The 109,438-nt window shown below is 35.5% G+C and overlaps 1 protein-coding gene and 1 long non-coding RNA gene across 5 annotated transcripts; one reads left to right on the top strand and one right to left on the bottom strand.

Moving 5' to 3' along the window:
* Nucleotides 1-1,107: 1,107 nt before the first annotated feature.
* LOC134282476 (E3 ubiquitin-protein ligase PDZRN3-B-like) lies at nucleotides 1,108-108,611 on the bottom strand. Of its 4 annotated transcripts, XM_062764884.1 has the most exons (11): nucleotides 107,892-108,611; nucleotides 106,327-106,416; nucleotides 103,400-103,525; nucleotides 30,757-30,968; nucleotides 26,428-26,569; nucleotides 23,474-23,572; nucleotides 14,975-15,037; nucleotides 13,071-13,169; nucleotides 7,344-7,457; nucleotides 5,805-5,909; nucleotides 1,108-3,641 (listed from the first exon to the last, which is right to left on the bottom strand). In XM_062764884.1, exons 1-11 carry the CDS (start codon nucleotides 108,594-108,596, stop codon nucleotides 2,169-2,171), a joined length of 3,228 nt encoding a protein of 1,075 aa, XP_062620868.1. In that variant the 5' UTR covers nucleotides 108,597-108,611; the 3' UTR covers nucleotides 1,108-2,168. The 4 variants fall into 4 exon arrangements, with proteins under 4 accessions (XP_062620868.1, XP_062620869.1, XP_062620871.1 ...); XM_062764885.1 differs by lacking the exon at nucleotides 7,344-7,457; XM_062764887.1 differs by lacking the exons at nucleotides 103,400-103,525; nucleotides 106,327-106,416; nucleotides 107,892-108,611 and adding an exon at nucleotides 61,852-62,424.
* On the top strand, nucleotides 31,495-32,689 carry LOC134282477 (uncharacterized). Its single transcript, XR_009995300.1, has 3 exons — nucleotides 31,495-31,612; nucleotides 31,916-32,046; nucleotides 32,173-32,689. It is a non-coding gene; the product is annotated as an uncharacterized LOC134282477 (long non-coding RNA).
* Nucleotides 108,612-109,438: the final 827 nt, after the last annotated feature.

Raw genomic sequence — 109,438 nt, 5'->3', positions numbered from 1 at the left:
ATGTACACGATAGAGGACTATGTTACTCGATATCCAGGTCATGTAAAGAGTTCCAAGCATAGGACAAAATCTATAGCTCTCAACTGACAAGTGGTGGCGTCTCCACACGAGTGAAAAAATCTCGAGAGGGACGTTAACAACACCTAATCAATAAATCAAAGGGAAATGCCACCTTTACGTATCCATTGTGACTATGAATACAAAGAGTTGTATTTTACATTTTTGGAAATTATCTGAAATTTAATAAACATACCTTAAGGATTTTTTTCAAACGTTTTGTGTGTTGGGTGTTTGATGTGCAACTCAGTGGCCATCAAAAAAGCGTTAACAACACCTAATCAATAAATCAAAGGGAAATGCCACCTTTACGTATCCATTGCGACTATGAATACAAAGCAGTTGTATTTTACATTTTTGGACTGAGATTATTGAAATTTAAAAAATTTTTTTTTAAACGTTTTGATGAATAACTGCATGGTACATACTTATTCATTTTTGACACTTAACTTATCTGAATATACATACCTTAAGGATTAATTAGTTTCATTGAAAATTTACACTTGCTTATAGTGTGTGTTGGGTGTTGTGCAACTCAGTGGCCATTTTATCAAAAAAGCTTACAACTAAAACTAAAACTTCACCAGTCTGTAACTTTCTAAATAATCATTAAGAAAGCAATAGATAAAATATTGATCAAGTCTTTCAAAAAAAAAAGCCTTTTTGAAAAACCATGTCTGTTTTAAGTAAAATGCATTAAATGCAATTGAGCTGATTGGTCTATTTGTGTCCCTCATTAACAGATCACAAAAAATATTTTTCTCGACCTGATGATTCTCGCGATGCTTTTCCCGCGCACATGATCAAATGTAAATACCGGGGTAGAAAGTTAAGATTTTTGCAACTTAGATATTTTTTTTTTGTAGAGTGGGGGGTTTGTGAAAAGGAACACATGAGCGCGCATAGTAAATTTTGAATTTGAATTTCATCCAATCTCATTCTTTTTCTACAGAGGCATATCTTATGTTTCTTACGATCGTGACTTAAAGATTGTGACAGGCAGTCACTCAAGACAATAAGCAGCAATGTCAACAAAGAACAAAGTCAAGATTCTTGTCACAAATATAAAACAATAATTTATTCATGTTCTCATATCACTGAATTCAGGAAAATGAAGCACAAAATCTGTCAAAATGTTACCATGACGACAGTTTCTACTGACAACGTTTGTAACTAAGCACGTGATCACAGGTGATGTATGTTTCTACACATGGATCAGAAACTTAAACCAGTTTTATAACAACAGACAAAATAAACAAAGTCTATGAAATATTAAATTATGTGATTTGGTAATTTGACTAGTATACAGGAGTTTTGATATATCTTGCTTTAGACATTAAGAATTTTACGGTGCTCTTTACATGTATGTTTAATATTTTATTACTATAGTATAATACACAGGGACTAACAATCAGTAAGTCTGAACAAGTGGAATTCTTACAATCTGTATAACAAATGACAGTACAATTTCTGGTACAATATGTTACACTTAATGATAGTAAAAATTTGGAGGAAATGCTTTCATAAGAAAACAATGCACAGAGTGTGGATTTTACATTGGTTCATTTCTGTTCAAAGTAATGACAATTTATTTTCTAATAAATGTTTTCAATGTCATTGTAAAACATGGAAACAAAAAAAATGAATAGAATAGGGGGAAAATCTCTCTCCCTGACTTACACCTCTGACGGTGAATATCCGACATCAACAGAACTCTACATACACTACTACTTAAATATCACATGTGAATGAAGTATATATATTCATGACTTAGAGCACTTTAATTTACAGCTGCAATATGCAACCACCAATCCATAATAATAAAGAACTTTCATCTACCAACAAAGACATATTGTATCTTGCAGAATCAGTTATTTCCATGGCTGAAACATAACTCCATGAAAAAAAAAATATGTTTCAGTGGAACACCATATACATTTATATATGTAACACAAAAAACATGTTTAAATATATTACACAAGAAATTCTTTAATCTCTCTCTCTTTCTCTCTCTCTCTCTCTCTGAATAATCACATTACTACACAGTATATCACATTTATGCAAATTTATGCAAATTAATAATCCAAGCATCCACTATCACACAGATAAAATCAAACTGTTGTCACGGAGAGGAGGGGATTATAGGTCTTCCCATCTGACACACGACTTCCGTGAGCCAGCATTTCCTGAACTGTCACAAAATTGTCTAACACTTTCTTATTTTTATGCTTCATCATTTTCCGATGACTGAGTTCTACAATGTTTATTTCTTTCTTTTCCTCTGCTTCCTTAAGAGTTTCCATTTTGGCTCTCATCATGCATTCTCGTTTTCGTTTGTGATCACGTGCTTTTTCTAAATGTCTTTTTCGCTCTTCCTTTGACCAATAACGTCCAAATTTCAGTTCACTCATGGCGTCATCATCCGTTGTCATTCCACATCTTTCCTCCGAAATTTTCTTGGCTCTCTCTTTCAGAAGCTTGCTTTTCATTGGACGACGGGTGATGTAGCGAGTTCCATCAGGACGGCGCTTCACGACCCACTCCATCTGCCCACTGCTGTCTGGTGGAGTGGCATTTGGACTATCTCTGGAGACATTTGGACTGTCTCTAGATTTTACCTCGCCCTGTCCACTAACGGAGCTAGCACTGGAGACAGAAGGCTGCAGGGGAAGTCCATTGTTTTTCCTGTTCCTCATTGGATTCTGCTCAATCTGTTGCTGGAAGAGTTTCTGTTGGATGGCTATAGTGTGTTCCAGGTTGGCTTGGTTAGTGTACATCACGTCAGCGTACTGCATGTATAGATCCTGTAGGGACTCACCCATACAGTTCTGTTTCTGGAGTGTAGCCGATTCATGATCAGGCGCGATGGACTGGTAGTCATCACTCGAACCACCATTCTGCCCACACGGAGTCTGTGTTTGTTTCTCAGTGTCACTTAATGCAGAAACATTAGCGTTGGATGGAGCTAGACACAACATAGAGTTTTTGAAGTCTCCTTCCTCTGAGCCTTGATTCAGTTCTAGAGTCAGAGGCGTGCTTCTGCAGCTCTCTCCCGTGTTATAAGCACTTGTGGTGGTGGATGCGTCTTTCTCACACTGAGTTCTCGCTTGCTGACTGGCAGGTTTGGGTAACGTGTCACGACGATCCAGGGAATTTGGGTTGTCGTATAATTGCACATATTTTAAGTATTCGAGTCTTGTTCCCATTCTAGGCACAATTCGTGGACTTTTAATTTGCAAAGCTTCTCGTTGAAGCTGATGTTTATCCATGTCCTTTGCATGTTTATCACACATTTCCTGACACTCCATGTGAATGGTTTCCATCTCTTTGTTGAGTAGAGCCAGCTCACGCTCGATGCTGCTCACCGAGTCTTTTCTGACTGAGCCCTTCTGAGGGGAACATTCCATACCATTATTCACGTAACGACTTTCTATATGAGCTCGGAAACTGTCACATTCGTTGCCGTAATCGGTTACATCGGTCACTTCATTAGACAGGACGCTGTCGTCACTGTAATTCTGCTCCTTACGTCGGAACTTTGACGTCGCTGCAGGAGAGTTTGTGCACTCTGTGTCAAAAGGATCCTAAAAAAAAACAACAAAAAGGGAAGGTTAATATCTCAAGAGAAAGTCAGTGAAATTAATGATATGTCTAAATAGAAAAATTGTTTTGATGAGAATATCATTAATAAGTGTATAGGATGCAGTTCAATACAGGTGAACTTCTATAACAAACAATTCTTCCTGTCATTTTTTATCAAAATCCATTCATTTTAAAGATAGATCTGAACAGGGTAGTTGACTTGCTACTTCACTTATAAATACAATTTTATCTGTCTGAGCTACATGTATTTTCAATTTGTGTATTTTCAATTACTCTTCCATGAATTTATTTAAAAAAAAAAAAACAGCTACATAATCCTGGGGGCACATGAGGTGTAAACTTCTGCTTTGAGGCAAATTAAAATTAAAGTCGCAGAAAAATGAATACTGATCCTAAATAGTTCAAGTCAAAACAGGTCCCCTAGATTCCTATCTACACGATTTTGACCCGCGACTCTATTCTGCTTGATGTCTTTTGTTTGCATGTTGATGGTGATGGCTATCTCTTGTATCACCTTTCTCTCAATTTATTATAGGATAATCGATCAGTATGTGAAGTAATGTAGTGTTTTGTAAGACAAGGATATCAGGCAAACTGTCAATCAACAGAAAAATACATGTACTAGATAAAATAAATCTTGTGTCTAATACACATTTAAGACTATTATTTATCAAAATTTAGCAAAAATAAATTGTAGAGGTAGTTAACTTTATCCAATAAAATGTTACTATATTCCTTCCAAAACTATTATCATTTGTGTTCCACAAGTACAATACTAAGTAGGTAGCTCATTTTTTTTTCTCTTTCTTTTGAAATCACTTTTTATAGTTTTAAGTTTTTTTTTTATTCCTGCAATGAGAGTTACCCTTCCAAAAGTATTTAGATCTCTCAAAAAATCTCGCAAGAATGTAATCTGCTTTAATCCCTCTATCTGACAATTCCAGAATTCAATTACTCCCAGATCAAACGACCGAAAACCAAAAGATCAAAGGAATTGAAAAATGGAATATTTCAAGGAAAGAAAACCATTTCTCTCCACTGATAACAGATTCAGAGAAATTACATTTAGTTAAGTATTGGGTTGGTTTTTGTATGCACTACAGTGTATTCCCCTGATAAGCCTGTTGTTGGTGTGTAAACTCTGCCCCCCACTGAATCGGCCTGGCGGGACATAAACCAACCCTGGAAGGGCTTCAAGTCTTTAATTGTACCTTAATAAAGATACAACTAACATGAAAGGGGGATCTTATAGATAAATAATCCCAAACCCTTATAAACGCCATAATCCATTGATAAAGTATCTTATTGTTGATAATTTCATCAAGTGCTGCATCACTTTCTCCTGTGTTTTTCACACGTATAAAAGATTCAGTTTCCCCATCAGAATTATAGGACCCCCCCCCCCATAAACAGTTCTTTCTTAAAACAAAAAAATACAGTCAATAATTTAAACTATGTTTTTGATATGACTCCATCGTAATAATCAATGAAGTTGACAGAATGGCTTGATAATTTTCAATCATAACAGATGAGATGAATTTTTAGGCAGGTGGCTGATATTTTGTTGCCTCCCTAGAAGTACCATCCATCAGTAAACACCCCAATTCACCCTTCCATTAGTCTGTCTATGTAGCCTCCCTTTAGAGATCAATATTCCTGATTCCCTGATAAGATGTGCAGATGAAAGGGAAAGATGATTAAATTCAAAGAATCAAAAAGAAACACTGATGAAAAGACCTTATTTATCGGTCACACGGGGAGATGAAAAGGTTTTTCTATCTGTATTTTGAAACAAAACTTTTTTTCCAGATTTAATAATTTGATTAGTTATTATAAATATCAGTCACAAATATGTAAAACCAAATGCAATGCATTGTACAGTAATGATCAGCATATACTGTGAAGTGAAAATATTAGCGAAGCGAAATTTGTCCTTAAAGATTGGCATTCTTTTGTTTGTAAGATGTAATTTTAGTTAATTCAAAATGCTCACTACAGAAGCTATTACAAATGAAATTTTATGAATATTTAGTGTAAGCGACCTAAACATCCTCACTAATAATGCCAAAATTAAATCCTCACTAAAATTTTTGCTTATATATACAGTATATATGCATGATGACATTCGACATATAGATACCGACCTGCTCCGAGCTCTCATCGTTCCTCGTACTTTCATCCGTTCGCCCCACGCCGCTGTCTTTCTCATGTTTGGTATCAGTTGTTCCCCCTTCCTCCTCCATGTGACCCTGTAGAAATAAAGAGTGGATTAACCTCACTGGACAATCAAGAAACGCCTCACGTCAGTATAATAGTCTGTACAACTACAAGACAGTTCTGGTGTCTTACGCTGAGCTGTAATATGTGAGAAGATATTGATCTCGCGAGTCCACAAGTCCCCTAACTCACTTCAATGAAACTTACAACACCTGAAGCATTAGAAATTGCTTTTTTATCTTATTGATTGCGAGTTGATGTGGTAACAGAACTCCATGTTTTAAGGATTAGTTTCAGTGAAGGGCTTAAGTAGAATATCTCGTCATCTAAAATTAACACGCAGCTTCATATGAACAACACTTGGCTGTCATCATAACAAATTATTATATGACTGTAACAAATAAGCTTACAGAAACAGTGAAATAAAACACAGTTAGCGCTATCACTCTTCCTTAGACTGGTGAATAATTAAAACGTAGAGAGAGTTCTGTAATAATTACACAAAGATAACGAGGTGTACTCCCAGCTGTTGTCAGATCAAAGAGCGAAAAACACGACAAAAGGTTGGAATAAAAAAACACCCCACTGTAGACAATAGACAAACCTGTTCATAATACCATGCAGTCATTTGTTATACTTGTAGTCCTAGGAGGCTACTTGTGACCTTATAGCACATTTTTCACAACACTGCAAACTGCACACATCTAAAGACGACTAGCTGCCCCAGGGCTGTCCCTATGGGCTTCAGTTTTTACTTTCCTTTGTTTGGGCACTTTTTTGTTTCATTAAAAACTCATTTTAATGAGAGCATGATTCATAACACCTCTTAGAAATTGAACTTTTGATGATTTTAGTTCTGTGTCATCTGTTTTTCTTTGATGTGATTTACAATATGATAAAATCAATACACAGGAGTGACATCACAATAACGAGACGCTGATTAACAATTACGTTAAATGATTGGGTTTATTAACGGCTAAATGATGGGGTTTATTAATGTAGGGGAAACTCTCTGAATTCTAAAGTTAGTCACAACAGAATGACTCAGCAAGTCTTTATATCATAGAAATAAAATTCTGTTTCATATCACTTAGAACACGAAATACAAGGTATCAGGAACTTCTAGTTTACAAAAGCAATATTTAGTTATTATATGCAAATGTGAATATACTTTCTGTATTAAAGTTTAGCAAGCATCTTTTCTTTTTTTTTTTTTAAAAATACACTTTATAATACACAGTTGTCAAAGCTGCAGGCTATATTTGTATTATATTGAACTAAATCATGCTCTATAGATATAAGCATATTATTGTGATACTATAATATATGATGTCTACCTATCTGGAACATATAATGCACTAGTTTATATATGAGAATACAACACAAGAATACAACACACAGGGACTACAGACTATACAGGGTAACACAAAGCCTTCTGGGATGTACGATATCCATGCAGGACCTACCCGAGCTAACATGGAGGCCATGATTTGCATGTTGTCACGGTGATGTTTCTCCAGAATGTCCATGTGAAGGTCATCCAAGGTCACATTCTGGTCCTCCATAAAACCATCATCCAGCTAAAAAAGGGAGATCATTCAATGGTCACCAGCCAGAACCAATTAAACACACCACCTTAATTCCATGTTATGTGTCAAATATGAATTAAAAAGATTTGAGACTTTGAATTTTTCTGCTTACATCCAACAATAAACAATATAAGAAGAGCAATCATTACTCTACTGAAATACCTTGTGAAAACTCAAATGACTCTACGCCCATTCTCAGTAATAATGTGCAATTACGGTATATCAGAGACGTAAAATTCAACTTGAGTATACGCATCAATTTTTTTCCTGCAAAGTTTTCTCCAGATAATTCTGATTTATATGGTAAAATATCCATAACACCAATTTGTTGATGACAAAATTATGACAAATTGAAATACAGTGTATTTTTTTCTTTTAAATCACCCCAATATATACGTTACTGTGTATATTGATTTAGGAAATTCAATGACTAATGCATTTTGACTACTTTAGAAAACATTTATATGCAAGTTTATAATTTTTATATATATTATGCAAGGGCAAATAATCCGTACTTTGTAAGGCACAAGAGTCAATAAACCTCTTTTTTAGAACAACTGAAGAACACTTTTAATAATTACTGAATAATGTAGTATGTTACGTTACTTATTACTTCTAATTGCCTTCATGAAAAACATGACCTGTATCAAATTGAAATAAGTGGACGATGGAAAAATCAATAAATTTAAAAACAATCTGAATTATAATATTTTTAAAGAATAATATACGGTCTATTTCAGATTTGTTTACGTTATAGTAACGTAAGTATTATATAATAAGGTAATTTGGTAACTATCAGCCGTAATTAGATTACACTGTTTGAATACTTCATATGGATATATTTTACATATCATTTTGAAAATCCAGACTATAACTGAATCAGAATATGAAAACAAATGATAAAATATAACGTTATTGTGGTAACGTAAAATCTTTTAAATACGTTACTAGCTATGACAAAAGATTTAATATGATTTGTTGGGCTAAAGTTTAAAATCTGGCAATTTTTGTGTTTATTTTTCAAGGTATAGAACTATCAAATTGTGTTTGTACCATTATCAACAAATTTGGTCATCTATTGAAATAAACTAGGGGAAATTTATAAACAAAGAAGTACTGAATAGATCAAAGATTTTGTTGTGATTAAAAAGAGTATTAGGTATATAGAAAATAAAGTTTACGAGATTAACTATAATTCAAAATGGTAAACTTACTGTCAACATAACTCCTGCCATTATAAAAACCTTAATTTTTTTAGTTAAAAAAAAAGATATGAAAAATTAAGACTATAGTTAATACCAACGTTACCGAATGTTATGTAGGTATCCGAAATATATTCGAAGCTCTTTAAGATTTACTGATATGCATGTACTACATTGATATTTATTGCATATCTGTATTTACAACCATGATTTTCTTACTTTAAACATCAAGTAATGAGGTACATCATGTGGAAAACACGTGATACAAGAATATGCGTAATATTCTTTAAAATAACGTAAGTATTGGTAACGTATGTAAATTCCGGTAAGTTAATCACTTTCTACAAAATTCAAATGTTAGAATGATTTAAAAATGTGTATGCAATAAAAAATATGAACCATTTCCTACTCAAATAAGCACCATTAATAGGGCCTAGCACATTTATATACTTTTAGAAAGATGTGTAACGTATGTATTTGCGAAAATACAAACGAAGAAGTTTTATAATGCATATAAGTCGTTTGAAAATATTTCAAGGAAAGTAAATATCAGATGAATTTTACAAGATAGTAAAAGGTGTCTACTGTCTTGATTTGCTTGAAAATGAAAATATATTTGCATAAACATAATTTACAAGCTCAGTTATATGATGGCGTTACGTAGGTATGTAAAGAACTGGGCGACAATGACATGCTGCAAAAAAATTGCCATTTACATGTCATATAGGATTTACTTTTATAATTATTTTTTACTCTCATAGGGTGTGCATTAAATTTCTGTGCATAAAAATACATGTTTATTAGATTTGAGTTTTTCAATTATGTTTTATTTTTGAAATAAGGATTTGGCGACACACAAGTGTGTAACGTATGTATTGTTTTCATAAATTCAGAGACGTTTTTAATTTATTTGGAGTGATTTGGTTGCGATTTGTTCACTTGATTTCTACACGATTTACTCTCAGTGATTTCGTTGTGATTTTGCTTACAATTTGCTAATTTTTGTGGATGTTAACGAACCATAACCTACATTTACTTGCTCGTGCTGAAAAAAATTCTTATATTATTAAATACCGAGTAACAAGGAAACGACATGAATTGCACCTTATTGCTGAGAATGGGCGTCTAACTGAAGTGCTTTACTATGATTATGACAAAATTAGCAGGTTAACAAAGGAAAATATGGTGCCTACTGGAAACTAAAACAGACCCCCAACAAACTGTTACCGTGCAGACAGTGTCATTTGTAACAGTGTCCCATCTGGCTCAGAATGACAGGCCAAGCATATCTCACATCTCTTTGATCTTCTACATGAAACAGCTTTCCATATTAATGTTGTTCAATTTCTTTTTTTATTTTCAACAGTAAATGAGTGGTATAGGGAGAAATTTTATAGCTCTTCTGATCCTCATAACTGTAGTTATAATGATTAATTAGCTTGATAAAAACTTGCACTTTAGGAGAAAAAAGGCTTATTAAAGTGGCTATATTAAAACCCCATCACAAATCAATGACATTGTGACAACAAATGGTGTTAATTTTATGTTTTATCATCCTGATTAAAAAAATATTATTTCTAAATTTGATTTATCATCCTGATTAAAAAAATGTTTTTTCTAAATTTGATTTGAAACAAAGTGTTTTTATTTAAATGAAGCAGATGGAAAACTGATATTGTACGTTTCAAAAATAAGTAAGATAAAAAAAGCACTTGCTTTGAAAATAATCAAAATAATAGAAAACAAATCCATCCACTTATTAATGTGTGGGTAGTAAGTGGATGCATTCAGGTCAGACTGACCTCCCTTGACTGGTGTACCTGAGCCGTTGTTTTTGTTTATGAACTATAATTAGAAATGATGACATCAGCTGGCGACACAGGTCTGCCCTGATTGTAATATACTTTTCAAAACTCTCAGGTTTATTAATTATACCTGGCACATCAAACGACCCAGAGACAAATTACACAGGGACTCTCTGGTGTTGTTCCTCTGAAGGAAACAACAGAAAAACCACAATGGCAGACCACTGAGTTTGTTTTCAATATCAGGGCTGCTCTCTTTTATCTCTGACTTTGTGTGTTTTTCACCAGTTTTAGTCTGTTCATCTATTTTCTCTGAACATTAAACCAGGCTCGTTCAGAGGTAAGAAATGCCCAGCAAGGAAAAGAAAACAGAGAGATAATGTTTAACAGAAGAATGTACGAGGTGTGCAGAAGAAATCATAATGTGCATGTCCACACATTGTAGTGTAATTAGATGATAGACCTCGGCCTTTGATCTCGGGTTATAGAGGTCAGCTGTGCTAACAGAAATGTGTTTGTGAAGTGTTAATTGTCCGTGAAGATGCTGAGGTTTTGTGGTCGAAATCATCAAAAGGGCAAACAAGTGCAAAGAACTAATTCGCCATTAAGTTGGATTTTATACATTATACTCTTTTTCTGAAGGTCAACCAAACTTCACTGAAAGGAGTTCCATACATAACTGACAATTTCACATTATATTAACATATTTCTTTTATCCTTCACAAAAAAAATGGGATTCTTACAAACATCATTAGAAGGCTAGCAAATGAATCAGAGCCAAGCTCAGAACAGTTTATAAATCACTAGTGTATCCCAGCAGATGTCCCGCCTCAAAGGCAGAGCAAACACTAAGGTCAGGGGGTAATGTTTAGCCGATGTCAGCAGTTGATGTGGGGGCCACACATCTCCGCCTCCCCCTCTCATTAGGGGGGGCCACTAACACTGATTTATAAAAACATAACTACCACGTCAGAATCAGGTCACACTGCCCTAATTATATCTACAGCATAAAAAACACAGCCTGTGAACCAGAACTACGAGCTGTTCTTCTGTCAGAGAGAGGAATTTATTTTTTATAAGGTGTTTTCTCCCCATTTGTTAGTGGAGATGAGAAATATCCTCCTTAACTTAATTTATGACCAAAACACCTGCATCTGGTTAAATGGTTATTTGTCACAGGGCCTCTAATCCAGATATCTAAGTACTTCTTAAAATCATTAAAAAAAAATGTTCCCTGATAAGAAGGCATTTCTTGGCATATTTGAGGGCACCTGGTTTTGAAGCCTGTTCTGTGAGTAAGCAACACGCTGCACATATGTCTGTCTGTCTGTCAGTGATCAGCTGACTTGGGATCTTTGAAAATTTAACCATTAATTAGAATGGCCTAAGAAAATTAATTTTAAATACCATAACTACATTTAAAAGTCCAAAAATTATATTTCTAAACCACAGAATTTCTGCTTGTTAATACTATGCTACTTATCATGCTTAAAGGAAAACTTTCAAATAAAACAACTCCGTTTTCCTGTGAAACTTAATTTCCCCCTCCCCATGCCACAGGTGTTTAATGACAATACACCCCAATATTCGGATATGTTAAGCCTTTTTAGGGTAAGATCACCTGTGATCTGTTTTTTGTCTGATCCACACCTGATCTTCCGTCACTTGAAATCGCAGCATGACAGTCGATAGCGATTAACTGTGAGGGACTCTAAACAGAACAGACACAGGTTAGGATTCATGACCCAGATCTATACTAAACATGACAACCCCGAACTTCACTGATTTTCAGACAATCCAACATGAAAAGACATTGGGAACAACTGTTTATGTCGAAGCTAAACAAACAACATGTCTGATCACCTGACTGTGGGATTAAGCCAGGATTTACTCCACAGAAATGTGAGCACCTTGATCATACGACCCGATTCCTTACCCAGAAGTCGGCTGACAATGATTCTACATTGCCTCAACGACTTGTGTCAACATTTCTCAAAACTTTATAAGACCTCACAAAAGAACCTATAAACCTGATAATTAATTGAGGTCCTGTGTATTCGGTGGAGTACCCTGCCTCCTTGAGTGGGCCATTAACCCTCCCCATGACTCCCCCTAGTCTTTGTCAATTCTGACACAACACCTTTAAATTATAATTTGACAGAAAATGGCAAAGTTGCAACCCAATACAATATCAAAGCTGTGAACCCCTGGTAGTATTCAGCAGCCCTTACATTGTATGAGGACTTGAGAGGGTATAAAATTACGTGTGTGAAAGAACTTTGTATGTTAGTGTAAAATATTTAATTTTTAACATGTATGCACTCTGACAAGTGTTGAATTGTCAATTTTATAAATTATTCTAATGATACACATCTTCACTATAGTCATGCAGGGTATTTGGACCATTGTACTCCCCATGATGAAAACCCTTGGCCAGAGAAGAGAATGTATGACCTTCAGAGATAATAGAGTTTCCTCCCTTTACTGCTAGACATGTGACATCTATTTCCTATTTCCCAGGGCTTAGTTAAGTTACTACTGAGACATCAGAGAAGAAGCCTGTTCCTTTGTTTCTCTGTGATAGTGACAACATTTACCTGTAATTGTGGACGGGCCAGCAGAAGCTTGATTTCCGAGCCTCTTTCTGAGAATAGCTGAATGGCTTGGTCCCTGCTTCTCACATCTACTCCATTCACCTAAAACAAGAAAAAAAATGTATATAATTTTCTGACTTCACTAGTCTCCTCTCATTTCTACCTTTCTACATGTAAGCTGATCTGATGTTGAGCTGGGCTTATATTGTCCTTCCTGCCAAAACAATTCTGTTCCATTTCCACGTTTTTAGCATGGTTTACATTTTTTGGTAGACCCTTGATACGAGCCACATGCCTCTAATCTGACCTGGATTTATATATAATGGCCATTCCTGGATTTACAAGTTGTTCAAACTCACCAACTGCAGACATTAACATCAGGAGATGTAAGATTTGGGCTATGAGCCTGCAATTAGCAGATCATTTCATGTAAGAAAACAGGACTAATTCCAAAATAATCTCCAACACAATGTTAGCTCTGCAGAATACGATAAGAGTGACTAATACCTAATTAGCAAACCTCTGAATTCCACAAGATGAAGGGAATTATTACATAGATCTGTTTATTGTCATTATATCAGGTACTACTGGCCTGGGCTGGGGACCCACCACGTGGTGTTGTGGTGTTATCTTTAGTGGCGGGTTGCCTCTGTTTACATACACCTCGCTACAGTACAATACTGTCAAACCATCCCAGCAGGTCCCCACTTCCCTTCAAACATTCAATGATTGCTATCTTTAGAAATTTATTTTTCCAGACAATATTGTCATCTTTTTCAATATAATCATCTCAATTTTACCCCAGAATACATAACAGACTTTAATGACAGAGCTAGTGCACAAGATTTATGTCTATAATTTTAAAATTAACGACACACCAGTTTTTTTTTTTAAACCAATCAGACAGGACCAGGGGACGATTTTTTAAATTATATCTACATTTGAACATTTACATCAACGATTGATCAGTCTGAGGGCCCTTATTAAAAGCGCATGAATACTCCCGATTTCCGAGAGATGACAGGAAATTGTCTGGTACTCACTCCCTTTATGGCGACCGAGATTGGCAGGACACCTATTCTGCAGGTTATGGATTTCCCATTCCAGACAAATGCTTTTCAGGAAATTTTTATGCAACAACTTTCAATAACTTGCATAATGGTATGATGAAGAAAAAGCTTTTCAGAATCCTTTTAATGGCTTCATTAAATACCAGTAAGATTCTAAATAGCTGTAATTGATGTGGGCTTGTACTTTTCTGTCCTGCACCGAGTCACTTGACAAATCAATATTCAATCATTTCTATCCCCCCAAAAAATCAGTACATCTACTCATATATACACATCAGAATCCTAAAGATAGAGGGGAAATAGAAGATCAAAGGCAGAAGATGTAAGTTAATGGTAGATATCAATTAAATACTTAATTTTTCCTGGAATTTGTGTGATTAGGGGACTGGAGTAATCTATAGTTATTAATATAAAATCAGATCTGAGTGATATCTAGCAATGTATCTTGTCCTGATCTTAGCCACAGGCTCATTTACTGAATGATCTTATCACTCTAATTATTCAAATAAACATCAGATTAGTTCTGGTTACTTTTAAGGACATGCAGTGTTGAAACAAATTCACAAATCACAGATATTAAATCTTACAAGTGTTTCATTCTAAATTTTAACAATATTTCATGATGATTTTTCAGCAGTATTTTTATCTTATGTTGAGGGGCCCTTTTGCTTTACTTGAGAGTGTGTGATGGGGATGACTTTCACTGGTTTATGGTGGTCTCTAGAATATGTATTTGATACTGAGGGTACTTCCCCTGGAGGGTGGGGTTGTCACTGAACAACCTCTAACCCTACCAACCCCCCCCCCCCCCCTCCTCATGTTTTCTTCCTTATATACCTGTAGAACCTGGTCTCCCTCCCGGATTCTTCCGTCATGTGCCGCTACACTTTGTGGCTCAACCTGAAAAACAAACAAAAGTCAAATAAAATGGTCACCAGATGAAGGTCAACTTGTCATTAAGGTCATATAGTGCAGCAGATTTTGATTGGCTGATTATCTAAGATCAATCAAGCCGAGATTTTTCTACAATCTAATCTTTGAATACATTTTATTTTCCCCCATTCCACCTTCCATAAACCAATCTTTCCCCGTTAATGGTCTCACTCTGGATTTATGACCGTCTTACATTATTCCAGCATTCAATGATAACAATGGAAGCCTTTGATGTATACCTCCGTATTTCTAAATAATGATAGCCAGTTAATGCTTCACAGATAAGGAGCTAAGCAAAAAACTCTCCACTGATCATCAGCGTAAAAAATGTGAGGGGAATCTGGGGGGATGTGGGGGCATGCAGCCGAGATTTACGACCGTGAGCCGTGAAAACATAACAGAGTTCCGACTTCTGGATAGTGGTCCATCACCTGTCTGTCCGAGCTCTCTCTTCATTATCTGACTTCTCATCCACTTCAAAGAGAAGCTTGTCATAGTTTGGCACATTGGGTGTAAACTGACTCCATGCTCCTGCAATCCCAGAACCCACAATTATAACAGGGGGTGAAGAAGCTATGCTACTAATAGGGGCATACTCTAAAACCTGGCCTGGCCCCTTTGGCCTGGCCTGGCCTCTAAGTTCCTCCTCTATTTTGGCCTCTAATTTGGCTTCAAACCAAATTTTGGCCTGGCCTCAAATTTGGCCTCTGTAAACATTTTTGGCCTCAATTTTGGCCTCACTCAAAAATATTTTCTTTTTCTGAATTTGATTGATTTGATTGATTTTTTATTGATTTCATTTTTTTCACAGATTAAGCAGGTGATTAATATATTTCTGTTGATATGTAAATGTGAACATTAAAATAATTATACACTACTACCAATCTGATTTATTTTTATTGATTTTCTATTGATCTGTTGCAATTCTGAAGGCTATAACACAGAGCATATAACTTTACTTTCAAAAAGACACTCTCTTAATGATTTATTAAATGCGCCTTTATTTTTTTAAATTTCCATGGTAGGAATGATAATTTTTACAGAGTATAAATCATTTACAAAATCAGGGAGAGGGCTAAAATAGGCTGCGCCTGCTGCCCAATCGTATTCACGATAACAACAGTGAATAAAATATTGTTTAAATAAAAAAAATATTTAGAAACATCACAATTAAATTATGAAGACAACAGAGAAATGCAGATGAAGTAATTAACTAAGAACTAAAAAGAATTTTAAATTTGCCGTTTTAAGTATTACTTGTTTAATACAAGTTTTTTTTAACTGTCTTTATTTAGAATTTAAAAAATCTGTTTGATGATGTTGACTACTTTTACAAATGATAGAAAAAGAGTCAATACTATTATATACAAGTAATTGACCACATTTTATATGATAGGGTTCTAATGGTGAATAGGATGCAATTGTTTTACAGCACAAATGTTAATAATCTATCATCAAACTCAACTTTTGTTTTGATAATTGTAGGTAGTGAAAGTTGTAGCAGGAAATTCTTTATAAATCATGGGTGGCCTATGCACATATACATGTCATTACTGATTAACTTCAACCTTTAAACTCCCTGTCAAGAACCGTGCTGCAGAATTTTTTGTCATTTGATATCCAGTTACAGTGTTACGGCACACCAGGAACAGAAAGTTATAAATTATCATAATGTTATTTATCAAAATACCAAAGATTAAAGTGAACATTTTTTAACAGAGTAATCAAATAAGTGTAATATAAATATTTTGGTATCTGTCTTGGTATATTTATTTGAAAAAAAAAATCTTAGGTGCCTGTATTCATATATCACACAGATGATGCAGGCTTAACAGTAACACAACACTCCACAGTGTGTGAAAGATGATGATTCATCTACTTAACAAGTGGGAATTTTTCAAAGCTATTAATGACATTTGACATGAATTATTACTAGAGATTTTTTTTTCAATGTTCACAATTTGGAAAACACAAAATGAACTCTGATACTTTTTTTTCTAGATAATTATAAGCAAGAGTATCGGTAGCGTGTCTGTATGAAATACCTATAAATAATAAAATGAAATAACTGTACACTGATCAATTGATAATCAATAAAATAATCCTTATTGGTGGTAGTACATGATTATTTTTAATGTGCACATTTACATATCAACAGAAATATGTTATTTATCTGCTTAATCTTTGAAAAAATGAAACTAATAAAAAATCAATAAAATCAATCAAATTTTGAAAAAGAAATTATTTTTGAGTGAGGCCAAAATTGAGGCCAAAAATTTTTACAGAGGCCAAATTTGAGGCCAGGCCAACTTTTGAGGCCAGGCCAAAATTTGGTTTGAAGCCAAATTAGAGGCCAAGATAGAGGCCAGGCCAACTTAGAGGCCAGGCCAGGCCAAAGGGGCCAGGCCAGGTTTTAGAGTATGCCACTAATAGGTGAAGCTCAAGAGAATTAACCGAAGTTCGATGAACTTATAGAGTCCATAGAAATTTTTTTAAAATGATATTTTTATCATCCTTTCAAAATCAAACAAAACATTTACTGCAGTTAAAATTCAGACACTGGATAAAAATCTTGCCGTTATACAATATGAACCTAATGCTGCACTAACAGTGCAGATCTCTCGACATTATTTTAGAAGTGGATACAGAAGTGTTGTGACATAAGTCAGGGTCTTCACATTGCTTCAGCTTGTATGCGCAGTGTGCTGACTTATGCCTTCAATAAAAGGCATGTTCCAGCTCTCTGCCATGTCATAACTGTCCTGTCTGCTCTGTGATGTTCCCCTGGTTATGATCGGTTACAATCGCAGGTAATTCCCGATTCTGGCACACCCTCCCAGTCCTTACATATCTACTCCGGCTGTCATTCAGAGCTTAATCCTCAGTTATAGGCATTAGTTGCAGAAAGCCTTTCATCTTCAAGTTTATACTCACAGGTCTTAGAAAATAATGGAAATACTGACGCACTAAATATAAGTAATTTGTAAACCTTGCCAAATTATGTCAAGAAGTCTGCCAGCTAAGAGAGTTTTCTAAATGGGAGAGTTACTTCTTGGAGGGAGAAAAAAGTTTAAAATAGCTTCTGCAAATTGTTCTGTCAGAAATTATTACCAATGAATGTATAGATCTTGCTACATGTTTTAATGAAGACTCAAAAGAAATCTTAGGAGAGCTGACTCCATTTCCTTTTCTACCTGTCGGTACTTAGTACAGATACTGCAGAACCATCCAGAGATTTTTCTACTTTAGACAGAAGGTCAAAGTCAGGATAATAAGAGTTCTGAACATGTCCAGAGTTCCCTGTAAATAAGTAGAGGGGATTTGACCAATTTACATTTCAGAGGAGAATTTTCCACAGCTGTCAGTTTCTGAAGCAGATAGGCATACCTCTGAGATAAAATTTCCTTTGATCTTCGTGAAATGAACAACGGACAGACAGATAAAGACAGACGATGCCTTTTCTCCAAAATGAACATTCTCTCCATTGGAGAAATCGCAGACCTGGTAAAGGTGAACTAAATCTAGGAACATTACTGTAATACAGCTCACCTAAGATCAATACTCACTGCACAATAACTTAACTGTATGAATGTAAGAGAAATCTGTATCAAATATGCAGCTCATCTTATTAATCAAACAGAATATATCTTATCTACTTATCAAAATCATTACAAATTTTTAATTTAATATGACAACATGGACAACAGACAAAAATTAGAAAATGAAAATAAATTTGAAGCCTCCTGCTCTCACGTCTTTGAAGCTATTTTAGAGAGCACAAAAGACTGTGTTTGTACAGTGAAGGAGATTTATATGAACACATTACGTCAGTTATAAAATTTATGTGAGAACTTCAAATGAATGGGAGCATTAAAAACTGATGTAAAAGTCCATTGCTCTTCAGAAGAAGCATTTTGTCAATAAAAATCAAATCAATGGCTGAATTGGGGGTTAACGGGGGCATTAGAATCCAGTCTTCACAATGAAACGCGTGAAATTTACACCCTAAATTGCAAAACTTCAACCCTATAAATTTCATATTCTACGTCAACTTTTGGGAGGTTCTTATTTAGAATCCTAATACACATTTCTGTCGGATAACACAGAAAATAATGAAAATCAAGCATCAACGTAAACAAAGATTACCCTACACAGCACCCAACTAGGATTGGATTTTTGTGATGTCATATTATGATTTTATTATGTTTTTCTGCAATCCTGTTACAATGGCCTGCTATTTTAAAGTTTACCTCAAATTTCAGATTTGTTCTGAAGAGATAGAAATAGTACAAATTTTGCTACCTGTTATGACCTCGAGCCGCTAAAATCCAATTAAAATCTGAGCGGTAAGCTATTGTGTCGATCCCATGAGGTGCTTCCTAACACTTTATAAACACCATAGACTGCACAAAGCACAAGTCTGTGACATAAACCACAAAGTGGACAAAAATAAAACAATTTAGAATTTAGGAGAAATAAGACCCCCTTAATCTCCTTGTACTGCCTTATAGTACAACTCTGCCTCAAAGATACAACCATGACACAACAGAAAAACCCAATTCTCATCACAATTCATGGTCTACAAGCTTTTTGTTGTTACCTTAGCATTAGGAATGATATAATCCTGGAAAAAATCCCATTTCAGTTTCATCCTGAGCACTGTCAAAGAGGCCTTCAAATTTCCCCCATGTTTACAGATAACGGAGAGCTTTCTGTACTGTTGTAGAGTTCACACTGACCGTGGAACCGTTATATTGACCAGGCACTTGTCAAAACTGAGGCGTGAAGTTTGAGACAGATGCCATACAGTGAAAATGACGTGGTCACTTCTCTCTGTCCAGATTTTATCAGCTCCAACCCTCCACAAATTAAAGATTGATTTCAAAGAGCCCTGAAATTGATTATTGCATTAGCCTCCATTATGCCCCGCTCATTAAGGGTCGGGGTGTTTTGGAAATACAGGGGTCTGGTGTATATATGATCAAAATCTTGGTAATTATATTATCTCACTTCAAAGGCTGTAGGATATTTTACCCGCATAAATTGAAGCAACGTTTCCAAGTTAGATAGGGCCAGCAAAGGCCTCGTTAGGTGGCTGTTTGGAAAACAATGTCCAAATTGTTTTTGTATTTGAATGATGCTAATCACCCAAGGGAGGGAACCCTTTCCCCTAACATCAATCACAATCTAAGAGGAATTGCTAATCTGTGTAGGGCAGTCAGCAGGGGCCTCATTCACACACCAACAAACAAGGCAAACAATACACTCTGGTCCAGTTATACAGATTACAGATTACAGAAAGTTACCTCCCTTCCTCTCTTGCAGGGTTGCCCTTAAGATTGAGATATAGAACCTCATGCAGCCAATTAAGAAACATAATTTACATTGGTTACCGTTTTTCATATTTTTGTAGCTACTGATTATTTATCTGATAAGAAATGGTAAAATGACAGAGAAATTCATTTCTCTGGTCTAATATCTTCAGTTCACTGACCCTTCTCCACAAGACAGGAAGGGGGTTGTCAACTTAAATCTTAAGGAAGATTGTCTTTTAGTCTTCTGTCTTGGGAGGTAGAAAAGTTATCTTGCAATCACTGAGTGCAATAAATTATTTTAAACAGAAAACTTATAGAAATCTTTCTCCTGTTTTGATTTTATCTGCAGTGCTGCTATTAGTGTTGACAGCATCATAACTCAGGATCTTAATGAGTCCCCCCACTCAATACAACTCTCCGCTTCAGTACTAACAATACTGTCAGAAATTTGTGGATTAGCACCTTAACACAAAAAGGTCATTAGCCTGAAAATTTCATAGATTGACACTCAGATTTATAGCTCACTATTTTAAGGATGGTGCTCATTTTCTTTCAAGTGTTCCATATCCAAAACTTGTAAAAGCTGTATTTAAAATTTTGACTTCTTGATTGCAGCTCAGGCTTATTAATAAATTATATGATTTAATAATTATGATTTCCTTCTGACATTAACAACCACTCAAATAATAATTAAGTGATTCAAAGAAAGTCTTTGATTATTTTTTGCCTTTTCAACATGAGCTAAATGCATAAAGAGAGAAGTAGGATTTAATTAGATAGCCGTGATTTTATAGGGAGCCTGCTAGAGACATATTGATTCCACTATTGTCAATGTGGTCCCAGCACATGTCCCTTCTCCATGTTGCCACATGTCACACACGACAGGCTTCTGTAACCTCTGTGTGCCACAAAACCAAATAATTCAAAAAGAGCCATATTAAAAAAAACTGCAAATTTTGCTGAACAGCAATGAAGTTACATCAGCATTTCGCCCCTCCTGCTTGATACAGCAGTCAGACCTTCTGAAGAAAACTGCCAGCCTCTCAATTAGATAAATTAATTGAGGTAAGTTTAATCAATAGACATTGTAAATCTCTCTGCAGTCAGAATCATCACAGGCTTGATTAGACGGGCTGGCTTACAAATCAAATCTAATGACTGAGGGGGGAGAAAGTTCTGCAGAAGAAATGAGTGTTTATTAATTTTACACGATCAGAAACACATTATTATCAGGCCTAACGCTATAACTAATAGCTCTTGTATTACTGAACTCTGCCAGGGCCTCTCAAATATGATGCACATGTTTTACCATCTGCACATTATTAAAAAATAACATTATTATAAGAAAGCAATAGACATTTTACATTGGCACCACACAACAAGTCACAGTTAGGGACATTTTATCACTGGCACTCAGGACGGAATTCTACTGACCGCATCTCTTGAATGTTTGGTCAATTATTGATACACTTGACCCTGTATTTCCAGGGTGTCATGTCAACACATCACGTCTGTCAGAAAATTTACAGCGGGTCTGTGAAACAGGACAAGGAATCGCTCTCTCCCTCCAAAGTGTCAAACCTGGCGAGTCATTCTAACGGGACGTAAATAAACTGGTCGTAAATCAACAGAGATCTTAATGGGTCTCAAGAGGGTCTGGTTCTAGACACAGCAGAAGGGGGCACATCTTCCTCTGATGTAAAAACAAAATACGTGTCAGTATCATCAGTGGTGAGAGGCCATTACCCCAGTACAGGGGCTTCACAGCAGGTGCCCCCAGTCATCCCTGCTCCTCAGCTGATATCAGTCACACTCGGAAGCCTGAAAGATGCTGGGCAAAAACCACAAAATGGGAGCAGAAGGAAACCGCACAATAAAACCATCACCCAGACTCATTTCTACTTATTACCAAAATTAAGGCATTCACTATGCATGCTATGTGTAATTCTTTACACATTTTTTTCACCTGTAAAATATGGCAGTGTGTATACACTGTTCACATTGACTCACAGATTTAAATGCTCATTATTATATTTATATTAAGAAGAAATGAGATATTTTGCTGAGGTGTGTATTGGAGTCTTTGACCCCTGATGTTGACTGCTGGCCTTGGTCTGCGATAAAGAGGAAGGTCTGTGTTGTAGAGGAAGCTGTAGGCGGGGCTCCATTATAAATAACATAATGACCCTCTGAACTCGACTTCAACACGAGAAGAAAATAAATGGAAGGAATTGATATCATGACCCCTGGTCCATCTATCACACGTCTTATTTGTACCGATTACCTGACAGGTGGATTTCTACCTACTGTTTACCTGTGCCATACAATATATACCTGTCGATTATCATATACAATAACAGGTCATCCGAGACAGTAATAGCTACACTGACCTTACCCCTACCTTTAGTGAATTATAAACATCCAGATTCAAGTCACACAAGACTGTAACAAGAAGTGTGTAGATGTCCCTGTAGTAATAATAAATACACTGCCAGCCTCACAATCCTGTAACCAACTATGTCCAAGTCCCGTCCGAAAAATCTTTCTTCTTCATCAAGTATCAAACAATATTTATACAGAACCCCTGTTGAGAAGACTGAGGAAACCTCTTGACCTCTGGTGACCCTAGACACTTGTTAGGTTTTTTTTCATGTTAAGTATTATGAGAAAGAAAACACATGACTAGTTGACCTCTAATTCACTGATATGTACAGGTATGCTACAGGTATATTCCTTTTGTTTAATTCTCATGAGAAAGAAGCAGATGATCTTTTCCCTTCACACTTAAGTATACCACTGATAATGTAGACATTTACAAATATAGGCTTCAGTTTTACTTAAATAAGTACTCCACATTTCCACCATGTCCACAGAACCTACAGTTGTGACCAAATCCTTAAAAAGTTCATAAACAACAATAATGATGACTATTGCAGAACTCGCATTACACTTAATATCAGCTGGATAATGCAAGACAGTCAACTCAGCTGTGAAATCTCACTTCTTCCCCCCACCCAGAAACAAAATTCATGCAGTGTTTCTGCCCCTCCCCCCTAAGTAAGAGGGACCCCCTGGAGAGAGCACTTACCTCGCTGATAAAGATGTCTGTGGTCTCGTCCTCCAGAGAACCGTAACACAGGGTCAGGCCCAGCTTCTGGCTGTCTGCAGATCTGTGTAGAATAACCTCCTACAACACAATAACAAAATAACTAAATAACCTCCTACAACACAATAACAAAATAACTAAATAACCTCCTACAAAACAACAATAACTAAATAGATAACCTGAGCTCCTACAACAAAACAATAACATTTACTTCATTAGATATCCTGTCCTATTTAACTCTAAACTAGAAGTTTGTGTTGCTTCCTACCATTTTCAATTAACAGATTGTCACTGAAGCTTCATCCAATGTGGTGAGACCTCAGTTCTCTGCATTAGAGACCACTTTTTTGGAATCAACATAATTTAGTGATTTGATGTGATCCAAGGTTCTTGGGTTGAATTGAGAGACCCCTCAATGACTCTTATTACCACTGAAATCTGAAATGGGACCACCTTTCCCACAAAAACAAGAATCTTGAGTTCTAAATGACTACTTCAGCTCTCTTTTGATGTCACTCAACAATCTTTCACAGAGTTATCACCCCCTCTAAATGGCCAGCTTAATAATTAACAATATCATTACAATCAATATCTGAGTATTTGTTTAAGTTGTTTAGATGAAGGGACGAGTGTTAATATAACACCTCTGTCAACACTGGCTGAACACCTTGTGTAGGACTCGGTACACAGAGGATGTTTGAGTTGAAATCGGTGTGTTGTGTGATCCGCAGTGTAAACAAAGCTGAAGTTGATCGTTCGCGGCTACCAGAGCAGGCTCAAAAGACAGAAATAGGAGAGCGTTATTGTGATTAAAACAAACTCTCAAGTCGGTAAATATCCTGAATGAGAGAATCAGTAGAAACCTGATCAAGGAAACCAAACCATGTTAAAATTATTTTCAAACATATCATAAATGTATTTAGATTTCCTAAAGTGATTAAATTTTTTTCTTCCATCAGCACGAATTCATTTCTAGCCAGTTCAGTTCAAGCACTGGTATGAACTTAAATTTAATCCAAACAAGCAAACATTAAAGTCAACAGTCTCAAAAAGGCCAAATTTGGAATTAATGCAGAAAAAAAATTATACATGACAGCAGCCACTTAATATATAGGGTATATATAACCCCCTCTAGTCTCCTTATTATTTAAAGATTGCTAAATTGTCTCACTGCACAAGAGAGTTGGGATAAATTTGGACATATCTATGTATATAGGCCTGGGTGCCGCAGAATTAAAGGGCACTGTTCAGTAATGTTTTTAAAATTTAAACTGAATTTTCATCATGACATGAAGAAAAATCTTTCAACTACATGTATATCATTTCCAAGACATGGGGCAATCTTTTAGAGACATGAATTTTACTCTGTATCGTTTGTTAAATGATAACACTTATGAAACATCTGTAATGTCAACTTAAATCTAACTAGTAGATGCCAGGCACAAAGTTTAGCTGCTGGCTGCTTTTTCTATAAATGCTGATTCAACAGAATGTCTCTGATTATTTTTTTTCGCTCTAACAAAACAGAGGAACAAGATGGACGTCTGATTAGGGCAGGATTGACAAACTTATCTTCAGCAACATGGCGATAAGTCAGAGATTGAACTAAAACACACGATAAAAGGTATTCCATGTTTCCCTGTTTTACATTACAGGGGGGTACACTGTACACTAGACTCCACATCATTAGGGGAAACAGAGCCCTGAAAACAAACACCTGTCCTGATGAAGAAAACCCCTCATTTCTTACCTCAAATAAAAACACCAGTTGACTCATTTGATCAGATAGCAGATTTTTCACTTGTCTTTTGACAGATGTGATTTTTTTCCTTAATCAGATTTTTTTCCCTATGATAAACATCTGAATTTTTACACAAATTTATGGGGTATCTATTTCACCTATGAACAAAGAAAATCCCTTTTATCCAAAATATGATCAATTACAGTATGTGAATTTCATTTCAGAGAACATGCGATTGTAATACCTCAGCACATTAATAAAAGCCTGGTGTAAATCTCGCGGCCACTGCCTATTTATCTCGCGTTACTGCATGAGATCGGTAATCTATACCTATTCATTAAGAAGGATACCTTTAGAAATGAAGTGCACCAGGGTCATTCCAGGGGACCCCGGGTTCTTAGTCTGCACAGAGACACATCATGTAAACTTATAAATGGCAGCCAGGCCAACAGGGTCAGCAAATTAATATATTTTATTTCAAAAAGATCCATAAAATTATTGTCAAACTGGTACTCGAAGAGAGCTGCAGAACAAAGTCGGGGGACACCTCGTCATCTGTTCATCAGATTAAATTCACACCACAGAAAAAAAAACTTATCCTTGTCAATCATAAAGGCATAAATAACAATAAAAATGGATTTTCGTGTGGGACAAAAAAATAAACTCATTAAATACAATAAAAACTGCTGGCTATCTCGGGTAATTCTGCACCCCAACGTAACAATATCACACTTCTATGGTGCACACGTTTTTGATACTGGAGAACCGAGTGTCAAATTAAGTCTAATTAAACCACATTAGTCAAGGAATAATCTTTATCTCGTTCATTCTGACTGACAGGGGAATAATAGGACTATTAGAGAGTCATTACACAATTATCTTTAATGTTTTGTTGTGGTATTTCATCACTTACGCTGTTACTCCTCTCTAGTGACGAGGAAATTGTATTCAGGACCAAACAACTCAGGTAACGTATAGAAATCTACACAGAACTCATGGTGATGAACTTCATATATACCAGAAATGATCTGTAGCAATCTAATATGCTGGGTATTACATGCAGTTAATTTGTATCAGAAATGCTTCCTCTTGGATTGAGTTCATATCTTACATTAAAAGTGCAGGTGGAGCAGGTGCTTGCTTAATCAATAAATATTTCCCCTTCCTTAAACCAGAAAATACAACTGTTCTATACCTCGTATTCCATTTCGTATCCAATTCTGTCATCGAAGTAGGGGTCATCGTAGTCTAGATTGTGGGCCATTTCTATGTCCGTCAGGCCCATGTCTGTACTCGGAGAGAATGCCAGCGGACGGCGAGTTCCAGGCTGGTATAATCTGTCAAAGAAATGGACAGATCAGTAAAAATTAAAACAATTATGAAAACGACTGCATCAGTCTGGTTAAGGAGGCTCATTACACCACTTTTTGATGACGTACTACACAAAAAAATAAACCTCCACTGTGTCGACCGAATTGTTCAGGGGACGAGTTGTATAGAAACCTCTATAATATGACCCTGACCTTTAAAACGCTTTAAAAATAGATGAAACATGCGGTGTTGTAAACAGTGAAAACAAAGGAACGGATTCATTATGCTTAAAGCAAGAAGAATTGCTTTTTGGCAGAAACAAAAGAAAGCAACAGTCAAATCTTCGCCAAACAAGTAATGTCAATTTCATAGCCATGCATGCAGTGAACTCTATCAATCACTGACATGTATGTATGGAGGAAATTCAAGTTAAAATCTACAACCTTGTTGAAATTAAAATTTTATTTTATTGCGCTATTTACTGTGTTGGTGTTAATTAATATATTTGTTTTATTGATTTAAATGTATACTCTTGACTAGCAATTTAAAGCTTTATTCTGAATTTTAGATGTAATGTCAAACGTTCCATAGTGTCTTGAGTCCTGGCTAATTAGGAAAGATAACTCTTGAAAAAGGACTTTTTATACCAAATATTTTTTTAAATTGGATTTTTCATTTTCTTTAAACTTTCTTCATTCAATTTGACACCTGTAATTCATTAAAATACATTCCTTGTCTCTTCAGAACACATTTTTAAAATGTTTTATGCATAGATTAAAAAGATAATGACAATAATTGTTTTCTAGGAGAAAATTATTTTTTCTAATAAAATTATTATTAGGTATTATGAGGTATTTTCACTGTGTGTACTTAAAAGATATCATTTGACACTGAAAGTTCTGAAATTCTGTGAATAATAAACCCGAAATAAAACATTTCACTAAAGTAAAACAAAAACTAAAAAATTCTATAAAAAATATTTATGATATCAATACCCCCATCTTGATATTTGACACCTACATTATAAGTGGTGCTGTATTGAAATCTAAACTAAAATGTGGATGTAATGAGCCACCTTAAAGCAATGCTGCAGGTATACACAATAATCCGCATTCAGAGAGACTTTTCAAAGATGCATTGTTAATGTTTAATCATATCATTTACTTGAAATCTTACAATAAAAGACTCTATCCAATAATACAACTGCACTCTATTAACTCTACTATGTCTTACAAAATGCAAGTGCAAAAAATGATACAAATCTGCTTAGTAAATTTATTTGACAATTTCATTTGGTAAAAGGAAGTTAGGCGCCGCCATGGAATCAACGATAAACACCGACACCTTTTTTCCTGAGAAAAAAAAAATCTGCTAACACTGTAGAAAAAAAAATGTCAGATTTATAGGTTTTAAACTATCAGCCACTGATCTGACAACTTTTCATTTCTATGATACATGGCATTTTTGTCTGCAGGTATCCAGTTTAATAAGGAATATCTCAGTGCAGTTGTCTTTACTCAATCCATGTAAACGTTTGTCAGACTCCAGAATTTTGTATAGAAACATCCCTGCATAGTTTATCGTATCCGCCATATTTATAAAACAGTTAAAAAGATGCAATTTCAGAAGTGTCCCTTTGATAAATAACTATTTTGTAGCAATATGTGAATTTAAGTCTAGCCGTCCAATAGAAATGACGCAAGGGATATTTCACAAACCTCCACGTTGTCTTTTCTGCATTATCACAGATATTTTTGGAGCAATAAACTCGTATGATCCTCCATACTATAAACAAAGTAGCTGATCCATTTCCTTTATCAGACAAGAATTTTGTACGGTGCTGTTTTATCCTGATGAAATGTCATAAAAAACATAGCTATAAGTTATCGTCGATTCCTTCAGAATAAAACGGTGTCATCAAGATAAGTCGGGAGGCAATAACATTTCATTTTTTGTTGATATTAAGTCCACGATCCTTATCTGAAATCTAACATAAAGAAGCCAAAATCTACATGTTAAATGTGTACCCCAATAACGGGTGATCGCACCATCACAATAACAGAAAATATGTCCCTTTGTTACGCAATGTTAGATTCCAAGAAAGAAAGCGTTGTCAATTCAGACAACAGCTGAAAGAAAAAGCTTTTAACCCTGTGTTCAGGGCAAGCTAAATTCCACATCCAATATAAAAATGTCATATGAAAGTTAATGTAACATTTAAGTAAAGCCTTTGATGTGGGGTTTTATGAGATGATGTATTCTGGGTTTAATGGTTCTTAATTCTCTCTGCCATCAACAGGTAGCCAATGTTAAGACTAGCTGGGTAGTTTGTTTGAAGTTGTGAATATTTGTATTGGTCCCCAAAAATGCCCAGGGCAGTCAGAAAATTGAGAAAAAAAGAGACTTTGTAGTATCGTATAAAACCATTATTTACATTAATATAACATTTCAGTTGCAGATACATTTTTTTTTATTGATTAAAAAATTTAAGGAAAGGTAAAGACTCTAATAGAATGAACAGTGGCTCAAAATGTGTAAATGATAAAAGATTTAAAATATGTGAGAACTTTTGTCTGATTTCAAAATCTTTTAGTTAGAATATTTTTCACAAGAGCAATATTTTTTTTAAACAAGAGCTCTTGGTGTCTTTGTAAACACAACTCGCTGATTATGTAAATTCTTCTCAATCTTCATGTGAAAATACAAAAAAAAAATAAGTTAAAAGGTAAATCGTGAAAACATTCCACATTGTTTGCAGTGTTGAGAGATCTAATGCAGGGCTGAATTTGACAGAAAACAATTTATACGTAAAATTGTGCAGATCTGGAGAGTTTCGTATTCTTTTTTTGTTTTTTTTTTTTTGCTTGCTTTTCTATAATTTCTGTGTAACATATCCTGACTTTTTGTAGCAATATCATCACGACGCTTAGGAGTGATGTTTGATAAACAAGACACCAATATTGGTATTCAAAGTCTCTGTAGACACATGTAATCTTTATATTTGTAAGAATTTATTTTTTACAATTTCAGAGAGCTCTGTTTACAGCAGTATTTTTTCTGATATAAAATATATACATCAAGCGTTTTACTGTTTTAATTAGCCAGATCAATATGCTAACAGAAAAACCAGTAATTGATTAATGGACAATTATACATCTAATTAAAGTGATAGCTGACATCTGAAAATCATTCAATTTTATATACCACCAAAATCTTCCCATTGATCTTGATAACATACACTGTCGTTAATCTATAGACAAGGAATATTTTGGTTTCGTTTGATTTAAGTCAATGTCTTAAACAAGCGAATGTATCCCTCAATATTATCAACTCTGTAAAACCTTTCATCCTCCCTCCTCACACATACAAAAAATCTCCATTTTCATACGAGGTTTATCTTTTTTTTTCTTTACATAAAAAACATCAGAAATAAATACCTTGGGCATCTGTTCTTACTGTACCTATGGTTACCATGGCAACAAAGCTCTTACCGTGAGTTACGGCACCCAAGTGCCAATCAAACTCTTGGGTCATAAAATATAATTACACAGTTCTGAAATTCTCAGCCGGGGTGGTTAAGAAGCAATTACAACTCATTTAGTATTTATTTCTTCCCCTGAATTAACCCTAGACACTGGTCTCATTGAGGCTATATCCCTGGTAATATTAACCTCGGCAGGAAAGCTTATAAATTTGTAATCTTCCTTCAGAGACAATAAAGTACCAGACAGATAAGGGAGAGGGGGGTGGGCACTTTTAATTATTACATTAATTGCATCTAATTAAGTCATCATATGGCACGGTTAGCCATCCTGTGATGGCTGTGAAGACTTTACAGAATTCCATCTGAGGTGAACAGCCAAATGATTATCAGCCTGAAAGTTCTGCCAAAGTAAATTTCCTTTGAAAAAAAAAATTACCCCTCTGAAGATGATATTTGAAGGGGAAGCTGAATGATTGCCATACAATATTCTTCATCTACCTACTATACCAGGGTGGTGTCCACAATAAAGGGGTAGTATATGAGATTACAGCACTTACCTTAGGGGTATGTGAAGAGAGAAAGACAACATTTACCCTGGGGATACGTGAAGGGAGGGGTGGGGTGACACACAACACTTACCCTGGGGGGTAGGAGAAGGGAGGGGATTGACACACAACACTTACCCTGGGGGTAGGAGAAGAAGGGAGGGGATTGACACACAACACTTACCCTGGGGGGTAGGTGAAGAAGGGTGGGGTGGGTGGTCTCCCATACAATTCCTCCTCTGTCTGGGTTGAGATGGACACCATGTTGGGTGGAGTATTCTTCATTTTATTTTTACTGACGCGTCGTAGGACCTCTACAGTGATTGGTTCAGACGCCGCCCGGAACGCCTCGACTGCCTCCTCGTGACTCGCTTGTGACAAATCCTGACCATTTACCTAAAAATAGACAAGGAAATACCCTCCGTCAGTAACTGTCGTAAAATAATCGAAAGAGATGTTCAAAAAATTACCCGCTATATACACTGCACTAAAATTCTGGACATTTACACAATGTAACTGTTAGGCCACACCAATTCAATATCTTGGTCGCCGGACCCGCACGCATGTAATTTTTAACTTTCCAAAAAATAATATTAAAAAAAAATTCCCGCATCCGGATTATTTTGTTCCGTTTTCCGCATCATTTTCGACTCTTACTTTTATTTCTTTTCATTCCAAGTCACGGTTGCGTTTTAAATAATTGTAAAAACGCACGTGTCTATTTCTGAATTACATTGATCGTATCACAATTCTTTCGCGCCAGATTGTCACTGTATTCTAGTAAGGCGCAAAGAAATATATCAAGACTGTCTGTGCTCGTGGTAAAAGTTAGTGATCAGGAAGGTAGAGTTATAATGTAAAACACTGTTGCAAATTTTACAGGGGGAACGTTCTTCGAACTAATTGAAAAATGTGTTTACTGTTTATTCGGAAGACAGATTCGATCGTTGAAATACGTTTACGTGAAAACCAACAAGCCCAATTCATTTTTGCAGACAATGCTGATATCGATGTTTCAGAAATATCTACTACGCTTTAAAGTAAGTTTGTGCAATTAATCATGACTCAGAAAATTTCATTATCTTTGAATCTTGTTTAAAGCATCTTTAATATGTATATAAAATACTGCATAAAACTGCTTTTTGTTTAGCATACATAGAAGTGTTTGTTGCAAGCCTTCTGAAATTGATAATGGATATTATTTATTAATTGATTAATAAATTAAGAAGCAGTGATATTATGTCAAATGAAATTTCAATTTTGTTCTTTTTCACTATTGTCCTGAAAGGACATAACTTTGTAAAAACTTATTTGAATCTGACTTTTCATAAAACATTTAATAGATGTATGGTCAAGACACAGATTATAGAAAAACAGGGATTGTTGAGGGAAGTGTTTAAGACCCAGACAGTTCGAGATATTATTGTTTGTGGTCAAAACATAGATGTGTCTACACTCTACAGTGATAGAAAAGGTAAGTAGAGGGGATGTTTTATTACTTTTTTTGGTTTGAATTTCAGTTTCAGATATTTACAAGCGTAAATTTATTTTACATTGATATATTGTGAGACTGCTTGTTCATAAATGAAATTTTTTGTAGGAGGAGCTATTAATTCGTTTAAAAGAGAATCATTAGTATACCGGGTACCAGACAACACAGAGGATCCAGCAATAGTAGTAAAGGAGGTCACAAACTGCACAGTTATTTTTCAACTACTTTAAAGCACTACCTTCCACCTGTGTGTCCATTGCTGAAGTACTGAAAATCTTCTGGATGATATACACCCTTATATTTCTACTCTTTATGAACAATATTCAATTATTCAACCTTCATTTCAATTCTGTGAAAATATTCACGGAGACCTGAGAACTTTGGGGGGAAATATTCTGCCCAAGAGGTTTATAACATACAGTGTTGTGAATTGGACATTTAAATTATGTATGATTCTTACTTGAATCACTATGAATTGAAATAAACAGGTTTTTGAAAAATAAAATATTATCGCTCGCCTCTTTTCATTTTACACCGCTCCTACGTTTTTAAATTTCAGATTTTTAATTTTAAAATTTTCAAATCGCTCGCTCGCCCCAATTTTTTCTGTCAAAAATCCGAAGACCAAGAAAATAAATTGGTGTGACCTTGAACATAAATTTTTCTTATCAAAAAGTCAACATGTACATTAAATACTTTTAAAATTTGATACCATTACACAGCAAACAGCAGCAGTATCAGATCTACAGGACAGTGAAGGCTCCAATTAATTAAAGTTTCATTTCTCAGTGTCTGCCAGACAATCAAACTGCAGACAATCTCAGATAAAACAATAACAGTCCACAATAATGAGCAATTATCCACAAATTATCCAGCTTCATTACACAATAGAGACAGGCATTACATAAATATTTGATTTCCCCTCTGTAATCTTTCTACTGGGACCAGCGCAACATGACAGCTAGCAGTGTCAACACTGAGTCCACTGACACGAGATGTCAAGCTACGGAAACTCAAAATTAAAAAAGAAAACGGCATTCCGGGCTTCCATGAGTCACAACTTCACCAAGTACCTAACAGGTGCTGGGTACTGAGGCTGGCTGATTCATTACGGATGTACTATACCACTCATTAGGAATCTATAAATGACTAATTACTGCCTTCTATTATTCCACTATTCCCCAAACCACCTCAATGATAATGCCTATGAATTATTACAGTTCATATCTAAGTCAGCCCAGTTATAGCGCAATGTCAGAGATTTATCAATAATTAAAGACTCGACATGTAAAAGGTGTACACTGGGATCTCTGACTGCTTAGAAGATCTGGTAATTATTAATTATAGGGTTAATTAGGCTTTAACTAAATAAAGATTGACCCTTTCCCGAGGGACAATTTATCCCATTCCCCCTCTACAACCCCCTGTCTGTGATAGTTCCTTTAGTAGGACAAAGTGAATAATTTACTTCAAGCTTTCATCGTAGGTGGAAGAAATTTCTACTTCATGTAAAAAGCGCCAAGTTCTCTGTATTAAAATTTAATGTGCTTTTCATAGAAATAAAATTCGTTTGATCTTTCTTTCATCAAAAAAAAAAATTCCTGAATATTTTAAGATTTGAGACCTCAAAAGGACACGATAACCTTTCATTCTTACCCCCAAGGGCCACTAGATATTTGCCGTCATGCTTTGATTTCGGAATGCGCATTTCTTCTGCAGGTCAATAAAGTGACACAAAAGTGTAAATATTTACCACATTTTTCTTTGACAGGTTTTCATAGAGATGTCATAATTCTATTCTTCTGACATGAAAACAAATCACTCAATAATTGAATGTAATTATTACGTGCTTAATTCTATACAGCGATGAGACAATAGACCAAATACATGTAGTATAAAGACAATTGTTTTTCAACATTGAAAAATGATCATATCCAAAATATGAAACAAATAGTTTAAAGTGTTTGGAATTTTTTGGATAAAAGATTACGTTCATTAATTGTTTGCAAAAAAACATGTTCTATATCATAATACAGAAGTTACCAAACTTCAAAACTCCATAAAAATCTTTCAGATAAACTTTAAAACTTTCATTCATATCAAGTGAAAAAGCATACACTTAGAGAAACAATAAGAAAAGGGTTTCAAGAAAAGAAAGTCTAGAGAAAACTTTACGCAATATTCCTCTAAAGAAATCTTCAAAACATGTCAACTTAAATATAGCTAGGATCAGGTGTGCTACAAGCTCCGAGAACTGAGAGTTGTGGATTTCTTCAGAAATCGCCCTCTGTACTTACTGATCAAACAGCGGGAACCCTCGGGTAAACACCAGATCATTAGCACCAAATCAAGGTTTCCTTTCCATAATAAACTCTAAACAAATCTAAGATGCCGTCTAGCCTTACGTAGGTAAATACCAAACTGTTTAAACCCGAGTCCTGCAGTAGACTAAATTCAGAGACTAATGCCTAACTAAATAGTTCTGCTATTTCGCATATTTCTACTTGCAGAGTGATGGTAAATCATGCATTCAATTTCTTTAGCAATTAATGTTTTTAGGAGATTTTGGCAGTTGCACTCAGTCTCTTAGCCTTTACCAACGTATGCAGAGGTAAGCTGTTCTATATTTAAAACCCCGCTAATTCAAACTAGCGCCAATCATTATTAAGCCTTGATTGGAACAATTCCACAGGGAATTAATAAAACAGTATGTGGAGTAATTTGGGAAATAACTGCCTGGTGTGTGCAGACAGAGGAACTTTTAATATTATATGGAGAGCTTTACTATGGATTGACAGGGAGCACCCTTTATTACAGGTTAATATCTCTGAATATAGTCATATTGCCACCATTTCCTACACCATTCCTAGTCAAATCACACTTACTTACATTATACAACTATACTTTAAATAAATAACAGGAAGCAGATTTAGGGCTTCTTCTTAGATAATTAAAACTCTCTAATGGTCTTGAATATTTGATATGCATTACATATTTTTTTTACATCATCCATGAACTAAAATTACGTTTATAACTACATTAATCTTGTGTTTTATCTGACTAGATGAGAGATCCAATGCACGCGTGCACATCTGTAAACTGAAATCGGAAGGTGCAGCACAGTGCAGCAGTTGCACTGGAGCAGAAGACAGGCCGATACTGTGTGATGTTTCCCATCCACGTCTTTAGTGTTGCATAAATCCCTCATCAAGCAAAAGCCCTTCATGTTTTTACAAGACTCGTATGTCTGTTACATTTTAAATCCTCGACAAACTTCAGTCACTTCACCTTCAAATTCATCAGAAAACATCTTACAGGATGAAGAACGTAATGTAATCAAAACTCTTCTTCATCTTTGCCATTTTTTTTCTCAACACCCCTGTACCTAAGTTTCATTCAGTTCTTCTTTCAGTATAAAACAAGGCTTCCCCTGATTTGATCTCGATCCTGCTACATGTATTATATCTTGATCGATTTCGCTAACATCATGGAACAAAAATAGCAGGGTGTAGCAATCTCCGATCATTCAACAGTTGGTCGGCTTCGGTCGGCTAGTCATTTTTTAACATCCAGATTTCTTTTTTCATTTTTTGTTTTGGTTTCCGGGCAGTAATATTTTATTTTATTATGGATGGCTTAACTATCAGTTGTATCGAGGTACTTAATCTGTTGATCAATCTTGTCCATCTGGTACCGCTAGCCACCAGCTAAATCCCAAGACACATCCAACCATCCCACTTATGGCCCCCCGAAAAATTTCTAAATGATTGTCTATTTTCCAGCATAATTTTTTAAATTAAAAGTCTTGGCCACTAGCTATAGAGATTCTGTCTAAATTATAAATATCAAATATCAATTACAAGATCAAAGAGAAGGGGATCCGTTTTTACATATTTATATATACAAGGTGCTAATGGCTAAATTCAACCAGTTACCAGGTGTCGAGATGCGTGGTAGAGAGGCAAAATTCCTATGTTTGAATGACAAAATAGTATGAATAATTTCTGTTTAAGGTACACTGTGACAAATTTTTCTGGACAATTTGTGACCTTGCACATCATACATGTAGCATAAATTTAATCAGTACATTTATAGATGTCCCCTCGTTATCAAATCATTCCAATTATTTCTTTTAATCCTCTCTACATGCAGTTGTAAAACATTTATTTACGTATATATATTTATATTAATTATTTATATGTGTAAATTCATAGTAAAGGTAGATGGGCAATTATTTCTTTTAATCTGGTAAATTCATAGTAAAGGTAGATGGGGACAGTCACTATCTTTAAATATTCACAAACGTTTTGAAACAACCTGACTGACAGAACATTGTGAGTATGTTGAAGCTTAATGTTCTCTCCCAAAACTGAAGAAACTGCCTCTGATACAAAAGTCTACAGTTCCCAGTGACGTCAACAACTTGATGAGCTTTATGAGGTCCTACCTCTTGGTACCTGTACCTTAATTTACCGTAGACACAAGCTGGAGATGCCTGATCTACTACAGTAAGCATGTCTCTCTTGGTAATCTCTTATTACTCCAGCATAATAAGATTCTCTTTTTTTAATAAAGCCCAACAAACACTCACTCATTGATCAACAGACTTCGGCTTACAGAACTCATTTGTCGGACATCGTTCATACATCTCCGACAGAATCAATGAGCGATTATTTTCTTTTTCTTCCACGGAACATCTTTATGTTCTCATTTGGACGAGTCTTCAGTGCTTTTTTATGACATGCTAACCACTGTATCTTACACAAAAGGAATAGATTATTGACAATTCTACTCGGATGAATTCCAGGTTTTAAGCGAAGACTGCGGCAGTAACAGATGACAATATGATACACTACAGATAAACATAGTCTTAACACTAGTAACTTTATCTAGTCACGTCTCTTAATATCTATAATATTTAATCATAAACGTTAAAACAGAATGTCATCAAAATCTGTGAAAAAGTTTCCGGCAATGCAGCATGCTTTTTCCTTTTTTTAATAAAAAAGACAACACTCCATCTATTACACCCCGTAATGTATGCCAACGGAAATATTACCATCAAGGAATAAAATATGGCAAACATAAACTATTCGTCCTCACAGAGTTTGAATTAATTATGACTTTGTTATCTTACAAACCTTTTTTAAATGTTAATATGACAAAGCATTAATCCTCTCTCTAATTACCAAGCCCACTCCAGAACTTGTATGTTACTCTACTGCACGTCCAAATTGGTCACGATTTCAGTCTTACTACTACTAACATGTAGATAAGTGGTAACATGAGAATGGTAGCAGAGTGGTATCCAGTGGTACACCATTAAGAATGGTAACACAGAGTGGTAACCATAGTAACATCAGAACATTAACACAAAGTGGTCATAAACCAATGGTTACATAAGAATGGTAACACAAAGTGGTTAACCAGTGGTAGCATGAGAATGGTAACACAGAGTGGTAACCAGTAATACACCATAAGAAGGGTAACAGGAGATTGGACAAGCTCAATAAGTCTGGGTTTTCCTCTTATAATAACCAAGGTAACAGGAATCAATAAACACCTTACTTATCCTCTTTGTCTCTTCATCGATTCCACCGTCTTCCTGGAAATCTCCCAGCTAGTAACCATCCTTAATATGAACTATAGCAGATGCTTCTGCAGCAATAACCACTCAGGTACTTTGTTCTATAAAATCTCATAATTCCTTCATCAAAAGCAAGCAACACGGTACATCACTGTTATGGCTCGTTATGCAGGAGGCATTTGAAGCAACAATGCGGTGCATGCAATACTTTTCAATGTAATACCCTCTAGGACTGCAATAAAAGCCTGCACATCATCCCTTTTTCTAATAAACCCCTGACTGAATCCACAACTAACGGCCTCCCTTTCCTAAATGCTCATCTCTCTTTGTCTAGCAGCCCTTCTTTGTCATCTTCTACAAATAAGCTATTGATTTTTGGAGTAAATGAACTCTAATATTCTGTAGAAATAGAGAGATTTACTCAACTGGACAGCTCACTGGGATAAAGTAACCAAACAGGCATGAAATATAATACCAAGTGTGTCCACCTTAACTAAAATCAACCCCTCTCTCTCTTGATTTCTCTCTCTCTAAATTCTCTCTCTTTCTAAATTCTCTCTCTCTCTCTGATCTCTCTCTCATTAACCTTCGTTCCTATGCTAATTCATCCATCAAAAGCTATTTGAAATTGCAAAGGAAATTTTTAGCTCTTTAGTTTTCCTTGAAAGGGCAACAAGTAGATTTTAATTAGTGGGAAAGTTAATTAAAAACATTGTATGTTAGAATGTTAAGTTACAGTGATAATGCATGCAGATATTTCCAAAACGTCACACCTAAACCAAAATAGTCCCGTAAATTTGGCTATATGTACTTTAAGCATTCTCACATCCAATAAAATTCCACCATCTGAATCTATTTTAGGAATACATTTTGAGAATAAACATTCTGTACGGGGGAGGTAATTAAGATTACAAGGAAAAGTTGTCTCCCCTGATGGACAACTGTCATTAATTACACTGGACTCGTCTTCTTTCTGCATTTAATTTTTTTGTTTCCCTCTTTGAAATCCTGACCACCAAATCATGAAGTGACAGTCATTACCTGACCTTTGACCTCCCTTAGTCTTTTTCTCGGCAATTAAAACTTCCTTTTGGTAACTAACTGTTGATGAAGTGGGGGAGTAAGATCTGTGACACAAGGCGGCAGCAGTCAGCAAATCGTAAGGTACCTCGGAGATCGTCCTGACCACAAGACGACTTCATAAAACTCCGGGACTCCATTACAGGTACAACAGGCCGTGACATTTCATGTTAAAATGCATCTCACTCTTTGAAGGACCAATGTAAGGGGAGGCCTTGATTGGACGGAGAGATGATTAAAGTCTATGAAGAAGTCTCCACAGATAATTTTTAATGACAATTAATTAGTTTAAGTAATTTTAATGGCTGACTGTAATTAACTTGGGTGGTTCTATGATACATAAACAAGTGAAATAGACAGCTATAATAATGCAGTTCACTTCATACTAGACAACTATTAAATTGCAGAAATATGCGGAAACTGTTCAGGCAAATTTCTATTAAACTGATAATAACCGTCAAAAGAAATTCTAATAAAAATCAAATATGTCTGATTTTTTCATCTCCTTCATATTTATATACCTGGTACTCTAACAGTGCATTAAGATGGAAATTGATTGGAAAATTTTAATTTTACAACAAAAATCAAAGTATGGTTAACAGTAAAATAACAGATAATGACTCTGTGGGAGACATTTTTGGGGGGTTGGACCCCCTCTGCTTTGAAGATGAGAGATGTGGAATGCTGGGATTTTACTTCCTGCGGCTATTGCGGGGGAGATAAACATCTAAACGTCATTTTCCAAAAATTTTAAAAGTACGTTAACAAATGGAAAATCCATTAAAAAGAAGTAATTATGAGCCATAAAAGGCGATTTACAAGGAGAAATTATTTCTGTTATGTTTTCTAGTTCCTTAAGATGACATTTGCAATAAATGGCAGATCTATGACTGGGCAATGTAAGGATTACACGCGCCAGCACAGTAACGTTCTGTAGTATACATTAGCCTATAAAACAAAGCTCTGATGTAAAAGATGACCTAACAGAAATATAAAACTAATTTATAAAGATCTTCATTTCTTTACATGTAATATTCATGTAATCATGTAGACAAATGCCTTATCACTATTCAAGAGATATGTACAGAGTTGCTCACTGACAGCAAGGGGCATACAGCAGATACCCTTCACTAATATCAGGGAGGACTGGTAACTGTAGATTGTTTATTTTACCTGTGAACTCAATAACTCAGGCGATAGAGTACTGATGGGACGTATTTTTGTCAATAAAGCCCTAATAATGACACTTCTCCTGTCCCACTTGTCACTTCTCTCTATCAGACATATAACTATTGACCCAGAATTTCTTTTACGACTTTCCAGCTGGAAGGAAAACAAAAGCACACTATGACAAGCTTCTTTTGAAGGAAATTTACAGGAATGGCACCAAGAATTCAGGATATTGTCTGCAAAAACGTAAACAGCTTGTCACATTACATCCCAAGGGATACGAAAAGGACCTCCAAAAAAAAAACATTCAGAAAACCTCTTGAGGCAGAAATGGTATATTGTGTACGATATAAAAAGAGAAGATAAAGAGGCACTCTGACCTCCTGCTAGCTCTGGAGAAGTCAACAAGTCGCGTCCTTAAAGCAGTAATTATTATCTAATTTACATGATAAGCAAACACTTCATACCGTCCATCAAGTGAAATATCAGCTAATACAAGCAATGTAATTATTTCAAAGTCAACTCTTCAATTATCTTATCAGATCTGAATTATCGTTTTAAATACTTCATAATCGTAATCATGTTACACAAAAGCCCATCAAGTGAAATATCAGCTAATACAAGACTGCTTAATGAGTGTAGGAATTGATAGACAGGCCGCAATTCAAAGTCAACTCTTCATATCAGAAAAAGAATGAAATGTGACGTCTGAATTATCGTTTTAAATACTGATCTCTATATTCGTAATCATGTTACACAAAAGCCAATATTAAGTAATGGAGTACCTTTAACTGCACACTGATCTAAATAAGTTTGTCTATAACGGCAGACATCAGTGTAATCCCCCTGACTCCAGGCAGCCTATCCATGATTACCTTTCATCTATATATTAATGATTATTTATATTCATCCAGAAAAAAATCTCCTCTGATAATGTACAAATAATTAAGTGTTGGAATATTTTCTCTAAGCTGCTTGGAATTTTTTGAGGCCTTATTTTTGTAGGCCGTCCGTTTCTGGCAAATATTTATGTTTTCTGAAGGAATGCCACCTGTTTGGTTAACTGGTCAGTAACAGGGGATCTCCGGATATCTGTATCTACAGAATCTATGAGATATCCACGAGATATCTATAGATATTGTTAATCTTCCGGCCCTTTGGCTGTCAGGAGCTGTTAGTATGTAGGGAGGAATAAACACTAATTAAGTTCATAAAAAAGGAAACGGAAAAAAAAGAAACTAACACCTGTTTTCTGACTTTCTTAATCTGGTTCGTTGGCATTTGTAAAAAATGTGAACCAATTTACCTGACCACAAGACAAATGGAATCTTGGGTGATTCATCAATTAATTCTGGAATTCTTATAACACTTCTAAATGCCCTTGTGTGTCACATATTATCCTCTTCTTGCAAACAGTGCAGGTTTAAGTCTTAATTTGCAGATAAATGACTTCTTAATTATTTCCTTTTATCATTTTCATGATCATTAAGTATTTTTATTGCATTTTCTCCATAATTTATTTGAATTCATTAACAGAACCTTATCGTTATAAAGCTCTCACAAATCGTCCATAAACATATGATAATAGATTTAACCTCAAATATTTCACTACAGTTATAAAAAAAATACTCTGCCAAATAAGGAATAAGGAACTAAAACTTTCACAACACCTCCCTCAAGCAACAAATTCAAAGCATCAGCAGTGGCATCCACTTGGATACAGAGACAGGCTGCATATAGATATAGAGACACTCTGACAGCTTCTAAATGAGAACAGACTGACCCTCCCTCTCTCTATCCTTCACTTTCCATCTTCCTCCTCTCTCTCTCTTCTCTTTTCCCTTCTCTCTCTCCCCTTCTCTCTTTCTTCCTCTCCCCCTCTCTTTCTCTTTCTCTCTCTTGCCATTTTCTGATTAAGACATGCAGATACCAATCACTGAGAAATGATCTATCAACAGGTGCCTTATTTCCAGAATCACTTCTTACTGTTGCATAATGAGTGCAGCAAGGTGTTAGGAAATTCTCTGGCAGATTTAACACTAACATCCATAGCTATCCAGACAGACAGATCGAATTCTACAAATTCAGGAAATACCCCATGATAAATGCTTCCCCATGTGTCTTAACTAGACTAGAACATCTAGGTTATAGTGTCATTCCGATCTATCAATTAAGATTGGCAAGATTACAGAGTCATGAAACAGCAGCTTACACAAAACTTAATTCAGGCCTTTCTATTGGTATTAGCAACAAATGAACAAATTGAATTTAGACCTTTAAAAAGAAAATGAAACTTTCTCAAATTTTGTTACTGTCAACACGGTATTTTATTTTCACGAGAGTGAGACATTGAAAAGGATTCTCTCTTTGTCATACGGTGCACCCAAGATGACCAAAGCCATACTTTAACATACAAATTACCTTTCTTCTTAATGTTGCCACCTCTCTATGAATCACCTTCAAAATTCTTAGATATAATTCCTTGAGATGGATTCTTGAATCAATACATATTCCTGAGAATTAGAAATAATGATGAATAATGCCATTTCATTAAATAAGGTGCGTAAGTTCCCGTTCCCCCGAGCTGTTTTTTTGTTGGTCCCCCGTTTTGTCCCATACCTTGGTCAGAATGTTCCCCTGCCATAAGTTCCCGGTCCCCTGGGCTGTTTTTTGGTCCCCGTGTTTTGCGCCCCTTACCTTGGTCAGAATGATCCCCTGACAGAAGTTCCCGGTGCCCCGGCCTGTTTTTTTTTGGGGGGGGGGATGGGGGGTCCACCGTTTTGTTCCTTACCTTGGTCAGGATGATCCCCTGCCAGAAGTCCTTGATGAGGAGAGCATGCTTCTTCTCCCCCAAACCCAGACAACACAGTATCCCTGCCAGGTCCTTCATACTGTAGGCATTACACACTCAAGCAAAATATCCTTAACAAACAGTCCAGCAATCTTAATGCACAAAAACAGTCCAGAAAATCTCCACAAAAAGCCTAGTGAAGATCCTCTGCAAAAATTCTGTCTACAAAACAGTCCAGTAAATATCCACAAAAATAGTCACTTTGTTGTCATCACAATATACTCCTCCATAGAAGTACCCAAAAGACCCAGACAACAATGTTGTTCCAAAATCAACAGATTCTCTGGAAATGTCTGTCCAGTCTTTATCAGAGACAACTTAACTCAGTGACTGGGATTATAAGATAATCTTATTAGATAATCCTCTACTTCAATGTTTATCTGTCTCATCACTTAATTCAATTAAACTGACAATTCTCCTCCAGAGTAAAGCCTTGTGACTCGGAGTACTAATCTCATCAATGAATGTGCATTATCATGCATCCACCTTAGTTTTATATTCCCAGGGAACCTGTTAATTAGTCCCGTTAATCAATCTTTTAATTACAGCATCTGAACAATTAGTGCAGCCTTCTTCCTTCTGTTATCATGGCTTTTCGACTGTCATAACACGAGACTTCCAAAGAGTTAAATGTCCCGTCAAACTGAGCCGACTATAAACATTGTGACAATTGGTCGTGTTTTTGTGACGTTGCGTTTGCTTGATTTTGGAGGTGTGACTTGCCAGGCACTTTTAAGTATTTGTGAACTCTCGTGCCAAATTTCCTGGTCAGTCTACCAAATCTTAACCTCCACATCAAAACAAAAAATTAATTTCTCCATTACACAATTTTTCAGTTCACAAGACATTGTTCAAAAAGGAAGAGTGACAGCTTCAACATGAAATTCATTTTAAAACATTAAAGAGTTCTTAAAAGTACGGGGTTCTACTTTGATGCCAAAATAAAGAACTTTGTTTTCCTTGCATGCACCGACTGACTGGCCGTAAAATGGCAACAGCTTAAACTAACAATAAAAAATTTACTTCATTCAGAACTCAAGGAGAACAATAAATATATACAAAAGTGTACTAACTTGTACTATTATAACTGAATCAGTAAGGTCAACACTTAATTAGGATTACACTCAATCCCATATTAAACATCTATGTAAAGACACTTTTGAATACAGAAGTTACTAATGCAAAGTAAGGCACAATTATTATGAACCCTGTGTACACACAGACTTTTCAAATGTCATTTAAACATAATTTTCACAATATTTCTAGGGTGTGTGACCATTAATTGGTTTTCAGACTTTAGCTGCCTTTTTCCAAAACTTTCAGAAATAGGATGGGGATAGTCCAGCGCTGTACAATCGTGCCTTGGTGTATCTACTAGACATGGAGAACCAAGGACAATCTAACACTGATTTTGAGCACTCAGTGATTTGTTTACAATTCTATTTTTTTATGTTTGAACACCTAAATTATACAGCTCATTTTTACAAATTTACTGCCGTCTTAAAATACAACACAATAAAAAAAGAGGTTCGGAAATAGACGCGTCAATCAATTCATTCATTATAATGATGTGTAAAATAGGTGTTTCGTCACAATGAGAAAGACGACATTCGGAAATTGATTGATCAATTTATTCATTCAATATTGATATATTTAATTAGATGTTCCACACATTTAATGACAATTACGCTCATTCATTCAATTGACAGTGGTATGTTTGTTTGGATTTATTTACAAGATTTCACACCCTGAATGTCGCGTCAGTTTTTACGATTTTTTACGATGGATGGTGACAAGGATTTAAGACGCCTTGTTACAAACTCCCGGCTGACTGAGATTTTGATGACAACCTCAGCTTTTCTTTGATCCTCCCTGATCTTCCATGTTTTTTTTAACAAAACAACAAAATTATTTTTCATCTTATGTTGTCTCCATGCGATCACTGACATTAGCCCCATCTACAGGTCAACTCTAACATCATCACTTGACCTTACTGGCTGGTTCAGTTGTCAACTCTAACATCATCACTTGACCTTACTGGCTGGTTCAGTTGTCAACTCTAACATCATCACTTGACCTTACTGGCTGGTTCAGTTGTCAACTCTAACATCATCGCTTGACCTTACTGGCTGGTTCAGTTGTCAACTCTAACATCATCATTTGACCTTACTGGCTGGTTCAGTTGTCAACTCTAACATCATCACTTGACCTTACTGGCTGGTTCAGTTGCCAACTCTAACATCATCACTTGACCTTACTGGCTGGTTCAGTTGTCAACTCTAACATCATCACTTGACCTTACTGGCTGGTTCAGTTGTCTCTAGATTTGTGTTCATCTGTTATCAATGAATCATTAAAACAAGGTCCCAGGAGAATAATATGTCATACATATGTCTCTCCAAGTCTTTAACTTGGCCAACAGGACATTCCATATTTAGAAAGTAAACAACTCCTTACAGATTATCTTCACTTTCTTTGTTGTCAGCGAGTTACATAAGATAAATATGATGGTGGACACAGGAAGTTGACCTGGTGTAAGCATACATCAAGATGGATCAAGACATCGTGTGGAGATTGAAAACTTATCAACAGGGTACCCAGTCCAAATCTACCCTGACCTTAATCCTTCATCACAAAACATTAAGTATCCAATATAAATCTACTTCTATATACTCATCACTAATGAAAATTGTTAAATTTACAACCCATATTTCTTCATAAAAGTCAATATTTAGTGAAATGTACCATCTTTTAAAAGGGTAAAAGAGTGCTTAAAATTAAACCTCTGTTTTCTGATAAACACAATATTTGGTCTATCAAGTAGGTTCATATAGTGTGTGTAAATTGACAAAGAAAAAACACACGTCTTTAAATCCATTGATGTAGAAGAGAAAATATTAATTTTGCCCAATTTTTAATTTCAATCAGTCCCATATCTAAGTGAAGTTCCCATTTACCTGTCGGTATACAATTTGAATGACATTATTTAACAGAAGCGTTATGTTTTTGAGTGACAAACCAAGTCCCTGTACAGATTACAATCCTGTGTATGCATTATCCACAACATTCTATAACCAGCCCTGGGTATTTATGCATTATCTTTTACATCAGGGCTACATATTTCTATAAGTTTACCAATTAAACACAAAAGGCACCTGACGATTCGTTCTAATTAACTCCAATAGACTGATCCAGCTGTCATCTTGGAATCCGAAAAAAAATTCCTCAGTGTGTTAGTATGTCAGCATTACGCCATTTGATGACCCACTTTAGTTCATGGGGTTTTTGTTTGTTACATAAAGAACCAAAAACCAAAATCGACCATGTAAATTTGAAAATTGTTCTCATCTTCACCTACTTCTGCACCAGAAGCTATTTGTTTCCGGGGAGGGGTGGGAGGGAATTTTCTCTTCACATATACTTTTATACCGGGGATTTAAGTTTAGAGAGATGGGTTGGGGGAATTTTACCTCTATCTATTTCTGTGAGAACAGCAGCATGTTTAAGGGGAGGGGATAAAATTCCTCACTTGTCAATATGTAATGCTTTGGAGAGAATAATTAGATTTTCTATTTCAATGTCATATCTAGCTACCGTTAACATGTGGGTGTCATCCAGGTTCGTGTATCTATAGTTCAGGGGGTCTCATGGGTTCTAACCATGCTCCGGTCCTGACAGCATTTAATTCTCCCTTATTACTTTTATAAATATATACATGATGCTTTCACTACTACACTACTGTATAATTCTTACTCAATGAACAATGTGAACTGTATATCTGTGGTTAAATCTCCCTCCACAACAAATCTCTTGTCATTGTCAAAAAAGTCTTTATAATATTCCCCACATTCTCTTGTCATTGTAGAAGTTCTCCAAGTCTCAATAATCCCTCAAAAATATATCACTTATATGTAACTATCTCTTCACTTTATAATCACATTAATTAAATTCATACCCAAACATTACAACCTTAGCATGTCAGTAACCTTCGCTATAGATCATTTCAAATCTTAAATTTCACACAAATAATTTACGCGATATTTTATCGCACATCAAATGCATACCCCCAAGTGCTAGATGTCGAAGATTTTGTCAGAAGGAACAATTGCATACAGTGCAGGTCTGTCACTAACGACAAAAGGTGTGACTGATAAGCATCATGGGATACCTGACCCCATTTCATCTTCATGTGGAGGGACGCAAAACTACACTTGTGTGACGTATATGTATAACATAGGAAAAGATGACAAGCAGGCATTCACAAAACCTGCATGCAAACAGAGGCAAAGTGAGCAGGCCCCATTGATAGAATTTACACCCACAACAAAGGGAGAAACAGACCTCGGATTTAAGAAGATTAGAAAACGGAAACCTTATTTTCATATTTGCCGAATCATGTTGACTTTGAGGTATAGGGGACCGTAGAATGATAGACAGGCCGAGACCCGGGGAGGTTAGGAGATGTGACAAGACATGCTACCCCTTCACATTCTGTCCTGACCCACCCCGATTTAATTTGCCAGGCAGAAGAAAAGAGAAAGGTAAATTGCTGGCCTTTGTCAAAACATCCCTCTAATGAAAAGGGGGACCCACCAAGTACGTAGCTTTATTGATTGATCTGTGATTTAATCTTATCTCGGAATATAATCATTATATATACATGTATTCATCTCATTTGCAATTTAGTCCAGTCAGGATTTATAAATATAGCCGGCCCATTCACGGGCTTATTTGTCCATTTAAAAAACTGAACAATATCCATTCTACATACAATTAGCAACCGCACATAACACTTTAATTCAGACAAATATTTACTCTTAGTCCAGGTTTAAATATTATCCAACCCTTTACATTTATTGCTAATTTCAGCCTTAATTGCATTAATGTCTGAACACAGATCAATGATTTTACTTTGTTGTAAGATTTGAGTGGCCTCTCATTTTCTGCAGACCTGCAAAAGACTGCAGCCTCATACAACTGAAGTTAAGTGTACACAAATATCAGGATTAAGATTTAGGGATTTATAATGGTACATCTGACCTAGATATTCACCTGCTATGTCGCATTGTAGCTTTGATCTATTAACTTCAAACAAATATTACTGCAAATCATCATGATATTGAATTTATATCATTGCAATACATATAATTATAGAAAAGATTTCATCTTCATGTAAAAAAGATTCTGATCTTAAAAACGTGAAATGATACTAAAATGTGTTGATGGGGCAAGGGTAGTTCAGAATTGGGATGGAAGAGAAAGAGAGCTAGGTACATGAAGGAGAGTGGAAAAAATTACAGAGGGGATACATAGGATACATGGGTAGGTTACATAGGTGGTATTAGGATGAAATCATTAAGGAAGGGGGTATAAGATGCACATACATTGACCATTCAGTTTTTGTAAGCTCAAGCTTATAAATCATTACATTGTACTTATTTTAGGGGAACCCCCTGTTATTTTTACCTGTGAATGGTCAATGAAATCATCTGATAAGTCCCACTCATATTGTCTGTTAATTTAAGTCCAACTCATATTGTCTGTTAATTAGATCTGAATTTCATATTTAGTGACCCATTTCTTTGTCCCTGCATGTAATGACTAGAAACAACCAGGAGAGTGGAATTTCATTAACACGACAAGGAAGGCACCTGACTCGATCTCCTGATAGATTTCAGACATTTCAGAGCAGTGGTGGCAGTGATTAGCAATTTTGATTGTGAGGACGTATTTTTGACAGGAGTGGGACATCGAGCCCGCTCCCTGCTGATATCTTTACTACAGCGCTCGTAAATCTTTAAATACGATCAAAGACGGTTGTAAAATAAATTATGCAGAAAGTTTTTATTTTATAAAACATCTCCTTTGGCCTATTTACCGTAAATCTCGACAAAGACGGGCCAGTTATCATACAGTGCTGGCAAACAAAATGAACCGATCTGAACCTTAATCTAAACAACAAGGGGACATAGAAAACAACAAGTCTGAATCTCATTCATCTAAAATTTCAATCTGCATGCTTAGGCAAATAATAATTTATCTATGGGCCTCAGTTTACCTTACACATTTAATGATAATATGCTGAGAGACAAACTGGGGACATTCTTTTGCTGTACACCTGTTTGCTGACCCGATATTATACCTGTAGACAGGTGAGATGACCCGATATCATACCTGTAGACAGGTGTGAGGTGCATCCTGCACACCTGTGATTATATAAGCTGCTGAGATCTCCAGTGTCTTTCTTTAGTACACACCTATTAGGACATAATCAATGTTAAACTGTTTGGCCGTCTCCCCAATAACTCCAATGGGAGCTCAGCCCCACAAATATCTGGTGGATCCATTTTAAGAAAAGTCAACATAAGGTCATATTTGAATTACTTATCTTTTCCCGCATACTTAGGCTTTAAGTTCAAAGGCTGATATATAGCTGCTACAATCATCAACTCAACATTAAAACATATTTTTATGACAGGAAATTATTTTCTTAAGAACTTCTTAATCTGCCCTTTTTGATCTCATTATCTTTTTAGAGTCCGTTTAAGTTTATTTCCTTTTAAGGGCACATCTTTTTTGTTAGATCTTAGTGTTAAATATTAAGCTAGCTATAAATGTTTACATCCAATGATCTACTGGATGCTCGACTTGTCTGACATTTGGTGTACATTTAAAGAAGCAAAAAAGAAAACCTATATTACAGGTAATCTATGATATGATTAAACATGAAGCTTTTAAAAAAAAATGTCCTCATGGTGACCATATGAGGAGGAGCAGAGCTGACATATCCCCCTCCTATTAATTACCCCCTCCCCTTCCACACTGTATATAAATTACCCTCCAATTAGTGGAGCCCAGCTTCATCAGCAATACACACATTGGACTGTCTGGTCACAATGAGGAATACAAAGCCGTGTAGATAAGATCTTATCTCTGATCCTCAACAACGGCTGTTACATATGGTTGTAGTGTTACATATGGCTGTAGTGTTACATATGGCTGCAGTGTAACTCCCAGCTACTTCTTAAACAGTTTTCTCCTCTCTCTCCTCTCTCTTTCTCTCTCCTTCTCACTTTCCTCTTTCCTTCTCTCATCTCTCTCTCCATCCTCTCTCACTCTCCTTCTCTTTCCTCTATCTCCTTCTCTCTTTCCTTCTCTCTCTCTCCCCTTCTCTCTCTCCATCCTCTCTCACCCCCTTTTTCCTTCTCTCTCTCTCAACTTTTCTTAAGTTCCTATATGATTCACATGGATAATTCTCACTGTCTCTCTGGCCCTCTATCAAAGTGTGTACCCTTCTTGATTTCAATATCACAGACATATAAAGCTGTCCTTTTTAACTGGCGGGACAATTTTCCGGTCATTACATATGAATTGGATACCAAACACATTTTATGCCAGAGCACCCTTGTGATGGACAACTGAAAACACAATCCCCGGTCTGCTATCATTATAATCCAATGTCTCTGGCGGCCATTTAATCTACATCTAATGTACGTTTACAATGGACCTGAAGCAAGGTAATGTCCAGGAACATTTTTTTGACACCCTGAACCACATTAACATAATATTGGGTTTTCTAGCCACTGAAATATTTACCACCATCTTGTGAATGGATGAGGGATATTTAACACATTTCTTCTCTGCCTACTTTACAACCTACACTGTCATATAAACCTATGGTGAGGGCATGGTTCTCTAATTCGATGTTATACCGTGGTATTCAAGTTATTTGGCTCCATCAGGTCATGTATACATTTATATCTATCTTACTGAAACTATACTGTAGTCTAACTTGATAAAACCCAGCTCAACACGAAAATGCATCCTTAATCTTCTGATTTGGCAGTTTGACCTTATGACTGGGTGGGATCGAGACAATAAAGATACACATATAGAAGACAGCTAGCACCTGCAGACACCTGCAATAAGTAGGGGTCTGACTACTGAGTCAATTAGAGCCTGACTGGTGGCCTCTCCTTGTCTGGTTGTCTGCCCTGATAAGGTGATACAGTGTTATAGAATTGGGGGACGTCCAGGTGACTCTGTTATGTCCAGTGTCCCTGACCAAGTTCTGCTGAATCAAGGGGGATAGTTATGTCTACTGAGTGATGGGCTGTCAATCTCCTTATACAGTAGATCAAACAGGTCAACGGATCAAACAGGTGATGGTCAACAGAAATAAACACTCAATGGTCCCCTATAGGTTTATCACGCCATCCATTTCATGATGATAGATCTACATGTCCATCTTATCATTAGGTAAAATCTATCATAAACCATCAGCATATTGAATCTTGCATTAATATTTCTGGTATAATTTGAAAAAAAAGAGAAATAAAATATCAGTGTTCAGACTGACTTTAAGTACCAGGTATCCCAGATATTATAATTAGCAGGAGGGACAGAATTTTATCATGGAATCCTAACAATTTAGGAAGAGGACATAAGGTCAGACTGAATCTATAAATATATCACTTTCAAGGTCACACCTATACAAGAAAAAGGAACCCAGTACAAGCCATGAAACAAGTTAATCAATGGACTCAAATCCTTGATCATCAATCAGTCTCGCTCCTAATTAATACTTCTGTCCAGATTCCATGTAAATTGAGGAAACTAGTGGCCATGATGGATGGCTAGGGGAGCTAACCCTGATTTCTCCTGTCAATACCTGTCCCATAAGATGAGAGGCACCTGATCTAACCATCCATCAATGTTTCAGAATATACAGGGTGGCCATGCTTCATTTACACCACCACACTCATTACAGGTAGTCATAGATTTCTACTCCGGGAATTCTCAGGATCAAATGTTGGTGTGATTCTGAAGGTATATCATTATTACAAACATCACATGGAAATACCAATTTGAGCAGAGGAAATACAGGCATAAAACAGCAATATTGGGAGGCAATTAAAGGTATTTCAGTATGAAAGCATCTGTCAAGCAATTTTGCAGTTGCATAAGAAATTCTATGGTTAATAAACCTGTGTTGGGAGATAATACAGACTGACGTTACAGATCCGCTGTGTATTCACTGAATTATCACAAACAGACTAGCATGTACACAACCATTTCAGCAATCAACTGATAAACCAAATGAGTTCATTACTTTAATATCTTAACCAAACAACCACAAAATTACCGATAACCCATATACAGCACTCCCCTAGATAAGACCCAGGGGACGACTTAAACCGGGGTAACAGAGGTCAACAGAGGTCAGCCAGTGAAGGTCAACAGGCTGTGAATTGTAACAGGTCTGATGATTGGAGGACTGACCCCTCAGTGAACCCCTATCTGGGGGGAGTTACAGATATACATGTAAGTAATTATAACACTTTACAGGAGAGTCCAGGGACCAAGGTCAGGAGAATTTGTTAGGCCTGCTCAGTTCTGTCCAGTTATTGACTTCAGTTTTAACACTCTGTGAAATGTTTACAGTCCCACATCAGTCAGACTATGGACTTTTACTATGCGTATCAAAATTACAGTTGTAATCAGTATTTTGCATCTTTTAATATAAAAAAATATATGACTCCCTTTTTTTTTAAGTTTATAATAAAGCTGATCTCCAGAGGGCATTGTAATTCAGTTTAAATACAAACAGAAACAAATACACAGGTATCAATAGTCCATGAAGGTATCTAACTTATTATGTTCCCCAAACGAAGTTGGGGAACATATTGTTTTTACTCTGTTTCTTATTAAGGTCTTCCGTCTCCAACGGAAGACCTTCTTGTTATTCTTCGGTTTCTTTTTCCCTATTATTATTATTATTATTATTATTATTATTATTATTATTCTTACCAATTTTGTGCACGCGATTTCTCGTAAACTACTGGGCAGATTCTCATGAAACTTTCACATCTGATAGGTACTGATCTGAACCTTATTGGAAATTTTTTTCGCTGACGTCGTCACTTCCGGTCGTGAGATATGGCCAATTTTCTAATTTTAAAATGCAATTTTGTCTTGATTACTTAGCGAAAACTGCTTAAGATATGAAGTGAAGATTAATTGGAGATGATAGTTCATGATTTATAGCGTTGCAGAATCGCCTTTTCGTGCGTCGTCAGTACTTCCGGTTCATACCGGAAGCGAATTTAAAAAACGCAATTTTTCAACTTTTCTTTTTTAATATTTTTGTTTTAGATTTGAATAGAGATCCTTTTGCAGAAGCGAAATATGTAATTTGTTTGAAAATCGAATAAGCCAATCTCGAGATATTTGCATTTGAAAACGCGAAGCGGCGATCTCAATGGCTAAATGGTTAGCGCGTTGGATTGTCACGCGGGCGACCCGGGTTCGATCCCCCGTGTGACCAAAATTTTTTATCATTTTTCTGCTCGATTTCTCGATATTTTTTCATTTCAGACTATTTGGAAGAATATATTATAAACTTTTAAGCATATCTTGCATAATAAGGGGTCACAAGGGGCCATAATGTCACATCTTTGACGCTTTATAACTCGAAAAGTGGGAATATTTTGATAAGCAATATTGAACAAAAGATGGTCAGAATGATGTTCTAAACAATATGCATTCTTTAAATTTTTATAAAACGGCCCCATAAAGGACTGGTAGGAGTGGCCCTTAAATATTTCTATTTAGCATAGCTCCACAACGAATAGAAATCTCTGAATAAGTGTTAAACAAAAAAGCTTCAAAATCACAAGACCTTTCATTTGATATCAATAAAAAGGGGCTGACCCCTCAAATTAGGGGATCAGAGGGGCCAAGAGTTTTTTATCTATAAGTTCTTATTATAAATATTTTGTTATACATTACTTAAGCAAAAGTATATCTCATAGCGATTTGCAACAATACGTGATTTTATTAGATAATATATTACGTAATAAGGGGTCACAAGGGGCCAGAATGTCAAACCTCTAACGCTTTATATCTTGAAAAGGGAGAATATTTTGATAAGCAATATTGAACAAAAGATGGTCAGAATGATATTCTAAACAATATGCATACTTTGAATTTTTGTAAAACGGTCCCATTAAGGACCTGTAGGAGTGGCCCCTGAATATTTCTATTTAGCATATCTCCACAACGAGTAGAAATCTTTGAATAAATATTATACAAAAATCTTCAAAATCACAAGACCTTTCATTTGATATCAAAAAAGGGACTGACCCCTCAAATTAGGGGCTCAGAGGGTCTAAAGTCTTTAATCTATAACTCTCTAATGATCAATATTTTTTATAAGTATCCGTCATGAGAAGCATAGATATTTATCATAACGATTTGCAACAATATCTCATAAAATTTTGATCATATGTTACGTAATAGGTGGTTGCAAGGTACCATAATGATATATTTTTTTATGCAATACGTTTAGATCAGAGGGAGTATTTTCATGTGCCATATTGAACAAAAGATGCTCAGAATATCATGATAAAAAAGAAACTTTAAAATTAATGAAAGAAAACTTAATGTCATTCTTTTTAACGAATATCTCAGTCAAAATCACATCTCATCTTATCGAGAAATTCAACGGAAGACCTACTCGTTGCTCGCAACGAGATCTCATCTAGTTATTATTATTTTTCTTCTTCCTGGGCACTTTTTTGTCCGCGAATGATCTCGTAAACTACACATCCAACTAAAGTGAAATGTTTTTTGGGTCAGTAGACATGTTATGTAGATTTGCGGAACGAAGGTCATTTTGCGCGCACGTGCTTGCAAGAGCGCGCACGTGCAACACGTGAATGACCACTATAATGTATATTGCCGTAACTTTTCTATTTTTTGATGAAATGTTTTGAAACTCATAATGTAAGGATGTATTTGTAGTATAAACAAGATGACGTGGTCAAAATAGCAAGATCTCACGCGCATGCACGTGCGCTTCGCTCTGATTGGCTGAAACTAAAGTCTCAATATCTTTCTTGTTTCTTGTCATAATCTTTTGAAATTTTGAGCATAGTCCTACATTATAAAGATCTACAGCATAATATATAAAAATTTCCATGAAAGCATGCGCATGCGCGCGTGCTGTAATCCAATTGGCTGAAACTTTAAATGGCTATATCTTCTTTGTTTTTTGACGAAATGCATTAAAATTTGAAACATAGTCATGCATTGGGATATCCTAAAATATGATATAGGAAAAATCATGAAATCACGCGCATGCACGTGTGCTGCAATCTGATTGGCTGAAACTTTATATGGCTATATCTCCTTTGTTTTTGGACGAAATGTTTGGAATTTTAAAATATAGTCATTCATTTAGATACCCTTCAATACGATATAGATAAAAATTTATTTAATCACACGCATGTATGTGTGCTGCAATCTGATTGGCTGAAAATTCAAATGACTATAACTCCTTTGTTTTTCAACGAAACAGGATGGGATTTAGAACATAGATATATTTAAAAATATTTTAAAATATTTATCTAAAAGAAAGTGTAGTCATTGTGCACGTGCTTGCACGTGTGTGCACGCAAAATGAGTAAAATTAAAAATACATTTGAATGAGTGTACTTTTTAATGCTTATGGATTAAATGTTTTGATATTAAGTATATTTAAATTTTAGATAGTGTAGACAAGATAATATGGTCGTTACGCAAATGAACACGCGTGCAATGCCTATTTTTAAATATATTTTGTATTTTTCTGGAAGACTCATTAAGTCTAAAGTATCATAAAGTAATTCTTATTTAATAGAGATTACAGGGAATATGGCACCAAAAGGGAGGTGGGGAGCGTTTGGGGAACATCTGTAACGGTCCCCGTTACAATTAGCACTAGTTTAAACTTGTCATGTGAAATATCTTTTATTTGCGAGTCTTCAAATTTTCTAAATTTACATTTAATTTCACTTTATAAACAGTAATTTGTCTGCTTTCAGATCCACAGTGCATTTCTATCTAAAAATGCTCCACTCCTTACGTCAAATACATCAACACAATTAAGACCTCTAGCTGGTCGAGAAGAAATAGAGACCAAACTGGATAAATAAGAGGATCAAATGCAATCAGTGGGAATGATGAGGGAACTCAAATTTAAATATCAGAATTATGTACTTTTAATCTTGAAAACATTCACTTTTAGGCTTTCTTTTAAAAAAAGAGACTTGTTTTTGGGAAAAACAACGGAAAATTATGAATGAATCCACGCCCCTCGTCTAGGAATCGGCTTATACAAACATCCCATTTACACTGCCTTACGACAGACGGGTTTTCTTTGACTTTCAACACGTTCAATTCAACTTCAAAAAGGCTGTTTATTCTAAACACACAGCCAAACCATTTCATTCTACCATACAACATGAGCATGTTTGTGACAAGGGGTTTAAATTTGGTAGAATTAAACAGACCCTTGACTGAACAGGAAAAGAACACTACTCTAGACTTAAACCTAAAAATATTTCTCTTTCTTGGTTTGCTAGGCAACTAAAATTTGTGTGAAATTCAATGACGTACCATATGTTAAATTACTTTAATTTACAAAAGTTCTTCTTTTTTAAAATTCAATTTAAATTTTAAAAACTTTAATTCACAGTAACTTCATATTATAATATTTGATATGATGAATCTCAACTTCATTCAAATGTTTTTTAAAAAATCAATTAAATTTTAAATAATCCTTGTGAACACAGGGCCCTTTCCAATTCAACAGAATTACAACATATACACAATGAAACCATGCAAATATTTGGACTTCATTAAATCGGTATTCTGGTCTGAAGAAAAGAAAATTGAGGAATCAATCAATCAACCAAAAAAATCAATCAACAGATTGCATAAGTTTGGCTGTCTTGTGAGGGGGTAAGGTGTTGAAACAGACACGGGGCCTAAATCAGCTAATACTCCTCCTGAAGGGAGGCGTCCACAAACAAACACGGACATCAAAGGAGCCACAACCGGACCTGTTGATTCAACAAACAAAACTGTTTTCTCTGCCACACTTAATTAAGACACAACAAAAATATTTAATTAACTTCCCTTACACTTAGAAAATTGGACAACAGTAGCAGGGATAATCGGGTGACAAATGTGTACTGTAGCGCTTATCACCTCCACGATAATGGAAAAAGCTCTTAATAAGTGTTAGTTAAATCCTGGCTTCCGAGAGATACCAGCCAAGAATGGACCGATTGATCCATGTAGCTCTTCGATTTGTTGTAATTTATTCAGCATTTAATGCCACTTACAGATCTTTATAACCTTTTCATTGCTTGTTTTTCCTTTTATTTTCACTAAAACAAGAATCTTGATTTTTTTTTCAGTCAATAAATTTCTATTTTAGTGTTAATTTGAACGTCAACAAATAATTCATATTAAGGATGTAGCCGTCGCCCTAAAACTGTCTGCTTTAAAATCTCTTTGTCTCACAAACTGCTTTGTCACTCAGGGTAGGTAAATATCTTGTACTTACAGCTTATAATATTGTCAATTTAAGACTGCACCTACCACCTTAAAGTGACCTCAACTCTGTTCAGTTTACACCCTCTCGGAGCAAACATGGGTACAAATTAGTCTGTCATTGGTTTATGTATCAGAATATGTTAGATGTATAATTATTAATGTGAGGTCAGAAACAACTTGTAGGAGTACGCAGCACCCCATGTTAAGCCTCTTACAGTACTGGACTAATTCAGTGGTCGCTGGACTAATTCAGTGGTCATTATACCAGGGTCCAGTTAGAAGTGACCCCAGTCTGAAGCAGTGATTGACCCCTGATAGATCTCCTTAAACATTCTACCATTCAAGGTCCATAGTTTTGAGGAATTTATGTACGTAAGAGTATTAGGGCTCACCTGAAGTAAATTTTAGAATCTACATCAGGATGACCAGATAGAGAACACTTTAGGACATATACATGTATACACAACGTGCATGTACACAAACTCTACAATGTACCTTTCCCACTTATGACTTTTTAGGATATTCTCAATTTTAAATTGGGGTACAATAAGAATTATTGTCCTTGTACAAAAAATCAGCATACATTACCAGGAGTTTTGACCATATATGCAAAATCAAGAAAATACTTTTATTTTCTGAATAAAAATTGATTTCAACTTTTTAGCTGGTATTTCCAAAAAATTTGATTTAGAGGAAGTGTACATCATTACTAGGCATCAGAAAATTGCATAAAGGTCCTTAAAAAAAATTGGAATTTTTAAATTAAGCAGGAAATAAAAAATTTAGTTCAAAACTAGGTTGCATATACTGTGAGGGCCTCACAGAGTAATACCAAGTTGTGTTCTTTAGGTACTGTGTGAGGTATATGCCACATGAGGAGTAGAGGAGGTATTTAACACGTAACACAAGAAAAACAATCCTTAATCATTACAGACAATAGTACAGGGATTAGTACTCATTAATTAACCATCTCCCTCCCCGGTCAATACTGACCTACGTGACCTTTCCGACTCTGGACCATGTGGACGGCATTATGGGTAAAGCCGAATCTCTTACATATGTCGTAGTTTACATTTGGGTTCCAACACTCAATGTGTTTGTAAACCCTGCCTCAGACAATCATTCTTTGTTATTCCTGAACTGTTATTTCAGGATATACTATAAATACCAAGTGCCTGGCTCAATAAACTAAAGACTTCAGAATCTACAGAACACAGCCAGCCTGGAAGATCCCTATACATCTAACAAACAATCTTCCACAGACATTAAAGCTAGCCAACAAGATCATCCTTTATAGTTTCTACTTAAAAAGAGAGTGCAGCCTTTACTAAGCCTCCATAACATGTTTTACCACATCTCAATACAATGAGATACCACCTCACCACATCTAACCACAATGAGATACCACCTCACCACATCTCACCACAATGAGATACCACCTCACCACATCTCACCACAATGAGATACCACCTCACCACATCTCAATACAATGAGATACCACCTCACCACATCTCAATACAATGAGATACCACCTCACCACATCTCACCACAATGAGATACCACCTCACCACATCTCATAACAATGAGATACCACCTCACCACATCTCAATACAATGAGATACCACCTCACCACATCTCACCACAATGAGATACCACCTCACCACATCTCAATACAATGAGATACCACCTCACCACATCTCACAACAATGAGATACCACCTCACCACATCTAACCACAATGAGACACCACCTCACCATATCTCACGACAATAGCTACCACTTCACCACATCTCACTAAAACTTCATTCCATTTTATGTCCAATTTATCAATGCTTTTTTAGGAAATGAAAAAGACAATACACCCCCTTTAGAACTTGTCTAATCTATTGCATAACCCAGATTACACAGTAGAAATAAAGCTGAAACATTTACAGTTATAATGAATTCTTTGTTTAAACTATCTCAGACATAGAAAATATTTTAGTCTGCGTTGTCTGTGTAGACAAGCTTTTCTATCTCTTTGTGTCAGTGCTACAGAAAAAGTGTATTTAGCTTTCCATTGTTGACATTGCTGAGGATATGCACACAATATTGTTCAATATATCAATTACCCCACAATCACTGGTCCTAGATAAATCCCTGTGTGTTAGTGTGACAGAGAGTGATGGTAGAGAGGTGACATTGAGTCAATGTCGAGTCTGAGAGCAGTGTATACACCCGGTGAAGAGCCCCCTCTCATATCTCTCTCTGTTATCAGTGCAATGTCAAACACAGAATGGGATTATGACACCAAGCCAACTTGTTACATCTGCACAGTCAATAAATCTATCAATAATACCTCACTCTAACTGATTACCCCACTTCTGGGCTCCTTGGCTTTGTTTGGTCACATTAAGGTACCTTTGTAGACCATCAGTGACTTGACAATGCTACCCTTCACTCGCCCATCTGTTTGGAGAAAGCTAAGAAGCACTGATAAACCTTCTAGGGTTCTTTTTTTAATATTGTGCACAAAATCTAATAATTTTACATGACAGGAAAAACAAAATGGAATTATTTCTGCACTGGTTCACTTGCAAACTTGAGAGATTTCTTGTCTTACAAACAGATGCAGGCGAAGGATTAGGGTTGATGGAAGAAGCTTTTCTTCTGCATCGACGCTGCACTGCAGAGGAATTGTGGCGGGGGATAGAATTACAAGGTACATTTCCTCTGAGGACCTGGGCTTTCTAAGGTTGTCATTCTAACATCCTCCTTGAGCTTTTCACCCCGAGGCTCACCGTACCCCAAGACTCGCTGCACCGAGGAGAACAATCCTCCCCTTTTTCTCCCGTCTTTTGTTTGTACGCATCAGGTGTAAGAAATCTGACCTCTGATTGACAATGTGGGGTGGGTGTTAAGACCTGACTATTGATTGGGGAGATAACCTTAAGGTGGCTTGCACACTTCTAGAAATTCACTGACACAGCAGAATTGTTATTAATTTATCGCTATTGCATGTTTCCTGCAGGTTTTTCATGCAGACAAACAATAAAATAACCAGGTAGCTTTATTACATATAGGTCTACAGTAGCAGCCTTGTTAGACAAATCTGATTCCTATCACCCTAACAAGGGGATTTTGTGGTTACAAAACTTCCCCTTATTACGTACAATTAGCAAATAATTTGTTTTTATAAAACCCGACTGACCAGAAACATGACTCGATGTGCAGATTAATTGATACAAAAACTTTTTTTTCATTCATTTTGTCCTAGGATTGGAGAGAGAATCATGCGAGCACTTGTTTTGTTCACGGGAATTAGATAAAAAATAACGAGAGAGAAAAGAAATTTTCTTCTAACCAGAGGAGTGAAGAGCGCAGCAGGAAAATAAATGCTTCATAATAAGCCGGAATTTCTATTTATTATTTCCCATCATTAACTTCTGGTATCAATTAGGGAGGCACACACTGTTTTCTTTTTCTTTAAGTTTGTTCTTTATAACTAGGAGTTAACTGGGCGGATATTGCAATAATCAAATAAAGACTGCAAATTAAACCCACAATGATGGAAAAAAAGAAATACAATTCAAATGTCATAATAAACTATTTCACAACAAAATTTACAGACAAAACAAAAAAAGTTAAACCTTGTAAATATGTGGAAATTTTCCCCATTTAATTTTCAGAAAGTGAATGATTTTTAACCATGAAGATCAAGTCTTTGTCAGCTCCGATAAAGATTTTTTCTTCTGGCTCATCCCAGCTAAAGACAGCTGTTGAAGAAGTTAATTTTTTTTAGGTAAAGAAGAAAAGCATGTGCTAGCCTCTGTACCTTCTCTTCAATTCATAAGAGTTTGTCTTAAAAGATACATTTAACAGAAAAGATATATCTATTAGGAGGCCCCCTGAGGGGTCCTATTATCTACAATGCTATCTAAATTTTATGTACTTTTTCAAACATATTTGAAATTCATCCTGCAGGTGTATGAAGTTTATGCCAAATAACATGCTACAGGGATTCCACTGCAGTACAGAACAATTAATGTTTGAGATAAAGTACGCTGGCCAGGATTTCCGGTACATCAGAGTTTCTCCCCCTTGTTGGGGCCTCTCAGGGATGAGTTCTGTGTATCTAAATCATGAAATCTTGGAACAGGAGTGTTGAATGAGTTACATACAACATGCTCAACATCAGCCTGTGCTGGGCTTCCAAAGCAAATCCCCGTATATCCATTAAAAAAAAATCCTCCATGTAAAATCCTCCATGCTGTGAAGTGTAAATATCTCTCTATTATTGGTGTGTATATGATTCTGTCCAATTTTTCATATAAGCTACAAATGACCTGCATTTAAATTTATCACCACATCAAAGGAATAGAATTTCAATGTAATTTGAATTTCATTAACTGTTTTTACATAGTTACATTGGCATGGACACAAATTTCCTCATCAAGGGAAGTAACTCTGAGAGTTAATTACCCAAATGTTCATCATACTGTATTTTTTAACATATTTAACTTGTCAATCATTTTCCCTCCATTTCCTCATAATACAGATAATTAATAGAGCTTGACTGTCATAACTGTCCTTCCAAATCGAAACACTGCACACCAAACATCTGTGTATTAATTATATGATTATTCCTGATTAATTAAAAAACATTTACCTTACTCTCAACCAGAGATGTAAACGACATGTCTCTGCTATAACTAGAGACCAAAATAAAATCTTACCTTTAAAATAATAAAATCCATGGTACACTGAGAGGGCTGATAAAATCCAATGTTTTCTGCATCAAACTCTGATCTGCAGTCGGTATAATTATGTTTTGAGAATGCTGGACACCATTATGCAGTCGTTTAAATTCCGAGAGAATTCCACTGGAGAAGTTAAAATAGAACACTGAGGGGCTGCTACCTAGGCTCATCCTCTATACTCTGACATAGTACGCGGATAGATTACTCCAGTCAGCAATCAAACATAAATCTGTGTAATTCCACCGGCTATTTATATATCAAAAAAAAAAACTGATAGTGATCCCTTATCATAGGTACAAAAAACAGCTAGCCTCAGATATCACTTTTACATCATCTTCCTTTGTTTCTTATGGCACATTGAATTCTATCCTTCTTATAGAGACTGACTGAGGATCCCTCCACGAGGTTTTTTTTTTAATTTGTGGCTGGCGATTGAGGTGAGAGCTCTCTCCTCCCAGTCCTAGCTCTGTATAAAATCCTCCCAATCTCTTGTGTTCCCAGATACCTATGTTTATCTCTCTACACAACAGTGCCTGGCTTGCTCCACCACTTCAGTTTTTAAGCGATGATTTTTTTTTTCACTATAGAGCAGCCACTCTAGCTTACGTTGCCTTCCGTTTGTCTAAACCTCCAGATTCCACCTGAAATTTACGACAGCTCCGATTTTCCGGTCGGTTTGATGCCTTTAATTAAGGCCTTTCTCCTGGCCGATGATAAGATATTGGGATGTAGATTTTTCACCTGTTTGAATAGGTAAGCTTTTGTGTTTTAATTGGAATGGTCCCTCTGTTTTCCACTGTCATTAGGCTTACAGCTCTGATATACACAACGTGGAGTGCAGCACACAACTTTTATTTTCTTCCAGATCATAAGATTTCACGGTCATAAAATTTCTCCTCTTCATTACATCTACTACTGTAGACTCATTATCCAGAGGTATAAAATTCAGCGGATTTTTTCATTCGGTTAAAATATAAGCCAGGTCAGGTGTGGTGAAGAGAGCCACAGATAAATCTGTTTTGATCGGGGCCCACTGTTTACAACACACACTAGACTACAGGTATCAGGTAGGCGAGCCGGCCCTTTAAGGAAAGGCCAGCACACTTTCTTGTTAAAGTGATTGTAGGCATTCAATTGATAAGACTCTGAATGGACAGGTATTTACCTATACATCTATAGAGCCAATGCAGAGACTTTTACCCACAAAGGAACAGCAATAATAAAGATTTTACACTCACAAATCTCGGCAGAGAAGTAATTCCCCTAACACTAGGCAGTTCCAGGCAATTTAGATAAATAAATAAAATTTTCTTCCAAATTATTTACTTGGAATAATTCCCTGATTTTCTCCAAAATTATCTGCAAGAATTAATCCAGGAATGATTCTGTAGTATGAAAAAAAAAAAACAGAATGTTTTTCCAGCTCTTACAAATCTAACAATTAAATAAGCATTTAAGTGAAGCGGGAAGGGTCTTTTCCAAATTATTTTGTAAAACTACAAAAGTGTTTCCTTGGCACACTTATGCAGAAAAGTTATAAACCAATTTCTAGAAGAAATTTGAAGTTTTTAAAGCACAGTAGAAAAAATCCAAACAATGTGGTAGCTTCTTAGTACTGGTGCATCCAGAGAAAAACTACAGTCCATAATTTGACGGTATAGCTTGTGGTGCATCCAGAGAAAAACAAGGGTCCGTAATTTGACGGTAGCTTGTCCCTTCCCTGTACCTGTCAGGTGTAATTACAGAAGTGACACCTGATCTGTCAGGTAAAGAAGGTCGTAATCAGAGTAATTAAATATCACCTAACGACCAGCAGTAATGACCAGGGGCCGTGAAGGGGACCAGATTAGACCACCATCACACCAGTGAGGCGATCATCAAATCACTGTAACACTGACTCAATGGGCCGGCAAATCATCCTGATGTTAATGCATTATTAGGAAGTCAACACTCCTAAACCCAAACTGACCAAATATTGTCCTGCAAAATGGTCACTGAATCACTTACAGGTTCAATTGACAAAACTCTGTCACTGTAGGTCCAGTTTCTCTAGTGATGTGAAATTGTTCAGCGCTGGACAAACTCCAAGATCCAGCTGAAATTCCAGGCTTGACCAATGCTACACGGTGTAACAAAGCATGACACAGATATAGGTCTAAACCAATAGATTAGGACTGTGACAGTGCTGTCTTCCCTATTAAGGGTCGGACTCTTTGGTGTCAATCTTCAGAGTAAACATAGATATAATCTCCCCTGGTCTGGGGCAGACACATTATAATCTACTACACTGAGGGTGTGAGCAGTGTCATCAGAATCTGGTCCAACCGCATCTCACACCTCTATAGCACATACACACGCCTACAAAACACACGTCCAGTCAAAATAAAGAGTCCTCTAGGTGCAGGTGGTCACCGCTAATCCACTGAGCCCGTAATTGTGGGGAAGGCCATCTATAATCTCCTCTCGGCCAGATTTATTAACAGAAAATGAAAAGTGTTGAAATCTGTAATCTGATTCGCCTGTTCAAGTAGGACCAGAATTCCCTGGGATCTGTCCTGGGTTTTGACATAAAGGTTTTGTCGCGAGATCAAAGAGGACTCATAAGAACGGGGTGTTTTCTAATCGTACAGCACGGCACAGTATTGAGAGCTGCGGATTTTCACCTTTGTGTATATTAAGTTATGATTTTGCATTTTATCACCTGGACATTACGAGCTGGTTTGCAGGGTTATTTTACCTGCTCCGTAAACAGGCCAGTCTTCTGTACATAGGATCACAAAGGATATTCTCTGAAGCTTAATACAAACCTTTCTACAAATTCAGATTTTATACATATGAATTTCTGTGGCCATAAAACTATGATTATACCTGCTCGGCTCTTTGATAAAACATCATCTCATGTTTTAATGAAATGGGATATTGGCAAATAAACATTAAAATAAATCTTATCTCGTCTTTATACATAGAACAATCATCTCTCAACTTAATTCCAACATTTCTGAAATCATTTTCTTCAAAACAAACTTAAACATTGATGGTATAACTTCAATAGCTTGGTCTAACACAAAACACTCCCATTTCTATTTTTTTGTAAATATTTTCTCAATAAATCACTAAGATCATCCCCGGCTCCAGAAAGAAATTTGTTCCCAGAATTACGTCTGTGTGTGTAATCTTTCTAATAGTGTGAATCTTGTAAGGAATATTATTGGTAATACATATGTATAAATACAAAATATTGAGGTCTTCTTGTCCTATCTAGCAGTAAATTGTTCACAGATTTCTTTACAAACCAAACTCAATTGATTAACATATTATTCCTAAAAATGACATTTATGGAAAGAAGAAAAAAATATTTATTGGAAAAGAATGTCTAAAGGGAGGTAACTCTCTGACTCTCTACCTTGATTTAAATGTCCAGGCGTGGTATGATAAGGGAGCAGCCATTTCTGTATTCAATGATTGCTTTCTGTTGACTAGTTTTATGTTCAGATTTATGTGTATACTGTACAAAATATAACCCTACCTTTCCAAAAAAAGAAACTACCCTATTTAAATTCAGTCAAATTATTTTCCTAACTAACTGGCACAGTTTAATGATATCCTTTATAAAAATTTTCGTACATTTGAAACATTAAAGTATAATTGTAACATCTTAATATTATAAATGTTTTCGCCATCAACTTATGTTCATTACAGCTACCATTATGAAGGAATATACAAAGCTTCCTAAAACCGGGAAAACTGAGCATTCTCTCTCTCTCTCTCTCTCTCTCTCTCTCTCTCTTAAAAGAATATAAACAGATCATTAGATTGACTCCAGTTTTTCCCTATTTATTTTTGTGGGTAGAGATTTTAAACCTCCACCCTTTACCAGCATGCGTTCAACAGAAATTATCTCCCCTTGATTCTTCCCCAGATAAGCAGGAGTTGTCTGCACTTGATCTTTAGAACCACTGGGATTATACATAGAGAATTTGATTCTGTTTACAAGATTTAACTTTAAAGTTGTTTGAGTTTGCTTTGATCTGCACAGTTGTGGTTAAGATTTACCTCATGTAATATAAACATGGCTTTAATCTGTAAACTCATTATCTGCTTGTTCCCTGATTGTTTGTTGATTACAGAGATAAGCCTCTTGTTTGCAGTCAAAACATTTTATTTAATTAATTAACTTTTTTAACACCATTAAATTTTTTCTACACCTCAGGGCCAATTCTTTTGACTATTGATCTGATTAGCAGTTTGCCCCTAGGTATCTTATTTCAACAATTTTTAGAAATGTTTCTATCCAAAGAAGAAACAAATTGCTAAATTTATCTAGTTTTACTCGACACCCCAGGGAAGGGAAGCTAAAGTAATTAAATATTCAAAACTTAAAGAAACAGTAGATTAATTATTGTCTCTTAATAAATAAAAAAAAAACTCCCAGGGGCAGTAAAACGCAGAAATGTTTTAAAACAGTGATAAACTACAATAACATAGAATCATATTTTACACATAAAAAAATATATTTCTACGTAAATACCAAAATAAACAGACCTTGAATACATTAAGCTAAACTTTCCCTCTGTCTTTGAAAACATGGATAATTTCTCCCTGGTACGGTTACCATGCATCATCTATCTTCAGAAGTTAATTTAGACATGTTAATTAGTTATTCATACAATGATAAAGAAACGGCACAATTTTTTAAACCATTTATTCCCAAATAACTTAGAAAGGTTTTTACATGAAACCCGGACCAATTCCTTAACAGGAAATACACAAAGACCCAGGGGATATTTTAAATGAAAGATAGAGAAGAATGAGAAGAAGTTTAAACTTATAAATGTGATACCAGCTGCAGGAATCATTTTGCTAACATAATTCATAGCCAGAAGCTTCTCCAAGAAATATCCATAGTTTTGTGAGCAATATAGTTTCTGATTCTTTAAGAAATCATCTCGGTCAATCCCAATGTGATAAATGGAATCAGAAAAGATATCAGTAATTTTTCTCTCTGTGTTGTCACAACCCTTTCCCTAAATTTGTACCCCATCAAATAGTGAAATATCTCAGGTCACCAAAACTTCCCTTTGAAGTTTTACAAATAGCTGAAATTTTAATTTTCTTCACTGCATATTTATCAACTTGAATGAAATAGACTCTCTATGTACCAAATTCACTACGATTTTCTAATCTCTATACAAATAACCCGGTTTATAATACGTCGTAAAAAGTACAAGATATTGCATTTTAAGCCAAAATTTGTCTTGAGACAATTTCATTAATTTAGTGATTTAAATGAAGTGATTGGCAACTCCACAATGAATTAATTAGCAGAATAACACCAAACTTGATGGGTGGGCTGTAGGAAGCCAAACGTCCTGATCTGTTAACCATTAGATTAAGCCCTCCTTGGTAATTTAATGGCCTAAATCAAATTAAACAAGACTATTTGATTGCTATTCACTGTAGAAATGCTGAATTGAACACCTAATATATTAGCAGAAGGTGCTGGGGTTTGCATTTAAACCCTGAAGATGAGGCAATACATCTTCTGGCCGGTATTTCAGGTGACAAAGTTTGCTGCTGATTTAAGGAGGGATAAGGTAGACCTCACAGATAGACAGGAGACCACCAAGCTCCACCCCCTACCAAATCACAGACAGACAGGAGACCACTAGTATCACCCCACACCAAACACAGAAAGACAGAGGACCACAGGCACCATCCCAAACCAATCACAAATAGACAGAAGACCACCGACACCACCCCAAACCAATCACAGATAGACAAGACCACCGGCACCACCCCAAACCAATCACAGATAGACAGAGCACCACCGACACCACCCCAAACCAATCACAGATAGACAAGAGATCACCGGCACCACCTCATACCAATCACAGATAGACAGAGGACCACTGACACCACCCTAAACCAATCACAGATAGACAAGAGACCACCAGCACGACCCCAAACCAATCACAAATAGACAGGAGACCACTGGCACCACCCCAAACCAATCACAGATAGACAAGAGACCACCGACACCACCCCAAACCAATCACAAATAGACAGGAGACCACTGGCACCACCCCAAACCAATCACAAATAGACAGAGCACCACCGACACCACCCCAAACCAATCACAGATAGACAAGAGACCACCAGCACCACCCCAAACCAATCACAACTAGACAAGAGACCACTACCACCACCCAATACCAATCACAGCTATAGACAAGAGATCACCGGCACCACCCCAAACCAATCACAGATAGACAAGAGACCACCGGCACCACCCCAAACCAATCACAGATAGACAGAGCACCACCGACACCACCCCAAACCAATCACAAATAGACAGAGGACCACCGGCACCACCCCAAACCAATCACAGATAGACAAGAGGACCACTGACACCATCCCAAACCAATCACAGATAGACAAGAGACCACCGGCACCACCCCATACCAATCACAACTAGACAAGAGACCACCGGCACCACCCCAAACCAATCACAGATAGACAAGAGACCACCGGCACCACCCCAAACCAATCACAAATAGACAAGAGACCACCGGCACCACCCTAAACCAATCACAGATAGACAAGAGGACCACTGACACCACCCCAAACCAATCACAGATAGACAAGAGATCACCGGCACCACCCCAAACCAATCACAGATAGACAAGAGACCACCAGCACCACCCCAAACCAATCACAACTAGACAAGAGACCACTACCACCACCCCAAACCAATCACAGATAGACAAGAGATCACCAGCACCACCCCAAACCAATCACAACTAGACAAGAGACCACTACCACCACCCCAAACCAATCACAGATAGACAAGAGACCACCGACACCACCCCAAACCAATCACAACTAGACAAGAGACCACTACCACCACCCCAAACCAATCACAGATAGACAAGAGATCACCAGCACCACCCCAAACCAATCACAAATAGACAAGAGACCACTACCACCACCCAATACCAATCACAGCTAGACAGAGCACCACCGACACCACCCCAAACCAATCACAAATAGACAGAGGACCACCGGCACCACCCCAAACCAATCACAGAAAGACAGAGGACCACCACACCACCCTATACCAATCACAAACCAATCACAAATTCAGACACTGCTACCCAGACTTAGACTCAACATTACTTGGTTGTGTGGTCACTTGTAAAACGCTGAAAATTCATCCCCTGCAGTAAACTTTATATATATCCTACATACTTCTGCCTGCTGCCGTATATCAATCTATTGATTTCTCTCCTAATCAAATTTCATCAGACCCTGTCATCCAGTGCACCACCCCAAACCAATCACAAAAGACAGAGATGACCATTACTGTATTAGCATTTCATCCCCTCAAAAATTAATAAAAATATATCAGAGGATTTTCCGACACATTGGCACCATAAATCCAATATATTTAATCAAACTTAGACTGCTCCTTTTGGCCTAGAGCTTTCACCGTCTATGTGTTGTGTCACTGGACCAAACCAATCACACTTGTTGATCAAGAAAAATAAAAAATCTTTAAATTTACTCACTCTCCATGACAAAGGATCACTGATGTTAGATTTCTGTGAATCTGTCACTCAAGCTGACTGCATGAAATGGGATGCCACACAGAAATGGAGAAGTGTTTCTTAAGCACACTGTCTATACTAACCTCCCAGCTCAGGCTGCACTTATTGAGGACTGGCTTTGAAAAACCACCACAAAAGAGAAATTATGACACAGAATAATGTTATTGTTTGATTATGAGACCACTACACACCACCCATTAGCAGCAAACTAGTCTTGTAGAATTAACAGGTAGATATATATCCAGTTGCAAGAGCAAATTACTAAATCACAATATATCAAGGCTAAATAGAGAAGAGAATCAATTATTCAACATTATGAATTCAAAATGTAAAATTCTGAATTCTTTTTTGTGATTTAGTAAAATTAATGACAATTTCTTTTCTTCAATAGAAAAGTATCCATAATCCTATGAAATGTACATATAATTTTTTAAAAGCCACAAACAAATCTGCATTAACTTTTTTTCCTGAGCTTTTTTGAGAGACATTAAAGCATTAAATACAATTTAACACCCAATACCAATCACAGCTGATAAGAGATATTATCCAAGGATTGAACAAGGAAAAACAATTTAAATCCTGTTTGAACTGATGTTAATTTTAAAGAATTACTTTCACAACCTCCACACAATTACAATCCAAATTTTAATGTGCATTCATGATTCAACAAAATAAAATACATCACCCTCTTAACATTCTCAAATAATAAACCAAAATTTTACTCATTTTCCTTACCATATCCCCTTACAAAGAAATAAAGTAGAGTCGGATTAAACCATGTAAAATAACATTAAAATATAGTAAAATAGAGAAATTTAATATTGGAATTTACAGTGCAACAGATTCCCATATAAGACTTTCATTTACATATACCCCCCTCCTTCCTTCAATTAGAATTTGACCTCTGAAATCCGCCTCTCATAAGTACCTAGAGTGTTTACGATCCACCTCACTTTATTCTGGGATACCTTAGCACTGGTTTGATAGCTGGCTAATTTTGGGATCCACTCCTTTCTAATACAATTCATGAATTGTTGCAGTGGTTGATAGCTGGCAGATTTTGAGATCCACTCCTCTCTAATATAATTAATGGATTCCTGCAGTGGTTGATAGTTGGCTAATTTTGAGATCCACTCCTCTCTAATATAATCAATGGATTGCTGCAGTGGTTGATGTGGTTAATTTGTAAATATAACAAGAGATGTTTGTAAAACACTTCTCCTGATCCTCCAAATTGGAATTTTTCCTGTCCAAAAGGGCAAACTTTAAAAATGGTATATATCCCAAAACAAAACTTGACCTAGATATTCATGTGATACAGACCATAAACCGTGCTACTACACCACTTGAACGGTATTGATTTCTCTCCTACGCTCAAAACGGTTCATTTTGAGAACGGTACCTGTCATTCGCTTTGTGCACGGAAAATCACTTTTCATTACGTTTCGTTTCTTGCACGGAACGGTTCGTTTTGAGAATGGTACGCTTTGAGAAACGGTATGCAAATGAAGTGGGCGGAGCCTGTTAGCTTTAATTCTTGATTGGCTGCTAAAAATTTATTCATTTTAAATGACTTTTGAAGTAAATGCATGTATATAATTATATTTCAGCTATTAACAAATTAATTTCTCGGTTTCAATTTAAACATTTTACACTACAGCGGAGATGGAGGAAAAATGAAAAACAAATGAAAGGAAGAAAAAACACCATCCAACCGATGTTTTTGGCATTATGTATAGATATGTATTAATATATATAGAATTCGTAAATATTTCCGTATTTAATTTTTACGTATGCTGACCCTTCATTTGAAGAAGGAAAAAAAATAAATGAAATATTTTTTCACTTTAAAATAAAGTTGTAACATAATTAAAAGAAATTAATATATACCGGGTATATACTTGTTCTATACATATAACGCTATGTACATATATAAATTATTTTTTATTGATTGATCTATAGAAATAAATATGACTATTCCTGCTTCATTTTTATTTCTAGTAATTAGATATGTAAATTGTTTTTTTTTTAATTGTAGATCTATCGCTTAAACGTTTGCTTCAGTAGAGAAATATCAGTAAACAAAATAAATACAAAAATCAACAGCAGACACACGAAATTGATACAATTACTTCCGAACGCTTTCTCATAACAAAAAACATTCTTTTCAGAGACAAGTATTTATGTTTTCAATAATCCTTTCAGTGTATTTTAAGTAATTATTTTTAGAAGTTTTTCTTTATTTTATTAAGTTATTCTATTCTTGTTAAGTCTGTAAAAACAAGAGAGAGAGAGAGAGAGAGAGAGATGCAAACCCTTAATACACCTACATTATCTGTAAAAAAAATAATAACTTGTATTTATTCTCATTCTTCGTTTTATTTCCATCACCAAAGTCACAATTAATCAGTCTATGATGCTATTTAATCAACCCATTTACAACTATTGTGCAATGAATAATCCGTTCTCTGTACATGCATGCTGCCGCATGAAATCCTTGCGTGCATCACCTGTCAATCAAAATGGCATGACGTTAGGTGACCCTGAAATTCTGTTTATGCAGGAAGAAATATTTCTCCTGTGATTTGAAACATTCTTTTGGTCAGTTCATAGTTCACACCTGTCTAAAAAAAATATTGGGTCACAACCGGAGAGACGAGAGAACACACCTTTCAAATTATTTAGTTCTGACCATATCAAGTGTATTAAATCACTCAACAGACATCCAGTAAACTCATCTTCCAGGTTTCACCACAACATTGATTACAAATTTACTTCCTAAATTATCCCTTTTCAGACAAAAATAAATAAGCATGTATCCCTGATTTATAATTTTCTTTTCTTACAAAAGCACAATTTAAAGCCACATAAATTCACATAAGTATCGCCTTCTAGGGGGGGGGGGGGTAACAAACATAATATGACTTGAAAGAGGATTGATATATTTTTTTTTTATTTCATTTTATTTAGTAAATTATCTTTTTTTCAGACACTTATAAAAATGTTTCCTGTAGATTATGATTAATTTTAATGTACAACAACGTACCATTTTGCAGACTTTTAAAGAACTTCTAAACAGCTAATTCGTATTGCTTTCTAGAAAGGGGATTGGGGTACAGTGTAACAAACCTTATAATATCTTCATTTTTTCACAAACTGTTTTTTTTTTTTTTTTATTTTTCATAAGATGTATTTCAGATTGAAGTAATATTTATACTGCAGTTCGCACGTTTTATTTGCAAGAAATTCGGCTGGCGATATTTGTATGCAGCGTGAAAGTTGATCACAGTTTTATTAGTAAGGTTATTATCTGTGTCTGTTCAGTAGAATTCTTCATGTTTACCGCATGTAATATTTTAATCCATATTTTACATGATTACAGATTTTCAGTACAAGTATTATAACTGCACCAATGATTCGCCTATAGTAAGAATCTTAACAGAATTAATGTGAGAGTCTAATACGGGTCTTTTTTTAAATTTGACAGTTTATATATGTTTTAAAATTCTTACAAAATAATTCATTAGTAAAATCACGCATCTGATATGTACTACATATGAAAGCATACTTACGACAAAAACGATCTTGTATCCGACATTTAAATTAATAATTTAAATGAGAAGAATTAAAATCAAAAGTAGAGACAACCAGGGAATTAATTCATGAAAGCGTGTTCTATCTTAGTGGTATTATAGTCTATTGAACTTTTTTTTATGTCAAATACAATTATAGGATTATGAAACATGAATTAATGTACATGTGCACATGTACATGTGCACATTTAATGCGGGTTTTTTTCCCCGGGCACGAGCACAATTATATTGAATTTTGGGGCATCTTATAATATTAGTTTAAATATATGTATTGTTAAATTACGAATATTTAAATACAGATAATATTTCAAAAAGGAAATTGATTTAATTTGCTAAAACTTGTAGTATGAAAATGAAAGACTTCAAAGACGCTGACATTGTTCGAGGTCCACTGTGCCCCGTACGTGTTTTGCGGGAAAAACTCGTGGCCTGTACTTTACCTTTGACCACAAACACAACCAGTTAATTTAATTTATAGCAAATAAGGAATCGTCTCACACTCTGTCTAGTTGTTTTGCAGTTGTAGTTTGCTTCGAGTAGTTTCCTTATTTTTACACTTGATAATGGTGTTTCGAACAGGCAGACATAACCTCCGTCCTCCTTTCACAGGCGCCGTAGCGAGAAATAAACCAAAATGACTTATTTGGATTCAAAATTCATTGGGGGTGTGGTTTGTATAATTAACCAAAGAACGGTACGGTTCGTTTCTTGCACGGAACGGTACGCTTTGTGGACGGTACGGTATGCTTTGTGAACGGAACGGTTCACTTTGTTCACGGAACGGTTCGCTTTGTGGACGGTACGGTACGCTTTCTGCATGGTACGGTACGCTTTCTGCACGGAACGGAACGGTTCATTTCTGAGGTGTAGTAGCACGGTTTAGGGTCTGTATATCAGTATACCAAATTTCATTTCAGTATGTGCAACAGTTGTGAAGAAAACAAAGGGAAACTGCAAACAATTGGATTTTTTCTAAGTCTAAGGGGCATAACTCTGTCAAAAATGGTACAATCAAACCCCAAACAGAACTAGACCTAGATATTCATTTGATAAATCTGTACACTAAATTTCATTTCAGTATGTGCAACGGTTGTGAAGAAAATGAACAGAAACTGCAAATAATTGGAAATTATTCTAAGTCCAAGGGGCATAACTCTGTCAAAAATGGTGCGATCCCCTGTATTGAGACTCCAGCAGTGTTTGCTGGTTAGCAAACTTTGAGATCCACCCCTCTACAGCCTGCAGTGATTGATTGCTACTAACAATGAGATCCACCCCTCTACAGCCTGCAGTGGTTGATTGCTAATAACAATGAGACCCCTGGATGGATGTCTGAGATTACAGCAGTGGTTACTGTTGTTTTAGATCCACCCCTCTCTGAGATTCCGGCAATGGTTGCCAGGTCATTTGATGTGTGTTTGTTGGTGTTTTAGATCCACCCCTCTCTGAGATTCCAGCAGTGGTTGCCAGGTCATTTGATGTGTGTTTGTTGGTGTTTTAGATCCACCCCTCTCTGAGATTCCAGCAGTGGTTGCTGGGTCATTTGATGTGTGTTTGTTGGTGTTTTAGATCCACCCCTCTCTGAGATTCCAGCAGTGGTTGCTGGGTCATTTGATGTGTGTTTGTTGGTGTTTTAGATCCATCCCTCTCTGAGATTCCAGCAGTGGTTGCTGGGTCATTTGATGTGTGTTTGTTGGTGTTTTAGATCCACCCCTCTCTGAGATTCCAGCAGTGGTTGTTTGTTTGATGTGTCTTTGTTTTAGATCCACCCCTCTCTGAGATTCCAGCAGTGGTTACTGTTGTTTGATGTGTCTTTGCTGGTGTTTTAGATTCCTGATAAGGCCCCACATAAAACACATTCTGTGACTCACCTGTCTCCCTGGGCCCTGTTATCTGTTCAGAGATCTACTGTTTATTGTTTTCTACAGCAGGATCAATCAGTTTCCTGATTTTACAATCACCGCCAGCATTCTGATGAAGAGCTCCAACACTCACCGTTTATTTTCACTCACAAATCTGTGTTTGTAGATTAGATGAGTAGTATAAACTAATAACAGGTCTAACGATCAAGATCCCATTAAATCAAAGGGAATATCTGTGTAGCTGATTGTTAACACTTTTTAAAAGAAGCATTGTTTTGAGAGTATCATGATGAACTATTGATTTAATTAAAACAGTCATTATGATGCTAAAAGCATTAATATCTATCAGAAGTACTTAAGCCAAGACAAATTGTGAAGCTATAGTACATACTTGCATGTATCTGCCTGTACCTCATCCATGGTTGAAGGGCTATTGTCAATTCCATAGTCTACTGCAAACCAATTTTAGTTAGCGTGTGACAAATATTCGCGAGTTTTGCTACCTACTTTTATTCGTGAATATTTGTCGACGTGGACTATTTATTTTTCTTTATATTTGTAGACAAATGTTTTCTCAGTCGCGAAAATTAATCATCCTTGATTGATTTCAAACTGATGAATCATTAAGAAAGTAATTAAATTTATATAGCTGGGGATCCAAGATGACTTCGCTATATCCGTAAATTTGCAATATCCGTGTTCGTGCCCCTGCGAAATGATATTCATGATTTTAAGAACCTTTATGAGTTGTTCATAATTGTTCATGAATGGTTCTTAAAGGATTCTTAACAGGTTCATAGAAGTAGTTCATGAATAAAATTCATGAAAACATTCATAATTCATCGTTCATGAACAAATGATGAACAAATATGCATATTGTTAATTTTCAGTTTAAAGAAAAAAACTTAATAGTTCAAGGTAATGAATGTTCATGAATTTTCATGAAGACAAAAATGTTAATTGTCACAAACGATCGCCATCATTACTCCCATAATACAACTTTTGCATGCAGATGCAATTGTTGAAAAAATTTAATTAATGACATGCTTTTGTTTTGATTTTGAAAGTATTGGATCAGAGACAAGTAGGAGAACATAAGAGGTTAAAATCACTTTTTAATATATCGGTAACTTCACATTTTAGGATAATAAAACTCTGTTACAGACCCTAAACCGTGCTACTACACCACTTGCACGGTACGGTTCGGTACGCTTTGCGAACGGAACGGTTCGCTTTGTGAACGGTACGGTACGCGGAACGGTTCGCTTTGTGCACGGACGGTACACGGTAGGCACGGGGTTACGGAACGGTACGCTTTGTGGACGGTACGGTTCGCTTCTTGCACGGAACGGTACGCTTTGTGGACGGTACGCTTTTGGAAACGGTATGGAAATGAACTTATTGATTGGCTGCTAATTTTACAATTTTATTTCCGTTATTAAAGAATGTAATTTATTTATTATTCATATCAATTGAAGTATCAATGAGTTTCTATTTATTAGAGAAGTTTAAATGTTTTATTACATGTATGTTATTTTGTCGATCATAGTCTTGTATGCTATGTCTCGGTTTCAATTTTAAATATTAATTTATACGTCCCACTTCTTTTTTGCATTTGTAAATATATTGATATATAGAAGGTAAATATTTCCGTGCGTATTTTTTTACGTATGCCGAGGCTGCGTTTTAAATAGAATAAATAAATACCTGTATATAATATTTTTTTTTTCATCTTAAAATAAAGCTTTAACAGAACTGAATATATACTTGTTCTTTATATAATACTACAGACGTATATAAATATTTTTAATTGATTGATCTATAGAAAAAATTTTCGCGCTTATATTTTTATTATTACACCTTGTTTCTTATGTTTAAAATTGTATTTTTTTCTGCCTGAATATCAGCAAAAAACAAATCACATGTAATTAATAAAAAAAAAATTAAAGGAAAAGAATATAAAAATAATTTACAGAGCATAGAAGACTTGTTTGTTTGTTTGTTTTTCATGTAAATCTTTAATTATTCTGAAAATCTTTGATTAATATAGATACGAAAATCGGCAGCAGAAACTTCAATAAAATGACTTCCGGGCGTTTTTCTTGTAACAGAAAACATTTCTTTTCAGAAACTAGCATTATGTTTTCAAAAATCCTTTCAGTCTAAGTAATTATTTTAATCATTTTTTCTTTATTTTAATAAGTAAATAAGTGTGTAAATACATGTAAATGATAGAGAGAGAGAGAGAGAGAGAGAGAGAGAGAGAGAGAGATGCAACCCCTTGTTATCTGTAAAAAGAAAATGTATTTATTCTCATTCTCCGTTTTATTTATATCGCCAAAGTCACATTTAATCTGTCTATGATGCTATTTAATTTCCCGTTCAAACTCAACCTATTTACAACTATTGCGCAATGCATTCGTTCTCTGCACATGCACGAAATCCTTGTGCATCATAAAAATCGGACGCTAGGTGACCCTATGCCAAAGAATTTCTCTTGTGATTTGAAACATTCTTATGATCAGTTCACACCTGTTTAAAAAATATTGGGTCACAGCCAGAGGGCTTTGTTTCAAATTATTTTCTGACCATATTAAGTGTAATAATTTTTAAAACTATAAACTCATCTTCCAGGTTTCACCACAACACTGATTAGAAATTGTCTTCCTAAAATATCCATTTCAGACGCAATTAGATAAGCATGAATCCCTTAATTATCATTTTACTTTTAAAAAATATGTACAATAGCGTCACATAAATTCGCAGACTTTTGATGAAATTTTATGTGGGGGGGGGGGGTGGGGTATCGAGTGGCTTGAAAGAGGATTAGAAAAATCATTGTCTTTTTTATTTTCATTTTATTTTGTATATTATCCTTTTCCAGACACAAATAAGCAGGTGTCCTGTAGATTACCGAGGTATGATTTTTTTTAAAAAAATTTACAACAACGTAACATTTTGTGTGTGTTTTCATGAAAGGGGATGGGGGTACAGTGTAACAAACCTTATAATATCTATAAATTTTTTCGCAATTTTTTTTTGTATGCAGCTTGTAAGTTGATCACAATTTTATTGGTCAAATTAACATCGCTATCCGTTCAGTAGAAATCTTCCTGTTTACTGCATGTAATATTTTAATCCATATTTGACATAATTACCGATTTTCAGTGTAAGTCTAACTGCATCAATGATCGATTGCCGAGTAATTATCTGACATTAATGTGGAAGTCTAATACGGTTTTTTTTTAAGACAGTTCATATATGTTTTAAAATTCTTACAAAATTAATGATTAATTAGTAAAATAACGCATCTGATATGAACTACATATGAATGCACACTTACGGCAAAAAGGATCACGTATCTGATTCAATAATTTAGATGGGCAAAATTAAATTCTTAAGTCAAGAAAACCAGGCATCTGTATAGTTTAATTACGAATATTTAAGTACAACAAATATTTCAAAAAGAAGTTGATTTAATTTGATCAAATAAAGAAAATGAAAATATTTATTATCAGATCCGTAATGGCGAACTGTGATACACCTTGTTACATGGTGTCCACGATCGCTGACATCAAGGCTGCCGACATCGAGTTCAAGGTTCACGGTGCCACGTAACCCGTGGTCTGTACTGTACCTTTGATCACAAACACAACGAGTTGATCTAATTTAAAGCATATAAGGAATCGTCTCAAACTCTGTCTAGTTGTTTTAAAGTTGTTTGTTTCGAGTAGTTTCCTTTATTTTCACAGTTGATAGCCCAGATGCATGATACTTGATAATGGTGTTTCGAACAGCCAGACACAAACTCCCTCCTCCTTTCACTGGCCCTATTGCGAAAAATAAACCAAAATGACTTATTTGGTCATTGCACAATTCAAAAATCATTGGGGGCGTGGTTTGCATAATTAACCAAAGAACGGTACGGTTCGTTTCTTGCACGGAACGGTACGCTTTGTGGACGATAGGTAGGCTTTGTGCACGGAACGTTTCGCTTTGTGGACGGTATTCACGGAACGGTTTGCTTTGTGGACGGTACGGTACGCTTTGTGAACGGAACGGTTCGCTTTGTGCACGGAACGGTACGCTTTGTGCACGGATACATTGTGTGCGGTCGCAGGTGTAGTAGCACGGTTTAGGGTCTGTATGTACTGTCTAGAAGGGAGAATTGTAATTAAATTATGATCGTAATTTAAAGAACACTGCATCAATATTGACAGCATTTTTTTCTCATATTGAATTACTAATGTTTCTTCATCATTTAAAATGGCCAGCTATATTAATATTGTGCTTTAAATTATCTCATTTTTCAAGACACAACTTTGTTCGATTTTCTCTATTTGTCAAACTTTTAACAAGTTGTAAGAAAATGTTACAGTCTAGGAAAAATTTCATAATCTTCGTAAAAACGTATCATAGATTTATTTACAGCTAAAAAATCATATCTCTTGTCCGTACTATTCTTAGGTCAAACGCTTTATATTTTGATGCAGTTATCAAGTCACATTTTTCTGTCCATCGTGTGTAAATGATATAGCACAGGCTGCATGGTTGTGAAGTATCTATGGCATGACCCACATTCGTATTTTGTAGTCTATTCTCCTATACACTATATACCTATACATTGCTCAGGGTACTCTGTTTAAGGGCGAGTGGTTCCCAAGATTTATTTGTTGTCCTCTTGATATGGAGGCGGCCATACTTGAAAATACGAAACTGGATATACAGGTATAATGTAAAAAATCCAACTTAATAAATGATATAACTTATATTAATTTAAAAAAATTAATTTCAGTGAAAAATCATTCAGATAGTGTTTGTTATTTTTTGTTTAACAACAATCTTGGCAATTCGAAACTATTTCTTAATTAGCTCTGCATGACACTTTTTAAAAGGCGCAAACTTTGCGCGCGAGACGTTGGAAAGTGAATCGGTATTTTACCATGTCATTCTTTGTCAACCTTTGAAGAAAATAACAGAATACTATCCAGAGGATCAATATCCAGATATTAATGGTGAGTTACAAAAAAATGGAGGCAATCGCTTCTGTGAATAGCATTTCATCCATTTGTAAGAGTTCAGTTATGTCTTTTTTAAAAAATTTTGTCAAACTGTGTTATGAGTAAGGATCTAACCAAATTACGTTACATTTAATAATTAAAGATTGAAAAATTCATCCTGTTCACCTATAACATCTTGAACATAGCGGGCAAGGGAAACAGGCTAAACTCCCGCTCGCAAAATATGGCAGTGCCTATGATGCAGAATTAAATTTGCAAAAAAAAAAAAAAAAATTAAGTGTAAAGTTTTCACATTTATGAGCATTTTCAGAAAATCTTTGTTCTTGTAGGGAAAAGAGAAGCAGTTCACAGATAATGTTGATGAGTTGAGATCATTAAAAAAACCCTGGCTGCCACCAGGACCTTGAAAAAAACAAAAGAAAGGAATTTCACCTAGATCGTATCCAAGTGATGAAATTTTTTTTATTTGACCACCTCTTCTCAAAATCCTTGAAAGCCCTTTTAGCTGATGCCCTAATTGCTGAACACACTTTTCTGCCAGACATGCAGTGAGACTTGGATTAAAAACCATTCCATTTTAAGCATACACTTTGAAATACGCTGAATAAGGAACCCACACCCCTCTTGACCAAGTAAGGTTAAGGATTCTGCAAAGAGTCGCGTTTGAATTAAAATTTTTCATAATTTTACTAGGAATGAACTACATAATTTATTTATTATCGATATCACTTATCAGAGTTGTTTACTTGAACAAAGATTTTGTTACCATGATTGGAAAAAAAAAATTCTGCGAAATCTTTCAAGATGCTATTAAAATATTTTCTTTTACAGTTTTTCATTTTGCATAATTTATTACATTTTTGTTTACAAAAAGCAAGAACATTCATGAATAGTTCATGAACATTCCTAAATAACTTTTACAAATTATTCATGAATAGTTCATGAAAATGCATTGAACCTATTATTATCATTCATGAAGTTTTCTTGAAAGTTCAAGAATATAATTCATGAAGTTTTCTTGAAAGTTCAAGAATTATTCTTGATCATTTTGCGGGCAATTAAAAAATCCAAGTTTGTTCATGAACAACAAATAATTCTTGAATATTCTTGAACTTGGTTTTCATGAATAAAATCCATGAAATCATGAGTGTCCAATTTTAACTTCATGGGATCTTCATGAACAATTCATGAGCTGAAAAATATAATTCATGAACTTTTCTTCAAAGTTCAAGAATTATTCTTGATCATTTCGCAGGGGTACTAAACAAGTTCTGCTGTAGTTTACTTATTATATTGTACATCTATATATTGCCTTTAAAATCCATTTTCCTGCACAACTTTAACATCTAGCTGTGCAAGAAAACTGTGTAAAATTTTTCAGAGAGTCCACAACTTTCTTAAATCATAAAGTTCTTAACTCCATAAAAAAAGCTTTATTACAATATGTCCAATGATGTTCACCATAGTGACAGAATATCAATATAACAATATACAGCTTTAATAACATTCACATAAGACAGATTTGCCTATTACTAGACCCTTATAAACACCAATCACCCTGCCTTATTGCTTCTCTATAGCACCACAAGTCACCAGAACTATAGCAATAAGGCCCGCCAACAATTGTAATTTGTTTTTCAATTGAGCTTGCCCAATAAGCCTAGTGGATAAATTCTGAAATAATTGTACACTTTTATTTCCTTAGCCCTCTCTCTCATTTACTCTTACCAATGCCTTCTTTATCTGCAGCCAGCGATTCTGACATTTCTTGACTTATTGGAAATTCCTTCGAGCAGAAATAAGCCGTTTTTCTTTCCATCAGGTTTGGGTAAAATTTATGTTGTCAATTAGTTAAGATTTGGGGTGAGTGCTGAGTTGAATAAAACAGTTTGATAAGTAAATAGGAAAATGCAATTTGTTTTATAGCCCTCAATTACAGAGATGGGACCAAGGACTCCTGACTATTGTAGCAAACCAACTTCACTCCGCAAAACAATCAATTCTCTGAAATAACATGCTGAATTAACCCGAGTCCAATGAATTACAAACTTTACAGCTGATTCCCTGTATGGCAATAAAAGTACAGAACAAAAAAAACCTTATGTAAAAATCTTGAGGTAATCTTCCATAAACAATCGTAAGACTCCTTTTTTCAAGACGTTCCAATATGATGGTGTATATCAATGGATAAAAGCTTTCTGAATTTTTTCCTTACAAATCAAGGAAGTTTGACTGCGATGACACTGAGAATAACATATCTACATAATGGATCTATCTCTGTAGATCATCTTAAGTCGCAATAAATGGCCAGAAAAAGAAAGCTTTTCTATTACATTATTATAATGTCTCCCTTACTGGTGCAGTAAGTAAGCTATGATTGCAGCACGACTAAATGTCCATTATCTGGTCATTTGGTCATCAAATGGAGGGGCACCAGCAGACGAGAATCATAAACAATTTGCCTAATATTGCTAACTTCTGAATAGCAATGACAATTCAGCCCAGTAAGACCGTAGTCAAATGGTCCAATAATGTTATCTTTTATTAGAGAAGAAATGGAGAAATCCTGTTGATCTATGGCACTGCAAGGAAATCAAACAATTTGCCAGCAACTCAATAATTCTCAATAAATCGACTGATACCAAAAAAACTATTTACTGCATTTTTCCATATGCCTCTATGTCTCATTCCTGCGGTTATCAAACACATTAAATTTTCATTTCATGAACTATCCTGATATTATATTTTGCCAGACATTTGAGGATTTTGAGTTGGTCATGACAGAGTTTTAGGGAACATCAGGACTCCCTAAAGAGAGCGCTAGTTTTTTATTTCAACAATTATGATCCAATACAGATGTTTCTATTGGATTAAAAATCTATCCCTCCAAGTCATTACTGTACCCTGCTTACAGAATAAATATCTGTAGTGTTTTACAGCACCAGTGCGATCTAACTGATTAACAGGGCTACAGAATCTATATCCAATAGGAAAATTTACCAACCTAACTGCTCATCTGATCTTCTGGTTATTCAAAATATATCATAAAAGTCCCGAGGGGATGATATAATATCTGTTAATAGGAAAAAATAAAGTTCATCACAGAAATGACATCCGCCAGACAATTAAATGATGAGAGAGTTATCATTGCATCTTGTCTGGCAGTCTAAAAAAAAAAACAGGGGGAATTCTACACTGACAAGTCTGTAATTTGATTCTTATATATAAATATGATGCAATTAACAGAATATTTTTCAGAATTATCTGGATTTTTTTACAGTGAAGCCTTAGCAGCTAGCTCACCATCTCAATATAATTTTATCTTCAATAGTTTGATTGCTGCTTCAACAATAAATTGTATACCAAATTTAAAGCTATTTTTCTGAAAAAAATGCTAATGACAGAGAAAGACAGACAAACAGACAGTACAGATGCACCAAGAGTCAGATACAACAATTTATATACCTATCTCATAACTACAAGGGAAACAATCAAACTGTCACAAGTTCACAAGGAAGACCTGCAGCGAAAACTTTTGCCCGAGGCTGAAGGCCAAGGGCAACAGTTTCCCAGGTCTTCCCACCTAATGAAAATGAGAAATGAAGTTGATTCCTGATTCTTTGACTGTCAGGTCTGGAGTACTAGGTACATCACTATCCCCATTCCTTAGTGGTGATGTTTGGATGACATTAGAAGTCACCCTCCACAAGAGGCTTAGAACTCTCTCTTTATAGTGCCATCATTTGTAAGGATGTGAAGCTGAATGATTAAAAAATTAATCATCATTTCTTTCTGATGAGATTTTCACCTTGGAGACATTAAAGATAACAGAGATTTACATCATTGATGTCACTTCAAAGACAAATATCATCCTGTAGTAAAGAAGCGTCCAACTCAGGATAAAAATGGCCATCAGAATTAATAGAATAGAGATGTCCATCCACTGGACCAGACCTGACTAGATACAGCTACAATAGAAGTGGAAAATACAACTGATTGTCTACACCTAAAAAAAAGTGGCTTCAACATACTTCAACATGTTCATGGGTACTGTAAATTATTTTTATCCATAAGATATATTTTAAAACTTATTTTTTTTTGCATAGTTAAAGTACCCAGGATATTGTGCTAGAAAAAATATCATTATTGTGAATTCTTAAAGATTTTATACAGCAGTAATCACAATTCGTGAAAATTTTGACTGGCTAATAAGGAGGAAATGTCTACCTCACAAAAAATATGGAGGAAATGTCTACAAAAAAAAATTTAGTGATCTACAGTATTTGCAAAATGGATGTTCAAGATACCAAAATTAAGCTATATATATATTGTCAAACAGTTTTCCACATTTAATAGAGTAATTCTATTAGTATCCTTCTGGTCAGTGCCACTCAGGTAGAGACATGCACAGATACCGACTCCCAGTCAATAAAACCGAGGTCAACCCAGGTAAAAGTGGACCTGATTAGTCTAGGTGATTAAGGTCAACACCCCATTACACACCAACAGTGATCTCCCCTGTCAACAGGAAGTCTCACAAATTAATGAACAATGTCCACATGAAATCTTTACATCTAGGATTCCAGTCCATCAGAGACCTACCTGATTAACAGGTGATGTACAGGTGACTAAACGACCTAATTAAAACAGGTAACTCATAATTACAGTATTACAGTACAATTACAGTAACTTCAGGTATCCATTTCAAATAACATATATTAGACTTCAAATTCAATTTTTGGAGGGGTGGAGGTAATTAAAATTTACTATCCATTGTAATAATTCAGATAACGAAACAAAATTTTCAACATGTAAATCTGCAGATTTTTATGCACATATTTATAATGGAACTTGAAATATTCAGAATCAAAATTTTGACTAACATTTACTGTCTTTTGAGTTTGTGGTCTTGAGGCCTTTTTTTTAAATTTAACATTGAGAGAAAGAGAGAGACAGAGATAGATAGATAGAGAGAAAGAGAGAGAGAGAAGAGACTAAAATGCTAGCAGTGACATAACAGTACAATAAATAAGTAAAATGCCATTATATTCTTTTTCTGGATTATAGACAACTACACATTTATTTCTAAAACAAAACACTTCTGATGTCAATTGAAAATAATTTCCTCCCCCGAACTAAACCTTCTTTCCACAAAAAACCCGACTTAATCCCTTCCTCCCGCCCTCATTTAATTCCATCACATCATGTTTTCTAATGTTTGTGTCACGATACAGTCCACATTTCCTCCGTCCTCAGAGTCTCCATCTTTATTGTATATAACAAAACAACACCTCCTGTTTTATGTTCAATCAATAGCCCGTGATAATTAGTTGTTGGCTGTTGATTGGGACTTAGACAATTACCAGCATCCATCTTAATCTCAGCTTCCCCCAGAATTATTATAGCCGCGGCTTCATTCAATGTTCTTGATTAAAAATTGATTTCTCCCTTATGTTTATTGTATATTATATATCATCCTTTTAGAGGTCTTCATAATTCCAGCATATTGAAAACTTCTATTCAAATTCAGCCAATTAAACTGTAATTAGCTACTGACAACGTACTTCTTTCTGATTATAAATATCATTGCCTGACAAACATTAGTCTTTTTTTTTATAGACATCCCAAATTGCTTTCCAAAGAATGTCAGTCATTAAGAACATCATCATCTTACTTTTAGGGCTGGGTATTGGCTCGAGATTTCGTATTGCGATATATTGCGATATATTTAACTGTATTGCGATATGTATTGCAATATTTTCAATTTAATTTTAATGGCATTTTCTTACTATATTTACTTTAATTTACATGCAGAATGGACATGACCATGATAAGTAACCAACACGGAAAAAAAAATCTTGTTGATTTCATTTAAGTTATGCTCTGAAATGCTCCCACAAAATGACTTCTGTCTTACTGTTTGGCTTAATAACAAACTTTTATAAGTCCATTTTTATATCTAATGACAAAATTCCTTAATCTAAGCATATTGCCAATATATCGATATTACAAAATCGTATTGCGATACGATATTTTTTGTCATTGTATTGCAATATATCGAAATATCGATATTATTGCCCAGCCCTATTACTTTTATATAATATGATTTAAAAAAAATTGCAGTGTAAATCATAAAAAAACTTCATAATTAACTGTTTCAATTTATTAATATATGGGATTAAATGTAAAAAAAAAAAAAAAGAGCCTACCTTTGATGCCATGCAGGACTGTTACATGTATCAACCAGGAATTTTCACTTATGTTCTTTTCAAGTCAGAATCAAGTCAACTTTAAGTATCAATCAACCTTCTATTCAACAGGCATGATCTAGAATGGTCCATACATTTCATCAGTGATGGCTGTTTTATATATATATGGGGGTCCAAAATCAATTGTCTTCACTTCAAAGAGGGGTAATCTTTGCCAATGCTCAGTGGCAGCTTAGTACTTCACAGCATGCAACAGTTACCAGAGGCCCGATCCAATCCCATCATCCACCATCTAATCTACTGATCGGGAGATGGGAGAGGCCGCACGGAGAAAAACTCACGTAACATCATCACCGCTCAGCAAGCCTTCGGAGGATTAAAACTTAGGTCTCATCAGTGTTTTGTTATGTAAATCAGATGCTGATGAAGGCGAGGATAGAGAAGAAATAAAATTCTCTGATTCACCTGTCCTAGGGATACTGTCGTGTAAAGGTATGCAATTATTGGATTCTAACGCGACCATTGGAAGAGAGAGATTGCAATCAGATGATCACGTCGAGTAAAAAATGAAACAATTTTTTGTTATCTGTTTCCCGATGAAGGATAACCTTAGATACCTAGAGATGGCACCCGAATCTTCTGCTTCGTCGAACACGCTACGTATCACCGTTAATTTCTCAGCCGTTTATTGATTATTAAGTAATTGAACCTCTTTATGGGGCCAGGTAATGGCTGAAGAAGAAGCTCCGCACACAAACAGGTTGATTAAAAGCATTACAGTGTCAGAGAAGGGCTTTTTTTCTCTCTACAACTGTGACGACCTTTCATCAGTGGTGCAGCAACTAATGGGGACCCGCCATTGATTAGGAGCGTTATTACACTGGTGATTATACTGTGCAAAAAAACGAATTAATGAAAACATAAAAGTCATGTAGCAAAGTTGTCAATGTCAGCCTTACAGCGAGATTAACAAATGTAAAATATTGATCTCCCAAAGATGCCTTATAGAAGAGAAAAAAAACACCATTTCCACACAGGAAAGACTAAAAAGGAAGACGAAATTTGTCTTCATAAAGAAGGGAGATAATTTGTCTTTCTAGAGGAAGCTTCTAGTTAAATGTTCCTTGAGGGAATTAAAGTTTCTTTTCCATTCCATTTCAGTTTCAGACTTTTAATTGCCACTTGTTCCGAGAAATATATCATACAAACTCCAAAGCAACATATATCATACAAACTCCACTGTGTGTTAAATACAAAGTTCAACAGTGTGAACATACAAACTCCAAAGCAACAGTGCACCTTAACATACAAACTCCAAAACAACAGTGCCACCTTAACCTCACAATTTCCAAAGCAGTGCCACTTTAAACATACAAACTCCAAACAGTGCCACATACAAAGTTCAAAACAACAGTGGCACCTTAACCTCACAAACTCCAAAGCAACAGTGCCACCTTATTGACCTCACAAACTCCAAAGCAACAGTGCCACCTTAACATACTCACAAAGTGCCACCTTAACCTCACAATTTCCAGCAACAGTGCCACCTTAAACCAAACTCACAACACTCCACAAGCAACAGTGCCACCTTAACCTCACAAACTCCAAAGCAACAGTGCCACCTTAACCTCACAAACTCCAAAGCAACAGTGCCACCTTAACCTCACAAACTCCAAAGCAACAGTGCCACCTTAACCTCACAAACTCCAAAGCAACAGTGCCACCTTAACATACTCACAAAGTGCTTAACCAAAGCAAAAGTGCCACCTTAATAAAACAACAGTGCACAAACTCCAAGCAACAGTGCCACCTTAACCAAACTACAAACTCCAAGCAACAGTGCCACCTTAACCTCACAATCTCCAAAGCAACAGTGCCACCTTAACATACAGATCCAAAGCAACAGTGCCACCTTAACCTCACAATCTTAGACACAAGAGGCCCATGGGCTACAATTCCAAACTTAGACACTTTTTATGTCCTAGCTTCTTCTTAAAAAACCTATTCCTTCTGGGATCCTTCAATGCAGGCCCTTTTCTAAACTTGCAGAATTCACGATTTAAAGATCGTCTCCTATATGTTTGATCCATTTCAAAATGTCTATCCCCCTTTTGTGAACCCCTTAACCTAAGGATGCTTTCAGCAAAATTTGCTTTCAACTGGTTCAGTGATTCCTGAGGAGTTCACAGACAGACAGACAGACAGTCAGACAGTCAGAACAAGGCCAGACCAGCTAAGCTCAGGTGAGCTAAAAACAAATCAGTTACATACACTTACAATAGATCATTTAATTATTTTATTTTTTGGTCCATATTATTTCTCTCTAAGTTTGTAAATCCATCTCAATTTAATCCAGCCTGGAATATCAGACAGAAATGCTACTGCAAAGGTTAACTGCCGCAAAATGGGCTATATGTGACAGGAACATGACAGCTTAAAACTGCACGATTATCTCTGTTTTCTTGTTTCCTTCATATTTCTACCCAGGGGAATTATGACTAGATTGTTTTTTTTTTTAATTATTAATGTAAAAGGAGATGATATGAATCATTCAATTTAAATGAGGTGTGGCCAAGTGGTAAAAGGGTCTGCTGTATAGTTGCAAAGTAAGGAGTTAATCCTTATGTTCGAGGGTTCGAATCCCACTGTGGGATGTTGAGACCGGTCCTTCGTATTAGACAGTATAAAGGTCCCATGTTGTAGTTACAAGGTGCTGGCACAAAAAAGATCCCTCCCTGCTCAATGGCCCTGAGTGCCGAGTGTAGGACAAATTTTCAAAGTGGTAGCTCTCCACTGGCAAGTGGTGGCATCTCTATTTAAGTGAAAAAATTCTCTAGAGGGACATTCCACAACAAACAAATAAGACAAAACATAAGAACTTACTGAGCTATGGAAGTCATAGTGATTTAAAGTTAACACATTTTTTTTCTTGATGATTTCAAAATATTGTCAATGAATAGAGCATTGATTCATTTTATTTAACATTTTAAAGACATAAAAATTTGAATACTTCTGTGTGATTCAGAGAAAAAAAAATCATGGAAACTGGGCTTAAATTGAGAGTTTTGTTTTTTGTTTTTTTTTAAAGATATATAGTGTATGTAATAATGCAATTATGACTCATATTTAGGCATATATATACTGTGCTTTTGTCAGCTTTCTATATTAAATCTGTGTGTGTGTTTAGAATCTCCTCATCATATTTTTTTTAATGTTATAGAGGACACAATTTGTTTTGAGTTTTTATGTAGGCACGCCATGTAAATGTTATATACAGCCCAGTCAACGGTGTCTCACTGTCCACAAGGACAGACTTCCCTTGATGTGTCACCACTGTAAGAATCTGTATAACCCTGATATTAAAGCTAGCCGGCTAATCACCATTGATCTCGAATTAACCAACAGATTCTGATTCTAGGAACAGCTCTCTCGCCTGTTAATGAAAATTATTTTGTCTGAGGAATTCATAAAACCTTTCATTAATTTGTCTAGTTGGAGCATGCAAATGGAAAAATTAGTCTGGAATTGAATTTTCACACCTAATTCCCGTTGATAAAAAGCTCAGTGTGAACCACAAATTCCAGAGATTACGGCAGGAAGGATGATGCCTTACACAAGTTAATGAAAATTCTCTTTGAGTCAAATCCTGATTTCTTCCACTCCTCCTATTTGTTTATAAATCATGTCTTTCTATAAACCATTACTGACAGTATACAAGATTCAGCTCCTGGGCCACAATGCTCACCTCAGTCAATGTGGCTCTGTCGTTCTTCATTAGACTTTCCCCCTTGTAATACTTATATTGATCCCAACTTACTCCTTACCCCTGAGGTGCCATGATTTGAACAATATAGAATCTACATTATTTATATGAGGAATATTCCACATATGTTAACTTTCAGTATTTCTGGCCCAGTGGTTCATGAGTAGATTTTTGAATGACAAAAATCTATTTTTGTCTTTATTCATTATATACCTTGGAAGGGGGTTTTACCCTTTATTTTAACAATGTAGAATATCTTTTACCCAGGGATCCTTTGTATCAAATCTGGTTGAAATTGGTCTAGTTGTTCTTTGAAAATGTGAAAAGTTTTCTGACAGACAGACAAACAGATGGATAGATGCAGACAGTGGGTGATCCATGAAGCTCTCTTGAACTTTGAGCTCAGGTGAGCTAATTTAAGTTAAAAACAAACTGCTCACACCATGACAACAATTAACTAACCACTGCAGCCTCTCACTGCAGTTTCCTTCCTCTTTTTTTTTATTTTGGTTAAATCTGTACATATTTTGTAAATTTAATCTGTATGTCATATTCTTTATTTTTCTCCCTATATCTAATGGCCCCTGTATAACCCGTTCATATAGTCACTATTCAGTGTAATCAATTGTCACCTGTGTAGATGCATAGAACACATAGTACGTACAGTACACATAACACTTAACTGTGTTTTTCTTCCATGGAAGGAGAGAAAGATACCAAACAAACAACAGTTGCACAGGTCAGAGCAGTGTACAAGCACAAAATCACGTAAACTGCAAGAAAATGTAAACAATGGTAATGAAAGATATATGTAACCAGCATAAAAACATTTAGGTACACAGGAAAAAGCAGTCCGGTGTAAGGAACGCAAAGGGTATATAACAGAATGCTGATATCACTGTATTTAAGATGGCATATGCCTGAATCATCACTACAGATAGAAAATATAAGATGGCAATTTGTAATTAAGGCTATCTAAATTTAATTCCTTGGTTCTCAGGCTAATTTTCTCCAAAACAGATGCCAATAAAGTAGATGAGGGAGGTATTTTTTTTTAATTTTAATTTCTGAATTTTCTTTAATATAAAGATAATTTTTTTAATCACAGATATACTTTCCATTTCTGGTCAACATCCATTGCTTAACAGCGTGTAAACATCGTAGGTAATGTCCTCAAATGTATTTTCAAACGAAGAAGCCAAAATCTCATTGTAAATGGCTACTGGAAGTGATATTTGAATACTAAACTACGAACAATTACCCACTTTTTATTTTTTTAAAAATACAATAAAATCGGCAATGCGGCTACCTCAAAACGGATGCGCGCGGGCCTAATTTCAATTTTATATAGCCTAATAGATACAGTGTATAAAAATCTTCTCAAGAATCACTTGGCCTTTTTTCAAATAATTTGCCCTGATCAAAATCTGATTTTTTTAGAGACTTAATCTTAATTTCACAGGTAAAAATAAACAGTCTGTAGACTTTTGCCTTTAAACTGATGATCTGAAACAATAATTGATGTCCGATTTGCAGTGTAAAATAGGTCAAACTTTAAGGGATTCTGATGATTACCGGAGTCTGCCTTTGAGGGCAGAATGACAGGATAAGGAAAGACAAATCCTCTTTGAGCAGAAAGCGGCCATCAATTACAGACAATCAAAGGCTGAAATGATTTTCATTATGACAGCAGATTTTCTGGAAATTCTGTTTGATCTTGTCACTTCTGTTTTTTTTTCATTAAATGGTCATCTCCCAAAGTTCAGTTGTACAGACCAAAGTCATATATATTCCAAAATCTTGAAAAATTATGTTTTTTCTTAAATATTTTTTTGTTAAATTAATGTCAATGATAAAATTTCCACTTACCAGAGGTACTGTAGCCTCCTATAACTAGACTTAAGCTCCGACAACTGACCGACACCTCACACAGTCTGACTATAACCCACTCTACCACACACAGTAGCCTCAGAATGAACAATGTCTTATGTCAAGATGGGAGGACCCAGCCATTAGTTAACGTTAGCCACAGACAATTTTCTGCATTTATGTAAACACAGACCCCCATTTTCCTTCGTCCATCATAGGTTTGAGGTCATAATGGTATTTACAGTCAACTCATTACCACCTGACCTCATAGTCGTCCAATGAATCACCGGGATTACTTACCAGTACCTACATATAGTACCCTGTCATCTGTCTACAACAAACCATGTGTACAGCTTCCCTAACCTGGCTATAACTTTTGATTTTCAGAAATTACATCTATACAGAGGAGATGTTGGGATGTGATTCAGAGTAACACTCTGACCTGGTATCAGGGCTTCAATCTCCAGGAGATAAAGTTAATGTGGTCCGTCTGTACATGTGACAGAAGAAGAACAGCATCTGTCTGTAGAAAGTGAAGAGTTCCAGTGGAAGGGGACATAACTCAAAAAGATACCACCTTAATTAGCAGGCAACACCTTCAAATATATGCTGTTAATGGTCAAAATGAAGTACCCTATTTTCTTTAATGGACAGCATCTGTAACTTTAACAATCTGTGGGCTTGACAGTCCATCTCTGATTATTAACAATTGGAAGAAAAAGAGATGGACATGATTTGAAGCATATTGTAACTTTTATGAAATGTTTACAATTAGGGGAAGATTTTTCTTGTGGGGATCAAGCATTAAAGCTACATATTTTTCAAATCAAAATTATTTAAAAAATATTTCTATGACACACCCAGTTTATTTCTACATAAAAATCAAACCTAGTTACAACATAAAGTATCAAACAACCCGGTTTTCGAGACATTGACTTAAATGTTAATGACACAGATGTCTATAGAGACTATGATCATTTTTCATACCTTAACTGATCACTGATTCCACACAAAGAAGATGTTCCTCACCTTAACTTCCTCAGACCTGGGTCAGATGAAAACGTGTTCATAATTTTATTCTCGGAGCTTTAGGATTGGGCTACATTATCCTAATCTTAACACCACTGGGAGGTTTTCAATCAACACTCTCTGATAGGGGGCCCCCCAGCTTATCTCCCCGTCAGAAAAATTCATAGCTGTGTGTAAATGTGGGTAACAGTAAAATTTACTCCATCAACAGGACACATCGTCATCTATCTTAATAAGAAAGTCGTGTACCATACACAAAGTGGCAGGAATTAATGGTCTGGATTAAAAAATTAAAATTTGGGAGGGGCCCGGGGAGGGGGGATTTTAAATTTCAATGAATGATGAACCTAGTGACTGAAATCACTGCATGGAATCATTCGTAGAGTTTGTTATGGATAAAGTAACAGTTACACAGGGTGCCTCAGAGGATGAGTAATAAATACTGGCCAGCGTTAATATCGGGATGTGGTATCTGTTACACAAATTATCTACTTTGTGGTTCAAAATATAGTAGAACTTTAGTATCTCAAACACTGATATCTTGAATATCATGGCTATGTTTAAGTGATTTGGAAGTTCCAAAAGTTTTTCACCCTTGATATCTCAAATCCTTAGACTCATCGAGTTTGGTATATATATTAGGTTTGACAGTTTTTCATCGATTTAGCTTGCTCCTGGTCAAACAAGAAAGATTTTTTTTTCACACTAATTGGAGCAAAATATTAATTGTTTAACATGGGGACTGCCTCCTCTTCCCAATTTCACCCAGGTCATCAATACATACATTTATCCCGCTTCAGACAAATTTGTCGATTACTGATTGGATAAAAGCTGATCACATGACGCCCTGAATTTTCCGTATTACGTCTCCGTTTCCATATTACGTCTCCGTCGAGGCGTAATATGAAAATCGGGCACGCGATTCCGTTCGAAGCGTTGTTATTGTAAATAAAAATGGCGGCTAAGAAACGGTTTACGTAGGTAGTTTAGTTAAATTTCTTGTTACCGTAACGATATTTTATGTTGATTGTTATTGGATTAAAACAAATATTTTCATAATATGCACAAATATTTCTTTTTTATATAGAAAAAGGTCTTCAGCGGGATAAATTCGTTACACAGTCAGTTAGTGACCTAATACGGATTCATACAGGGTGTGAAATGGAAATCCGTATTGGGACACGGCTTCGCCTCGCCCAATACGGATTTCCATTTCACACCCTGTATGAATCCGTATTAGGTCACTAACTGACTGTGTAACTAATATTATTGACTCCATGGGTTTGTTAGTGCAACATGCATTTTGTCGAACCCAAGAACCAAACTGTTTGCCTTAGGCCATTAGGCTGCAACATACTTCCCAGACTAACAACTTCAATTAGGAAAGCATTTCACTGATTAAATGACTCAAACAACTTGCTCTTCAATCAAAATTTGATATCAATGAATGTTAAGGGACAGAATAAGTATTCTTTTCAACAGTTCAAAGGTATTGGACTTCTTACAATGCTATCAAGTGACCTTGAACTTAGAGATCTATATGACCTTGAGTCGACATTTTCATACAAATTAAGGTTAGCAACAACAAGTAGTTCGAAGTCTGTGTTCAAGAGTTGAGACAATTTGTGACCTATGACCTTGAATCAAGGTCATGTTAAACCTTAAGTTACACAAAGGGCAACAAAAGACTGAAGTGTGAAATTAATTATACCCAACAAATATGATAAAACTGCATCATTTAATCGACTGAATGCTCATTAAATTCACCTATTTCAAGCCTCATATAGTACAAACATGAAAATAACTTGAGATTTCAATATGGACACTGATGAAAAAAAACACAACGAACGAAGAGTCCTTAACAAGTCCTATAATACTGGCTAATGGACAGAATGACAGACCAGGACATTACAGGTCCCTACATAAGAGGTCTCCTTTGATCTTTTTCTAATGGTTCCTTTTTAATCTCGACTGTGGAGCCTGAGTGATGATTCTTCTGAGCCGATTGTGTTTTAAGCTTTAGTGCTAGAGACTATAAAACTGTGAGGTCAAACAGTCAAGAGTTACTGTCCCTGACAAGGTCAATAGGTCAAGTGTGATAAATATAATACTAGTTACAATATGCTTTGTGACAGTTTGTTGTATAGAGTGAGTAAATTGTCACTGGTTATTAAAAATTTGTTCTGAATTCTCAAACACTTCGACTTCCGCAGTATGTAACAAATCTTTTGACATAAGTTTTAGCATTTTTTTTACAACTCAATCAAATTTAGAAGCTATAATATTGTCACCCAAAAACTACCAAAGGACCTTAAATGAGTCAGTCCACGAAAACTAAACCAAAATCATTGAAGACATTTCTTAAATTCCTTTTTTTTTCACATAATACAAAAATCCCAGAACCATCTGGGGCTTGTCTAATTTTGGTTCTGATTCTTTTAGTTTTATAATATATTACAGCTTTGTTAACCAATTTAATTTACACCCCCCTGCCTACAACACCTGAGAGTGATATGATGTATATGTCAGGCCCATTCTTATTAACATTATCTGGGGGGTGTTCTCAATCCATGTATCTAAAACAGCGAAAACTATATAGATACTCCAATTTATCTACCAAACTTTCCAGCCCAACTCATTTCAATTCCTGTTAATTTTGAATTTTAAATCAGTGAAAGTTTCATGCAATTTTGCCTATCTCTTTATATCTCACAAGCTATAATATATAAGTTTTTTGATCTTCTCTCAATTCATTAATGGTACAAATTGTTCTTTGGATTTATATCTGTAAATTATTTGTTACATTACTAGCTTTTATCTATAAGTCTAAAAATAAGTTGATCTTTGAAAATTAATTTGCAAATTTTGTTTTTCCATTTGAAACTTGATGAAGACCAAAATTATAGCAGAACAGTGTCTTATTAGTTTCTAGGTCCGTTTTATGATAAACTGTTAATTGAGAGTGGTCTCCCCTTACACTACAAGTCAATTACCAGAATATTGTGTTACACCTGTAGTTTGAGGAAATGATGAATACGCTGTGTACTTTGTTAACTGACCTGTCTGAATCTTTTAATAAAAACTTTCTACTTGCACAACTCCACAACAAAGAAAAGTCTCCCTGAAGCAGAATTTATGTTTACTGTTGACAAACACAGCAATTATTTTCCACGAAATCAATTTCAATTAAAGTGACATCCATCAAAAATTCTTTTTTTTACAATGTTTAACACAGATTTATTTCATTTACGCTGTATTTGAAGTTTTAATTTCGAACCAGAGCCTATCCACTGCAGTGTCAACAATTAAAATGGATACAGGTAATTCTTGTGTAAAAATAATCCGTCATGTATCAATTAGATGGATTAATTAATCAAGCTTTAGACCAGCTGGCCATTAAGCTGGGATAACACAATTCCATTATACTGTCAATACACCGATTCTGCCAGTCAAATTACACATTGTCAACTGTTTTATCAATATATATAGTCTCACTTAATAACGCTTATGGGATGAATAAAGATATAAAGCTATATTGCAGGATGGCTGGAAGAGTTATTTCCCTTGATTTGCAGTCACTGTAGCATTCTTATATTTAAAATTTCTCCCCAGGGCTCTCTGCAGCAACAAAATTTTTTCTTTTTTTTTAATTAATGCATTATATAATCTCTAAATCAAAATTTTCTCTAATTTTTTTCTCAATTTTAAATTATTTCCTAAATTTAATTCAGTTACATTGAAATGATGTACACCTGTTAAACTATTATTTTTAGGCCCAATTTCCCTAGCATACCTGCACTTAAACTGTTAAGGAGATTTTTGTAGTTAAATGTCTACTGTTTATTACAATACACCAACAACACTTATATATTACATCATAAAACTACTTCATCTCGATCCCAAGAACTTCAAAGGCCCAGCTCAAATCTCAAGAGCTCTTAGTGTACGCTTGTATATATATAAAACAAATTAGTCCACCCCATGCTAAGATAGACCATCAAAAATCCCAGGGCTTCAAGTGGTCAATGTATTGTCCCCAACAAAGGCCGGGACTGGACAAGTGTCCAACCAATCTACCGGCACACACAGGCAAATCATGAATATTTGATAAGGAAATAATACACAGTTAAACACTTTTATAAGGAAATAATACACAGTTAAACACTTTGATTGTAAAATCAACAGTTCTTAATGAGAATCAGACCTAGGATAGACCTCTCAACAGAGCTGTCTTTGTTTAAGATTTTATAGATTTTATTTATTATCAATATTGATATATAAACATTTCTATCATTCAGCTGCCATCAAGGCTGTCAGAGTGATCTCCCTTTCCCCATACTCAGCATCAGTTGCTGGTCTCCATTGAACACTGTTTTCTCTCAGCTGGATGTAAAACTAAATGTTTGATGTTTGCCTGGTGTGTCCTGTCATGGTTTTTAGTGTAAATAAACTTTTAAATCAATCACACTTAATGTGGCCATTGACCTGGTTTTAGAGATTTATAAAAAAAAAAAATTAAGAAATGTGAAAAGTGCAACTTAATTTAAAATCTTGACAAGTAAAACATAATACATAAACACATTACATGTAGCATGTTAGGCTGTAGTCACTCAAAGTAAATTCTTCTGATCACAATGAGCCGAGTCCCTATAAACAAGGAGAAGATTTATCTCCCTTAGATGGGGTTTGATGGGGCTCTTTCCCCTTGTGATTTTAGATGGCATTCCACATGCACAAGACTAATTTACTATAAACACAAACGGAAAATACAAAAAATGTCAAACATTACAATACCCTAACCTAAAAGTCCAGACTGTCGAGGAACTTACTTACATTATGCCTATATATTTAACATTTATTCTCCTCAGCTGTACATCATATATTTTTCCAAACTTTCATAACTGGCCCATACTTTTTATGAAAGTTGACAGACCAAAAATCTATGTAGCGTTTTTAAACACAACTTAAAGACTTTAACATCCTCAAATCAGCCATTATGCCTTTATAATCTTGATATCATCAGTATAAACATGTCTCCATGCAGTTTCTACGACAGCCAACGAGACAAGTCGACATTCACAGCTTTTGATCTTGAGCGTCACTGACATGGCTTTTATTTTTAATGTTTCATGTTTCTTAAATACTTCACTTAATATTTAAAGCAGCCTAACTAAAGAGCAGATCATTTACTGTGTGATAGAACCACTCCAGGAAGTGCACCGTACAGGGACGTCAGAGTCCTAAAATCTCAACATTAATGTCACACGGAAACAAGAAAAGTGTGAAGTCATGAATTTACTTCTTTTGAAATTAAAACAGATTCACTTATGATCATTAATCACCAGGCTATGGTTGAAGTTTCATTTGAAATTCTGCTTCAAAAGTACAATACGTAATTAGGTGCAATTTACACAAATTACGAAATTAAAAAACATACATGTATAATGCAAGCTATTTTTATAGATTTAAATTTATTAATATGAAGGGAATTAAAAAGGACATTGAAGTTACATATATGCATCAGAATCCTTGGTGTTATCTGCAGTGATTATAAGTAAATCAACATTTTCTGTGAACACAAGATAAACTGTCAGTCATTGGGAATTATTATGCTTCCTGTCAGTTTGTCTCTATATAACCCATACCCTACTATTCTCGCATAGTGGTCTAAGGATTTATATAGCGTAAGCATACTATGCCGAAATAGTGCACGGCCTTTATGATTTTCTGAATAAAATTCTTTAATGCACAACCTCAGGAATCGAACTCACGACCATGAGGTTGACAGTCCGATGCCTTATCGATTACGCCACAGAGACGATCACAGGTTAGGAGAATTTTATTAAATATATAAACTTAATTTAAACAATTGACAAAAGAAGGAGAAATAGACAAATATTATTTGAAAAGTTATATTTATTCTAAGGAATCCTAGATAAATGTGTACAACAAACTTTCAAACTAATTACATACAGATCGTTAGATGAATTGATATCATGGGGTCATTACAACGCTTTTTTATATAGCGTTTGATTTAAGGATGTAAAAGAAAATTATCAATGAGAATCCACGTCTGTAAACAAATCAGTCTTACTAACAAAACAGAAAATAAAGATGAGTATCTTTGGGACAGAAAATCCTGACTTATTTAGAGAAAATACTAGTAACCAAAATAACTAAGCATGCAACTAATGTTAGCATGAAGATTTTGAATGAGTTTTTGCAAGTGCGCTGTGTTACTACCATTATTTTCAGGAAAAATTCAAATGGATTGCCGCATAAAAAATAACAACAGTCAGCATAATAATAACAATAGTGTTGCATTATGCATGTACTATGCCTAAATAGTAGGCAGGGTTTGACACATAGTGCACTCGCCTCCGGCTCGTGCACCATGTGTCAAACCCTGCCTACTATTTAGGCATAGTACATGCATAATGCAACACTATTATATAAATATGGAGTAGGTAAAATATAGGGTAGATCACGTAACATTTTTTTAAATTTTATGTATGTTGATTGTTGTATTCATGACTATATGCCAATGTATGATGGTGTTGTCAATAAATGAATATTGAATTGAATAATAATTTAAGTATATAACTATCAAGTTTTAAAAAGTAAAACTTCCATTTGTTCCCTTTCACCTTGTATAATGGTATTCCAATAGTTACTTAATATTTACAATTACTATAAGGTAATTCTTCAAACACAAATTTTTCAGTCAAACCCTGCCTTGTTTATGCTTACATAGGATAGTTGAAATTTACCCCATATAACCTCAGGTGCCCCCCTACATTTCTGTATGTGTACCCCCTGCATTCTTAGTATGAGACAAATACCAGCACTCCACACGTAAATATGTTGATTTTTCCGACAGTATAAACACCTTAATCTCTTGAAGAAATGTTTTACATTTTTTAGAGTACCTGAACAAGAAGTCATAGACCTTGTAATCAGATTGAGTTTTCCCAGCATTCACCCAGTACTCTGTGTCTGTACTTCCTAGCTGGTTTACATATAAAGGTCAGCCCCACCCTGAACTCTGTCGTATAAGGAGGGGTGGTAAGACTACGGGGGGATTTGACTTCGTATCAGGATTATCATGTCAAGTTGTTATACACCGCTGTGTAAACAAACTCTCTCTGTTAAAAAGTCATTGATTGTCGTAAAACACATCCCCAGCCCAAAGGTGCAGGAATTCAGCGCGGGGGAGACCTGATCGACACTCGTTAAAGACGATCTCGGTAAACAAAAGCGAGACGGAGATGATCTCTATAATAACCGAGATCTTTATCCGTGTCTTATTTATTCTTACACAGTTCAACCGGATCATTTATCACACACATCTATATCTTCTACATGCTAATATTTACATTTTATTGTGTAAATTAAATGTTCTCATCAAGAAATAAGAAATGACCTAGCAGTTGAGTGGGTATGGGTATCTTATATTTAAAGTCCATCCTTCTTTGTCCATTTCAAGAATTTGTATCTATTTTTCTTTCTTTAGTTTATATTTTTTTTTCCAGATAGAAAAACTCCATTCTTTTTTGTTACAATCCTGATACACTTCCCATAAATCAATGGGAACACCAATTCTGATCAATTTCCATGTATAAAGTGTCCCCGTCTCATCAAGTCCTCTTGAATAACATGGGAACATTAAAGTTAAGGGGATGGAGCAATTAAAAGCCCATTCATCACGGACATTGACTACACTCTAATATCATTACAGTTTTTCTTTTATCCCCATAATTTTCTTTACATCTGTCAGACCCCTATCCCTGTAATGAAATTCCCCCATAATTCATTCACTGGTCATTTGGTCAAGGGCCTGTGTACTGAGTCTGAGCACTGACCTTAGAATTAGGTCACGACCTTACATGACCCCTAAGGCTGCATACCCTGGAGAGAAAGCCGTGGACAGATGGAGAGAGAAAATACTGTAATTCTGTTTAATCCTTGTCAATCATTGAACCCCTCTATGAATTTTTATGACCAATTATGATACAAAAAGGAAGAGGTGCATGTTGGGTAAATTTGGTCTCCCGGGAGATGAAATGAGACAGGGATGAGCAAAAGGAAATGGTGTTTTCTGCCTCGTCTGCAATTAAGTTCAATCTTTATAAGATGAAGTCCTTGTTAGATTCTAGTTATGGTGATTGCTCTCGATTTAATTCCTAGTGAGGGGGAGAAATCAATCTGTTTGTATATGTGATAATTCTGAACTGTTTGACTTAATCATTTGACCATCTGCTGTCATAGTTTTTAAAGAATCAAATATTTCTCAGTTTAAAATGATGACTTTTAATTAATATATCATTATTCCATTAACTCTGTATACAAACTGCTTAATGCTTCTATCATTATATCTCCCTGTTTTAAAATTTTATCTGATTATGGTTAAATTAACTCTCTCTCTCTCTCTCTCTCCTGTGGTTTACATATCTATCTACGTATCTTGAAGTAGTAAATACTGTAAACCATTGAGATAAAGATGAAAGGACTAAACATATCAACAACCAGGCTTTTCAATTAAAAATCTGAGTTCCATTAAGAATAATTTTTAAACTCTCTTGGAATGATAGATTTCTCTCCCCTTTGTTATCACCTCTGACACATGGGGGAGCTCCTTTAAGGCCTCAAAAAGACCCCAGGACTGTGTAGTCATAAGGCTGTCCCTATACTACTGATACCAAACTCACATAATCTACTTCACAGATAACATTAAAGTTAAGTGGAAGAAAATATGCCCCCCTCTCCCTCCTTTCAAATTCCAACAAAATATATTAAACCTCCAAGCCTTAAATTATATCTTAAGAGTTCAGATAGCACAGCAGTAGGATTATTAAAATTTAACAGTCAAATTTACTACAGAGTTTGGACATTTTTTTTAACCTTGCTTTTATTCCTTTGGAGACAGTGTTAATCCTGCTCTTTACCTTTTTTTTTGGGGGGGGGGGGGAGGGGGAGGGGTTAGCTTTTGGGGTTTTGGGGTACAGAAAATAACTTTAAATCTTTTTATGTTTTCTCTCATTAAAATTTGTGGTATTTTATAAAATAATGACACATCTGTGACTCTCTTTTCCTGGTTTAGTCTAGATGGCTAATTTTACACCCAGAGTCTGTATGTCTGCTAGTGACCTTAGACCCTCCTCAAACAAGTCCTCAAATGTCAATTTTACTTCAAGATTCCTTCTGACAATTTCACCCTCTAAAGACTTCCACGGACTTTTACATAATACCAAATTATTCTAAAAGACACACACTGTCAAAAATGTCAAATTATGTTCCTCAGATATTTCATTTTAAGTTTAGGTAGCTTTAGAAAAAAATATCTTATCAGTAAGATCTGTGAAGAAATGCCGAGATCAGCTGAATGTTTGTGTTTTACATGAATGGAGCTTGGGAATTTAATTCCATTCACTGACACAGATTATCTGGGTACATAATTGGAGTTATGAATGAGCAATATTATTTTTTTTTCTGCTGCATATTATCTAGCCTTGACAGTTCTTTAAAAACTTCACCTGACAAGTTTCCCTGAATGACACAACTGTATGTCAAAAAGTTCCTTTAAATGATCCAGTCAGAGAAAAAAATTAGTTCCAATATCAAAAAAGTTAACTTTGTATTTAAGGATGGCACGATCAAAACATTATTTTTTTCATGACTATAACAAGAAAGTTTAAGTTCTTGGGTTTGGTTTTTGGAGGAAAGTATTCTTCCACCATGCTCCCAAAATGTCTTAACTTAATTGTACTCTATAAATCCAATTATCATGAACTACTAGAATTTTATTATTATGCAGAAAAAAGTGAACTATTTCAATCTTAAAATGCAAATATCCACGCCCCACATTTTCCATAATAGTCCTGTCCTGTAGATAGAGGGGGAAGGAATACAGAATTCTTATTCAAGTTCACACAAATCGTAAGGTAATTCCAGTACTCAGTGAACCAATCAAACACAAAAAAAAAAAATAAAATACCCATTACATTATATGAATTATAATATATTAATATCATAAATTCCTTTCATTTAAAAGGCTTTCAAATTCCAAATTGTTCCCCTTTTCAGTCTGTTGGTTTTCTCCTAAAAATGGAGTTGCCATGCACTTAAAAATTTATATCAAATTACAAATCAGAAATTAGCAATGTTACATAAAACTTGCTATTTTTGGAACAAAGAGTTCCATTACTATTTAGCATCTTCTAATATAGTACTCAGTATATCAGACCAGCTTACTCCAGGAAAAGAACTATAACCCAAATCTAAACAGAGGAAAGTAAAATTGTTTTAACTGATTTTTCTACAGTTTTCAGCAATAACTGTACAGCAAAACTAGTGTAACTCTCCAAGCACACAATAAATAAATCACTTTTGAAGAATATTCCTTTTACAAGGAATTATATAATGAATTCTTATGCCCTTGGTAAAATTTTGAAATTTTCAGACCATGATCATCCCAACAAATATCACCTTATAGAGTCAAAATTACAACTGGCCGCTGAACAAACCTGTGAAAAACAAATTATTCAAATTAAGAGTTTCTTTAATCATCCTACCTGGGTAATGACATCATGAATCTTCAGACCAATTTTTTCTGCGGGACTGTCCTCCGTTACCTTGGAAACCACGACCCCTCCGGCCATCTCCTCCTCCTTCCCTGCCTCGTTGTTGTTTGGCTCCGGCTGACGAGAAAAATCAGAAACGTAAAAAATACGAATTGTTACACAGATCGAGGGTTAAAAAAAAATCAGAAACATAAAAAATAGTTAATGTAAGGGTTCAAAAAAAAATCAGAAACATAAAAAATAGTTAATGTTACACCAAGGGTTCACAAAGAATGGTTGACCTTCTTTTGTCTTGTCAGAAACATGGAGCGGGGGTCAAGTTTCAGGGGAGATGTGGTTTCCCTGAATTAACTTCATCTCGGAACAAAAAATAAATGGAGATGGATTTCACCCCTAAATACACTTCTCAGAAGTGAGTTAATTTGGGCTCAATTAATTCAAAGAGACTTGACTTGCACGTCACTTGGACAGCGGGGGGCATTGCAAACTGTCATTTCCTTATGTCTCCCAACTTCAGAGGAAAATGAGGAGACTATTTTTTCCATGATCTGCAATTAAACTATTGATTAGCTTGTTAAAGTAATTTCCCTGGCCAGCTCGCCTACAGACGGTGGTCCGACAGAGCGGCTGAGGGTGGGAGACATGCTTCCTTCCATAGCCTGACTCGCAGCCATAGCTAATAAAACTCCAACTAATATTCTGCAAAAAACTCCACTGAATGCACATAATTTTTTCTAGTGACAACAATTAATTAGAACAATTAATTAGAAAGTGCATTTTATGTTCCTCTAAAAATTAATTTTCAAACGTTATTGGCTTTCCTCAGGCAATACTCTGCTGCGGAAAAGTTTGCACAATTTTAATTTGGAGAATAATTTGCTTTGATCTAAGGACAATAAACATTATATGAAGCCTGGTGTGGGTTTTACATTAATTGGCTGTTTATTTCTCCATGAAATTCAACCTAATAATTGAGTAACAGAGATATGGCATATTACACAGCATGGTTATTATAAAAGTACATGAAGTTATCTATCTGTAGCCGGTAGTAGATTTCTGGATATATCCTTCTGTTTCCATCAACGTCTTTCGTTTACCATTTCAACAACTTCATGTAACAAGAGGCCTCTGGGCCACATTGCTCACCTGATGACTTTGGCTAAATCTGTATTATACGAGTGGTATCAACCTATCCCTAAGGGGAGGAGGCAAGATTTGAACTTTAAGCTACACTGAGTATGTTACCATAAATATTCTTTGACAAAACATAGCTTAAAAATTTGAAAAAATATTTTTTTTTCTATAAGCTTCATCATCTATTGTGGCCCCCACCCTTCCCCTGGGGTCATAATTTGAGCAAACTTGAAACTACTATCCCTCCTCCATTATGTTGAAACCCAGTGACCCATAACCTACCCTGTATCCCCCGTTGTGACACGATAGCGGTGTTTTTCTTTGAAGTTTACTGTTCTGTATTAGCAATACAGAACGGGACTACGGTGGGCGGAGCTACTTTCCGTTATGTATTAGCATTGTATTTGCCAACTATTTGTATCTAAAATACAGCACGGTCTAAAAATAAATCTGATTCAATTTAGCAAAAGCACGTACAAATAGTAAATGCTGATGTTTTCCTATTACATAAATTTTGGAGAAATACCCGGTATTTTCCTGAGAATGTAAAATGTCAAAATTTCTCAATCACTTTTTAAAAACTTATTCCACACAGAATCTACACGTAATTTCGATCCAAAGTAAAAGGAAAATTCGCAATAACGGAAAACATCCTCTGTACGTAATTTCGCTCCAAACGAAAGCATGGAAACGGAAAATTCGCAATAACGAAAAACATCCACTCTCCTCGTGCAAAATCATTCAAATCCATTTTTCCGCGTTTTTATTTTTTAAAATCCTTCTCGCTTTCGACAGGCACACGTCTCTTAATGTCGCAATTCAATTTGAAAATAAAAATCCGTGACAGTCCATCGAAGAATTATATGTAAATCCTGTTTTTGTTAATCTAGATAAACCGGGATTTTATTTCCCCATCAGTGAAATAAATTTATGATAAATCTCCATCTTCAATTTAATAGATCACAACAATGACGGTTAAATCCTCCACCTTATTCATATATCCTTCTGACTATCACTCGATTACGTCTACCCCATTTTAAGTTGTCAAAACTAAGGCCTCTGACCGAATTTTACGTTTTCCGTGGAAATATATATACTGCGGATGCGTACTCCCCGTCGGGGCCTCATCTAACTTTAACTAGACGGAAGTTTAGATGCTGCAAAGTTATAAAGTGGGCGGAGCTATTTTTGATTGATCGTGTCACAAATCATTGTGGCCCCCACCCTTCCCCTGGGATACAAATTTGGCAAACTCGTGAAACGCACTCGTCCCGCCTCCAAATTTGTATCTAAACCCAGAACCTGTCATAACCTACTAAATAATACTTATGCAGGCCTGGGAAGATATATCGAAATATCGATATATCATGTGATATATGTGAGGACGATACACATATCGATAACGTCCAAAAAATTCTGACTTCTTTTTTTCTTTGTTTATTTAACATTTGGGGTTTAATATATAAAATAAATAAGCTAAATATAGATATAGATATGAAATAAAAAATAATAACCGTGTTGATTATTATAATTAACACCACTTCAGTAAAGTATTTTTGTTCTACAACATATAAACAACTATTTTGAATAAATTATTCTCATTTGCAAAGAAATAATTTGTTATTTCAATGCAAAAAAAGTTTTATAAGCAATTAAACGTATCTGACATGATACATATCGTATCGTGGCTCAAATGTCGTGATACCTATCGATATAGAAAAAGTTGTATCGTCCCCCCCCCCCCCCCGGTTATGTTGAAGCCCAGTGACCTATATTCCACTTACCGTGTATCCCCCCGTTATGTTGAAGCCGAGTGACCCGTTTTCTCTGTAAAGAGTGACCACCACTATAATCCAAACAGCATCCTCGGTGTTCTGAAACAAGAAGCACGTGACATGGTGTGAATGGCGCCATTACGAACGGTTTATTGACAGGTCGTGCACGGAAAATCATACCCCCCTAAGGACTTTTTCGGGCGAAGGGCTACTCGTTAACCTGTGATATAATATTGAGAATGTGGAGAATATAATTTTTCACGAGACATTCATAATTTAATTTTCTTTCTCCGATTGTCAGAAAAAAGTTAAATATTTTTATATGTTTTTTTTTCTTCTGAAAATTTATTTTACCGTTCGATCATTTTTAGATATTAATTTGATTTAAATCTATATTAATTGATCTTGTTTACCCGATCAGGTACTTTTTTGCGAAATCAAAAACAATCAAAAAAAGATTTACCTTTAGCATATTTAAAATACAATATATGCTATTCAAATTCAATTGAAAACAAATTTCAATGCTGTCAAAACTTTAAACGTATCATTCCAAAAACTGAAATAGGAGCTACCCAAACGAAAGGTGAAAATATGCCAACATTTCGTCAGTTTCCTAATTTACGAGACAATGAATGATAGCAAATGTTTACCTAACAGTTCATAATATTTACAATTATTTTGCAGGGCTTTTTTTCAATTAAGCAAGAAATGACTACATACTGATTTTTGTCCCAAATCTAATTTGAAGCAAACAAATGGTATTCAAAGGTTAAAAAAATATAAGATACATATACGTAAATGTTTAAACAGTAAATAAGCAACCTGTGTAATCAGTTGATTTAATCTATAACCTTATCAGAAAGCTTTGATCTTTTATTTTGACAGATCAACACCCGAGAACAGGTGAAAAACGATACACCTCAAATAGAGGTACACCAAAAATATAGAAAACAGGTGCGCTCTCTCTCTCTCTCTCTCTCTCTCTCTCTCTCTCTCTGTGAAAAATTTATATATTTATCATTCATTCTTCAATATAGCATAGGACATGCATTAATACCAAAATGCGAAAGAAATGGTGGGAAATCGTGATATTGATCAATGGTTTTAAGTGAATTTATTATTTCTCTTTTTATTGAACTTTGATGTACAATCAATACTTTTTTTATCTTTTTTATGATATGGACAAAGTGCACTTTGAAAGAATTTTGTTTGTTTGTTTTTGCTTATTTATTATCTTAAATTATTAATTATTTTATTTATTAATATATTTTCATTATTATACACGTGTCCTACGCTCTCTTTTTACCATTCTTTCTAATAACTTAAAAAAAAACAAACAGGAATATATAAATTTTCATACATAAATAATAAATTTTACAAATTATGGATAATGAAAATAAAATTGTTCTACGGTCGTCAGATTTTATTTTAATAATATATGTTTATATCAATAAAACACTGAGCTTCAATATGATCGATGAATATGAATTAAATTCAAACAGAAGAAAACTGACCAAAGTCTACAATTCCCCTACATTTTAAATTAAGTAATACTTGATTGGGCAGGAGCTTACCGTGGCGACATTCACACCTTTGCCGCGTTTTTTCAACTTCGTCGAAATTTCATTCAACTTCCTATTATACTCCAGCGCTTGATGCTGGTTTTCACTCCGTAGAGCAGTAATTTGACTCATCAACTCTCGCTCCCTTTCTACTGCTTTCAGACTGGCCCTTTGAATTTCCGTTTCCATGGTATTTATTTTGTTTTCCTGTCCAGCAATATAAGACCTTAGAGCAGATATACATTCGTGTGAATCTACAGTTTTTTGCAATAAAACGAGACTGCATCCCTTTAGACAGACCCCAACTTCCTTATAAGGACAATTTCCAGTCACGTGCTTTTCTAGGTCCCTGATGCTGAGAACCAGTTTACAGCCCTCGTTTGTGCACCTGACGGGTCTGTACTCACATTCGGTACTATGGATCCCCACTTCTCGCAGACGAACAAGCCTCTTACAGCCCCTGCTTCTGAACTCACACAATACACTCAGATTCAATATGCAGTCCCTTAATTCTATTTCGTTACGCAGGTCCTCGGGGGTGAGGCGCTGACAGCCCCTGGGACAATTTCCTGTCCTGACGACCCAGGGGAGGATACAGCCGGAGCAGTAGATATGACTGCACGTGGTCCTGAGTGGGTTATCCAGGACCCCCCGACACAGTTCACAGCGCATCTCATCATGTATTTTGGTCACAAAATTATCCACGTCAAATCCCATTTCAATAATTTTTTTTTTATAAATACAAATCAAGGAAAAAATACAGTGGTGTTTCCAGATGTATTCATGTTGTGCTTATAACTTCACGATATAAGTGATTCCCACTGCGTTTGTTGTTTACATATTGACAATAACACAAAAGTGCCGATCTTCGGAACTGGCGATAATCTTAGCCAAAGGTATTGCACAGGTGAAAATAATTAAAGTACACAAATCTCAATTTAAATCCGACTGGAGAGAAAAAGGGGCTCGCAATACTATCAATACACACGGAGTATTGGGCTACTCAAATCAAACCGACAGAGGGCTGTGAGTAAACGCGCAAGGTCCAAATCCTCATTGAGTGTAACACACAATCACTGCAAAGGGGTTAATAGAAGATTTTAAAGACCGTCTTCAAAAATTGAAAAAATATCGTAAAAGTGGTCATTGTTTTTCTTTCCTTTTATTTACCCTGGTACTCAGTGTCGACATTAATTTTAATATATCTAACAAGATCCAATTGGCAATGAGGAACCAAATTGTAGCAAGAGACAATGGTCTATTAGTATATAGGTCCCTGGGTTTATATAGGAATTATTCACGAAAGTCCGACACTGCATTTATATCGCCCTCCCCATGAAGACAATACGAGGAACACCGAGGATTTTCAATACTGATTATATCTACCTTGTAGACAGAGGATGCTTTGAAGAAACTATCCCTAAAATTTCTTAATCATGGCATTAAGAACATCCCTTGCTTGTTCCACGTAGATATTCCTGTTGATTTACGATTCAGACATAAATCGCTCTATATCTGTTTCCAAACCTCATCAAATCGGAATCAGATGGAAATTAAAA

The sequence above is a fragment of the Saccostrea cucullata genome, unplaced genomic scaffold, assembly GCF_032062105.1.
Source record: "Saccostrea cucullata isolate Sc308-1 unplaced genomic scaffold, CSIRO_AGI_Scuc_v1 ctg3689, whole genome shotgun sequence".
Taxonomy (NCBI): domain Eukaryota; kingdom Metazoa; phylum Mollusca; class Bivalvia; order Ostreida; family Ostreidae; genus Saccostrea; species Saccostrea cuccullata.
The sequence above is the reverse complement of the archived record's forward strand: the minus strand, read 5'-3'. Positions and strand labels throughout refer to the sequence as shown.

What these genes read in the sequence shown, in the direction of transcription:
- LOC134282476 (XM_062764884.1), bottom strand. Translation starts at nt 108,596, where the DNA reads ATGGGATTTGACGTGGATAATTTTGTGACCAAAATACATGATGAGATG. An exon ending in AAGGTGTGAATGTCGCCACG is followed by an intron (nt 106,417 to 107,891) that starts GTAAGCTCCTGC and finishes TTCTTGTTTCAG; the next exon opens with AACACCGAGGATGCTGTTTG. An exon ending in ACATAACGGGGGGATACACG is followed by an intron (nt 103,526 to 106,326) that starts GTAAGTGGAATA and finishes TTTTCTCGTCAG; the next exon opens with CCGGAGCCAAACAACAACGA.